At 43.9% G+C, this 144,179-nt stretch overlaps 5 protein-coding genes and 1 pseudogene across 5 annotated transcripts; 5 read left to right on the top strand and 1 right to left on the bottom strand.

Annotated features, from left to right (window-relative positions):
• The first annotated feature begins 974 nt into the window (after nt 1-974).
• On the top strand, nt 975-17,629 carry LOC121570118 (zinc finger protein 260-like). Its single transcript, XM_041881610.2, has 4 exons — nt 975-1,572; nt 1,827-2,071; nt 2,334-2,493; nt 16,712-17,629. Exons 1-4 carry the CDS (start codon nt 1,212-1,214, stop codon nt 17,524-17,526), a joined length of 1,581 nt encoding a protein of 526 aa, XP_041737544.2. The 5' UTR covers nt 975-1,211; the 3' UTR covers nt 17,527-17,629.
• Nucleotides 17,630-30,924: 13,295 nt separating this feature from the next.
• Nucleotides 30,925-41,817, top strand: LOC123481159 (zinc finger protein 239-like). The gene is made up of 2 exons (XM_045205691.1): nt 30,925-31,502; nt 41,003-41,817. The coding sequence occupies exons 1-2, from the start codon at nt 31,103-31,105 to the stop codon at nt 41,719-41,721; spliced, it is 1,119 nt and encodes a 372-aa protein (XP_045061626.1). The 5' UTR covers nt 30,925-31,102; the 3' UTR covers nt 41,722-41,817.
• A 4,250-nt stretch (nt 41,818-46,067) lies between these two features.
• Nucleotides 46,068-54,938, top strand: LOC121570131 (zinc finger protein 239-like). The gene is made up of 2 exons (XM_045205846.1): nt 46,068-46,661; nt 53,269-54,938. Exons 1-2 carry the CDS (start codon nt 46,280-46,282, stop codon nt 54,006-54,008), a joined length of 1,122 nt encoding a protein of 373 aa, XP_045061781.1. The 5' UTR covers nt 46,068-46,279; the 3' UTR covers nt 54,009-54,938.
• A 16,768-nt stretch (nt 54,939-71,706) lies between these two features.
• Nucleotides 71,707-102,630, bottom strand: LOC123481452 (annotated as a pseudogene).
• Nucleotides 102,631-118,132: 15,502 nt separating this feature from the next.
• Nucleotides 118,133-124,027, top strand: LOC121564503 (zinc finger protein 501-like). The gene is made up of 2 exons (XM_041875796.2): nt 118,133-118,335; nt 122,481-124,027. Exons 1-2 carry the CDS (start codon nt 118,326-118,328, stop codon nt 123,734-123,736), a joined length of 1,266 nt encoding a protein of 421 aa, XP_041731730.2. The 5' UTR covers nt 118,133-118,325; the 3' UTR covers nt 123,737-124,027.
• A 13,886-nt stretch (nt 124,028-137,913) lies between these two features.
• On the top strand, nt 137,914-143,360 carry LOC121570330 (gastrula zinc finger protein XlCGF49.1). The gene is given in 3 exon segments (XM_045205845.1): nt 137,914-137,983; nt 141,551-141,639; nt 142,640-143,360. Coding segments are annotated over 3 exon segments (798 nt in total). The 3' UTR covers nt 143,279-143,360.
• The last annotated feature ends 819 nt before the right edge of the window (nt 143,361-144,179 follow it).

Raw genomic sequence — 144,179 nt, 5'->3', positions numbered from 1 at the left:
TCCAAACTAGTGACGTCACAGCCACATTGTTAGGCTGTATTGTCCAAACTAGTGAAGTCACAGCCACGTTGTCCAAACTAGTGAAGTCACAGCCACGTTGTCCAAACTAGTGAAGTCACAGCCACGTTGTCCAAACTAGTGAAGTCACAGCCACGTTGGTAGACTGTATTGTCCAAACTAGTGAAGTCACAGCCACGTTGGTAGGCTGTATTGTCCAAACTAGTGAAGTCACAGCCACGTTGGTAGACTGTATTGTCCAAACTAGTGAAGTCACAGCCACGTTGGTAGGCTGTATTGTCCAAACTAGTGAAGTCACAGCCACGTTGTTAGGCTGTATTGTCCAAACTAGTGACGTCACAGCCACGTTGGTAGGTAGGCTGTCCGATCTTACTTTCAGAACCACACACACTCTTGGTTAAAACAATTGTCAAGCCATTAGTGCCTTAGCCCATACACTGTGCTGTGCCGTTCCTGCTCTAGGTGAATCAGCGTTAAACCACCTCAACTTGATTCTACTTGTCTGTCATCTGTGCCCTTCCAAGCCCCTGGGAGAGAACACATTAAGTGCTAAGGAAACCCTCAAAATATACAGTCCAACAGGTCCTCCACTTAAAAAAGACGAAAACACATTTTAAACCAAATTATGTAGTGATTTTTTTTTTTATAAATTGCGTTACCCACTCCAGGCAGCAGATGGCGAAGTGAGTCTTTCAAGTGATGCTTATTGAGTGACGTATATTGTAGTGGACACACGGGTTTCCAGTAGTTACCACAGCCACAAAGTCAAAATTGGCTATATCGACAAATTCATGAAAACAAACATTTGCTTTTTGGTCTTAATTTAGGGTTAGGCATACGGTTATCAGTGTGGTTGAGGTTCAAATCAAATTTTAGAAGATAAATTGTAGAAATGGGGGGGGGTTATGACTTTGTGGCTGTGGTAACTAGTAACGACATACTGCATGGGACGCTTCTTCAACAACACGGCTACTGATTCATTCACCTCGGTGGCTTGCTAGCCAACATGAAATCGAAACATTGAAGGTCTATATACCATTTTTTTGTAGCTACACAAATCCCAGTGATTTTAAACACAGTTCTGTTAACGTATCTGCTAGTTCATTTAAACGTAATTTGCAAATGTGTTACCGAGCCTAGCACCTAGGCTAGTCGCTAATGCTAATTTAGCTAGCTAGCTAACATCCCCGACCATGACCTCACAAAGCTACTCCCCCCCTGCTAAAGAAGAAGAGGAGGTCTGCTGGACGGAGAAAGAAGCTCCGGGGCTGAACGTTGTCGTTAAAGAAGAAGAGGAGGATATTACAGTGAAAGGAGCAGAAGAAGCTTTTCGAATCAGGAAGGAGGAAGAGGAGGCTATCACATTGAACGAGGAGGTGGATGTTACAGTGAAAGAAGACAAATCGTTTGTAGTGAAAGAGGAAGAGGAGTCTGTCACAGTGGAAGAGGAGGTAGAAGCTTTCAGAATCAAAAAGGAGATAGAGGAGGCTGTCACATTGAAAGAAGAACCTTTTGGAGTGAAAGAGGAGGAGACTGAAGATCCGATTAACAACAGTGAGTATTGTCTTAACGGGGACAAACTATGCAGTTGTTGAACCGGTGTGTGGTTTTAAAGGGGCATTTAACTCTTACAAAAAAAAAAAAGTTGATTTATTTTTGTTTTTTAGTTTAGTTTGTATTCAGAGTTCGCTCGTCAATTGCTCTCTGACGGAAGGTCCTAGGGTGATGAGTGATAGGTCTGGAATCAGATGATGGTAGAGAGTACGCTCCCTTTGTTTTTACAGATAGTCAAACTCTTCCCTTTACAGATCCAAATACGAGGCAATATGCCGTTTTCTGGCCCTCCCAGGGCTCCACAGTGGAAGAGGACATCAGAAAGATACAAGGAGAATCTAATGTGGCACCCATGAATCCCAGCCAGTTTGGTGATGATGATGATGCTATTCACTGCGATGAAGAATGGGACATGAAGGACAAGGATTGGCTTCCTAGCAACAGGCTGAAGGTGGAGTCAGCTCCAGAGAGGCACACCCCAGAGCAGAGGGAGAGTGGTGTGAGTATATCCCAGTCGGTGTTTCTGGTCCTCGAAAGTCCTTCCTTGATTCCTCGACCTCCTCCTATAAATGCATTGGAGGAGAATATTTGGTGGTTCCTCCAAATTCTGATTATGTGAATGTTTTTTTGGCAAATAAAGGTGATTCTGATTGGACTTTCTCCTCCAATGCATTTATAGCAGGTGGTCCAGAGAACGAGAGGGATCAAGGAAGGAGAGTGTTTCCCATCCTAAATTGATTCTTTATTTGTGTGGTTTCCAGGACATGTCTTTCCCTCTTCCGGAGTCCCCAGGTTGCGCCTCTCCCACTGTTGCCTTACTGTGGGGTCTGAAGAGGGTGTCTGTGTGGCTGGTGGACTGCAGGAAAACACCGGGGCTGAGTGGAACTGTGAGAGGAGGAGAAGAGGGAGATTCAGTCTCAAGTAAGAACGGTGGTGTGTGTGTGTGGCTTAGACTACAATCTGCTTCTGTTACAGTTCAGTGGTCAGTGGATTCACTGTTTGTATAGCAGCTCATTAGTTCTGAAACTACTCACAAGCTGCTTTTTGCTAAATGAATTGGTGGAGAACAAAGGAGGGAGAAACCCACAGTACTGGTGTGTACATGTTGTTAAGGGTTGGTTTTTATATTTGGAGGTTTGGACATTGGGTGCACTGATTGGCGTCATCTCGTTAGTCAGAAGGCGTTTCACCTGTGCTGGCTTGTCATCTCGTTAGTCAGAAGGCATTTCACCTGTGCTGGCTTGTCATCGCGTTAGTCAGAAGGTGTTTCACCTGTGCTGGCTTGTCATCGCGTTAGTCAGAAGGTGTTTCACCTGTGCTGGCTTGTCATCTCGTTAGTCAGAAGGCATTTCACCTGTGCTGGCTTGTCATCGCGTTAGTCAGAAGGTGTTTCACCTGTGCTGGCTTGTCATCTCGTTAGTCAGAAGGTGTTTCATCTGTGCTGGCTTGTCATCTCGTTAGTCAGAAGGTGTTTCACCTGTGCTGGCTTGTCATCTCGTTAGTCAGAAGGCATTTCACCTGTGCTGGCTTGTCATCTCGTTAGTCAGAAGGTGTTTCATCTGTGCTGGCTTGTCATCTCGTTAGTCAGAAGGTGTTTCACCTGTGCTGGCTTGTCATCTCGTTAGTCAGAAGGTGTTTCACCTGTGCTGGCTTGTCATCGCGTTAGTCAGAAGGTGTTTCACCTGTGCTGGCCCAGGTGATACTTAAGACCTGCTGGCCTGTGCATCAGTTGGCATGAGAGATGTTGAGAGAGTGATGAATTTTGTTGTCTCTCCCTATTTAAGTTCTGAAACCAAGCCTTTTATCTGGTGCCTTCCCTGTTTCGTTTGGCTCCGCTGTCTGTTTACTCCTAAGTTGGTGTGGGGTTTTATTTTCATTCGACAGTCCTTAGTGGTCATCCATGACGGGAATCTTTGAGGGCACGTGTCATTTGACATTTTAGTCATTTAGCAGACGCTCTTATCCAGACTTACAGTTAGTGAGCGCATATATATATTTTTTATATACTGTCCCCCCGTGGGAATCGAACCCACAACCCTGGCGTTGCAAACGCCATGCTCTACCAACTGAGCTACATCCCTGCTGGCCATTCCCTCCCCTACCCTGGACGACGCTGGGCCAATTGTGCGCCGCCCCATTGGTCTCACGGTCATGGCCGGCTACGACAGAGCCTGTTTTCGAACCAGGATCTCTAGTGGCACAGCAATGCAGTGCCTTAGACCACTGCGCCACTCGGGAGGTAAGAGTTGTCCTAGCTGCATGTCTTTCAGAACCCCTTCTAGAACTCCCTGTTTGGTTTTGGTTGTCCCGGTGATTTTCTTTGTTAGTTCTCTTTTTTTGTGAGACATTTTCAGTTTGTCTCGTGGGAAGGTAACAATGTCAACACCACATGTGGATAAGAATCAATGAAATTATCATTATTACCAGAAATACTGATTTTAAAATCAGGGAACTTTTAAAATGGGAATTCTAATGTCTGTTTCATGGGTCAGCGGGTTCCCAAAACTTTTCAGTTCCCGGGCACCACCAAATCACCTTCAGAAGCTCTTGAAGACCACCGGAGTCGCAGAATGTTAACATAAAATATCTTAGCAGTCAAATGTAGAGTAAATGTTATCAGTGAATGTAGCAGATTAAAGGCCTATTATTACAGATGGATGGTTGTTAAACCAGTTGCATTGTGAAAGCTGAGGAGTATTTCTGTCTGTAATAAAGCCCTTTTGTGGGGAAAAAACGTATTCTGATTGGCTGGGCCTGGCTCCCCAGTGGGTGGACCTGACTCCCAAGTGGGTGGGCCTATGCCCTCCCAGGCCCACCCATGGCTGTGCCCCTGTCCAGTCATGTGAAATCCATAGATTAGGCCCTAATCTAATTTAAATTGACTGATTTTCCTTCTATGAACTGTAACTCAGTAAAACCTTTTGAAATTGTTGCGTTTATATATTTGTACAGTACAGATCTAAACACTTGGAATCATGGAAATATAATGATTATTCTAATTCTGTAGTTAGAATATGCAACGTGGCTACGGATACGGCGTTTATGGATCCCAATCTGCCCAGGCTAAAAATACGGATATCTCTGCACGTGTGCAGTATTTCTTTCAGTATTTTTTTGTCAGTGTTGCCAACATAACCGCGACCCAAACAGGCAGTCTAGTGATGGCATGTTCTTCTTAGCTGCTGAGTTACATGCAGCTATTTACTCTCTCCACGATATCAGCATATATTTAGCGTAACTATGGCACCGGGTTACGCACCGGTCCGGATACACGCTTGGCTGCCTAGAGGTGGAACGCAGCAAGACGTGGACAAGTAGTCTAATTAGAGATTTTAAATGGAAAACATTTTTCATCATAATTGCAAACATTGGCTAAGCTCCACAGGAGGCAGACAGGCATTGGCTAAGCTCCGCAGGAGGCAGACAGGCATTGGCTAAGCTCCACAGGAGGCAGACAGGCATTGGCTAAGCTCCACAGGAGGCAGACAGACAGTCATGTATAGGGCTGTGGCGGTTGGTTAAATATTGTCAGCCGGTTATTATCATGCGAAAGATCTCACGATAATTGACGGTTAATTAACATAAACACATTTAGCATCTCCAGGCTACAAGCTGATGGACGCCTTTGGAACATCTACGTAAAAAAAAAGTCTAATAAATCAATCGAATATACACCATCATAATAAATCATTTTTTAAAATTTAGGCAGGTCTAAAGAAACATTTATCATATGAAAAAATCTATTTCAAAAGAACAGAATATGGGTTGGCCTACTGTGTGTTATCTGGCTACGCGCTGTGCCGTAGGCTTGTTCATTTAGCAGACAATATATGCTTATAAGACCCGTGCCATTATTTTTATGTTATAAGATTTTGGAGTAAGAAGAATATAATTTAACTTGGCTTAATAAAATAGAAAGGATATTTTTTCCCATTCCGGAGCGAAAGTGCACATATGAAGTGGCTATGTATGCTAGCGCTGACTTGTTTAAAGAAATGTACTTACTGTGATCAAGATGTGGTTGTCCCACTGGCTATCCTAAGTTGAATGCTCTGGATAAGAGCGTCTGCTAAATGACTTAAATGTAAAAGTGATCATTTGAAACGGGTCATACGCTACATTTAGAGTTATTTGGCAGTTTTAGTTGTGAATGATACAAACCTTAGAATGTCTTAATCAAAGGATTTATGGGCTGCATGATGCGACTAAAGGCTATTGATGATTTGAGAAAGGCGCTGACAAAAGCTTGCGCTCTGTTCCTTGCATGTGAAGTGGCCCCCTGTAGCTCAGTTGGTAGAGCATGGCGTTTGCAATGCCAGGGTTGTGGGTTCGATTCCCGCGGGGGGCCAGTATGAAAAAAATATATATATGCACTCACTAACTGTAAGTCGCTCTGGATAAGAGCGTCTGCTAAATGACTAAAATGTTAAATGAAGTAGCTAGCTAGCTGTAAAATCACCTAAACAAATTGCACTATCAATTTAGGAGTATCTCCCAAGTTCAGTTTGCAGTGCCTCTGCCTCTGAGCTATAAATGCCAAGAGTGTGCAAAGCTGTCATCAAGGCAAAGGGTGGCTATTTTGAAGAATCTCAAATATAAAATATATTTTGATTTGTTTAACACTTTTTTTACTACATGATTTCATTTGTGTTATTTCAAAGTTTTAATGTCTTCACTATTATTCTACAATGTAGAAAATAGTAAAAATAAAGAAAAACCCTTGAATGAGTAGAGGTGTCCAAACTTTTGACTGGTACTGTATGTCAACAATCCTTCCCCCAAAGGACCCTTCTATGGATAAAATGTTAAAATCCCCCAAAACATGGTATTTGTTTTGTTCTAGTTTCAAGCATGATAGTGGCTGCATCATGTTATGGGTATGCTTGTCATCCGCAAGGACTAGGGAGATTTTGTTTTAGGATAAAAATAAACGGAATGGAGCTAAGCACAGGCAAAATCCTAGACAACCTGGTTCGGTCTGCTTTCCAACAGACACTGGGAGACAAATGTACCTTTCAGACTGATCAATAGTTAACCAAATAGCTACGCCGACTATCTGCATTGACCCTTTTTTGCACCAACTTTTTTGACTCATCACATACGTTGCTGTTACTGTTTTATCATCGGTCACTTTATTCCTGGTTATATGTATACATATCTACCTCAATTACCTCGTACCCCTGCACATCGACTCGGTACTTGTACATATAGCCAAGTTATCGTTACTCATTGTGTATTTGTTACTTTTATCATTACGTGCATTGTTGGGAAGGGCCCGTAATTAAGCATTTCACTGTTAGTCTCCCCCTGTTGTTTATGAAGCATGTGACAAATAAGATTTGATTTGATGACAACACAAGGCAGCCATTGCAAGTGTACCGATGAGTTGACCAGTCAGACTGCCATCATTAGGCTAGCTAAAGTTGGGCTGTAAAGTTTTACCACCAGCTCCTCCTTGGTTGGTTTTTCAACCGAGGTGATTTTGGGAGGTAGGTCTGGTGTCCACCAGGGTGATGTTGGGAGGTACAGTGAGGGGAAAAAAGTATTTGATCCCCTGCTGATTTTGTACGTTTTCCCACTGACAGACATGACCAGTCTATCATTTTAATGGTAGGTTTATTTGAACAGTGAGAGACAGAATAACAACAACAAAATCCAGAAAAACGCATGTCAAAAATGTTATAAATTGATTAGCATTTTAATGAGGGAAATAAGTATTTGACCCCTCTGAAAAACATTACTTAGTACTTGGTGGCAAAACCCTTGTTGGCAATAACAGAGGTCAGATGTTTCTTGTAGTTGGCCACCAGGTTTGCACACATCTCAGGAGGGATTTTGTCCCACTCCTCTTTGCAGATCTTCTCCAAGTCATTAAGGTTTCGAGGCTGACGTTTGGCAACTCGAACCTTCAGCTCCCTCCACAGATTTTCTATGGGATTAAGGTCTGGAGACTGGCTAGGCCACTCCAGGACCTTAATGTGCTTCTTCTTGAGCCACTCCTTTGTTGCCTTGGCCGTGTGTTTTGGGTCATTGTCATGCTGGAATACCCATCCACGACCCATTTTCAATGCCCTGGCTGAGGGAAGGAGGTTCTCACCCAAGATTTGACGGTACATGGCCCCATCCATCGTCCCTTTGATGCAGTGAAGTTGTCCTGGCCCCTTAGCAGAAAAACACCCCCAAAGCATAATGTTTCCACCTCCATGTTTGATGGTGGGGATGGTGTTCTTGGGGTCATAGGCAGCATTCCTCCTCCTCCAAACACGGCGAGTTGAGTTGATGCCAAAGAGCTCGATTTTGGTCTCATCTGACCACAACACTTCCACCCAGTTCTCCTCTGAATCATTCAGATGTTCATTGGCAAACTTCAGACGGGCCTGTATATGTGCTTTCTTGAGCAGGGGGACCTTGTGGGCGCTGCAGGATTTCAGTCCTTCACGGCATAGTGTGTTACCAATTGTTTTCTAGGTGACTATGGTCCCAGCTGCCTTGAGATCATTGACAAGATCCTCCCATGTAGTTCTGGGCTGATTCCTCACCGTTCTCATGATCGTTGCAACTCCACGAGGTGAGATCTTGCATGGAGCCCCAGGCCGAGGGAGATTGACAGTTATTTTGTTTCTTCCATTTGCGAATAATCACACCAACTGTTGTCACCTTCTCACCAAGCTGCTTGGCGATGGTCTTGTAGCCCATTCCAGCCTTGTGTAGGTCTACAATCTTGTCCCTGACATCCTTGGAGAGTTCTTTGGTCTTGGCCATGGTGGAGAGTTTGGAATCTGATTGATTGATTACTTCTGTGGACAGGTGTCTTTTTATACAGGTAACAAACTGAGATTAGGAGCACTCCCTTTAAGAGTGTGCTCCTAATCTCAGCTCATTACCTGTATAAAAGACACCTGGGAGCCAGAAATCTTTCTGACTGAGAGGGGGTCATACTTTTTGACATGCATTTTTCTGGATTTTTTTGTTCTTATTCTGTCTCTCACTGTTCAAATAAACCTACCATTAAAATTATAGACTGATCATTTCTTTGTCAGTGGGCAAACGTACAAAATCAGCAGGGGATCAAATACTTTTTTCCCTCACTGTATATATATATATGTGTGTGTGTGTGTGTGTGTGTGTGATGTATAGACATTATGGACAGTATGTGGAAAGAATATTTAGTATATCTGTAGGATAGAATAGTGTGTATATATATTGTGATGTCACGAGAGGCTGTGTCCTGGAGGGACGTTACATCCCCCTGAGGTGGCTGCAAACCCAGACAGCTATGGCTCCATCTGCTGGTAGGGTCGGGAACTCCACCCCTCTATGGCCAATCTTCCCACGCAGCTGAAACAAATGAGGAGCTGATGAGCTGAAGGTAAGGGAAGGGAAGAGACACAGTCTCCAAGCTGGGCTCTCTGGAGGACAAGAGGGCTGCACGTCCACTTCCATGAGGAATATAAGGATTTGGAGATACTTACCTTTGGGAAATACTCACCTTTGGATATATGCACCGGTGGAAATACGTGAGAGACATTTGGAAGGACTTTTTGCTGGGTTGGCCACTAGCTGCAACGTGGACTACAGTAAGGCTGGGGAAAAGTTATCTGAGCGAGTGAGAATTATGATTTTGGATGTGGAAGAGACATCCCTGAACTGTTAACCCTTAAAGAGCCACAAGAGAACAGAATTTTGTTATATTTTTGTTAATTTCCCAAGACCTATAATAAAATCCTTGTTTTGTTTGAACCTTGTCTCCTTGCACTACTTGAGCAATCCCGCTGAAAGCTGTGTAGCCTCTCGTGACGTCACAGATGGTGGAGAATACGGGCACGCTCAAGCGTTAATAGTGCATGTCAGAGGAGGATACCGAAGGTTTGATCACCCAGTTTTCCAAGTTGGCCGTAGGCTCCCCGCCCGACTGAAATGGAGGACATATTGAAAGCCCTTGTTGCTGGCCAGCAAGCCCAGATGCAAGCAAACGTGGCTCTCTTGGAGGAGCAAAAGAAAGCCAACCTTCTGAAGGCAGAGGAATTGCAGTTGCAGAGACAGAGGGTGGTCCAAAATACCCGCCCAATAAAGGCAAGTGACTTTATATCTAAGATGGGAGCTACCGATGACATTGAGGCATACCTGCATGCATTTGAGGCCACGGCCACTAGGGAAGCCTGGCCCAAGCAACAGTGGGTTGGTCTGTTAGCCCCCTTTCTAACCGGGGAATCGCTGAATGCTGTCCGGGACCTGGGCCCTGACCAGGTTACTGACTATGATGCCCTGAAGTCTGAGATCCTCAGCAGATATGGACTCACAAAGTTTGGTATGGCCCAGCGCTTTCACAGCTGGACCTTCCAACCAGACCAACCTCCTCGGGCGCAGATGCATGAACTTGTCCGAATCGCAAGGAAATGGCTGGATCCGCAGAGGAATACAGCAGCGGCGGTGGTGGAGGCCGTTGTGGTGGATCGTTACCTACGCGCCCTGCCTTATGAGGCAAAACGGTTCATCAGTCAACAGGCCTTGACCACGGCTGATCTGACCGTGGAAGCGGTGGAAAAGTACCAGGCCACAGCGGAGATGCTGAATGCTTCCCGAAAAGACCCCAGGAGGGCGGCCCCACCACAAATGGGAAGAACCCGTCCAAAGGACCCCAAGGTCTCGAACCCAGCCACGTCAGGACTTATCCCGGCTCCAGGGGGAGCCAGAAACCAGGCGGGTCCAAGAAGAGTACACCAGGAGGGGGAAACTCGACAGTGTTACCGGTGTGGGGAGATGGGACATATCTCCTGGCAGTGTGGGAAACCAGCCGATGAACCTATGCCCACTGCGGAGTCCTCCAGCGCAGCACCCACACACCGTTTTGCCTCGCTCTTGGGAGTCGTAGATGGCGGCCCAGATCGACCCCCCCACCTGCCCGGTAACTGTGAATCACCATGATGTGGAGGCCTTACTGGATTCTGGTAGCCGGGCCACCCTGGTGCGCAAGGATTTGGTGGGCCCAACGTGTCTGACCCCGGGGAAAGTCCTCCCAGTTTCCTGTGTCCATGGGGACACCAGAGAATACCCCATTACTGAACTTACAATGACCAGCACACGGGGAACCATACACACGACGGCGGGGGTGGTTGATTCCCTCCCCGTCCCTGTCCTAATTGGACGAGACTGCCCAGCCTTTTACCCACTCTGGAGAGAGTCTCAGGAGAGGATAACCCGAGTACCTCGGAAACGGAGAGGCAAGACTCATCCTGGGAAGGCTCCGGTGCAATCCTCCGAATTACTCACTCCCGCCCGGGCTCGGATAGGGATGGCAGGTGCCCAGACCGACACAGAGACGGAGCTACAGAATCTGGACAAAGAACTGTCTGGTCTGAAGGGGACCGCTGAGAGGTATCGTTTGTTAAAGCAACAGTTAGACATGAAGACAGAAGAGTTAGATATCCTCCAGGCTAAACTCCAACAGAGCTCCTTCCATAAGCAACAGGAGGAGCTGGAGAGGCTGCGCAGGACCATCGAGGAGTGTGAGGAGACCCTGCGCAGTAGTAAGGAGGTCCAGAAGAAGGCAGAGGAGAAGTACAAGGTGTTGGAGAACAAGATGAAGAATGCGGAGGCAGAGAGAGAGAAGGAACTGAAAGCTGCTCAACAGAAGCTAAACTCTGCTAAAACCAAGGCTGATGCGTTCAGTAAGAAACTCAAGGAGAGACAACAGGAGGCTGAGTCCCTGGTCCTAGAGGTGGAGGAGTTGAAGAGAGAGCAGGCTGGCAAGCACCACGGCAATGCGGACGCCCTCTCCCGGCGTGATGCCTTCTTCGCTGCCTTTACCCCGACGAGGACGTCGGTCCCGAGGAGGGGGATGTGTGATGTCACGAGAGGCTGTGTCCTGGAGGGACGTTACATCCCCCTGAGGTGGCTGCAAACCCAGACAGCTATGGCTCCATCTGCTGGTATGGTCGGGAACTCCACCCCTCTATGGCCAATCTTCCCACGCAGCTGAAACAAATGAGGAGCTGATGAGCTGAAGGTAAGGGAAGGGAAGAGACACAGTCTCCAAGCTGGGCTCTCTGGAGGACAAGAGGGCTGCACGTCCACTTCCATGAGGAATATAAGGATTTGGAGATACTTACCTTTGGGAAATACTCACCTTTGGATATATGCACCGGTGGAAATACGTGAGAGACATTTGGAAGGACTTTTTGCTGGGTTGGCCACTAGCTGCAACGTGGACTACAGTAAGGCTGGGGAAAAGTTATCTGAGCGAGTGAGAATTATGATTTTGGATGTGGAAGAGACATCCCTGAACTGTTAACCCTTAAAGAGCCACAAGAGAACAGAATTTTGTTATATTTTCGTTAATTTCCCAAGACCTATAATAAAATCCTTGTTTTGTTTGAACCTTGTCTCCTTGCACTACTTGAGCAATCCCGCTGAAAGCTGTGTAGCCTCTCGTGACGTCACAATATATATATATATATATATATATATATATATATATATATATATATATATATATATATATAGTAATAGGTGAATAGGATGGCCTTGACTAGAATACAGTATATACACATGAAATGAGTGAAAGTATGTAAACATTATTAAAGTGACCAGTGTCCCATGTCTACAGTGGGGGAAAAAAGTATTTAGTCAGCCACCAATTGTGCAAGTTCTCCCACTTAAAAAGATGAGAGAGGCCTGTAATTTTCATCGGTACACGTCAACTATGACAGACAAATTGAGAAAAAAAAATCCAGAAAATCACATTGTAGGATTTTTTATGAATTTATTTGCAAATTATGGTGGAAAATAAGTATTTGGTCACCTACAAACAAGCAAGATTTCTGGCTCTCACAGACCTGTAACTTCTTCTTTAAGAGGCTCCTCTGTCCTCCACTCGTTACCTGTATTAATGGCACCTGTTTGAACTTGTTATCAGTATAAAAGACACCTGTCCACAACCTCAAACAGTCACACTCCAAACTCCACTATGGCCAAGACCAAAGAGCTGTCAAAGGACACCAGAAACAAAATTGTAGACCTGCACCAGGCTGGGAAGACTGAATCTGCAATAGGTAAGCAGCTTGGTTTGAAGAAATCAACTGTGGGAGCAATTATTAGGAAATGGAAGACATACAAGACCACTGATAATCTCCCTCGATCTGGGGCTCCACGCAAGATCTCACCCCGTGGGGTCAAAATGATCACAAGAACGGTGAGCAAAAATCGCAGAACCACACGGGGGGACCGTGAATGACCTGCAGAGAGCTGGGACCAAAGTAACAAAGCCTACCATCAGTAACACACTACGCCGCCAGGGACTCAAATCCTGCAGTGCAAAACGTGTCCCCCCTGCTTAAGCCAGTACATGTCCAGGCCCGTCTGAAGTTTGCTAGAGTGCATTTGGATGGTCCACAAGAGGATTGGGAGAATGTCATATGGTCAGATGAAACCAAAATAGAACATTTTGGTAAAAACTCAACTTGTCGTGTTTGGAGGACAAAGAATGCTGAGTTGCATCCAAAGAACACCATACCTACTGTGAAGCATGGGGGTGGAAACATCATGCTTTGGGGCTGTTTTTCTGCAAAGGGACCAGGACGACTGATCTGTGTAAAGGAAAGAATGAATGGGGCCATGTATCGTGAGATTTTGAGTGAAAACCTCCTTCCATCAGCAAGGGCATTGAAGATGAAACGTGGCTGGGTCTTTCAGCATGACAATGATCACAAACACACCGCCCGGGCAACGAAGGAGTGGCTTCGTAAGAAGCATTTCAAGGTCCTGGAGTGGCCTAGCCAGTCTCCAGATCTCAACCCCATAGAAAATCTTTGGAGGGAGTTGAAAGTCCGTGTTGCCCAGCGACAGCCCCAAAACATCACTGCTCTAGAGGAGATCTGCATGGAGGAATGGGCCAAAATACCAGCAACAGTGTGTGAAAACCTTGTGAAGACTTACAGAAAACGTTTGACCTGTGTCATTGCCAACAAAGGGTATATAACAAAGTATTGAGAAACTTTGTTATTGACCAAATACTTATTTTCCACCATAATTTGCAAATACATTCATAAAAAATCCTACAATGTGATTTTCTGGATTTTCTTTTCTCATTTTGTCTGTCATAGTTGACGTGTACCTATGATGAAAATTACAGGCCTCTCATCTTTTTAAGTGGGAGAACTTGCACAATTGGTGGCTGACTAAATACTTTTTTCCCCCACTGTATGTACACAGGGGCAGCAGTCATAGTTCCATCCTCATGTCTGTCTCCACCACCCCTTCTCCTCCTCCTTCCTTTCCCTCCCAGGCAGGTAGAAACAGAAAGAGGGATTGGTGATGTTGTCTGGTGTAAAACAGAGAGTCGGTCAATTCAGGAGCTGATATTCTAAATGTTTTAATTGAAATCATGTAAAGGTTGGGTTTGTTGTCATTACAGCTCATGCACCAGCTAGGGCCAGAACCATATATTTATTTATATCTCTGGCTAGGGCTGTGTCCTACTCATGGAGCTTAACTAGGTCAAGTCATTTTATGCAATCAATAGCACCACAGAAAACAATGCACTTCATTTTTGGCCAACGTCACTCAGCTACTAACGTTATTCGCCTAGGCTTACTTTACTCCAGAGATTACTAAACGCTAGCCTAGCTAGCTACCATCTCTTACTTTACTTCAGAGATTACTAACCGCTAGCCTAGCTAGCTATCATCTCTTACTTTACTTCAGAGATTACTAACCGCTAGCCTAGCTAGCTACCATCTCTTACTTTACTTCAGAGATTACTAACCGCTAGCCTAGCTAGCTACCATCTCTTACTTTACTTCAGAGATTACTAACCGCTAGCCTAGCTAGCTACCATCTCTTACTTTACTTCAGAGATTACTAACCGCTAGCCTAGCTAGCTACCATCTCTTACTTTACTTCAGAGATTACTAACCGCTAGCCTAGCTAGCTACCATCTCTTACTTTACTCCAGAGATTACTAACCGCTAGCCTAGCTAGCTACCATCTCTTATTTTACTTCAGAGATTACTAACCGCTAGCCTAGCTAGCTACCATCTCTTACTTTACTTCAGAGATTACTAACCGCTAGCCTAGCTAGCTACCATCTCTTACTTTACTTCAGAGATTACTAACCGCTAGCCTAGCTAGCTACCATCTCTTACTTTACTTCAGAGATTACTAACCGCTAGCCTAGCTAGCTACCATCTCTTACTTTACTTCAGAGATTACTAACCGCTAGCCTAGCTAGCTACCATCTCTTACTTTACTTCAGAGATTACTAACCGCTAGCCTAGCTAGCTACCATCTCTTACTTTACTCCAGAGATTACTAACCGCTAGCCTAGCTAGCTACCATCTCTTACTTTACTTCAGAGATTACTAACCGCTAGCCTAGCTAGCTACCATCTCCTTGTTTACTCCCTTTCATCTTGATAGTCCCGTGTAGCTCAGTTGGTAGAACATGGCGCTTGCAACGCCAGGGTTGTGGGTTCGATTACCACGGGGGACCAGTTTGGAAGAAAAAAAATGTATGCACTCACTAACTGTAAGTCGCTCTGGATAAGAGCGTTTGCTAAATGACAAATTAAAAAAGAAAAAAATAATGATTTCCTTTCTTGATAATAGTAACCAATAGTAAGATGCTCCTTCGTCCCGCCTCCTGTAATGTTTCATTTTAGAACCATGAAGAAGAGTATTATATATATATATATATATATATATATATATATATATATATATATGATTACAGAGTATATGGAAGACCTTTGACCTTTGCAAGAAATAGGTCTTTGTTTTTTATACTTTTTACATTAAACAACACATTTATTTGGCGATTCAATGTTAATGTAACAATAAATACACCTTTTTAAATACATTTTAGGTAATTTCGGAAATTCAGCATTTTAATAGAAAAATACAGATCTCTAAATACTCAAACAATGGACCTAAAAACTGTAGCCGAGTGTTTCCAGCATTCAGAAAATACACACTGGAGTTGCTTACCAAGACGACATTGAATGTTACAGTTTTGACTTAAATCGGCTTGAAAATCTGCGGTAGGACTTGAAAATGGCTGTCTAGCAATAATCATCAACCAACTTGACAGACTTACCCAGAAATCGCTGGCAAAGGTGATTCTAACATGTATTGACTCAGGGGTGTGAATACTTATGTAAATTAGATATTTCTGTATTTCATTATCAATAAATGTCCAAAAACATGTTTTCACTTTGTCATTATGGGGTATTGTGTGTAGATGAATGATATTTTTTTATTTATTTAATCCATTTTGAATTCAGACTGTAACACAACAAAATGTGGAAAAAGTCAAATGGGTGTGAATACTTTCTGAAGGCACTGTATATAATATGACACTTAACAGACGCTTTGATGTTTTCTTTGGGCTAAAACTGTACGGTTGTGGGTCAGTAGTTGTGTGAATACTTTCTGAAGACACTGTACACACCCAGCGTCAGATGAACTCGTGGATACCATTTGTATGTCTCTGTGTGCAGTATGAAGGAAGTTAGATGTAGTTATGCTAGCCAATGCTAACTAGCATTAATGCTACTTTACCTGTAGACTTACAGTCATTGAGCTAACGCTAGTTGCCAGAATCTCACAGGTGCCCTTTAAAGTCACAATGTAAGATGTGTTTACCATCAAAGACTGGGTCACCAACAAAAATCATTATTACCAATGGATCAAATGCGGTCTATGACATTGATTGAAATACTGTAGTCCTCGATATCTGTTATTATAGAGCTCTGCTCAGCATAAAGACAGAACGATTCCAGCTGGAGCTCTAAAACCATCATTTGGTTTTAAAATCACACTAAGACTTTTTTTTAAATGATGAACTGTTTGAAAACTGGCCTCAGGTTATTGAGGGATCTGATTAGGATTAAACCTCATAGGAAGACAGTTGTATCATGTTGTACGTGGTCCTCTGTAGCTCAATTGGTAGAGCACGGCGCTTGTAACGCCAAGGTAGTGGGTTCGATCCCCGGGACCACCCATACACAAAAATGTATGCATGCATGACTGTAAGTCGCTTTGGATAAAAGCGTCTGCTAAATGGCATATTATTATTATTATTATTATCATGTGGAGGTTTCATTCAGGTCTCTCGTTAAATAAACACTGTTTTTCTTTGGCAGGTGAAAGCAAAGACTCAGAGGAACCAGAGCCAAAGACGTCCAAACCAGCAAGACGACACCACTGCGCCCAGTGTGGAAAGAGTTTTACCCGGTTAGGGTCCCTGAAAAGGCATGAAGGAATACACACAGGAGAGGAGACTTACCACTGCTCCCAGTGTGGAAAGAGTTTTACCAGGTTATTTAGCCTGAAAAGACATGAGATGATACACACAGGAGAAAAGCCTTTCCACTGCTCCCAGTGTGGAAAGAGTTTTACCCGGTTATGGCACCTGAAAATGGATGAGAGAAGACACAGAGGAGAGAAGCCGTTCCACTGCTCCGATTGTGGAAAGCGTTTTACCCAGTTAGGGAGCCTGAAAGAACATGAGAGAATGCACACAGGAGAAAAGCCCTTCCACTGTTCCCTTTGTGGAAAGCGTTTTACCCATTTAGGGAGCCTGAAAGGACATGAGAGCATGCACAGAGGAGAAAAGCCCTTCCACTGCTCCCATTGTGGAAAGAGTTTTACCCGGTTGGGGCACCTGAAAACACATGAGAGAATACACACAGGAGAAAAGCCCTTCCACTGCTCCCTGTGTGGAAAGAGTTTTACTCAGGTAGGGGCCTTGACAAAACATAAGATAATACACAAAGGAGAGAAGCATTTCCACTGCTCTCTGTGTGGAAAGAGTTTTATCCAGTTATGGAGCCTGAAAACACATGAGTGGACACACATAAAAGAGAAGCCTCACCCCTGTTCCCAGTGTGGAAAGAGTTTCACACAGTCAAGAGACCTGAAAAAACATGAGCTAAAACACTCCGCAGAGAAGCCTTGAAAGAATCCACATCGAAGTGAAATATATATTTCTCCCAGTGTGGAAATACAGTGGGGAGAACAAGTATTTGATTCACTGCCAATTTTGCAGGTTTTCCTACTTACAAAGCATGTAGAGGTCTGTAATTTATTATCATAGGTACACTTCAACTGTGAGAGACGGAATCTTAAAAAAAATCCAGAAAATCTCATTGTATGATTTTTAAGTAATTAATTTGCATTTTATTGCATGACATACAGTGGGGGAAAAAAGTATTTAGTCAGCCACCAATTGTGCAAGTTCTCCCACTTAAAAAGATGAGAGAGGCCTGTAATTTTCATCATAGGTACAGGTCAACTATGACAGACAAATTGAGAAAAAAAAATCCTGAAAATCACATTGTAGGATTTTTAATGAATTTATTTGCAAATTATGGTGGAAAATAAGTATTTGGTCACCTACAAACAAGCAAGATTTCTGGCTCTCACAGACCTGTAACTTCTTCTTTAAGAGGCTCCTCTGTCCTCCACTCGTTACCTGTATTAATGGCACCTGTTTGAACTTGTTATCAGTATAAAAGACACCTGTCCACAACCTCAAACAGTCACACTCCAAACTCCACTATGGCCAAGACCAAAGAGCTGTCAAAGGACACCAGAAACAAAATTGTAGACCTGCACCAGGCTGGGAAGACTGAATCTGCAATAGGTAAGCAGCTTGGTTTGAAGAAATCAACTGTGGGAGCAATTATTAGGAAATGGAAGACATACAAGACCACTGATAATCTCCCTCGATCTGGGGCTCCACGCAAGATCTCACCCCGTGGGGTCAAAATGATCACAAGAACGGTGAGCAAAAATCCCAGAACCACACGGGGGGACCTAGTGAATGACCAAAAGAGAGCTGGGACCAAAGTAACAAAGCCTACCATCAGTAACACACTACGCCGCCAGGGACTCAAATCCTGCAGTGCCAGATGTGTCCCCCTGCTTAAGCCAGTACATGTCCAGGCCCGTCTGAAGTTTGCTAGAGTGCATTTGGATGATCCAGAAGAGGATTGGGAGAATGTCATATGGTCAGATGAAACCAAAATAGAACTTTTTGGTAAAAACTAAACTCGTCGTGTTTGGAGGACAAAGAATGCTGAGTTGCATCCAAAGAACACCATACCTACTGTGAAGAATGGGGGTGGAAACATCATGCTTTGGGGCTGTTTTTCTGCAAAGGGACCAGGACGAGTAAAGGAAAGAATGAATGAGGCCATGTATCGTGAGATTTTGAGTGAAAACCTCCTTCCATCAGCAAGGGCATTGAAGATGAAACGTGGCTGGGTCTTTCAGCATGACAATGATCCCAAACACACCGCCCGGGCAACGAAGGAGTGGCTTCGTAAGAAGCATTTCAAGGTCCTGGAGTGGCCTAGCCAGTCTCCAGATCTCAACCCCATAGAAAATCTTTGGAAGGAGTTGAAAGTCCGTGTTGCCCAGCGACAGCCCCAAAACATCACTGCTCTAGAGGAGATCTGCATGGAGGAATGGGCCAAAATACCAGCAACAGTGTGTGAAAACCTTGTGAAGACTTACAGAAAACGTTTGACCTGTGTCATTGCCAACAAAGGGTATATAACAAAGTATTGAGAAACTTTTGCTATTGACCAAATACTTATTTTCCACCATAATTAGCAAATAAATTCATTAAAAATCCTACAATGTGATTTTCTGGAAAAAAAAATCTCATTTTGTCTGTCATAGTTGACGTGCACCTATGATGAAAAGTACAGGCCTCTCTCATCTTTTTAAGTGGGAGAACTTGCACAATTGGTGGCTGACTAAATACTTTTTTTCCCCACTGTAAGTATTTGATCACCTACCAACCAGTAAGAATTCGGGCTCTCACAGACCTGTTAGTTTTTCTTTAAGCCCTCCTGTTCTCCACTCATTACCTGTATTAACTGCACCTGTTTGAACTCGTTACCTGTATAAAAGACACCTGTCCACACAGTCAATCAAACAGACTCCAACCTCTCCACAATGGCCAAGACCAGAGAGCTGTGTAAGGACATCAGGGATAAAATTGTAGACCTGCACAAGGCTGGGATGGGCTACAGGACAATAGGCAAGCAGCTTGGTGAGAAGGCAACAACTGTTGGCGCAATTATTAGAAAATGGAAGAAGTTCAAGATGACAGTCAATCACCCTCGGTCTGGGGCTCCATGCAAGAGCTCACCTCGTGGGGCATCAATGATCATGAGGAAGGTGAGGGATCAGCCCAGAACTACACAGCAGGACCTGGTCAATGACCTGAAGAGAGCTGGGACCACAGTCTCAAAGAAAACCATTAACACACTACGCCGTCATGGATTAAAATCCTGTAGCGCACGCAAGGTCCCCCTGCTCAAGCCAGCGCATGTCCAGGCCCGTCAGAAGTTTGCCAATGACCATCTGGATGATCCAGAGGAGGAATGGGAGAAGGTCAAGTGGTCTGATGAGACAAAAATAGAGTTATTTGGTCTAAACTCCATTAGCCGTGTTTGGAGGAAGAAGAAGGATGAGTACAATCCCAAGAACACCATCCCAACTGTGAAGCATGGAGGTGGAAACATCATTCTTTGGGGATGCTTTTCTGCAAAGGGGACAGGACGACTGCACCGTATTGAGGGGAGGATGGATGGGGCCATGTATCGCGAGATCTTGGCCAACAACCTCCTTCCCTCAGTAAGAGCATTGAAGATGGGTCGTGGCTAGGTCTTCCAGCATGACAATGACCCTAAACACACAGCCAGGGCAACTAAGGAGTGGCTCCGTAAGAAGCATCTCAAGGTCCTGGAGTGGCCTAGCCAGTCTCCAGACCTGAACCCAATAGAAAATCTTTGGAGGGAGTTGAAAGTCCGTATTGCCCAGCGACAGCCCCAAAACCTGAAGGATCTGGAGAAGGTCAGTATGGAGGAGTAGGTCAAAATCCCTGCTGCAGTGTGTGCAAACCTGGTCAAGACCTACAGGAAACGTATGATCTCTGTAATTGCAAACAAAGGTTTCTGTACCAAATATTAAGTTCTGCTTTTCTGATGTATCAAATACTTCATGCATGTCATGCAATAAGTGTGTGGACAGTGCGTCTTTTTATACAGGTAACGAGTTCAAACAGGTGTAGTTAATACAGGTAATAAGTGGAGAACAGGAGGGCTTCTTAAAGAAAAACGAACAGGTCTGTGAGAGCCCCCAATTCTTACTGGTTGTTAGGTGATCAAATACTTATGTCATGCAATAAAATGCAAATTAATTACTTAAAAATCATACAATGTGATTTCCTGGATTTTTGTTTTAGATTCCGTCTCTCACAGTTGAAGTGTACCTATGATAAAAAAAATTACAGACCTCTACATGCTTTGTAAGTAGGAAAACCTGCAAAATCGGCAGTGAATCAAATACTCCCCACTGTCCCTAGTTAGGGAACCTGAAAGACCATGAGGGAGTTGCCTTACCACTGCACCAAGTGTGGAAAGAGACATTTCACATAAACACATACATTAATTCATGAGTTAACACATGCTGTATTTGTTTATGCCACATGAAATGTAATTGTACAAAGTAAACTCAAAAATATATTTGTTTTTTAACATGAATTAAACATGGAGTGAGTACATCTGTTTCAATATAGAGTAGGTCAGTTGTAATGCTTTTAGGGCTATGTGTTGTCTCTCTGTGTGTTAATCAAGTGCTATTTGCATGTGATTAATTTCCTCTTTTTATGTTTGCATTGTATATGTATCTTACAGAGTGTTGAATGAGAAAAAATAAAATAAATTACAGACTGAGAGAAATGTAAAATTCTTATTCTAACAGTATTTATTCATAATGTACTAATGCATATTGAGAGGGGTTTACTGCAAGGCAGGATCTAACTTTGATAAAGAACCAGAAATAACTGGATTTCCTGGTTCATTACGAAATCTCAACTTAGAGGGTTTTTGGTTGTTAATTTATTCAGACCATTTCAAGCTTCTCTTTCTAAAAAAAAGAAAAGGTAGCCGGCTAACTCATTGATCCTGTTTTGTCGTCGACCCCCTCAGGTCTAATCATAGAGGAAAACAGGTCCTGGCGAGACAAGAAATATCCGCCCCCCCCCATTTCGGTAGCACATGCTCCTTAATCTTTTCCTGTGCCACCTGGAATTTTTAATATGGGAACACCAGAAAATAAAATATCACCCAGATAATACTTTTTGTAATGATAATGCTTCACTGTACTGTTGTGTCCTGAGCACAGATTCGTTAGGGTCATGCTTGTGCCATCACTACAGTGAAAACTGCTCATTTTCTAGATCAAAACGGGGATTTCTTCCTGTCACATATTGAGGGGCCGCATTTTCCATTCGTAAAAGCGTGTCGCTTGCTGTTCTAAAGCTCCTTTTCTTTTACAAGTTGTTCAGTCGTGTTTGTTACCTCATTAGGTAGCTAACAACCTGTTCACTTCATCAGTACATTCAAACATCGGGAAAAGGATAGCTTCTTCAGGAAGTCAATGACCATAGCAATGAATGAATGACATAGCAAACGTTCTTAAAGAGACAGTGTACAATTTTTTCCATTCATCTCAATAGGAAAATAGTGCTTTTACATCATGTAAAAAAAAACTTAATATTCCACAAATTAGTTTCAATGACAAGTATTTGTATCAACATTTTTGGTCTTTATAATAAACTCGTTTCTAGGGCACAACATGTGCTTCAGAAGTAGCTGGAAATCATATAGGCTGTATCTCAATCAATACAATAAAAATTCTTATTTTCTGTAAAACATGCAGTTATATTGGCTTTATTAGTCCTGAAACATACACTACGAATTAGCTTTGAGGAGTTAAAGAGGTAACTTTGGTCAACTCGGGATAACCAGTCACACGAATGTGGTTCACCTTTAAGCCAGGTACATTTCTATTGTAAGGAATCCTTCAGAACACGCAGTAAAACTTTCGTATGACTTAAAAACTATTTTCTCGATAGGAGTGGGGGGAGGTGCTTGTGCATTGATAAGCACACCAAAGATCACATTGATGAAAAGTAATAGAATAAAGACGGCTCTTTTAACAGCTTCTAACTTCCCACCAGCAGCCTGCCGAGTTTGCAAAGATAACTTTTCCTTCATTTGGAATTTCGCACACAAATTAAAAATGTGTCACTGACTCCACCGTGGATTGACGTTTCAGCGTTGTCAGTTCGCTGTTCTACTAGCCACGCTATCAGTTCAGGTCACTTAATCAGGAAGCCATTTTCTCAAAATAAACTGTCTGAACATGGAGGTATCCATTCAGTGTGTCAATAACTATTGTACATTCAGTCCCTACGGGGCATTCAGTCCCTACGGAGCATTCAGTCCCTATGGGGCATTCAGTCCCTATGGGGCATTCAGTCCCTACGGGGCATTCAGTCCCTATGGGGCATTCAGTCCCTACGGGGCATTCAGTCCCTATGGGGCATTCAGTCCCTACGGGGCATTCAGTCCCTATGGGGCATTCAGTCCCTACGGGGCATTCAGTCCCTATGGGGCATTCAGTCCCTACGGGGCATTCAGTCCCTATGGGGCATTCCGTCCCTACGGGGCATTCAGTTGCTTTCATCTCTATGTGTGAAGTGCGGGTTTGTGAAGATAATCAAAAAATAGCATAATCCAGAATCTTCATAAATTGTTTTTTTTTTAAACATTCATTTTTTAAATCAAGGAACAGCGTCCAGAGGTTATCATCTCCCACTAAGTGACCGTGAGTAGTCCCGTGTAGCTCAGTTGGTAGAGCATGGCGCTCGCAACGCCAGGGTTGTGGGTTCCGTTTCCCACGGGGGGGGGCCAGTATGAAAAAAAAAGTGTGAAAATGTATGCACTCACTTAACCGTAAGTCGCTCTGGATAAGAGCATACATAGTCTAGCTGGAGCAGGCTTGAGTAAGCAGCAGGTGCACTATCAACATCCACCTCCATAATACAGATATAGCCTGAGCTAGCATACGAAGCTGGCTAGCTTTACACAGTGCATTAGGGAAAGGATTGACTTTTTCATCATTTTGTTTTTACGTTACAGTTTTATTCTACAATTGACTGAATTTATTTTTTCCCCTCATCAATCTACACACAATACATCATAATGACAAAGCAAAAGCTGATTTTTATCAATTTCAGCAAATGTATTAAAAATAAAAAAAAGAGGAAATATCATATTTACATAAGTATTCAGACCTTTTACTCAGTACTTTGTTGAAGCACCTTTGGCAGCGATTACAGCCTTGAGTCTTCTTGGGTATGACGCTACAAGCTTGGCACACTTGTATTTGGGGAGTTTCTCCCATTCTTCTCTGCAGATCCTCTCAAGCTCTGTCAGGTTGGATGGGGAGCGTTGCTGCACAGCTATTTTCAGGTCTCTCCAGAGATGTTTGATCAGGTTCAAGTCCGGGCTCTGGCTGGACCACTCAAGGACATTCAGAGACTTGTCCCGAAGCCACTCCTGCGTTGTCTTGTCTGTGTGCTTAGGGTCAATGTCCTGTTGGAAGGTGAACCTTCACCCAAGTCTGTGGTCCTGAGCGCTCTGGAGCAGGTTTTCATCAAGGATCTTCATCTTTCCCTCAATCCTGACTAGTCTCCCAGTCCCTGCCACTGAAAAACATCCCAACAGCATGATGCCGCCACTACCGTGCTTCACCGTAGGGATGGTGCCAGGTTTCCTCCAGACGTGACGCTTGAAATTCAGGCCAAAGAGTTCAATCTTGGTTTCATCAGACCATAGAATCTTGTTTCTCATGGTCTGAGAGTCCTTTAGGTGCCTTTTGGCAAGCTCCAAGCGTGCTGTCATGTGCCTTTTAGTGAGGAGTGGCTTCCGTCTGGCCACTCTACCATAACGGCCTGATTGGTGGAGTGCTGCAGAGATGGTTGTTCTTCTGGAAGGTTCTTCCATCTCCACAGAGGAACTCTGGAGCTCTGTCAGAGTGACCATCGGGTTCTTGGTCACCTCCCTGACCAATGCCCTTCTCCCCCGATTTCTCAGTTTGGCCGGGCGGCCAGCTCTAGGAAGAGTCTTGATGGTTCCAAACTTCTTCCATTTAAGAATGGTGGAGTCCACTGTGTTCTTGGGGACCTTCAATGCTGCAGAAAATGTTTGGTACCCTTCCCCAGATCTGTGCCTCGACACAATCCTGTATCGGAGCTCTACGGACAATTCCTTCAACCTCATGGCTTTGCTCTGACATGCACTGTCAACTGTTGGACCTTATATAGACAGGTGTGTGCCGTTCCAAATCATTGAATCAATTGAATTTACCACAGGTGGACTCCAATCAAGTGGTAGAAACATCTCAAGGATGATCAATGGAAACAGGATGCACCTGAGCTCAATTTCGAGTCTTATAGCAAAGGGTCTGAATACTTATGTAAATAAGTTATTTCTGTTTTTTGCAAAAATGTCTAAAAACCTGTTTTCACTTTGTCATTATGGGCTATTGTGTGTAGATTGATATGGAAAAACATTAATTTCAAACATTTTAGAATCAGTCTGTAACGTAACAAAATGTGGAAGTCAAGGGGTCTGAATACTTTCAGATTTTTATTTATTTTACCTTTATTTAACTAGGCAAGTCAGTTAAGAACAAATTCTTATTTACAATGACGGCCTACACCGGCCAAACCCGGACGAAGCTGGGCCAATTGTGCGCCGCCCTATGGGACTCCCAATCACGGCCGGTTGTGATACAGCCTGGAATCGAACCAGGTGGTCTGTAGTGACGCCTCAAGCTCTGAGACGCAGTGCCTTAGACCGCTGCGCCACTCGGGAGCAATCTATTCCCCAAGTTCATCAGTAGTTATCTTGAGCCTATTTGCAATGAGAATCACAGCGGGAAATGCAGAAGGATTTCCTTCTACTTCGCTAGGATCAGCTCATCCGAAATGTACGTTTCATATTGTCCTGTTTTTGGTATGTAGTGTGTGTTAACATGTCATATTCGCATCAAAGCACATTTTTATGTGATTGGGCGCTATTTAGGCCAATGGATCGGAGAAGTGATATAAACAGTGTCTGTCTCCTGACGTCAGTTTGGTCTCCAGCCTGTAAAATCATATAAACAGTGTCTGTCTCCTGACGTCAGTTTGGTCTCCAGCCTGTAAAATCATATAAACAGTGTCTGTCTCCTGACGTCAGTTTGGTCTCCAGCCTGTAAAATCATATAAACAGTGTCTGTCTCGTGACATGTCAGTTTGGTCTCCAGCCTGTAAAATCATATAAACAGTGTCTGTCTCCTGACGTCAGTTTGGTCTCCAGCCTGTAAAAATCATATAAACAGTGTCTGTCTCCTGACGTCAGTTTGGTCTCCAGCCTGTAACCTACACAAAAGGCCACATAGCAGGCAGGCCAAACACATTTTCATGATTTCTGGTAGATCGTTAAAAAAAAAAAAAATATCAACCAAAGCACGTTTTTGGACTCATTCAGCAGTTTGACCTACTTATGTAGAATACTGTTGGAAATTAATGTTGAAAGTTCCATTCATATTACTAAAACATAAGTAAATAAAATGATGCCGTTGTTGCTTCCTGTTGACAAGAGCTGTGTTCGAAAACTCATACTACCCGCAGTAACCGTACCATTTGTGACGTAAATGTAGTATATAGTATGCTTATTGGTCATAGTATGGCTATAGTTAGTATGCTAAAAGTTCCCGGATGTCGTACTACATTCGCCAAAATACGAACTATTCTTCAGGAAATGAGCACGGCTTCACATCGTTTTCAGACCTGAAGAAAAAAGTGCGGACAATATGCAGCCGAAGTCCAACGATAAAGCGGATACAAATTCGTTGCTTTAACTAATTATGACAAATGTTAAGAAAAGGCTGAGCAATGTAAGAAAGTAAGCACTTTTCAAATAAGTTACCTTACACGTTATGTTGGCTGACAATTTGTTAGCTAGGCTATCCTTACGAACCACATAACAATATCATTACAGCACAGAAAACTCCACCAGCCACCTCAAGGCACCACCCTCAGGTACTTCATAATCTGGTTGTTTTTCTCTCTCTCTCTCAGTTGTATCAATTACTATTATTGCTGTAGTACTTCTACATACAGTGGGGGAAAAAAGTATTTAGTCAGCCACCAATTGTGCAAGTTCTCCCACTTAAAAAGATGAGAGAGGCCTGTAATTTTCATCATAGGTACACGTCAACTATGACAGACAAATTGAGAAAAAAAATTCTCCATAAAATCACATTGTAGGATATTTTATGAATTTATTTGCAAATTATGGTAGAAAATAAGTATTTTTTACATATGCAAACCATGTTAATCAATGTGATTCTTATTTTATTTTATTTGTTATTTCTTTCAAATAACAGAAGACACCACCTGCTGTGCGGGGAGCATGATCCGCCTGCAAGCTCCCCTCAGGAGTGTAGATCCGAGGTGCCATGGGTGTGCTGTGACTTCTGCCAGCACTGGTTCCACTGCAGGTGTGTGCTGTGGGATCCAGAGGTAGCAGTGGAGCTGGATTTATATTGTGATTTTTTTGTGACAATGAAGGGATGGAGGTCGAGATTTTAATTGTTTGTTTTGTTTGTTTTCATATGAAATTATTAATTTGTAAAAAATATAATATATTTATTCAACCCATCTTGTGTATTTCTTCCTTTACTTTCCAAGTGCAACAAACTCCAACAGTGTTTTCATTGTTTATGTCACATTACTGAAATTAAAGTTTTATTTGATGTAAATAATTCATACTAATTTATATTTTAGTATTAAACTGTTATCTTCTTTCTCTAAACGTAATATTAATCTGTAAAACAAATGATGAGATGAGACATTATTTGGTTACAACACTGAAGAAGATGTTGTTGAAGAACCATTTTTTGAAGAGTCCACAGGAGGGCGCACTGGGTTACGCAATGAAAAGTTGACGGGCAAGTATATATATATATATTTATTTATTTTTTTACCGGAAGGCTAGCCAACTAGTCAACTATCTAGTAAACACTTCGGGTACGCGGTTGGTGTCTGGCAGTGACGAAAAGAGCAACGAATCATTTATCTGTTTACACAATGGAGTTGTTGGCCGTACTATTGGCTGCAGAGTGGGTGGAGGAGCTGTGGCCAGACAGGGTAGTTGTCACGGAATCAGCCGAGGCTGCTCCTCCTCCTTGCTCGGGCAGGCTTCGGCGTTCGTCGTCCCCCGGAGTACTAGCTGCCGCCGATCTATGTTTCTGTGTTTGACTTGTTTTGTCTTGATTGTGTACACCTGTTTCTTATTATGTTGTATTGTATTCCCTATTTAAACCCTCTGTCGTTCATTGTGTGTTGTGTGTGATTGTTTTTCGTCATTTTCGGCAGTTGCTAGTGTGCGGGTATTCCCCTCCCTGTTTGGAGGTTGTTTTGTATTCTGGTTACTTTGTTAGTAAAGTATCGTTTCCAGTAGCTCGGTGTCCTGCGTTTGACTTCGCCTACCGCATTCACGTCTCACTTTGACAGTAGTCATCTGCTCTGACACCTGTGCAGCACTGATTAGCTTTAAACTCATGTGTTTCTCAGAGCAGACAGGATGTATTGTATGATGTTTTGCTGTGCTTGTATAGGGTGAGACAGATGGGGATGCGTGTTATGTTCTTCTGGGTAACAGCTCATGTGGGGAGTAGAGGGGAATGAGGGACGTGGATATTATCGCCAAGCAGGCTCTTAAACATCCTAATGTTGAGATGGAATTGTCAATCAGTAAAGCAGAAGCCAAGGGGTGAATAAGAACAGTGGTTAAAAAATAAGTGGCAAGAGTTGTGGAACAAGGAGAGAAAGGGAAGACACCTGTATAAGATCCAGGAAAAGGTGGGGGCAGGGAGGTCCTCAGGCCGAGTGAGAAGGGAGGAAAGTGTAGTCACAAGGCGGAGACTGGGACACACAAGGCTCAATAGTACATTGAATCTGGTGGGGAAACATCCGACTGGGAGGTGTGATTATTGTCAATAGGAGATGGGAGACAGTGGAACATGTTCAACAGCTTCTACCCCCAAGCCATAAGACTCCTGAACAGCTAATCATGGCTACCCGGACTATTTGCACTGCCCCCCCCCCACCCCATCCTTTTTACGCTGCTGCTACTCTGTTAATTATTTATGCATAGTCACTTTAACTCTACCCACATGTACATATTACTTCAACTTCCTCAACTAGCCGGTGCCCCAGCACATTGACTCTGCACCGGTACCCCCCTGTATATATAGCCTCCCTACTGTTATTTTATTTTACTTCTGCTCTTTTTTTTCTCAACACTTTTTTTGTTGTTGTTTTATTTTTACTTTTTTGTTAAAAATAAATGCACTGTTGGTTAAGGGCTGTAAGTAAGCATTTCACTGTGATGTCTGCACCTGTTGTATTCGGCGCATGTGACCAATACAATTTGATTTGATTTGATTTATTTCAGTGCCAGAAATATATGTGAGAGAAAAGGAGTGATTGTTATTAGATTTGAGGAGTAATGGGGTTGAAGAGCCAGGATTAAGTGAACTGCTGGGGAAATCTTCAGAGGATGTAGTATTTCATTATGTATTTCGTTTCCTTAGGGAGACGAGATTATTGGGTAGGATTTTTGACTTTCACTGTCTCTGGTCCACACTCCAGTCCAGTTGGTGGCGGTAATGCACCTTAAAGTTGGTTGCCAACCGCCATATAAAATCCACAGAAGAAGAAGCAGTTGGTGTCTATTTTTTTAACAAAATTAAACGGATATATCTTGAAGTTGAACAAAATAGGAAGGTGGCCAATAACAGGGGACCATATGCCGATAATACCGAACGTATTGTTTTTGCAAAACCGCTTATCAAAAAGCTGAAAGTAGTAGTATTTCCACTGAAATGTCAAACATGCTAATTGCTAACCCGTTAGTTAACATTTTTACGAAACCAATAATCACAAAACATTGATGGCTTGATCACAAGATAACACTGTTGAAGGTAATATATTTCTTAAGCTGTTGAAAATGCTGATAATACGGGGTTCCACGCTAGTTGGCTACTAAGACATCAAACTTGCCAGTATATTAACTATATGCTAACTATCTAACTACCCAAAGGTTATTGACTTGATTATTCCCGTCATTCTTAGTTTAGCTTAGTGGTATAGTCGTCGTGCGTTCTTAATGGCCATTCGGTCGCTTTCATAAATTCGCTCTGGCTGTCTACTCCGATTTCAGAGCACCCTCGTCTCGTCTGAGTGTACCAGACCAGAGCGCAGAATAACTGATGAATCTACGAACGCTCAACACCAGTTGAATATGGCCGGTGTCAGTAAACGTGGTTAAAAACGCGTAATTAAATTGTTGCCAGCAGTTACACAGTTACAGTCACCAACGCTCTGGATAACATGAAAACTGCCTAACCAGCTCTGCTAGGGCGAGTAAAATGGTCAGAGTGAGATGTTCTCTAATTTGTGTCTGGAAGTAACTAGCCAAGTTAGCCAGTTAGCTTGGGTGCTTGACTGCCGTTGTGAGGTCAGAACGGATCAACGCTACTCCTCGACCAGAGCGTCCAGTGTCCGCTCTGAATTTACAAACGGACAATCTGACAACGCTATGAATTTACAAACGGACAATCTGACAACGCTCTGAATTTACAAACGGACAATCTGACAACGCTCTGAATTTACAAACGGACAATCTGACAACGCTCTGAATTTACAAACGGACAAACCAAACGTTTATAAAGGTAGAACTAGGTAATATCAGGTACACTGGACCAAACGTTTATAGAGGTAGACGTAGGGAACATAATATAATAATATGACATACTGTATGTTGCAGATTCATTCATACATGTACACTGGACCAAACGTTTATGCCTCGCCATCACTCAGCTTTGAATTTAATTGAATTATTTGGGTAAAAACCTATACAACAATATGTCATGTATTCCCAGAGGATGGCACATAAAAGTATTAATTAAAGTGTGTAAAGGAAACAGCTTGTGATTTTAAGAAGTGGTCCTCTTTAGCTCAATTGGTAGAGCATGGCGCTTGTAACGCCAGGGTAGTGGGTTTGATCCCCGGGACCACCCATACGTAAAAATGTATGCACACATGACTGTAAGTCGCTTTGGATAAAAGCGTCTGCTAAATGGCATATTATTATTATTATTATTATTATTATTATAAGAAAATGGAGTACCAGTTCATCACAGACAGTAGTTGATAGCACGCAACCAGAGCGTCTAACGACATCGTTTTAGATACCTTCTGGCCTGTTTGGAAAGCATATTTGCTCATTTTAAATGGGTCGAATCTATTTATTACTTTGTTTGGTTGAATAGTGAATATTTTTCCTCAGCTGCATTACCCACTCCAGTCAGCAGACGGCGATGTTTGTATTTTAGGTCGGGGATGCTGTGTGACGTGTAAACCAGTGGACGGACGGTACGCTTCTTTGTTCAAAACAATCCTGAAAAGGATGATCTTTGGCAGCTTGCTAAACATAGTCGATTTCGAGACACATTCTGTGTATATTAGACATTGGTTTTTAAAACACACGTATGTCTACGTGTTAACCCGTTTTAATTTCACATATTTAGTTAGCTAGCTAACATCCTCAAGCATGAGCGCACTAAGCTACTCCCCCCCTTCTAAAGAAGAGGAGGTCTGCTGCACGGTGAAAGAAGCTCTGGGGCTGAACATTGTCGTAAAAGAAGAAGAGGAGGATATTAGAGTGAAAAGACACGGGGGTGAGGAAGAGGATGCAGTTTTTGGAGTGAAAGAAGAAGAAGAGGAGGAGAAGGAGGCTGTCACAGCCAAAGAAGAGAAGGAAGAAGCTTTCAGAATGATGAAGGAGGAAGAGGAGGCTATCACATTGAAAGAAGAAGAGGATGTTATAGTGAAAGTAGAGGCAGAACCTTTTAGAGTGAAAGAGGAAGAGGACGGTATCTCAATAAAAGAGGAAGATGTCTTGGGAGTGAAGGAGGAGGAGGAGACAGAGACTGAAGATCTGATTGACACCAGTAAGTACGATATTAAAAACGGGCACAAACTCTGTTTGCAGTTGTTGAACCAAAATGTGGTTTTAAAGGGGCAGACATTCTACTGAGGTTCTACACATACCATGATATCAAACTTAACCTTTTATATTTTTCAGTGATGAAGACATGGATGTCTCATCAAATCAAATCAAAATGCATTGGTCACATACAAATATTTAGCAGATGTTATTGCGGGTGTAGCGAAATGCTTGAGCTCCAACAGTGCAGTAGTATCTAACAATTAAAAAAAAAACGTTCTGGGCTAATAATGTAAGAAGTAACACATAAAAAAACTAAAAAAAATACTGCAATGTTGCTTAGGAACTAAAAGCAGAGCTTCTATGTTTGTCAGCGCCATCTTCCTGTGGGGTGGGGTCTGCAAAATGGGTCAACTTCGAGCGTCTCTATCACTGAATATTTTGGCATTCGGGTCCAAAAAGTTACTTTCTGACCGCTTCTACCATGGGCAAACGTTTGGAAGGTTTCGTTCAAATCTAAAGGGGTGCAGTCAGAAAGAGGTTGAATTCATATGGAACGACCCAATTGTTTAACCTAGTAGCCTACAAAAATAACAAAAATGTATACTTAAAATGTTTCCTGTACTGACTTGGGTATTCACTAGGGTTGGGCGGTATCCAGATTTTCATATCTTCATACCGTTCTTCTCTCAACCTGGGATTTATGGTATTACTGGCTTAGTACTCAAGGGGGCGCCAGAAAACGCAAAGAATACCATTGAGTGTCTGTTACCAGAATGCTAACAAAATTAGCACAAGTAATAGCGAATTTCAATGGAGGTTGCTAGCTAAATTAGCTAACGAACGAAAATAAACAAATTGCAAAGACAGGCAAATCCACCTCATAAAGTTATACATAGGTAGGTAGGAGCTACCGAATGGCGTTTTTGGTGAGTTTGGACATTTACAAGTGAAGATGAACGAGAGGCATTGTGCAAATTAACAAAGTTTTGAGGCATGCTTCTCTGAAGGAAGAACAGTACTGGCTCTGAAGCAGCATGTGTACATTTACATTTACATTTACGTCATTTAGCAGACGCTCTTATCCAGAGCGACTTACAAATTGGTGCATTCACCTTATAGCCAGTGGGATAACCACTTTACAATATGTTTTTTTTTTTGGGTGGGGTAAGGGGGGGGGGTGGTAGAAGGATTACTTTATCCTATCCCAGGTATTCCTTAAAGTGGTGGGGTTTCAAGTGTCTCCGGAAGGTGGTGAGTGACTCCGCCGTCCTGGCGTCGTGAGGGAGCTTGTTCCACCATTGGGGTGCCAGAGCAGCGAACAGTTTTGACTGGGCTGAGCGGGAACTGTGCTTCCGCAGAGGTAGGGGGGCCAGCAGGCCAGAGGTGGATGAACGCAATGCCCTCGTTTGGGTGTAGGGACTGATCAGAGCCTGAAGGTACGGAGGTGCCGTTCCCCTCACAGCTCCGTAGGCAAGCACCATGGTCTTGTAGCAGATGCGAGCTTCAACTGGAAGCCAGTGGAGTGTGCGGAGGAGCGGGGTGACGTGAGAGAACTTGGGAAGGTTGAACACCAGAAGGGCTGCAGCGTTCTGGATGAGTTGTAGGGGTTTAATGGCACAGGCAGGGAGCCCAGTCAACAGCGAGTTGCAGTAATCCAGACGGGAGATTCCTGTGTAAGGCAGGGTCGTACTCTCCGAATGTTGTAGAGCATGAACCTACAGGATCGGGTCACCGCCTTGATGTTAGCGGAGAACGACAGGGTGTTGTCCAGGGTCACGCCAAGGCTTTTTGCACTCTGGGAGGAGGACACAACGGAGTTGTCAACCGTGATGGCGAGATCATGGAACGGGCAGTCCTTCCCCGGGAGGAAGAGCAGCTCCGTCTTGCCGAGGTTCAGCTTGAGGTGGTGATCCGTCATCCACACTGATATGTCTGCCAGACATGCAGAGATGCGATTCGCCACCTGGTTATCAGAAGGGGGAAAGGAGAAGATTATTTAATTTTTTATTTATTTTAATATGCCATTTAGCAGACGCTTTTATCCAAAGCGACTTACAGTCATGCGTGCATACATTTTTTTTTGTGTATGGGTGGTCCCGGGGATCGAACCCACTACCTTGGCGTTACAAGCGCCGTGCTCAACCAGCTGAGCTACAGAGGACCACGTGTGTGTCGGATTAGTTGTGTGTCGTCTGCGTAGCAATGATAGGAGAGGCCATGTGAGGATATGACAGAGCCAAGTGACTTGGTGTATAGCGAGAATAGGAGAGGGCCTAGAACTGAGCCCTGGGGGACACCAGTGGTGAGAGCGCGTGGTGCGGAGACAGATTCTCGCCACGCCACTTGGTAGGAGCAACCTGTCAGGTAGGATGCAATCCAAGAGTGAGCCGCGCCGGAGATGCCCAACTCGGAGAGGGTGGAGAGGAGGATCTGATGGTTCACAGTATCAAAGGCAGCAGATAGGTCAAGAAGGACAAGAGCAGAGGAGAGAGAGAGTTAGCTTTAGCAGTGCGGAGAGCCTCCGTGACACAGAGAAGAGCAGTCTCAGTTGAATGACCAGTCTTGAAACCTGACTGGTTTGGATCAAGAAGGTCATTCTGAGAGAGATAGCAAGAGAGTTGGCTAAAGACGGCACGCTCAAGAGTTTTGGAGAGAAAAGAAAGAAGGGATACTGGTCTGTAGTTGTTGACATCGGAGGGATCGAGTGTAGGTTTTTTTGAGAAGGGGTGCAACTCTCGCTCTCGAAGACGGAAGGGACATAGCCAGCGGTCAAGGATGAGTTGATGAGCGAGGTGAGGTAAGGGAGAAGGTCTCCGGAAATGGTCTGGAGAAGAGAGGAGGGGATAGGGTCAAGCGGGCAGGTTGTTGGGCGGCCGGCCGTCACAAGTCGCAAGATTTCATCTGGAGAGAGAGGGGAGAAAGAAGTCAAAGCATAGGGTAGGGCAGTGTGAGCAGGACCAGCGGTGTCATTTGACTTAACAAACGAGGATCGGATGTCATCAACATTCTTTTCAAAATGGTTGACGAAGTCATCCTCAGAGAGGGAGGAGGGGGGTGGGGAGGAGGATTCAGCAGGGAGGAGAAGATGACAAAGAGCTTCTTAGGGTTAGAGGGCACTAGGGCAACAGGCCTGCCTGCTCTGCTCTGAGAAGACGGGGGAGGAGCAGAGAGGAGAAAAAGAAAGCAGCTGGACAGAGAACTCATCCAAAGGGCTTTTGACTTCTCAAACACGGCAGAAAGCTTACACAATATGACTCCCCGTCACCTTAATAATACAGTAACGTACTTAGATAACTAGCAAGTCAAACTTAGGGGTTGCGTTAACGCAGAATTCTTCATTTTTCACACAGGAAAAAAAGAGAACGCATAAGAAATCTCTTGCCGCGTTTTGTAAACAAAATGTAATTTCAAAATGTAATTCTGTAAACACAGATCTAAAATGCTTCTTATTGTAATTTCAGCATCAGACTAATGTTGTGCTTCAGCTGCAGTTCTCCACTCAGATGAGAATTCAGGAACGGCCGTTCTATCAGCAGACACCTTTCTATCAGCAGACACCTTTCTGGCGCTCTGACTGATTTCTAGCTACTTTTCTCCAGTACTTTCCTTGGTGTAGCTAGCCTACTTTTCTCAGTAAAATGCAAGATTATCTTTAAGCAAAACATTAGGAGATGTAGCTGGCTACATTCTTTCTATGATAAACATTTAGAAATATAATGGCCATGCATCGTTTTTGCAAAAAAATGACCTTGCTTTTTCCATTGTAAGATATTTTACTTGTGTGGCTGCCAGCTAAATAGCGTTGCACTTCTGTTGTCGTCTGACGAAAATGAAGCTATTTTCTGCCGAATGTGTTGCACTAATGTATTTTCTGTGAAGGAAAACTATAGTTGCACGTCCCTGATCACTCTGTTGAAACAAAACAAAAAAACACTGTTGACTTTCAGTATAAAACGGGACTCCTGTCAACACACAGCTGGACCCAATGGACTCACCTGGACTCACCTGGACTCACCTGCTCCCACTTTCTCCTGTTGTACCATTTACAAACAAACACGTGACTGGCTCAACTGTTCTGGGGAACTACGGACAGCTTCATAATGTAAAATAATGTGTCAGGTGAAATGAAGAACGCAACCTGCTTTATCTCCTAACATATTGCACAAGTTGACTGCAGGTATTTACCTAAAAAGTAGCTACAAATATTAAAATGTATAAAAAAAACTCAAATAAATAGTTTTGACGGTATTGATGGTACTGTAGAGATTGATGCAAAGAGTGGGGGCTACTAACAAAATGGGGTTGGTACATGCATTGGTACATGAATTTTGGGACTTTTAAATTAATGATATATGGCCTAGCTATTGATTCTTGGAGAATATAACTTCTAAATGCCCAATGACCTAAGTTCAATTGTCGTACCCCATCAGAACCCGAAATATAAGTTTGTTTTACGTCATTGTTTGCAAACAATGTAGGCCTAATTGTAAACAAAGACTTATAAACTCAAAACATGGTTAAAACTATAGTGTTGATCTCATGCATCCATAGCTCTGTATATGAATTTCTCCAACCACATACCTCAGCTATATACCAAAACAGTGGCAGAGTGGCTGCTTTGTTGTTGTTTGAACTGCAGATTGCCCTTTATGTGTTGTAGCTTACCAAATAACAGTAATGTACACTTAAAATGTATCCTATACTGACTAGTCTATTTATCCATTAGGTCTAATAAATGTATCCTATACTGACTAGTCTATTTATCCATTAGGTCTAATAAATGTATCCTATATTGACTAGTCTATTTATCCATTAGGTCTAATAAATGTATCCTATACTGACTAGTCTATTTATCTATTAGGTCTAATAAATGTATCCTATACTGACTAGTCTATTTATCCATTAGGTCTAATAAATGTATCCTATACTGACTAGTCTATTTATCCATTAGGTCTAATAAATGTATCCTATACTGACTAGTCTATTTATCCATTAGGGTTAATACATGTATCCTATACTGACTAGTCCTATGGTTGCGGATGGTGCAGTTACTGTACCAGGCGGTGCCCAACAGGATGCTCTCAATGGTGCATCTGTAGAAGTTTCTGAGGCTCTTAGGGGCCATGCCGAATTTCTTCAGCCTCCTGAGGTTGAAGAGGCCCTGTTGCGCCTTCTTCACCACACTGTCTGTGTGGGTGGACCATTTCAGATTGTCAGTGATGTGTACGCTGAGGAACTTAGGTCTAATAAATGTATCCTATACTGACTAGTCTTTGTCTATCAGTCGCTGTGGATGGAGTGGAACATTTTAAATATAAAATCAAATCAAATCAAATTTTATTGGTCACATGCGCCGAATACAACAGGTGCAGACATTACAGTGAAATGCTTACTTACAGCCCTTAACCAACAGTGCATTTATTTTAAACAAAAAAAGTAAGAATAAAACAACAACAAAAAAAGTGTTGAGAAAAAAAGAGCAGAAGTAAAATAAAGTGACAGTAGGGAGGCTATATATACAGTAAAATAAAGTGACAGTAGGGAGGCTATATATACAGGGGGTACCGTTGCAGAGTCAATGTGCGGGGGCACCGGCTAGTTGAGGTAGTTGAGGTAATATGTACATGTGGGTAGAGTTAAAGTGACTATGCATAAATACTTAACAGAGTAGCAGCAGCGTAAAAAGGGATGGGGTGGGGGGGCAGTGCAAATAGTCCGGGTAGCCATGATTAGCTGTTCAGGAGTCTTATGGCTTGGGGGTAGAAGCTGTTGAGAAGTCTTTTGGACCTAGACTTGGCACTCCGGTACCGCTTGCCGTGCGGTAGCAGAGAGAACAGTCTATGACTAGGGTGGCTGGAGTCTTTGACAATTTTGAGGGCCTTCCTCTGACACCGCCTGGTATAGAGGTCCTGGATGGCAGGGGAGCTTTGCCCCAGTGATGTACTGGGCCGTACGCACTACCCTCTGTAGTGCCTTGCGGTCAGAGGCCAAGCAGTTGCCATACCAGGCGGTGATGCAACCAGTCAGGATGCTCTCGATGGTGCAGCTGTAGAATTTTTTGAGGATCTGAGGACCCATGCCAAATCTTTTTAGTCTCCTGAGGGGGAATAGGCTTTGTCGTGCCCTCTTCACGACTGTCTTGGTGTGTTTGGACCATGATAGTTCGTTGGTGATGTGGACACCAAGGAACTTGAAGCTCTCAACCTGTTCCACTACAGCCCCGTCGATGAGAATGGGGGCGTGCTCAGTCCTCTTTTTTATCCTGTAGTCCACAATCATCTCCTTTGTCTTGGTCACGTTGAGGAAGAGGTTGTTGTCCTGGCACCACACGGCCAGATCTCTGACCTCCTCCCTATAGGCTGTCTCATCGTTGTCGGTGATCAGGCCTACCACTGTTGTGTCGTCGGCAAACTTAATGATGGTGTTGGAGTCGTGCCTGGCCATGCAGTCATGGGTGAACAGAGAGTACAGGAGGGGACTGAGCACGCACCCCTGAGGGGCCCCCGTGTTGAGGATCAGTGTGGCAGATGTGTTGTTTCCTACCCTTACCACCTGGGGGCGGCCCGTCAGGAAGTCCAGGATCCAGTTGCAGAGGGAGGTGTTTAGTCCCAGGATCCTTAGCTTAGTGATGAGCTTAGAGGGCACTATGTTGTTGAATGCTGAGCTGTAGTCAATGAATAGCATTCTCAGGTAGGTGTTCCTCTTGTCCAGGTGGGAAAGGGCAGTGTGGAGTGCGATAGAGATTGCATCATCTGTGGATCTGTTGGGGCGGTATGCAAATTGGAGTGGGTCTAGGGTTTCTGGGATTATGCTGTTGATGTGAGCCATGACCAGTCTTTCAAAGCACTTCATGGCTACAGACGTCAGTGCTACGGGTCGGTAGTCATTTAGGCAGGTTATCTTAGAGTTCTTGGGCACGGGGACTATGGTGGTCTGCTTGAAACATGTTGGTATTACAGACTCAGTCAGGGACATGTTGAAAATGTCAGTGAAGACACTTGCCAGTTGGTCAGCACATGCTCGGAGTACACGTCCTGGTAATCCGTCTGGCCCTGCGGCCTTGTGAATGTTGACCTGCTTAAAAGTCTTACTCACATCGGCTACGGAGAGCGTGATAACATAGTCATCCGGAACAGCTGGTGCTCTCATGCATGCTTCAGTGTTGCTTGCCTCGAAGCGAGCATAGAAGTGGTTTAGCTCGTCTGGTAGGCTTGTGTCACTGGGCAGCTCGCGGCTGTGCTTCCCTTTGTAGTCTGTAATAGTTTTCAAGCTCTGCCACATCCGACGAGCGTCAGAGCCAGTGTAGTATGATTCAATCTTAGACCTGTATTGACTCTTTGCCTGTTTGATGGTTCGTCGGAGGTCATAGCGGGATTTCTTATAAGCGTCCGGGTTAGAGTCCCGTTCCTTGAAAGCGGCAGCTCTACCCTTTAGCTCAGTGCGGATGTTTCCTGTAATCCATGGCTTCTGGTTGGGGTATGTACGTACGGTCACTGTGGGGACGACATCATCGATGCACTTATTGATGAAGCCAGTGACTGATGTGGTGTACTCCTCAATGCTGTCTGAAGAATCCCGGAACATGTTCCAGTCTGTGCTAGCAAAACAGTCCTGTAGCTTAGCATCTGCGTCATCTGACCACTTTCTTATTAACCGAATCACTGGTGCTTCCTGCTTCAGTTTTTGCTTATAAGCAGGAATCAGGAGGATAGAGTTATGGTCAGATTTGCCAAATGGAGGGCGAGGGAGAGCTTTGTATGCGTCTCTGTGTGTGGAGTAAAGGTGGTCTAGAGTTTTTTTCCCTCTGGTTGCACATTTAACATGCTGGTAGAAATTAGGTAGAACGGATTTAAGTTTCCCTGCATTAAAGTCCCCGGCCACTAGGAGCGCTGCATCTGGATGAGCGTTTTCCTGTTGATTAATGGCCTTGTACAACTCATTCAGTGCAATCTTAATGCCAGCATTGGTTTGTGGTGGTAAATAGACAGCTATGAAAAATATAGATGAAAACTCTCTTGGTAAATAGTGTGGTCTACAGCTTATCATAAGATACTCTACCTCAGGCGAGCAAAACCTCGAGACTTCCTTAGTATTTGATTTTGTGCACCAGCTGTTGTTTACAAATATACAGAGACCGCCACCCCTTGTCTTACCAGAGTCAGACGTTCTGTCCTGCCGATGTAGCGTATAGCCTGCTAGCTGAATGTTATCATTGTTGTCGTTCAGCCACGACTCCGTGAAACATAAGATATTACAGTTTTTAATGTCCCGTTGGTAGGATAACCGTAATCTTAAATCGTCCATTTTATTCTCAAAAGATTGAACGTTGGCTAATAGGATTGATGGGAGAGGCAGTTTACTCGCTCGCCGTCGGATCCTTACAAGGCACCCGGATCTGCGTCCGCGATATCTCTGTCTCTTCCTCACGCGGATGACGGGGATCTGGGCCTTGTCGGGTGTCTGTAGGATATCCTTCGCGACCGCCTCGTTGAAGAAAAAATCTTCGTCCAATGCGAGGTGAGTAATCGCTGTCCTGATATCCAGAAGCTCTTTTTGGTTGTAAGAGACGATGGCAGAAACATTATGTACAAAATAAATTACAAATAACGCGGAAAAACACACATAATAGTACAATTGGTTAGAGGGCTGTAAAACGGCAGCCATCTTCTCCGGCGCTGTTCTCTAGACCGCTGGATGGAGTGGAACATTAAATATAGAGTCCTGGACAGAGTCTTCTCCATCAGTCGCTGTGGATGGAGTGGAACATTAAATATAGAGTCCTGGACAGAGTCTTGTCCATCAGTTGCTGTGGATGGAGTGGAACATTAAATATAGAGTCCTGGACAGAGTCTTGTCCGTCAGTCGCTGTGGATGGAGCGGAACATTCAATATAGAGTCCTGGACAGAGTCTTGTCCAACAGTCGCTGTGGATGGAGTGGAACATTAAATATAGAGTCCTGGACAGAGTCTTGTCCATCTGTCGCTGTGGATGGAGTGGAACAGAGACACAGCTCCTTGATATGTTGCCTTAGATCCTCTTCAGGTAGCCTCTTCAGGTTAAGAGTGTTGGGCTAGTAACCGAAAGGTTACTAGGTGAAAGATCTGTCAATGTGCCCTTGAGCAAGGCACTTAACCCTAATTGCTCTGGATAAGAGTATCTGCTAAATGACAAAAAAATTAACAATTTCAATATAATTGTTTTCCGTTCACACTAGTTTCATTTCTACGTACTAAAACAGGGGTAGTGGTCCTAGAACAGAGGTCACCGGGTCAAAGGTCAATCAGCTAAAAACCTGCCATTCTATGAAAGCAAGATTAGATTTGAGGTTTTAGAGTTTTATTATTTTTATTATTGCGGCCACCAAGTAGAAACTAAACAAATGAAAACTGGCCTCAGGTCAGTAGTTACTTACTGGTCTGGATTAAACCTCATAGGAAGACAGTTTTATCATGTGGAGGTTTCATTCAGGTCTCTGTAACTAAATACTCTGTCTTTGGCAGGAGAGAGACCAGACTCTCACTCTGACAGCGGGAAGAGTCCTTCAGTGGAACCAGACCCAGAGACGCCCAAACCAGCAAGACAACACCACTGCTCCCTCTGTGGAAAGAGTTTTTGGTGGTTAGGGCACCTTAGGCACCATAAGAGAACGCACACAGGGGAGAAGCCATACCACTGCTCCCAGTGTGGAAAGAGATTTACTATGTTAGGGAACCTGAAACAGCATGAGAGGACACACACTGCAGAAAGGCCTTTCAAATGTTCCAAGTGTGGAAAGAGTTTTACATGGTTAAGGTACCTGAATAAGCATGAAAAAATACACCTAGTAGGGAGGAAGACCTGCCAATGCTCCCAGTGTGGAAAGAGATTTACTACTCTAGGGTACCTGGAAACACACAAGAGAATACACTCCGGAGAGAAGCCTTACCAATGCTCCAAATGTGGAATGACTTGTAACCAGTTAGGGAACCTGAAATCACATGAGAGAATACACACTGGAGAAAAACCCTTCCAATGCTCCCAGTGTGGCAAGAGATTTACTGGTTCAAGGAACCTGAAATTGCATGAGAGAATACATATAAATAAACATACAAATACACAGGAGGGGAAGAAGGAGGAGAAGACATACCACTGCTCTCATTGTGGAAAGACATTTTCCCGGTCAGAGGACCTGAAATCACATGAGAGAATAGAGAGGCTGTGTTCTGACTTGTGTTTTTGACTGGGAATTTGTGTTTTTCTTCAAGCCACATGAAATCATATTGTACGATGAATACAACTAACATTAGGAACACCTTCCTAATATTGAGTTGCACCCCCTCCCCCCCCCCCCATTTTGCCCTCAGAACAGACTCAATTCATCGGGGCATGGACTACAAGGTGTTGAAAGCGTTCCACAGGGATGCTGGCCCAATGTCGACTCCAACGCTTTCCCACAGTTGTGTCAAGTTGGCTGGATGTCCTTTGGGTAGTGGACCATTCTTGATACACACGGGAAACTGTTTAACGTGAAAAACCCAGCAGTGTTGCAGTTCTTGACACAAACCGGTGCGCCTGGCACCTACTACCATACCCCGTTCAAAGGCACTTCAATATTTGGTCTTGCCCATTCACCCTCTGAATGGCACACATACATAATCCATGTCTCAATTGTCTCAAGGTTTAAAAACATTTCTTTAACCTGTCTCCTCCCCTTCATCTACGCTGATTGAAGTGGATTTAACAGGTGACATCAATAATGGATCATAGCTTTCACCTGGATTCACCTGGTCAGTCTATGTAATGGAAAGAGCAGGTGTTCTTAATGTTTTGTATACTCAGTGTATATATGAAAGCTTGCAAAAAAAAAGGCATTTTTTAAAATTTAATTTGAGCTCAAATCAGAATGTATTTTGTTTTAATTATTAACTTTGATCTGATACATGTATAAAGCCTCAGATATTGCTTGTTATATGATTTGGATATTTTAAAATATAAAGTATTCAATAGATTAATATAATTTGCATTTCTTGATTCTATAATTGAATTTAGTCGTTTTCTTTCATTCAGTAAATGTGTTGATGTGTAAGAGTATTTCGTGTGTAACGCGTCTGCTTGCTTAGCGAGTACCGTGCCACTTCCTCCTGATCTGGCTCACACCCAGGATCAAACCCAGGACCTCTCTGCATTGATAGCACACGTGACCGCCCTCCTGAATCGTCTTACCAGTCGGCGCCACCGGAAAGCTAGCAATTATTTGGCGCAAGTGGGGACAGTTCAGGCTGAGGAGTGAGTTTCACACGTGTGCTCCATATTGCAAAGAAAATGTATTGGAAATGTATAAAATTATAAATGCTTATTAATGCATGGAAATGCTTTTATGGTTATTGTAAATTTGTGACACCTGGTGGACACCTGTGGTTTACCCTTAGAATAGCATAGACCCCTCAAACTCAACTCTGGACCTCCAAGCCAGTTCCACTGCATTTTTTTCATTGTTCCCCTCTAATCAGGGACTGATTTAGACCTGGGACACCAGGTGGGTGCAATTAATTATGGGTAAGATGGGGTCCGTAGCAGGACAATTCACCATAATGTCAAAGTGAGATTTGTTATACAAATTAATTAAAAAATGAAAAGCTGAAAAATCTTGAGTCAATAAGTATTCAACCCCTTTGTTATGGCAAGCCTAAATAAGTTCAGGAGTAAACATTTGCCTAACAAGTAACATAATAAAGTTGCATGGACTCACTGTGTGCATTTTTTTGAATGACTATCTCATCTCTTTACCCCACACATACAATTATCTGTCAGGTCCCTCAGTCGAGCAGTGAATTTCAAACACAGATTCAACAACAAAGACCAGGGAGGTTTTCCAATGCCTCGCAAAGAAGATCATTTGTTGGTAGATGGGTAAAAATTGAAAAAGCAGACATTGAATATCCCTTTTGAGCATGGTGAAGTTATTCATTACACTTTGGATGGTGTATCCAGTCACTACAAAGAAACAGGTCTCCTTCCTAACTCAGTTGCCGGAGAGGAAGGAAACCGGTCCGGGATTTCACCATGAGGCCAATGGTGACATTAAAACAGTTACAGAGTTTTAATGGCTGTGATAGTAGAAAACTGAGGGTGGATCAACAACATTGTAGTTACTCCACAATACTAACCTAAATGACAGAGTGAAAAGAAGGAAGCCTGTACAGAATAACAGATGCGGGACCGGTGACAGAGCTAGAGCTTGACTTCCTGTTTACGAGTGAGACTTTACGACTACATTTCCTTCAGTCAAACAAACGGCTCATATTGTAGCGGTTTGTCAGACCATGAGACGTCCCCCGAAAATTAGTCTTCTCACAAAATCGACTAGCATCCGAACGGGTTTGGCCTACAACCCCCCTCTGTGGAAAGATGAAACTCTCACGAACACCACGGTGTTCTCCGTTTTTCGCTGATCCTCACAAGCCACTTGGGACTGAAGTCAGTACAGCCGATCTGCCAACTTCTGTCTGTAGCATCCGAACAGTTTGGGGCTACACACTAATATGACCCCTCTGTGGAAAGGTGGCCTTTACACCTCGTCCAGGCCTCACGAGACTCGTCTGAAGGTCCCTGGTACCAGTTGAAAAAATTAGCGGAAGTATATATTTTAGTGCCAAAAAATTTGGGGTTAAATACATGTCCCCCCCAAAAAAATACAAATAAATTCCTGATCTTTCTTATATCTCTCAGACATTGTTCTGATAACAACAATGATAAGTTGTCATTAAAACCATTCACTACCTCATGAATGTTCCCATCAGTATTTTTCCACCATGTCAGAGAATCCACAGGTGATGATTGTAAAAAGGATTTGATTAATGCAACATATTTTTTTTCTGAAAAATAAATACATTAAATTAATATTTATTAACTGTGTTAGCCACCAGTGGACGCCCATTATATATAGTACCAGTCAAACGTTTTAGAACACCTACTCATTCCAGGGTTTTTCGTTATTTTTACTATTTTCTACATTGTATTATAAGAGTGAAGACATCAAAACTATGAAATAACACATATGGAATCATGTAGTAACCAAAAAGTGTTAAACAAATCAAAATATATTAAAAAATAAAGAAAAAACGTTGAATGAGTAGGTGTTCTAAAACCTTTGACTGGTATTGTACATCTGCATAGTTGTATTGTTACACCATGTAGGAGCAGTATAGACCTAGTCTGTTCATTATATACATCTACATGATGTATTGTTACACCATGTAGGACCAGTATAGACCTAGTCTGTTCATTATATACATCTACATGATGTATTGTTACACCATGTAGGACCAGTATAGACCTAGTCTGTTCATTATATACGTCTACATGATGTATTGTTACACCATGTAGGAGCAGTATAGACCTAGTCTGTTCATTATATACATCTACATGATGTATTGTTACACCATGTAGGAGCAGTATAGACCTAGTCTGTTCATTATATACATCTATATGATGTATTGTTACACCATGTAGGAGCAGTATAGACCTAGTCTGTTCATTATATACATCTACATGATGTATTGTTACACCATGTAGGAGCAGTATAGACCTAGTCTGTTCATTATATACGTCTACATGATGTATTGTTACACCATGTAGGAGCAGTATAGACCTAGTCTGTTCATTATATACGTCTACATGATGTATTGTTACACCATGTAGGACCAGTATAGACCTAGTCTGTTCATTATATACGTCTACATGATGTATTGTTACACCATGTAGGAGCAGTATAGATCTAGTCTGTTCATTATATACGTCTACATGATGTATTGTTACACCATGTAGGAGCAGTATAGACCTAGTCTGTTCATTATATACATCTATATTATGTATTGTTACACCATGTAGGAGCAGTATAGACCTAGTCTGTTCATTATATACATCTATATGATGTATTGTTACACCATGTAGGAGCAGTATAGACCTAGTCTGTTCATTATATACATCTACATGATGTATTGTTACACCATGTAGGAGCAGTATAGACCTAGTCTGTTCATTATATACATCTATATGATGTATTGTTACACCATGTAGGAGCAGTATAGACCTAGTCTGTTCATTATATACATCTATATGATGTATTGTTACACCATGTAGGAGCAGTATAGACCTAGTCTGTTCATTATATACATCTACATGATGTATTGTTACACCATGTAGGAGCAGTGTAGACCTAGTCTGTTCATTATATACATCTATATGATGTATTGTTACACCATGTAGGAGCAGTATAGACCTAGCTGCTTATTGTGATATTATCCGTTTGTTTGACTGATTTCCTGAATGCAGATGTGCAGTAGTATAGTAAGTTTTACATTCTCAATCATTAAACATCTGCACTGATTAACACGTGCGTGTCTTTCTAGGTTTCCATATAATATGATTATTTATTGATATGAATAACAAAATAACTTTTTGTCTGAAAAGAAAAGAAAACATTTAACCAGCTGCGCTACCCACTCCAGTCAGTAGATGGCGATGTGCGTATTTCAGGCGATGCTGCCAGAGTGTGACGTGTTATCTAGTGGACGGATTCTTTTTCAACAACAACAACAACAACTCGGTAGCCAACATAGCTGAAACATTGGAGGTCTTTAGACGCTTTCAGTGATTTTTAGCACTGTGTTTTAAACACACTTCAGTCGTATCCACTAGTTACCCCATTTAATAGCATATTTACGTTTTTGTTGTAATTCGTCAGCTAGCTGGCTGGTTTAAGTTAGCAATAGCCCAGCTAGCGAACATCCCCGACCATGAGCTCACTAAGCTACTCTCCTCCTGCTAAAGAAGAGGAGGTCTGCTGGACGGAGAAAGAAGCTCTAGTGAAAGAGGAGGAGGAAGAGGAGGGTGTCACAGTAAAACAAGAAGTAGAGGTTGAGGCTGTTACAGTGAAAGAAGAAGAGAAAGACGTTACAGTGAAAGAAGAAGAGAAAGATTTTATGGTGAAAGAAGAGGAAGAAGCTTTCAGAGTGAAAGAGGAGGAGGATGTTGGTGTGAAAGAAGACGAGGATGAGCAGGATACAGTTTTTGTAGTGAAGGAGGAAGAAGAGGAGGACATTTTTGGACTGAATGAGAAGGGGGAGATTACTGTCACATTAGAGGAAGAAGAGGAGACTGGAGATCCGATTAACACCAGTAAGTAGTACAAACTCTGCAGTTGTTGACCTAATATGTGGGGTTTTAAAAATAAATGTTGCTGAAGTTCTACACTTGAATATGTTGTTCTGTACTTTAGGAATTGTTAACGGTCGACTTTGGGCAAAAACACAAAAATAGCAGCTTTAAACTGTTACAATGGATCAATGCACCTTCATACCAGGTCTTTACTGGACACTGCAGCTGTTTCTGTAACTCCTGCTGTTGTGTCTTTAAGTCATCCACCCGCTGCATAATGTCCGTGTCCAAAGGAACAGCTGTCTTCCCTCTTCAGACCAATGGAGCCATTGGGCCATGACAACGGGGCATGACAACAGGTCTCAGGAGCTCATCACGGTATCTCTGTGCGTTCAAATTGCCATCGATAAAATGCAATTGTGTTTGTTGTCCGTAGCTTATGCCTGCCCATACCATAACCCCACCGCCACCATGGGGCACTCTGTTCACAACGTTTACATTAGCAAACCGCTCGCCCACACGACACCGTAGATGCAGTCTGCCATCTGCCCGGTACAGTTGTAACCGTGATTCATCCGTGAAAAGCACACTTCTCCAGTGTGCCAGTGGCCATCAAAGGTGAGCATTTGCCCACTGAAGTCGGTTAAGACGCCGAACTGCAGTTAGGTCAAGACCCTGGTGAGGATGACGAGCACGCAGATGAGCTTCCCTGTGACGATTTCTGACAGTTTGTGCAGAAATTCTTAGATTGTGCAAACCCACAGTTCCATCAGCTGTCTGGGCGGCTGGTCTCAGACGATCCCTAAGGTGAAGAAGCCGGATGTGGAGGTCCTGGGCTGGCGTTGTTACACGTGGTCTGCGGTTGTGAGGCCGGTTGGACGTACTGCCAAATTCTCTAAAACGACGTTGGCGGTGGCTTATGGTAGAGACATGGACATTGAATTCACAGGCAACAGCTCTGGTGGACATTCCTGCAGTCAACATGCCAATTGCACGCTGGCCAAATTTTTGGACATCGGTAAATCAAATCAAATCAAATTTTATTGGTCACATGCGCCGAATACAACAGGTGCAGACATTACAGTGAAATGCTTACTTACAGCCCTTAACCAACAGTGCATTTATTTTTACAAAAAAAGTAAAAATAAAACAACAACAAAAAAAGTGTTGAGAGAAAAAAGAGCAGAAGTAAAATAAAGTGACAGTAGGGAGGCTATATATACAGGGGGGTACCGTTGCAGAGTCAATGTGCGGGGGCACCGGCTAGTTGAGGTAGTTGAGGTCATATGTACATGTGGGTAGAGTTAAAGTGACTATGCATAAATAATTAACAGAGTAGCAGCAGCGTAAAAAGGATGGGGTGGGGGCAGTGCAAATAGTCCGGGTAGCCATGATTAGCTGTTCAGGAGTCTTATGGCTTGGGGGTAGAAGCTGTTGAGAAGTCTTTTGGACCTAGACTTGGCACTCCGGTACCACTTGCCGTGCGGTAGCAGAGAGAACAGTCTATGACTAGGGTGGCTGGAGTCTTTGACAATTTTGAGGGCCTTCCTCTGACACCGCCTGGTATAGAGGTCCTGGATGGCAGGAAGCTTGGCCCCAGTGATGTACTGGGCCGTACGCACTACCCTCTGTAGTGCCTTGCGGTCGGAGGCCAAGCAGTTGCCATACCAGGCGGTGATGCAACCAGTCAGGATGCTCTCGATGGTGCAGCTGTAGAATTTTTTTGAGGATCTGAGGACCCATGCCAAATCTTTTCAGTCTCCTGAGGGGGAATAGGCTTTGTCGTGCCCTCTTCACGACTGTCTTGGTGTGTTTGGACCATGATAGTTCGTTGGTGATGTGGACACCAAGGAACTTGAAGCTCTCAACCTGTTCCACTACAGCCCCGTCGATGAGAATGGGGGCGTGCTCAGTCCTCTTTTTTTTCCTGTAGTCCACAATCATCTCCTTTGTCTTGGTCACGTTGAGGGAGAGGTTGTTGTCCTGGCACCACACGGCCAGGTCTCTGACCTCCTCCCTATAGGCTGTCTCATCGTTGTCGGTGATCAGGCCTACCACTGTTGTGTCGTCGGCAAACTTAATGATGGTGTTGGAGTCGTGCCTGGCCATGCAGTCATGGGTGAACAGAGAGTACAGAAGGGGACTGAGCACGCACCCCTGAGGGGCCCCCGTGTTGAGGATCAGTGTGGCAGATGTGTTGTTACCTACCCTTACCACCTGGGGCGGCCCGTCAGGAAGTCCAGGATCCAGTTGCAGAGGGAGGTGTTTAGTCCCAGGATCCTTAGCTTAGTGATGAGCTTAGAGGGCACTATGGTGTTGAATGCTGAGCTGTAGTCAATGAATAGCATTCTCACGTAGGTGTTCCTCTTGTCCAGGTGGGAAAGGGCAGTGTGGAGTGCAATAGAGATTGCATCATCTGTGGATCTGTTGGGGCGGTATGCAAATTGGAGTGGGTCTAGGGTTTCTGGGATAATGCTGTTGATGTGAGCCATGACCAGCCTTTCAAAGCACTTCATGGCTACAGACGTCAGTGCTACGGGTCGGTAGTCATTTAGGCAGGTTATCTTAGAGTCCTTGGGCACGGGGACTATGGTGGTCTGCTTGAAACATGTTGGTATTACATGTTGGTATTACAGACTCAGTCAGGGACATGTTGAAAATGTCAGTGAAGACACTGTAGCATTGTGTTGAGAGGCTTTTTATTGTCCCCAGCACAAGTAACACTGTGTAATGATCATGCTGTTTAATCAGCTTCTTGATAATATGCCACACCTGTCAGGTGGATGGATGATATATGGCAAAGAAAAAATGCTCACTAACAGGGTTGTAAACAAATTTGTGCACAAAAATTCGAGATAAAGTTTTTTTGTGCATGTGGAACATTTCTGGGATCTTTTATTTCAGCTCGTGAAACATGGGACCAACACTTTACATTGTTGTGTTCATATTGTAGTTCAGTATAGGTCTGTTAAACATATGATCACAAACACACACACTGACTGTACCAAAGGATTCGGCTGCATGACGAGGACCGTATCTGGCATATTGGTGTCTGTCTGACGATGTTTTCACGTGAACACGAAGCCAATCCAGTTGTCTGACAGTCGGTGGGGACACACACCACACCTCCTCGTCTCCTTCACCCTTTTCAGATTGCCAACATACCGGTCCCCGAATCTTTCTCCATGTTTTCTTTTATATCAGTATCGGTGTTCAAAAATTCATGACATTTCCCTCCAGCTGTTGTCTTTTAGCTTCCTTGTCTGAATACAATCGAAGGGTTGTAAAGGTTCTCGCCAGCTCACACAGACGCTCCTCCTAACTGGATGTAATTGCGCTTAGTAAATCTCGAAATAAAATGCACAAAAAAGGAAAGATTGCATGTAGTAGAAGCGAATTAGCAGAACGTCCATCTCTTCTGTGTTTCTACCAGAAGTAGCAGAACGTCCATCTCTTCTGTGTTTCTACCAGAAGTAGCAGAACGTCCATCTCTTCTGTGTTTCTACCAGAAGTAGCAGAACGTCCATCTCTTCTGTGTTTATACCAGAAGGGATACCGGAAAATATGTGATGTGGACACAGGGGCGGGACTTCCGTTGCAAAACTCACTCAATACTGCCCCTCAGTCTTCGCAAGGAATGATACGTCGTGTCTCAATTTCCAGGTAGAAAAAAACTATGTTGAATGATAGGGCGTATGTCAAGAAGGCGCTCCTTTTTTGACAAAAAACGACATTGTAACACTGCACTACGCTCCATCGGTCCTGTTTGTCTGTAGACCCCTCTAGTTTATGAACTAGCTCCGTCGGTCCTGTTTGTCTGTAGATCCCTTTAGTTGATGAACTAGCTCCGTCTGTCCTGTTTGTCTGTAGATCCCTTTAGTTTATGAACTAGCTCCGTCTGTCCTGTTTGTCTGAGGACCCCTTTAGTTTATGAACTAGCTCCGTCGGTCCTGTTTGTCTGTAGACCCCTTTAGTTAATGAACTAGCGCCGTCGGTCCTGTTTGTCTGTAGAAGCCTCTAGTTTATGAACTAGCTCCGTCGGTCCTGTTTGTCTGAGGACCCCTCTAGTTTATGAACTAGCTCCGTCGGTCCTGTTTGTCTGTAGATCCCTTTAGTTTATGAACTAGCTCCGTCGGTCCTGTTTGTCTGTAGATCCCTTTAGTTTATGAACTAGCTCCGTCGGCCCTGTTTGTCTGAGGACCCCTTTAGTTAATGAACTAGCTCCGTCGGTCCTGTTTGTCTGTAGATCCCTTTAGTTTATGAACTAGCTCTGTCGGTCCTGTTTGTCTGTAGATCCCTTTAGTTTATGAACTAGCTCCGGTCCTGTTTGTCTGAGGACCCCTTTTAGTTTATGAACTAGCTCCGTCGGCCCTGTTTGTCTGTAGATCCCTTTAGTTTATGAACTAGCTCCGTCGGTCCTGTTTGTCTGTAGATCCCTTTAGTTTATGAACTAGCTCCGTCGGTCCTGTTTGTCTGTAGATCCCTTTAGTTTATGAACTAGCTCCGTCGGTCCTGTTTGTCTGAGGACCCCTTTAGTTTATGAACTAGCTCCGTCGGCCCTGTTTGTCTGTAGACGCCTTTAGTTTATGAACTAGCTCCGTCTTTCGTGGCGCACATGACCAGAATGACACACAGATGAACCATCATAGGCACGTCCCATTTCTGTTAGAAAATTGAGAAAGAGGCAGAGTTGGAGCGTTTTTTGTTCCCAAAACATTATAAATGATATTGTTCTGTAGTGCTTTGTGCAGTCTCTATACTCGACATCCCATGAGAGCAAATTTCTTTATTTTTTTAAACGTGATTTGAAGCTCGACATCATTGTTTTTTTAAAAATCTCAATGGTGTCATTAGGTCCTTATTTTTGTAGTTATAAGATAAGACAGACTGATCTGATTGAAATATCTATGGTGTTATTAGGTAAGACAGACTGATCTGATTGAAATATCTATGGTGTTATTAGGTAAGACAGACTGATCTGATTGAAATATCTATGGTGTTATTAGGTAAGACAGACTGATCTGATTGAAATATCTATGGTACCACATCATATAACCTATATTATTACAACCAACTCATGTCTGATTTCAAATGATGAAGAGGACAGAATCAAGACAGAATCAATAAAATGTTCTATAGAAACTGTCCACAGGTTATTGAAGCAATAAGACATGAGAACCTGTGGATTATCGTGAAGAACACACAACTAAGGGCTGATCTTATGCATGATACAAAGAGGAGTGCCGGGGAAAAAAACCTTAATAGTGTGTTATTCATAATAACTTGGGTTTGGCTTCCTTATTGGTTTCATAAAATGGTTATAATTATATTATTTCTAAATTGCAACTTTGGTCGGAGAGGCAGATGGCAAGGTTTATACAACTCTGTTCCAAACCAAATGCTAGGCTAATAATGGGGTTCATAATGTCCCTCTGTTCCAAACCAAATGCTAGGCTAATAATGGGGTTCATAATGTCCCTCTGTTCCAAACCAAATGCTAGGCTAATAATGGGGTTAATAATGTCCCTCTGTTCCAAACCAAATGCTAGGCTAATAATGGGGTTCATAATGTCCCTCTGTTCCAAACCAAATGCTAGGCTAGCAGCACGGGGTTAATAATGTCCCTCTGTTCCAAACCAAATGCTAGGCTAATAATGGGGTTCATAATGTCCCTCTGTTCCAAACCAAATGCTAGGCTAATAATGGGGTTCATAATGTCCCTCTGTTCCAAACCAAATGCTAGGCTAGCAGCACGGGGTTAATAATGTCCCTCTGTTCCAAACCAAATGCTAGGCTAATAATGGGGTTCATAATGTCCCTCTGTTCCAAACCAAATGCTAGGCTAATAATGGGGTTCATAATGTCCCTCTGTTCCAAACCAAATGCTAGGCTAATAATGGGGTTCATAATGTCCCTCTGTTCCAAACCAAATGCTAGGCTAATAATGGGGTTCTTAATATCCCTCTGTTCCAAACCAAATGCTAGGCTAATAATGGGGTTAATAATGTCCCTCTGTTCCAAACCAAATGCTAGGCTAATAATGGGGTTAATAATGTCCCTCTGTTCCAAACCAAATGCTAGGCTAATAATGGGGTTCATAATGTCCCTCTGTTCCAAACCAAATGCTAGGCTAATAATGGGGTTAATAATGTCCCTCTGTTCCAAACCAAATGCTAGGCTAATAATGGGGTTCATAATGTCCCTCTGTTCCAAACCAAATGCTAGGCTAATAATGGGGTTCATAATGTCCCTCTGTTCCAAACCAAATGCTAGGCTAATAATGGGGTTCATAATGTCCCTCTGTTCCAAACCAAATGCTAGGCTAATAATGGGGTTCATAATGTCCCCATGCTGCTATACCTTTTTCCAGTGGAGGTTAGTTTATGAACGGGCTGTGGGACAGTGGATGTTTAGGGATAATTCAAATGGAACTGTTAACAGGTATTATTACCAGTGGATTATCGTGAATAACTAACAGCTACCAACCAATCAGCATCCAGGATCCAAACTACCCATTTTATAATGAGGGATATAGACTGGATTAAAGCTCCTAGGGAGACAGTTTAATAATGTGGAGGTTTCATTCAGGTCTCTCTGTTTAAATAAATACTCTGTTTGTCTTTGACAGGAGAGATACCAGACTCTCACTTTGACAGCGGGAAGAGTCCTTCATTGGAACCAGACCCAGAGACGCCCAAACCAGCAAGACCACACCACTGCTCCCAGTGTGGAAAGAGATTTACCCATTTAGGGTATCTGAAATCACATGAGAGGAGGCACACAGGAGAAAAGCCTTACCATTGCTCCCAGTGTGGAAAGAGATTCTCTATGTCAAGTAACCTGAAAAAACATGAGAGAATACACTCAGTAGAGAAGCCTTTCCACTGTTCCCAGTGTGAAAAGAGTTTTACACAGTTAGGGCAACTGGAAAAACATAAAAGAATACACACTGGAGAGAAGCCCTACCTCTGCTCCCACTGTGGAAAGAGTTTTACCCAATCAGGTACCCTGAAATCACATGAGAGAACACACTCTGTAGAGAAGCCTTTCCAATGCGCTCAGTGTGGAAAGGCTTTTGCCCAATCAGGTACTCTGAAGTCACATGAGAGAACACACTCTGTAGAGAAGCCTTTCCAATGCACTCGGTGTGGAAAGGGTTTTACCCAGATAGGGAGCCTGAAAAAGCATGATAGAACACACACAGGGGAGAAGCCTTTCCAATGCTCTCAGTGTGGAAAGGGTTTTACCCAGATAGGGAGCCTGAAAGGTCATGAAAGAACACAACACATACAGGAGAGAAGCCTTATCACTGCCCCCAGTGTGAAAATTGTTTGTATTTATCCGGTTAGGGCACCTGAAAGAACATAATAGAACACACACAGGGGAGAAGCCTGTCCACTGCTCCCAGTGTGGGAACGGTTTTACCCAGAGAGGTTAGCTGAAAGAACACATACAGGGGAGTGGTGACAGGGAAGTGAAGCGTTTAGGTTTTCCAGCCAATTGTGTCAAAAATAGGTTCATTACTCGAGGCTTTGATCAACACAGTGTACACTAGTGGCACCTGCTGGTCAAAATAATTTAGAGCAGGCAAATTATTATAGAGGATGTCCCATGCCCCCGTAGCGTGTGCGCAGCATTTTTTGCCTTCTACCAAACCAATACCAAACCAAATCAGGTGGAAACTAAGCTTCAGACGTCATTGATCACATGCTTCTACTAAGCTTCAGACGTCATTGATCACATGCTTCTAATAAAGCGATACATCAGCACACTTCTTCAAAGTAACCTGCTTAGTGATTTAGACGCATGCCTCGGGGGGGCTCCGGCATCAAAACTAACATCACTACAGGGGAGAAGCCCCGTCACTGCTCCCAGGTTGGAAAGGGTTTTAGATACTCAGGATGAAAGAAAAATGCTACCAGTGTGAAAATATTTATTTTTCACCAGGGTTCCTGAAATCACATGAGAGAACACACTATGTAGGGAAGCTTTACAACTGCCCTTCAGTGTGGAAAGGTATTTTTACCCAGCTAGGGCATCGTACAGACCATTGAGATAACGCACACAGGGGAGAAGCCTTACCCATGCTCCCAGTGTGGGAAGAGATATTTAATGTCACAGACTTAAAGAACAAACACAGTAGTACCACAATTGTCTCATATTTTTGACTGTTTTTTGTTTATGTTAAATGAAATCAAAAGGAGTATGAAGCAGACGTTTTATTTCAGAACGAGCTGAATATGGAGTCAGTTTCAATGTTTCAACACACTGTTATTAAATGGTCATTTTCTAACTCTGGCTCTGTGTGTGTGTGTATATATATATATATACAGCTGCGAAAAAAATTAAGAGACCACTGCAAAATTATCAGTTTCTCTGGTTTTACTATTTATAGGTATGTGTTTGGGTAAAAATAACATTTTTGTTTTATTCTATAAACTACTGACAACATTTCTCCCAAATTCCAAATAAAAATATTGTCATTTAGAGCATTTATTTGCAGAAAATGACAACTGGTCAAAATAACAAAAAAGATGCAGTGTTGTCAGACCTCGAATAATGCAAAGGAAATAAGATCATGTTCATTTTTAAACAACACAATAGTAATGTTTTAACTTAGGAAGAGTTCGGAAATCAATATTTGGTGGAATAACCCTGATTTTCAATCACAGCTTTCATGCGTCTTGGCATGCTCTCCACCAGTCTTTCACATTGATGTTGGGTGACTTTATGCCACTCCTGGCGCAAAAATTCAAGCAGCTCGGCTTTGTTTGATGGCTTGTGACCATCCATCATCCTCTTGATCACATTCCAGAAGTTTTCAATGGGGTTCAGGTCTGGAGATTGGGCTGGCCATGACAGGGTCTTGATCTGGTGGTCCTCCATCCACACCTTCATTGACCTGGCTGTGTGGCATGGCACATTGTCCTGCTGGAAAAACCAATCCTCAGAGTTGGGGAACAATGTCAGATCAAAAGGAAGCAAGTTTTCTTCCAGGACAACCTTGTACGTGGCTTGATTCATGCGTCCTTCACATATCTGCCCGATTCCAGCCTTGCTGAAGCACCGCCAGATCATCACCGATCCTCCACCAAATTTCACAGTGGGTGCGAGACACTGTGGCTTGTAGGCCTCTCCAGGTCTCCGTCTAACCATTAGAGAAGATGACCTTACTCCAGTCCTCTACGGTCCAATCCTTATGGTCTTTTGCAAACCTCAGCCTGGCTCTTCTTTGCTTCTCATTGATGAAGGGCTTTTTTCTAGCTTTGCACGACTTCAGCCCTGCCCCTAGGAGCCTGTTTCAAACCATCCTCGCCTTGCACTTCACCCCAGCTGCCGTTTGCCATTCTTTTTGTAGGTCACTTGATGTCATCCTACGGTTGTTGAGTGACATTCGAATGAGTTGGCGGTCATCCCGGTCAGTAGAGGGTCGTTTTCGCCCTCTGCCGGTCTGTAGCTTTGTTGTCCCCAATGTCTGCTGCTTGACCTTGTTCTTATGAACCGCCGTCTTTGACATTTTAAGGAATGGAAGCAACCTGACGCTCACTGTATCCCTCTGCCAGTAAAGCCAGAATTGAACCTTTCTTTTCCTCACTCAAAACTTTCCTTTTCAACTCTTTTGGCATGGTCAATAGTTATTTTTTGATTAATATTACTTTTGAGGTACTATTAGCACTGTTTTTGCCATCCAGCTGGTCCTATTGCAAGAGGATAGTGATGACCACAGCAGTGGTTTTAATACTTTTCCTCGTTTAATAAGATTTGGTTCAGGTGATCACCTAATCAGTACCTCATTCAGCAGAATGAGGTGTGCCTGTGTTGGAATTCAACAGACACTGGAATGGAATGGCTGTCATACATGTGTACATGGATATGAAGCCGTCTAGACTAGATCTAATCTGTATGATATTTTACATAAAAAATGTATTCGACCTGGCTGAGCTGTTGTTATTGTCTGAGTTAATTTTGTTTCTTCCCCTATAGTGAAAATACACTACACCTACAACCTCGGGATTCATATGTTCTCGAAAATCTACCAAGATTTCCAAGAGTCCAGGGAAATACCGCAAAAAAATCGGAAGTGCCCGTTTTAAAGCGTTTTAAAACTTTGTGGTGTTGAAAACACAAAACCATGTTGAAGTGCCCGAAGTTGGTTATGCTTTGCTTGTTGGTTGTGGTGCATTGGCACAGAAACCTGTTGGTGGAAAATTAAAATTGCATATATTTGATATAATTGTAAGGAATAGTATGGTCACATCTTACAGTGTGGATCTGTATGCTTAGTATACTGTAAATGTGAAAAAATAACAAACATTTATTCCTATTCAGCTTCTACATCTGCATCGAGACAATTATTATCTGTAAGAAGTGAGGAAAAACCTTACTTTGAAATGAATTGTTATGAGATTGAATTGTTATGAATTGTTATGAGATTGGAGCCCCTAAGACCATCACAAACTTTTACAGATGCACCATCGAGAGCATCCCGTAGTGCTGTATCACCGCCTGCTATGGCAACTGCACCGCCCGCAACCACATGGCTCTCCAGAGGGTGGTGCAGTCTGCCCAACGCATCACCGGGGGGCACACTGCCTGCCCTCCAGGACATCTACAGCACCCGATGTCACAGGAAGGACCTCAGCCATCCGAGCCACGGCCTGTTCACACCATCTAGAAGGAGGAGACAGTACAGGTGCATCAAAGCTGGGACCGAGAGACTGAAAAACAGCTTCTATCTCCAGGTCATCAGACTGTTAAATTGTCACCACTAGCCAGCCTCCGCCCAGTACCCTGCCCTGAACCTTAGTCACTGTTACTAGCCAGTTACCACCTGGTACTCTGCCCTGCACATTAGAGGCTGCTGACCTATGTGCATATTCATTGAACACTGGTCACTTTAATAATGTTTACATACTGTTTTACCCACTTCATATGTATATACTGTATTCTAGTCAAGGCTCATCCAATATAACTACTGCTGTACACACATTTTCTATTCATATACTGTCTCTAGAACCTTTTCTATTCATATACTGTCTCTAGAACCTTTTCTATTCATATACTGTCTTTAGAACCTTTGCTATTCATATACTGTCTCTAGAACCTTTTCTATTCATATACTGTCTTTAGAACCTTTTCTATTCATATACTGTCTCTAGAACCTTTTCTATTCATATACTGTCTTTAGAACCTTTTCTATTCACAAACTGTCTCTAGAACCTTTTCTATTCATATACTGTCTTTAGAACCTTTGCTATTCATATACTGTCTCTAGAACCTTTTCTATTCATATACTGTCTTTAGAACCTTTTCTATTCATAAACTGTCTCTAGAACCTTTTCTATTCATATACTGTCTTTAGAACCTTTTCTATTCATAAACTGTCTCTAGAACCTTTTCTATTCATATACTGTCTTTAGAAACTTTTCTATTCATATACTGTCTCTAGAACCTTTTCTATTCATATACTGTCTTTAGAACCTTTTCTATTCATAAACTGTCTCTAGAACTTTTTCTATTCATATACTGTCTTTAGTACCTTTGCTATTCATATACTGTCTCTAGAACCTTTTCTATTCATATACTGTCTTTAGAACCTTTTCTATTCACATACTGTCTCTAGAACCTTTTCTATTCATAAACTGTCCATTGATCGTTCTGATATTTCTTTCTTAAAAATAAATCAGTGTATTGTTTTGTTGTTAGGTATTACATTTACATTGTAGTCATTTAGCAGACGCTCTTATCCAGAGCCACTTACAGTTAGAGGGTAATTTAGCAGACGCTCTTATCCAGAGCCACTTACAGGAGCAATTAGGGTTAAGTGCCTTGCTCAAGGGCACATCGACCGCACATCGGCTTGGGGATTAGAACCAGCGTATTACTGTTGTAGCTAGAAACATCAGCATTACTGTTGGAGCTAGAAACATCAGCATTACTGTTGGAGCTAGAAACATCCACATTACTGTTGGAGCTAGAAACATCAGCATTACTGTTGGAGCTAGGAACATCAGCATTACTGTTGGAGCTAGGAACATCGGCATTACTGTTGGAGCTAGAAACATCATCATTACTGTTGGAGCTAGGAACATCGGCATTACTGTTGGAGCTAGAAACATCATCATTACTGTTGGAGCTAGGAACATCAGCATTACTGTTGGAGCTAGGAACATCAGCATTACTGTTGGAGCTAGGAACATCAGCATTACTGTTGGAGCTAGAAACATCAGTATTACTGTTGGAGCTAGAAACATCAGTATTACTGTTGGAGCTAGGAACATCAGCATTACTGTTGGAGGTAGAAACATCCGCATTACTGTTGGAGCTAGAAACATCAGCATTACTGTTGGAGCTAGGAACATCAGCATTACTGTTGGAGCTAGAAACATCCGCATTACTGTTGGAGCTAGAAACATCAGCATTACTGTTGGAGCTAGAAACATCATTTACATTTACATTTTACATTTTAGTCATTTAGCAGACGCTCTTAACCAGAGCGACTTACAGGAGCAATTAGGGTTAAGTGCCTTGCTCAAGGGCACATTAACGTCATTTAGCAGACGCTCTTAGCCAGAGCGACTCACAAATTGGTGCGTTCACCCTATAGCCAGTGGGATAACCACTTTACAATTTGGGGGGTAGAAGGAATACTTTATCCTATCCCAGGTATTCCTTAAAGAGGTGGGGTTTCAAATGTCTCCGGAAGGTGGTGAGTGACTCCGCTGTCCTGGCGTCGTGAGGGAGCTTGTTCCACCATTGGGGTGCCAGAGCAGCGAACAGTTTTGACTGGGCTGAGCGGGAGCTATGCTTCCGCAGAGGAAGGGAGCCAGCAGGCCAGAGGTGGATGAACGCAATGTCCTCGTTTGGGTGTAGGGACTGATCAGAGCCTGAAGGTACAGAGGTGCCGTTCCCCTCACTGCTCCATAGGCAAGCACCATGGTCTTGTAGCGGATGCGAGCTTCAACTGGAAGCCAGTGGAGTGTGCGGAGGAGGGGGGTGACGTGAGAGAACTTGGGAAGGTTGAACACCAGACGGGCTGCGGCATTCTGGATGAGTTGTAGGGGTTTAATGGCACAGGCAGGGAGCCCAGCCAACAGCGAGTTGCAGTAGTCCAGACGGGGAGATGACAAGTGCCTGGACCAGGACCTGCGCCGCTTCCTGTGTAAGGCAGGGTCGCACTCTCCGAATGTTGTAGAGCATGAACCTGCAGGAGCGGGTCACCGCCTTGATGTTGGCGGAGAACGACAGGGTGTTGTCCAGGGTCACGCCTAGGCTCTTCGCACTCTGGGAGGAGGACACAGCGGAGTTGTCAACCGTGATGGCGAGATCATGGAACGGGCAGTCCTTCCCCGGGAGGAAGAGCAGCTCCGTCTTGCCAGGGTTCAGCTTGAGGTGGTGATCCGTCATCCATACTGATATGTCTGCCAGACATGCAGAGATGCGATTCGCCACCTGGTTATCAGAAGGGGGAAAGGAGAAGATTAGTTGTGTATCGTCAGCGTAGCAATGATAGGAGAGACCATGTGAGGATATGACAGAGCCAAGTGACTTGGTGTATAGGGAGAAAAGGAGAGGGGCCCAGAACCGATCCCTGGGGGACACCAGTGGTGAGAGCACGTGGTGCGGAGACAGCTTCCCGCCACGCCACTTGGTAGGAGCGACCGGTCAGGTAGGACGCAATCCAGGAGTGAGCCGCGCCGGAGATGCCCATCTCGGAGAGGGTGGAGAGGAGGATCTGATGGTTCACAGTATCAAAGGCAGCAGACAGGTCTAGAAGGACAAGAGCAGAGGAGAGAGAGTTAGCTTTAGCAGTGCGGAGAGTCTCCGTGACACAGAGAAGAGCAGTCTCAGTTGAATGACCAGTCCTGAAACCTGATTGGTTTGGATCAAGAAGGTCATTCTGAGAGAGATAGCAAGAGAGTTGGCTAAAGACGGCACGCTCAATAGTTTTGGAAAGAAAAGAAAGAAGGGATACTGGTCTGTAGTTGTTGACGTCAGTGGGGTCGAGTGTTGGTTTTTTGAGAAGGGGAGCAACTCTCGCTCTCTTGAAGACGGAAGGGACATGGCCAGCGGTCAAGGATGAGTTGATCAGCGAGGTGAGGTAGGGGAGAAGGTCACCGGAGATGGTCTGGAGAAGGGAGGAGGGGATGGGGTCAAGCGGGCAGGTTGTTGGGCGGCCTGCAGTCACAAGTCGCAGGATTTTATCTGGAGAGAGAGGGGAGAAAGAAGTCAAAGAAGTCAAAGCAAAGAAGTCAAAGCATAGGGTAGGACAGTGTGAGCAGGACCAGCAGTGTTATTAGACTTAACAAACGAGGATCGGATGTCGTCAACCTTCTTTTCAAAGTGGTTGACGAAGTCATCCACAGAGAGAGAGGCATCAGCATTACTGTTGGAGCTAGGAACATCAGCATTACTGTTGGAGCTAGAAACATCAGCATTACTGTTGTAGCTAGAAACATCAGCATTACTGTTGTAGCTAGAAACATCGGCATTACTGTTGGAGCTAGAAACATCAGCATTACTGTTGGAGCTAGGAACATCGGCATTACTGTTGGAGCTAGAAACATCATCATTACTGTTGGAGCTAGGAACATCAGCATTACTGTTGGAGCTAGGAACATCAGCATTACTGTTGGAGCTAGGAACATCAGCATTACTGTTGGAGCTAGAAACATCAGCATTACTGTTGGAGCTAGAAACATCAGTATTACTGTTGGAGCTAGAAACATCAGCATTACTGTTGGAGCTAGAAACATCAGCATTACTGTTGGAGCTAGGAACATCAGCATTACTGTTGGAGCTAGGAACATCAGCATTACTGTTGGAGCTAGAAACATCAGCATTACTGTTGGAGCTAGAAACATCAGTATTACTGTTGGACTAGAAACATCAGCATTACTGTTGGAGCTAGAAACATCAGCATTACTGTTGGAGCTAGAAACATCAGCATTACTGTTGGAGCTAGAAACATCAGCATTACTGTTGGAGCTAGTAACATCAGCATTACTGTTGGAGCTAGGAACATCAGCATTACTGTTGGAGCTAGAAACATCAGCATTACTGTTGGAGCTAGAAACATCAGCATTACTGTTGGAGCTAGGAACATCAGCATTACTGTTGGAGCTAGGAACATCAGCATTACTGTTGGAGCTAGGAACATCAGCATTACTGTTGGAGCTAGAAACATCCACATTACTGTTGGAGCTAGAAACATCAGCATTACTGTTGGAGCTAGAAACATCAGCATTACTGTTGTAGCTAGAAACATCGGCATTACTGTTGGAGCTAGAAACATCAGCATTACTGTTGGAGCCAGAAACATCAGCATTACTGTTGGAGCTAGAAACATCAGCATTACTGTTGTAGCTAGAAACATCGGCATTACTGTTGGAGCTAGAAACATCAGCATTACTGTTGGAGCTAGGAACATCGGCATTACTGTTGGAGCTAGAAACATCATCATTACTGTTGGAGCTAGGAACATCAGCATTACTGTTGGAGCTAGGAACATCAGCATTACTGTTGGAGCTAGGAACATCACCATTACTGTTGGAGCTAGAAACATCAGTATTACTGTTGGAGCTAGAAACATCAGTATTACTGTTGGAGCTAGGAACATCAGCATTACTGTTGGAGGTAGAAACATCCGCATTACTGTTGGAGCTAGAAACATCAGCATTACTGTTGGAGCTAGGAACATCAGCATTACTGTTGGAGCTAGAAACATCCGCATTACTGTTAGAGCTAGAAACATCAGCATTACTGTTGGAGCTAGAAACATCAGCATTACTGTTGGAGCTAGGAACATCAGCATTACTGTTGGAGCTAGAAACATCAGCATTACTGTTGTAGCTAGAAACATCAGCATTACTGTTGTAGCTAGAAACATCGGCATTACTGTTGGAGCTAGAAACATCAGCATTACTGTTGGAGCTAGGAACATCGGCATTACTGTTGGAGCTAGAAACATCATCATTACTGTTGGAGCTAGGAACATCAGCATTACTGTTGGAGCTAGGAACATCAGCATTACTGTTGGTGCTAGGAACATCAGCATTACTGTTGGAGCTAGAAACATCAGTATTACTGTTGGAGCTAGAAACATCAGTATTACTGTTGGAGCTAGGAACATCAGCATTACTGTTGGAGGTAGAAACATCCGCATTACTGTTGGAGCTAGAAACATCAGCATTACTGTTGGAGCTAGGAACATCAGCATTACTGTTGGAGCTAGAAACATCCGCATTACTGTTGGAGCTAGAAACATCAGCATTACTGTTGGAGCTAGAAACATCAGCATTACTGTTGGAGCTAGGAACATCAGCATTACTGTTGGAGCTAGAAACATCAGCATTACTGTTGGAGCTAGGAACATCAGCATTACTGTTGGAGCTAGGAACATCAGCATTACTGTTGGAGCTAGGAACATCAGCATTACTGTTGGAGCTAGAAACATCCACATTACTGTTGGAGCTAGAAACATCAGCATTACTGTTGGAGCTAGAAACATCAGCATTACTGTTGTAGCTAGAAACATCGGCATTACTGTTGGAGCTAGAAACATCAGCATTACTGTTGGAGCCAGAAACATCAGCATTACTGTTGGAGCTAGAAACATCAGCATTACTGTTGTAGCTAGAAACATCGGCATTACTGTTGGAGCTAGAAACATCAGCATTACTGTTGGAGCTAGGAACATCGGCATTACTGTTGGAGCTAGAAACATCATCATTACTGTTGGAGCTAGGAACATCAGCATTACTGTTGGAGCTAGGAACATCAGCATTACTGTTGGAGCTAGGAACATCACCATTACTGTTGGAGCTAGAAACATCAGTATTACTGTTGGAGCTAGAAACATCAGTATTACTGTTGGAGCTAGGAACATCAGCATTACTGTTGGAGGTAGAAACATCCGCATTACTGTTGGAGCTAGAAACATCAGCATTACTGTTGGAGCTAGGAACATCAGCATTACTGTTGGAGCTAGAAACATCCGCATTACTGTTAGAGCTAGAAACATCAGCATTACTGTTGGAGCTAGAAACATCAGCATTACTGTTGGAGCTAGGAACATCAGCATTACTGTTGGAGCTAGAAACATCAGCATTACTGTTGTAGCTAGAAACATCAGCATTACTGTTGTAGCTAGAAACATCGGCATTACTGTTGGAGCTAGAAACATCAGCATTACTGTTGGAGCTAGGAACATCGGCATTACTGTTGGAGCTAGAAACATCATCATTACTGTTGGAGCTAGGAACATCAGCATTACTGTTGGAGCTAGGAACATCAGCATTACTGTTGGTGCTAGGAACATCAGCATTACTGTTGGAGCTAGAAACATCAGTATTACTGTTGGAGCTAGAAACATCAGTATTACTGTTGGAGCTAGGAACATCAGCATTACTGTTGGAGGTAGAAACATCCGCATTACTGTTGGAGCTAGAAACATCAGCATTACTGTTGGAGCTAGGAACATCAGCATTACTGTTGGAGCTAGAAACATCCGCATTACTGTTGGAGCTAGAAACATCAGCATTACTGTTGGAGCTAGAAACATCAGCATTACTGTTGGAGCTAGGAACATCAGCATTACTGTTGGAGCTAGAAACATCAGCATTACTGTTGGAGCTAGAAACATCAGTATTACTGTTGGAGCTAGAAACATCAGCATTACTGTTGGAGCTAGAAACATCAGCATTACTGTTGGAGCTAGGAACATCAGCATTACTGTTGGAGCTAGGAACATCAGCATTACTGTTGGAGCTAGGAACATCAGCATTACTGTTGGAGCTAGAAACATCAGCATTACTGTTGGAGCTAGAAACATCAGCATTACTGTTGGAGCTAGACACATCAGCATTACTGTTGGAGCTAGGAACATCAGCATTACTGTTGGAGCTAGAAACATCAGCATTACTGTTGGAGCTAGAAACATCAGCATTACTGTTGGAGCTAGGAACATCAGCATTACTGTTGGAGCTAGGAACATCAGCATTACTGTTGGAGCTAGGAACATCAGCATTACTGTTGGAGCTAGAAACATCAGCATTACTGTTGGAGCTAGGAACATCAGCATTACTGTTGGAGCTAGAAACATCAGCATTACTCTTGGAGCTAGAAACATCAGCATTACTGTTGGAGCTAGAAACATCAGCATTACTGTTGGAGCTAGGAACATCAGCATTACTGTTGGAGCTAGGAACATCAGCATTACTGTTGGAGCTAGAAACATCTGCATTACTGTTGGAGCTAGAAACATCAGCATTACTGTTGGAGCTAGAAACATCAGCATTACTGTTGGAGCTAGGAACATCAGCATTACTGTTGGAGCTAGAAATATCCACATTACTGTTGGAGCTAGAAACATCGGCATTACTGTTGGAGCTAGAAACATCGGCATTACTGTTGGAGCTAGAAACATCAGCATTACTGTTGGAGCTAGGAACATCAGCATTACTGTTGGAGCTAGAAACATCAGCATTACTGTTGGAGCTAGAAACATCTGCATTACTGTTGGAGCTAGAAACATCAGCATTACTGTTGGAGCTAGAAACATCAGCATTACTGTTGGAGCTAGGAACATCAGCATTACTGTTGGAGCTAGAAACATCCACATTACTGTTGGAGCTAGAAACATCGGCATTACTGTTGGAGCTAGAAACATCGGCATTACTGTTGGAGCTAGAAACATCAGCATTACTGTTGGAGCTAGGAACATCAGCATTACTGTTGGAGCTAGAAACATCAGCATTACTGTTGGAGCTAGAAACAACAGCATTACTGTTGGAGCTAGAAACATCAGCATTACTGTTGGAGCTAGGAACATCAGTATTACTGTTGGAGCTAGAAACATCAGCATTTCACTGCACCTGTGCAACCAATAACATTTGATTTGATTTGTTTGGCAGAATCATTTTGGGGTTAAAATCCGTTACCCACCAGTAGGAAAATGCCGATGTGCGTCTTTCAGCTAATGCATCTTGCATGACATACAGTTGGAGTCACAAGTAATTTTTCCAACAATTGTTTACAGATTATTTCACTTATAATTCACTGTATCACAATTCCAGTGGGTCAGAAGTTGACATACACTAAGTTGACTGTGCCTTTAAACAGCTTGGAAAATTCCAGAAAATGATGTCATGGCTTTAGAAGCTTCTGATAGGCTAATTGACATATTTTTAGTCAATTGGAGGTGTACCTGTGGATGTATTTCAAGGCCTACCTTCAAACTCAGTGCCTATTTGCTTGACATCATGGGAAAATCTAAAGAAATCAGCCAAGACCTCAGACAAAAAATTGTAGACCTCCACAAGTCTGGTTCATCATTGGGAGCAATTTCCAAGCACCTGAAGGTACCATGTTCATCTGTACAAACAATAGTACGCAAGTATAAACACCATGGGACCACGCAGCCGTCATACCGCTCAGGAAGAAGCCACTTTTTGGAGAAATATCCTCTGGTCTGATGAAACAAAAATATAACTGTTTAGCCATAATGACCATCGTTATGTTTGGAGGAATTAGAGGGGAGCTTGCAAGCCGAAGAACACCATCCCAACCGTGAAGCACAGGGGTGGCAGCATCATGCTGTGGGGGTGGTTTGCTGCAGGAGGGACTGGTGCACTTCACAAAATAGATGGCATCATGAGGAAGGAAAATGATGTGGATATATTGAAGCAACATCTCAAGACATCAGTCAGGAAGTTAAAATGTGTCTTCCAAATGGACAATGACCCCAAGCATACTTCCAAAGTTGTGGCAAAATGGCTTAAGGACAACAAAGTCAAGGTATTGGAGTGGCCATCACAAAGCCCTGACCTCAATCCTATAGAAAATGTGTGGGCAGAACTGAAAAAGCGTGTGCGAGCAAGGAGGCCTACAAACCTGATTCAGTTACACCAGCTCTGTCAGGAGGAATGGGCCAAAATTCACCCAACTTATTGTGGGAAGCTTGTGGAAGGCTACCCAAAATGTTTGACCCAAGTTAAACAATTTAAAGGCAATGCTACCAAATACTAATTGAGTGTATGTAAACTTCTGACCCACTGGGAATTTGATGAAATAAATAAAAGCTGAAATAAATCACTCTCTACTATTATTCTGACATTTCACATTCTTAAAATAAAGTGGTGATCCTAACTGACCTAAGACAGGGAATATTTACTAAGGATTAAATGTCAGGAATTGTGAAAAACTGAGTTTAAATGTATTTGGCTAAGGTGTATGTAAACTTACCGACTTCAACTGTATAATCTAGTGGACGAGACAGGATGCTTTTTAGCGGGGCGCCGTTGAAAGGAGTGATAACGGGGGGGTGGCATTAAGTGTTGAGGAGGATCAGCTGAAATGGAAGATTCCTGGTGTCTGTGACGCTCGCCGTTTGGTGTGACGCAGACCCGGCGGAGAGCGGGGGGGTGAAACGGAAGAAGACGTTGTCTGTCCTGCTGAGTTTTCATGCAGAGTCTTTTTACCCGACAAGGTCAAGTTAGGATGTGTCAGTTATCCTGTGAGAGCCTTTGTTTCTAAAATACTACAGTGTTTTTAGGTTGCCAAGCTTATGGTCACGTTGCAGCAGTGTGTAGGAGTGAGATCACCTTGATGTGAGAAGTGTGCAGGAGGGCATGAGATAAAGGAATGTGTAATATAGGCGGAGAAGGTTGTATGTGTTGGGTGTGGCGGTCCCCATGGGGCTGGAGATCGGAGGAGTCCAGTGAGAGAAAGGCAGGTTGAGGTTGCCAGGGTCAGAGTAATACAGGAAGTGTTGTATGCCGAAGCAGTGAAGAGAGTGGAGGAATGTGGGTACAGCAGGGTGAGGGATCCTGAGAGGATTCCCGTGAGTAGGCAGAGACTGATGGGAAGAATATGTGCTTCAGTAAGGTGGGCTTTTTAACATTCATTGCTAATTGGTACTGCAGAAATGGAACGTAAGTCACAGAAAATAGAGGTTGTGGTGGCAGCTGCAGAGAAATACTTGGGATTGCGAGGTTTTACTGCAGAAGATTTGCAGGGGGGTGTCGGTTGGTTGGTGGTGTTCTGTCCTCCCAGACCGTTGGCCTGGAGTAGGTTTAGATAGGGTTAAATAGTGGAATGGGGTGGTGGTTTCCAGTGAGGGCAAATAGCAGGGTCATTTTCCTTTTCCTTTCTCCCAACGTTGTATAACAGGAAGTTAATGTAGGGAGGCCGTGACTGGCCTCACACTCCAGTGCGGTAGGTGGCGGTGTGTGCTCCTAAAGGTCGGAAGCGATCTGCCAACCAAATCATAAAGAATGAGAAGGACGCTTTTTTTTCCAGCAACCTCTGTAGCTCGTTAGCAAACAGCCGAAACACTGGAGCACTTTAGACCATTTATTTTGTGTATACTAGCCACAGTGTTATAAACTGTAGACGTTTTTGATGGTTACACCCATGTAATTCCATATGGACGTTGCCACTACTTGTTTGTCAGCTAAACTGGATAGTTAAGATAACCTAGCACTAGGCTAGACGCTAATGCTAACTAGCGAGCTAACGATCCCCCAACCATGAGCTCACTAAGCTACTCCCCTCCTGTTAAAGAAGAGGAGGTCTGCTGGACGGAGAAAGAAGCTCTAGGGGCTGAACGTTATCGTGGAAGAAGAAGGGGAAAAACATTACAGTGAAAAGAGAGAAGGAAATTACTGTCACAGGGAAAGAAGAGGTAAAATAAACTTTTGGAATGAAAAAGGAAGAGGAGGCGATTACATTGAAAGAGGAGGAAGAGGGTGTTACGGTAAAACTAAGAGGAGGAAGAGGGTGTTACGGTAAAACTAAAAGGAGGAAGAGGGTGTTACGGTAAAATAAGAGGAGGAAGAGGGTGTTACGGTAAAATAAGAAGAGGAAAGAAAGAGGCAGAGATGACTGTCACAGTGGAAGAGGCAGAGATGACTGTCACAGTGAAAGAGGCAGAGATGACTGTCACAGTGAAAGAGTCGGAGATGACTGTCACAGTGAAGAGGCGGAGATGACTGTCATAGTGAAAGAGGCAGAGATGACTGTCACAGGGAAAGAGGCGGAGATGACTGTCATAGTGAAAGAGGCGGAGATGACTGTCACAGGGAAAGAGGCTGAGATGACTGTCACAGGGAAAGAGGGGGAGATGACTGTCACAGGGAAAGAGGCTGAGATGACTGTCACAGGGAAAGCCTTCAGGGTGAAAGAGGAGGAGGATGTTTCAGTAGTAGAAGAGGAGAAAGCTTTGAGCTGATGAAGATGAGGGGGAGGAGGAAGAGATGACTGTCACAGTGGAAGAGGGGATTGACAGGGAGGAGGAAGAGATGACTGTCACAGCGGAAGAGGGGATTGACAGGGAGGAGGAAGAGATGACTGTCACAGCGGAAGAGGGGATTGACAGGGAGGAGGAAGAGATGACTGTCACAGCGGAAGAGGGGATTGACAGGGAGGAGGAAGAGATGACTGTCACAGCGGAAGAGGGGATTGACAGGGAGGAGGAAGAGATGACTGTCACAGCGGAAGAGGGGATTGACAGGGAGGAGGAAGAGATGACTGTCACAGCGGAAGAGGGGATTGACAGGGAGGAGGAAGAGATGACTGTCACAGCGGAAGAGGGGATTGACAGGGAGGAGGAAGAGATGACTGTCACAGTGGAAGAGGGGATTGACAGGGAGGAAGAAGAGATGACTGTCACAGTGGAAGAGGGGATTGCCAGGGAGGAGGAAGAGATGACTGTCACAGTGGAAGAGGGGATTGCCAGGGAGGAGGAAGAGATGACTGTCACAGTGGAAGAGGGGATTGCCAGGGAGGAGGAAGAGATGACTGTCACAGTGGAAGAGGGGATTGACAGGGAGGAGGAAGAGATGACTGTCACAGTGGAAGAGGGGATTGCCAGGGAGGAGGAAGAGCATCTGTAGGTGTCATACGACGCTCTACCTCTTGGTCTGTAATATCAGTAGTATTTTGATTTCAATAAGAAAATTGGCAATTCCAGCGTTATGGACATTACATTCGCACCCAAAATCACAACTTTAATGTCTCACAGATTGGACCAACAAAATATAGGCCTAAATGAAATGCTTGATGTGTGTCTGTAGTACCCATTGGGGGGAGCGCACACCCCAAAAAGCGGACTTCTAAATTGGCATGTTGGAGAAATAATGGAAAAATAATAAACATGACGGATGTTACATGAAATGGACAAGCTGTCTGGGGAAACTGGACATACGGTGCCTTGATGTCTTCATTTGATTGTTACAAAGTAGAATTTAAATGGATTTAATGGTCTTTTTTTTGTCAACAATCTACACAAAATTCTATACTGTCAAAGTGGAATATATATATATTTTTATTTTAGATAAATAAACAATTCATAGCTAAATTATAATTGTTTCATAAGTATTCCGCCCTTTGTTTAGGCAAGCCTAGATTAGTTCAGGATAGAAATGTGGCTTAACAAATCACATAATAAGTTATGGACTCACTCTGTGTGAAATAATAGGTGTTGACATGATTTTTTAATGACTAACCCTTCCCCTGTCCCCATATACAACATCTGTAAGGTCCCTCAGTCAAGTATTGAATTTCAAGCACAGATTCAACTACAAAGACCAGGGAGCTTTTCGAAAGCCTCATAAAGAAGAGCAGTGATTGGTAGATGGTTAACAATAACAAATCAGACATAGAATACATCTTTAAGCGTGGTCAAGTTAATAGTTATGCTGTGGATGATGTATTAAACCAGCCAGACACATCAAAGATGCAGTCGTCCTTCTGAACTGAGCTGCAGGACAGGAAGGAAACTGCTTATGGATGTCACCATGAGGCCACTGGTGATTTTAAAACAGCTACAGAGTTCAATGTCTGTGACGGTAGAAAACTAAGGATGGATCAACAACATTGTAGTGCAGGGGTCTCCAACTTTTTCTAGCATGAGAGCTACTTTTAAAAAAAAAGAATAACACAGCCATATCTCAGACTGCCCATCTTCATCTTTATTTTTATTGGACAGTCTGAGACATGGCTTTTTCTTTGCAACTCTGCCTAGAAGGTCAGCATCCCGGAGTCGCCGCTTCACTGTTGACGTTGAGACTGGTGTTTTGCGGGTACTATTTAATGAAGCTGCCAGTTGAGGAGCTGTGAGGCGCCCGTTTCTCAAACTAGACACTCTGTCCTCTTGCTCAGTTGTGCACCGGGGCCTCCCACTCCTCTTTCTATTCTGGTTAGAGCCAGTTTGCGCTGTTCTGTGAAGAGTAGTACACAGCGTTATACGAGATCTTCAGTTTCTTGGCAATTTCTCGCATGGAATAGCCTTCATTTCTCAGAACAAGAATAGACTGACGAGTTTCAGAAGAAAGTTATTTGTTTCTGGCCATTTTGAGCCTGTAATTGAACCCACAAGTTAATTTCTAAGTGACCCCAAACTTTGGTAGTGTATTTCTAGGGAAGAAAACATGGACAGGTTCTTCGTGATTATCGACTCTACCAAACTTAGTTTGAAATGTTTTTGAGGATGTTTTGGCTTGCAATACAGCTTTGCTAACATCGATTTCGGACCAAGGTAAAATTAGTTTTATATTTGATATTCGGTTCTCTCTTATCAATAGCTATTGAACCAAACATGCCATGACTATGAAGATGGTATATTCTGAATCAGGGTTGGATGGAGAAAGATTCCCCACTTATTTTTATAATAACATTTCAGTTTTCAATGCGTGCCATGACTATGAAAATGATATATTCTGAATCGGGGGAGAATTTAAAAAATCCACGGCTTGACTTTTTTTTTTTAATGTTGTTTATTTTTTGGTTTTGCTTTCAATCTTAAATAGCTCTTACACAAAGCTTGACAAACATATCAAGTGATATGATACATGATTTTATACAGTACAAAATGAAACAACAGTATATGAGAAGTACATTACATTATAAAATGAAACAGAATATAAGAAGTACATTACAGTATAAAATGAAACAACAGCATAGGAAAAGTACATTACAGTATAAAATGCAACAGTATATTAGAAGTACATTACAGTATAAGAGGTGGAGGTGGACCTCTCAGTGACTCCCCCAGTAGGGAGTGAGGCCACTCTTATCAAACTCTATGGGCCTAGAAAACACTAAGAAGCAGGCTTTGCAATTTGTGTGTGAACTGCACCCAGATATATCACAAATAATACTATGCTTACTACTGTCAATCCTCAACACCCCGCTCAAGGCCTTGGGGCCCCAAACTTCTAAAGGTGCCCTTTGACCTCTCCCAACCCCATCAGTGTGTTCTCTGATGTGAAGTCAGGGTTCCAATTTGAGCGAATCTCTTCCCACACTGATCACAGCTATAAGGTCTCTCTCCTGTGTGCATTCTCTGGTGCACTTTCAATGTTCCCGATTGAGCAAAACACTTCCCACAGTCAGAGCAGTGGTAAGGCCTCTCTCCTGTGTGTGTTCTCTGGTGTGATATCAGTTCACTTGAGGTGGTAAAGCTTTTCCCACAGTCAGAGCAGTGGTAAGGTTTCTCTCCAGTGTGTATTCTCTTGTGTATAGTCAGGTTTGATGACTGAGTGAATCTCTTCCCACACTGATCACAGCCATAAGGCCTCTCTCCTGTGTGTGTTCTCTGGTGTAATATCAGTTCACTTGAGGTGGTAAAGCTTTTCCCACACTGGTCACAGCCATAAGGCCTCTCTCCTGTGTGTGTTCTCTGGTGTGTCATCAGTTCAGGTGAGGTCTTAAAGCTTTTCCCACATTCAGTGCAGGGGTATGGTTTCTCTCCAGTGTGTATTCTCTTGTGTACAGTCAAGGAGTATGATCGAGTAAATCTCTTCCCACATTGATCGCAGCTATAAGAATTCTCTCCTTTATGGACTATTTGGTGGTTTCTAAGGTTTGATGAAGAGGTGAAGTGCTTTCCACTGTCAGTGTAATGGTAAGGTTGCTCTACGGTGTGAGTTTGTTGATGTGCTGCCAGGGAGTCCGACCGATTAAATCTCTTCCCACATTGATCACAGCTATAAGAATTCTCTCCTGTATGGATTCTCCGGTGTCTTCTAAGGTTTGATGAAATGGTGAATCTCGTTCCACAGTCAGAGCAATGGAAAGGTTTCTCTCCTGTGTATACTCGCTGGTGTGATATCAGTTTGTTTGAGTAAGTAAAGCTCATTCCACAATCAGAGCAGTGGTAAGTTTTCTTCCCTGTAAGTCTCCACTGGTGTTTCTTGAGGTGTTCTGATCTGGAGAGACTCTTCTCTGCCTCGTCAGCATCATGATGTTGGTTAGCCTCCCCAGATAATAAGCCCCTGCTACTGAGAGAGTGACAGATAGGACTGTCCCCTGTGAAACAAAGACAGACAGTTATGGTTCCTTCTTCGTATCGAAGAAAGATCTAGTCCAGGGCTGCCCAACCCTCTTCCTGGAGATCTACTGTCCTGTAGGTTTTCAGTCCAACCCTAATTTAGCATATCTGATTCAGCTAGTTAAGGTCTTGTTGAGCAGCTAATAAGTAGAATCAGGTATGTTAAATTAGGGTTGGACTGAAAACCCACAGGAGGGTAGATCTCCAGGAAGAGGGTTGGGCAGCCCTGGACTAGTCTCAGCTTTTCACACTCTTGTGATCGGATTTAAGCATTTTGGATGGGTTTAAAATATTCAATGGAAAATAGTATTAAATCTTCAAAATTGTCGATGTATCCAAGGAATGCTTGTAACGATACTACATCTTTAAACGTATTGTATTTAGTGGTAATTAATGACATCCGGGGAGTGTCCCAAAATAAAAGTATATGTTTCAGCATAAACCCACCTAGTTCCGATGTTTTCCTGCAGTCCACGAGCCGAATAGACACCCTCTTCAGATCCCAGAGTCTTTTACTTTGATCAGTCAAATCTCCCTCTCCCTCCTCGTCTCCTCCTCTCGCAGTTCCACTCAGCCCTGGTGTTTTCCTCCAGTCCACCAGCCTCACAGACAACCTCTTCAGACCCAGCAGTAAGGGGCTACTGGGAGGGGCCCGACCGGGGCCTCGGGGGAGAGGGAGGGGGGAGGAGGGTGGTAGGAGGATGGGACAGGTTTCTCCTGTAAACCCAAAAAGAGGGTAGAGGTGTTTTCATATTTGTACACTGTCTGGAATGAGCCTAGTCAATGTGACCTGATGACTCCAGAGACAGGACTCTGGTAACAAGAAAGATCAAGAACAAGAGAAAGAGAAAGAAGAAGAAGAACAGGAAGAGGCCTGGTGGAGCTGGTGGAGTTGATCATCTGTCAAATGGGTCATTCATTTAGCTGTTGATCATCTGTCAAATGGGTCATTCATTTAGCTGTTGATCATCTGTCAAATGGGTCATTTATTTAGCTGTTGATCATCTGTCAAAATGGGTCATTTATTTAGCTGTTGATCATCTGTCAAATGGGCGACTGCCAACTGAGTGATCTACTCATTATTATTTGTAGATCAGTCAGTCACAATTTACCCATCACACACACATTGCGTGTTCGATCCCCTCGAACATGGCCCTATACTCTCAACTGGCCAAATGTTTTAAACAATGGGGGAAATGTTCCAAACATGAAGCTACTTCCTCGCTCCGGCGGTGAAGTTCTTGGTACTAGGATCAGCTTCCCCTTTCCCTAATCATAAACTTTACTATTAGTGGGGAGAATTCAAAACTGACCCCACATCAGCGTCTAAGGGAAACTTCACCCTACACCTACTTCCTAATACATCACAAATGACTTCTTTGGTGTGGGTGGAAAGGTAGGCTAAGCAAAAACGTTATTTTATTCATAATAGTTTGTAGCTCACCGTTTCCCGACTTAACAGACATTTTTTTGTGAGAATAACCGTTTTTTTTAGATCTGCCCTCGTCTCACAAACACCGCTCTAGTTCAGCCCTCGGTAATCGCAGTAAAGGCTAATGGTTGGTATCGGCGGAAGAAATAGACTAATCCAATGCCAAAAAAACACAGCAGTCTGTTACCGCGGGAGTCAAAGACATGAGCTTAGCTAGCCAACGTTGCCATGACGTCGCCATTACCGCGGGACTCAAAGCGTAGCTGAACATTTTACTACTCCAACCTTGTGAAACACGTTTTTATTTTAGTCAAAAACAACTTTATATCAAAGGGCGGCAGGTAGCTTAGTGGGGAAGAGCGTTGTGCCAGTAACCGAAAGGTCACTGGTTATAATCCCCGAGCCGACTAGGTGAAAAATCTGTCGATGTGCCCTTAAGCAAGGCACTTAACCATAATTGCTCCTGTAAGTCGCTCTGGATAAGAGAAAAATAAAATAAATGTATTTGACGTATTGACTAACTTTATATCAAAGGAGTGCCTTCTATTTGACGGATTGTACATACTCAGTTCGATGTGAGACGACTGTTAGACCCCATGGCGTGTTTCTGCGCATGAGCTTAGCTAGCCAACGTTGCCATGACATCGCCTACAAGCGTGATCAGGGTTTTCTACTGGAGAAGCAGTTTCTACATATCTTCATACTCAGGGTTCTACATTTAAATTTTTCATTGCTAACACTAGTGCTCATAACTTAAAAAAGTTATGGGCACCATTTCTTGCTGAAACCATATCTACAGTGGGGAAAAAAAGTATTTAGTCAGCCACCAATTGTGCAAGTTCTCCCACTTAAAAAGATGAGAGGCCTGTAATTTTCATCATAGGTAGACGTCAACTATGACAGACAAAATGATTTTTAATGAATTTATTTGCAAATTATGGTGGAAAATAACTATTTGGTCAATAACAAAAGTTTCTCAATACTTTGTTATATACCCTTTGTTGGCAATGACACAGGTCAAACGTTTTCTGTAAGTCTTCACAAGGTTTTCACACACTGTTGCTGGTATTTTGGCCCATTCCTCCATGCAGATCTCCTCTAGAGCAGTGATGTTTTGGGGCTGTCGCTGGGCAACACAGACTTTCAACTCCCTCCAAAGATTTTCTATGGGGTTGAGATCTGGAGACTGGCTAGGCCACTCCAGGACCTTGAAATGCTTCTTACGAAGCCACTCCTTTGTTGCCCGGGCGGTGTGTTTGGGATCATTGTCATGCTGAAAGACCCAGCCACGTTTCATCTTCAATGCCCTTGCTGATGGAAGGAGGTTTTCACTCAAAATCTCACGATACATGGCCCCATTCATTCTTTCCTTTACATGGATCAGTCGTCCTGGTCCCTTTGCAGAAAAACAGCCCCAAAGCATGATGTTTCCACCCCCATGCTTCACAGTAGGTATGGTGTTCTTTGGATGTGACTGTTTGAGGTTGTGGACAGGTGTCTTTTATACTGATAAGTTCAAACAGGTGCCATTAATACAGGTAACGAGTGGAGGACAGAGGAGCCTCTTAAAGAAGAAGTTACAGGTCTGTGAGAGCCAGAAATCTTGCTTGTTTGTAGGTGACCAAATACTTATTTTCCACCATAATTTGCAAATAAATTCATAAAAAATCCTACAATGTGATTTTCTGGATTTTTTTCTTCTCAATTTGTCTGTCATAGTTGACGTGTACCTATGATGAAAATTACAGGCCTCTCATCTGTTTAAGTGGGAGAACTTGCACAATTGGTGGCTGACTAAATACTTTTTCCCCCACTGTACATGACAACATGTTTTCTTACTGAAACATTTTACATTTTAATCATTTAGCAGACGCTCTTATCCAGAGCGACTTACAGTTAGTGAATACATATTTTTTTATACTGGCCCCCGTGGAATCGAACCCACAACCCTGGCATTGCAAACGCCATGCTCTATCAACTGAGCTACATCCCTGCCGGCCATTCCCTCCCCTACCCTGGACGACGCTGGGCCAATTGTGCGCCGCCCATGAGTCTCCCGGTTGCGGCCGGCTGCGACAGAGCCTGGATTCGAACCAGGATCTCTAGTGGCACAGTTAGCACTGCGATGCAGTGCCTTAGACCACTGCGCCACTCAGGAGCTCAGGAGCTTACGACATGTTTTCTTACTGAAACCATATGTTCATTACACCATGTTTTTCAAAACAAGATTGTTGGATTGGCTGTATATTTCTGAAAATGTCATGCTGACGTCTGAAAACGTTTATGCAGGCAAATGCCCCTCTGGTTGTAGTCACACATGTTCTAATTTAGTTAGCTAGCTAACAATCTTATCATGAATGCAATCAACATGGCCTGAATGAAAACTAACTAAAACTACCTAAATACCTGACATAATAGGTCACGTCTCTACCTCCCTCCCTGTCAGATATCTCTACCTCCCTGTCTCCATCTGTCAGATGTTTACCTCCCTGTCTGCCTGTCAGATATCTCTACCTCCCTCCCCTGTCAGATGTCTCTACCTCCTTCAGTCTCTACCTCCTGTCTGTCTGTCAGACGTCTCTACCTCCCTGTCTGCCTGTCAGATGCCTCCAACAGCTTTGTACACTCTTGGCATTCTCTCAACCAGCTTTATGAGGTAGTCACCTGGAATGCATTTCAATTAACAGGTGTGCCTTGTTAAAAGTTAATTTGTGGAATTTCTTTCCTTCTTAATGCGTTTGAGTCAATCAGTTGTGTTGTGACAAGGTAGGGGTGGTATACAGAAGATAGTCCTCTGTAGCTCAGCTGGTAGAGCACGGCGCTTGTAACGCCAAGGTAGTGGGTTCGATCCCCGGGACCACCCATACACAAAAATGTATGCACGCATGACTGTAAGTCGCTTTGGATAAAAGCGTCTGCTAAATGGCATATTATATTATTACACCAATAAGAAGAAGAGACTTGATTGGGTCAAGAAACACGACCAATGGACATTAGACGAGTGGAAACCTGTCCTTTGGTCTCATCAGTCCAAATGTGAGATTTTTGGTTCCAACCGCCATGTCTTTGTGAGACACAGAGTAGGTGAACGGATGATCTCCGCATATGTGTTCCCACCATGAAGAGGAGGTGTGATGGTGTGGGGGTGCTTTGCTGGTGACACTGTCTGTGATTTATTTAGAATTCAAGGCACACTTAACCAGCATGGCTACCACAGCATTCTGCAGAGATACGCCATCCCATGTGGTTTGCGCTTAGTGGGACTATCATTTGTTTTTCAACAGGACAATGACCCAACACACCTCCAGGCTGTGTAAGGGCTATTTGACCAAGAAGGAGAGAGATGGAGTGCTGCATCAGATGACCTGGCCTCCACAATCACCCGACCTCAACCCAATTGAGATGGTTTGGGATGAGTTGGACCGCAGAGTGAAGGAAAAGCAGCCAACAAGTGCTCAGTATATGTGGGAACTCCTTCAAGACTGTTGGAAAAGCATTCCAGGTGAAGCTGGTTGAGAGAATGCCAAGAGTGTGCAAAGCTGTCATCAAGCCAAAGGGTGGCTACTTTTAAGAATATAAAATATATTTTGATTTGTTTAACACTTTTTCTTGGTTACTACATGATTCCATATGTGTTATTTCATAGTTTTGATGTCTTCACTATTAGTCTACAATGTAGAAAATAGTTTTAAAAAATAAAGAAAAACCCTTGAATGAGTAGGTGTCCAAACTTTTGACTGGTACTGTATAATATATATATATATATATATACACACACACATTATAGACTACAATATTATGCAAAGCTAGTATTGATCATATTGATTTTATCATTTCCATTCTGAATAGAGGGGGGGCTTTTTGTGCCACTGTTCCCTTTAAGCCCCCAGATAAATGTCACATTTACAAAAAAGGCATCTATGTATAACAATGCAAGGTTCATTTAAACAGTAAAATATGACTAAATGCATTAAAACATTTAAGCTGTGAATTCCTGAAATCTATTATCTTGTTGTGGTTCACCAAGTTATGTTGTTACTGTGTGGCTGTGACATGCAGGCGTTGACTGCTAGCAGGAAAAACCCATCGTTTCAATTGGCAAGAAATAGTAATTAATGCCCATGAAATATGCTACCATTGTCTGTGGGTCACCTCAATGCAAACATTTTATTGCAGCTTTGAAATTGTCCAGTGGAAACTTACACAACTGGCAATACGTTAATAATAAAACATCTGATTGGCTTAGAATAAAACTGTTACGGATATAACAACCAGATTAATTGGCTGAAACATTAAACAGCAGGAAATGTTTTGTTAGTTTTTTAAATCCAAAGATGTAAGTGGGCTTAATGGGTACGTGGGCTTGGGTTTAATAGGTAGGCTTACCCTAATTGTTTCATCAGCAACACATGCCAACAGAGGGCACACCGAGCGAGTTGGTAGGGGTGAGGGGCTGGTTTGGAATTCACTGAATGAATTTGAGAGTGGTTACATTTCTCCGGCCCCCATCCCTCTGCGCTTTACCAAAACAAGTGTCAGGGCACCCATTTTGTTTCTGTTTAAATCCCGGACTGCCCCTTTAAAACCACACATCATTTCAACAACAGCAGAGTTACTGCCCCTGTTAAGATATACTCACTGGTGTTAATCAGATCTCCAACCTCCTCTTCCTCCTCCTCTTTCACTCTGAAAACTTCCTTCTCTTCTTCTTTCACTCTGAAAGCTTCCTTCTCTTCTTCTTTCACTGTAACAGCCTCACCCTCTACTTCTTGTTTTACTGTGACATCCTCCTCTTCTTCCTCCTCTTTCACTAGAGCTTCTTTCTCCGTCCAGCAGACCTCCTCTTCTTTAGCAGGAGGAGAGTAGCTTAGTGAACTCATGGTCGGGGATGTTAGCTAGCTAGCTAGTAAGTTAGCATTAGTGACTAGCCTAGTGCTAGGCTAATTTAGCAAGCCAGCTAGCTGGTTACTAACAACGTAAAAATAAAATGGAGTAACTAGCTATATGACAGAAGTGCATTTAAAACACAGTGGCTAATATACAGCGAAACAGTCCAAAGAGCATGAATGTTTCAGCTTTGTTGGCTAGCAAGCTACCGAGGTGACTGACTACCTGTTGTCGTTGAAGAAGCGTCCCGTCCACTAGAATATACGTCACACCCCCAGCGTCACCTGAAAGACCCACATCGCCATCTGCTGACTGGAGAGGGGAACGCAGTTGAGATAAAAAAAATTATTTAATTTCCAGACAAAAAGTTGATTTGTAATATATTTTCTTAAATAATAATATTATATTGATATGTACAAAGAGAAGCACGTGTTGATTGATTAGTGAAGTGAGAATTTTAAATAACTTTATATTTAGTCACAGCCACATTTAAGGCAATTTCTTATTCATTCAGTCAAACAGACACATTTCGGTTGAATGCATTCAGTTGTGCAACTGACTAGGTATCCCCTTTCCCAAATGCTCTGCACCATGGTTTATCAGGTGATCAACGTTTTATGAAAGCTGCTGGAAGTAAACTGGAGAGCACATCTGTAGCCATGAAATGCTTTGAAAGGCTGGTCATGGCTCACATCAACACCATCATCCCAGACACCCTGGACACACTCCAATCGCATTCCGCTCCAACAGATCCACAGATGACTCAATCTCTATTGCAGTCCACACTGCCCTTTCCCACCTGGACAAAAATAAACAACTAAGTGAGAATGCTGTTTATTGACTACAGCTCAGCGTTCAACACCATAGTGCCCTCCAAGCTCATCACTGAACTAATGTGGTCCTCTATAGCTCAATTGGTAGAGCATGGCGCTTGTAACGCCAGGGTAGTGGGTTCGCTCCCCGGGACCACCCATACGTAAAAATGTATGCGCACATGACTGTAAGTCGCTTTGGATAAAAGTGTCTGCTAAAAGGCATATTATTATTATTATGACGGGCCGCCCCCAGGTGGTGAGGGTAGGCAACATCACATCCTTCACATTGACCCTCAACACGGGGGCCCCTCAGGGGTGAGTGCTTAGTCCCCTCCTGTACTCCCTGTTCACCCATGAAAGGGTGGCAACGCAAGAGTCCAACACCATCATTTAGTTTGCAGATGACACAACGGTGGTAGGCCTGATCACCGACAGCGATGAGACAGCTTACAGGGAGGAGGTCAGAGACTTAGCAGGGTGTTGCCAGGACAACAATCTCTCCCTCAACATCAGCACGACAAAGGAGCTGATCGAGGACTACAGGACACGGGGGGCCGAGCAAGCCCCCATTCACATCGACAGGGCTGTAGTGGAGTGGGTTGAGAGCTTCAAGTTCATAAGTGATGTGGACACTAAGGACCTCTTTTTGTAATTGTATTTGTATTTATTAATGATCCCCATTAGTTCCTGCCAAGGCAGCAGTTACTCTTCCCGGGGTCCAACAACATTAAGGCAGTTATATACAATTACAAATATTACATGACATTACATTTCTTAACACTTTTCACAACACATTAAGAGTTTGTCCGCAGGCCACTACTCTACTACCACATATCTACATTGTCACGGTTTACTAAGCCAGAACCCAGAAGCAGACCAGGACAAGGTAAATTGAAACAAAGGTGAGTGTTTATTTAATAGATCCACGAGTGAGGCTGAATAATCCAGGGAACAGAGCGGGTGGCGTGGATGGGTTGTTGAGGGTGCAGTGGTAGGTCCAGTAATGGCTCGGCAGCCGCCGACCATCAGGCAGAGGTTGGGTGAAGGTTCCGGGTGAGTGACTGCAGATAGAACAAAACGGAGGTAAGTATACAGCAAGTCAAAAAGGTGCAAAACAACAAAACTAACGCTAGAAGTTCCAAGGCTGATACACGGACAAACATACTGTTCATGGCTAACGATCCGGCAGGGAATGGATGTTAGGACAGAGCCTAAGAAGGGTGATGATCAGGACCAGGTGTGCAGATTGCTGATGGGATGCAGGTGCGGAAATCAAGAGAGCTCCCGCCTAGCAACGTTGCCCGGCAACCAGGCAGGGAGCGTTCCAGAACCCTCGGGAAACTGGAGATCCCGAGCAGAAAAACTAATACCCAGACAGAAACCGACTCAGACTGCAGGGATCGTTACAGTACCCCCCTCCGACGAACGCCACCGGGGCGGACTCCCCGGAGCGCCAGGATGGAGGCGGTAGAAGTCACGAATGAGGTCAGCATCTAGGATCTGTCGCCGCGGAATCCAACTCCTCTCTTCAGGACCATACCCCTCCCAGTCCACGAGATACTGGAAACCCCGGCCCCGCCGTCTGGAATCCATGATGCGTCGCACCGTGTAGGCAGGACCACCTCCGATCATCCGAGGAGGAGGAGGAGGAGGCGGAGGAGGCAACAGAGGACTGAGGAGAACAGGCTTGAGGCAGGAGACATGAAAGGTGGGATGGACTCTGAGCGTCCTCGGTAGTTTGAGTCGAACTGCCACCGGATTGATCACCTTCTCCACCACAAACGGACCAATGAACCTGGCAACAACTTCCTAGCCTCAGTCCGTAAAGGAAGATCCCGTGTGGCCAACCAGACCCTATCTCCGATGGTATAGGTGGGAGCGGGGATCCGGCGACGATTCGCCTGGAGCTGATACCGGTCCGAAACTCTAAGGAGTGCCTTTCTGGCCCGATGCCAGGTCCGGTGGCAACGACGAATATGGGCCTGAACAGAGGGCACTGAGAGCTCCTTCTCCTGAGAAGGGAACAAGGGAGGTTGGTAGCCATACAGGCACTGGAAGGGAGACATCCCAGTGGCAGATGTAGGGAGAGTATTGTGGGCATACTCAACCCAAGGCAACTGAGAGACCCAGGAGGTGGGGTTGGAGGAGACAAGGCAGCGTAGCGTGGATTCCATCTTCTGGTTGGCTCTCTCCGCCTGACCATTAGATTGGGGGTGAAAACCAGATGTGAGGCTGACTGTAGCTCCAATGGCCAAACAGAAGGACTTCCAGACAGCAGAGGTAAACTGAGGGCCACGGTCGGAAACGATATCACTGGGCAAACCGTGGACCCTGAAAACCTCCCTAACCAGGATCTCGGACGTCTCCGAGGCAGAGGGAAGCTTGGCAATAGGCACAAAGTGGGCGAACTTGCTGAATCTGTCCACGATAGTCAGAACGACCGTGTTTCCCTCAGAAGCGGGCAACCCAGTGACAAAGTCCAGGGCCAGATGCGACCATGGTCGCCGGGGAATAGGAAGGGGGTGAAGTAGTCCAGAGCTGGGCCGATTGGTACTCTTATTCTGCGCACACACTGGACAGGCAGCAACATAACCCTGAGTATCCTCGGCCATGGCAGGCCACCAAAAACGTCTGCGAAGAAACGCCATCGTCCGAGCCACGCCAGGGTGACAAGCCATCTTGCTGGCGTGGGACCATTTGAGGACAGCAGGACGAACCGACTCAGGCACAAACAACCGACCGGGTGGACCGTTACCGGGACCGGGCTGCGTCCGAAGGGCCGCCATCACCTCCTCCTCAATCTTCCACCTAACTGCTCCCACGACGCAGTCCCGGGGAGAATTGTCTCGGTCTTGGACCCACTCTCCTCCGTCTTGGAGAACATCCGGGACAAGGCGTCCGCCTTGCCGTTCTTAGATCCAGGTCGGAACGTCAGGGAAAAATTGAATCGTCCGAAAAACAACGCCCACCTGGCCTGACGGGAGTTGAGACGTCTAGCCGATTGCACGTAAGCAAGATTCTTGTGGTCAGTCCAGACAATAAACGGTTGCTCCGCCCCCTCCAAGGCAAGTTTCACCGCGAGAAGCTCCCGGTTACCCACATCGTAATTCCTCTCCGCAGGCGAAAGGCGACGAGAGTAGTAGGCGCAGGGATGGAGTTTACTGTCCGTGGAGCATCGCTGCGACAGGATGGCGCCAACTCCCACATCAGACGCGTCCACTTCAACGACGAACTGACGGGCCGTGTCCGGTTGAGAGAGAATCGGTGCGTTGGTGAATCGCCTCTTCAAATCCAGAAACGCTCGATCCGCCTCCGGATTCCACTTGAAGATCCTGATACTGGAAGTCAAGGCAGTTAACGGAGCGGCCACACGGCTGTAATCCCGGATGAATCTGCGGTAGAAATTCGCAAACCCCAAAAATCTCTGGAGCTGCAATCTCGTACCGGGCTGGGCCCATTCCAGAACCGCTCTAACCTTCTCCTGGTCCATCCTAATCTCTCCCCTGGAGATGATGTACCCGAGAAAGGATGTCGTGTGGGCGTGAAACTCGCACTTCTCGGCCTTCACGAACAGGCGATTCTCCAACAATCGCTGCAGAACCTGCCGGACATGCTGGACGTGGTCGGAAGGTTCCTTCGAGAAGATCAGAATGTCATCCAGGTAAACAAACACAAAGAGACCGATCATATCTCTCAGGACGTCGTTCACCATACTCTGGAATACCGCTGGAGCATTGGTCAGTCCAAACGGCATCACCTGATACTCGAGTGACCCATCGGTGTATTGAAACCCGTCAACCACTCGTCCCCCTCTCTGATCCGGACCATGTGATACGCATTGCGTAGGTCTAGCTTGGTGAACACCGTAGCACCCTGTAAGAGTCGAAGGCAGAACTCATCAAGGGCAGGGGATACTTGTTCTTGACCGTGATGTCATTCAACCCCCGATAATCAATACACGGTCGAAGAGAGCCATCCTTCTTACCCACAAAGAAGAATCCTGCCCCCAGGGGTGATGACGAGGGACGAACGAGACCAGCAGCTAGGGACTCCTTGATGTAGGTCTCCAAAGCCTCACGTTCAGGTCGGGAGATACTGTATAACCTTCCCTTAGGGTAGACAGCTCCAGGGAACAGGTTGATGGCACAATCATATGGTCGGTGGGGGAGGGAGTGACAGAGCCTTCTGCTTACTGAACACTTCCCCCAAATCGTGATATGTCTCGGGAACCAGGGACAAATCTGGGGGTTTAGCCTCAATCACCTGACTGGGAACCGAATGGGGACAGGCAGTCTTGAGACAGTTAGCATGACAATCAAGGCTCCAACTCGTTACCTTGCCCGTCACCCAATCGAACGTGGGATTGTGTTCCTTCAGCCAGGGGTATCCAAGGACCAGAGGAACATGGGAAGACGGCAGAATGAAGAATGAAATCATCTCCGAATGATTCCCCGACAACAGCATCTTAACCGGTTCAGTCCTCATCGTGATACAGTGGGGAAAAAAAGTATTTAGTCAGCCACCAATTGTGCAAGTTCTCCCACTTAAAAAGATGACAGAGGCCTGTAATTTTCATCATAGGTACACGTCAACTATGACAGACAAAATGAGAAAAAAATTTCCAGAAAATCACATTGTAGGATTTTTAATGAATTTATTTGCAAATTATGGTGGAAAATAAGTATTTGGTCAATAACAAAAGTTTCTCAATACTTTGTTATATACCCTTTGTTGGCAATGACACAGGTCAAACATTTTCTGTAAGTCTTCACAAGGTTTTCACACACTGTTGCTGGTATTTTGGCGCATTCCTCCATGCAGATCTCCTCTAGAGCAGTGATGTTTTGGGGCTGTCGCTGGGCAACACAGACTTTCAACTCCCTCCAAAGATTTTCTATGGGGTTGAGATCTGGAGACTGGCTAGGCCACTCCAGGACCTTGAAATGCTTCTTACGAAGCCACTCCTTCGTTGCCCGGGCAGTGTGTTTGGGATCATTGTCATGCTGAAAGACCCAGCCACATTTCATCTTCAATGCCCTTGCTGATGGAAGGAGGTTTTCACTCAAAATCTCACGATACATGGCCCCATTCATTCTTTCCTTTACACGGATCAGTCGTCCTGGTCCCTTTGCAGAAAAACAGCCCCAAAGCATGATGTTTCCACCCCCATGCTTCACAGTAGGTATGGTGTTCTTTGGATGCAACTCAGCATTATTTGTCCTCCAAACACGACGAGTTGAGTTTTTACCAAAAAGTTATATTTTGGTTTCATCTGACCATATGACATTCTCCCCAATCCTCTTCTGGATCATCCAAATGCACTCTAGCAAACTTCAGACGGGCCTGGACATGTACTGGCTTAAGCAGGGGGACACGTCTTGCACTGCAGGATTTGAGTCCCTGGCGGCATAGTGTGTTACTGATGGTAGGCTTTGTTACTTTGGTCCCAGCTCTCTGAAGGTCATTCACTAGGTCCCCCCGTGTTGTTCTGGGATTTTTGCTCACCGTTCTTGTGATCATTTTGACCCCACAGGGTGAGATCTTGCGTGGAGCCCCAGATCGAGGGGAGATTATCAGTGGTCTTGTATGTCTTCCATTTCCTAATAATTGCTCCCACAGTTGATTTCTTCAAACCAAGCTGCTTACCTATTGCAGATTCAGTCTTCCCAGCCTGGTGCAGGTCTACAATTTAGTTTCTGGTGTCTTTTGACAGCTCTTTGGTCTTGGCCATAGTGGAGTTTGGAGTGTGACTGTTTGAGGTTGTGGACAGGTGTCTTTTATACTGATAACAAGTTCAAACAGGTGCCATTAATACAGGTAACGAGTGGAGGACAGAGGAGCCTCTTAAAGAAGAAGTTACAGGTCTGTGAGAGCCAGAAATCTTGCTTGTTTGTAGGTGACCAAATACTTATTTTCCACCATAATTTGCAAATAAATTCATAAAAAATCCTACAATGTGATTTTCTGGATTTTTTTTCCTCATTTTGTCTGTCATAGTTGACGTGTACCTATGATGAAAATTACAGGCCTCTCTCATCTTTTTAAGTGTGAGAACTTGCACAATTGGTGGCTGACTAAATACTTTTTTTCCCCACTGTACGTGCCAGACTACTGCCGTTCAGAGTGGTCGCTTCAATGGCTTCCGGCAATTGCTCCTTGGAAAGCCCCAGCTGTTCCACCAACTCGGCATCAAGAAAGCTTCCATCGGCACCTGAATCGATAAAAGCGTTAATCGCTAAGCTCTGATTCCTGTTCATAAGGGTAGCCGGGAAACGGGGTCTGACAGAGGTATTGAGAGGTCGAAACTGGCTCGCTAAAAGTCCTCCCAACTTTAGCGAGCCGCGCAGTTTGACGACCGCCGGGAACAGGTGGCGAGGTAATGTCCCGAACCACCACAGTAGAGGCAACAGTTAGTCCTACGTCTGAGTTGGCGTTCCTCCTTGGTTAACCCGTGCCGCCCTACTTGCATTGGTTCAGAATCGGGAGACAGGACCTCTCCACTAATCCTGTGTGGTGGACGATGATCGACGTATTCTGGTCCAATCCCCGACCCGACTGGAACCTGAGAAGCTGATCGATTGGACGGAACCCATTGCTTCTCCCTCCTTCGCTCTCGGACTCGATTATCCACCCGAATAGACAAGGCTACCAAGCTGTCCAGGTCACTAGGCTCCGGATAGGAGATCAACTCATCCTTGAGCTGCTCCGACAGACCCTGGTAAAAGGCCGCTTGCAGAGACTCCTCATTCCACCCACTCTCCACAGCCAACGTCTTGAACTCGATCACGAAGTCGGCCACGCTGCGAGTTCCTTGGTGAAGCGAAAACAGGCGCCTAGCTGCGTCCCTCCCTCGGACGGAATGGTCGAAGAGCTTCCTCATCTCGGCCGTGAACCCCTGGTATGAAGCCATGCAGGGGTCTTGTCGTTCCCAAACGGCTGAAGCCCACTCCAGCGCTCGACCACGCAGTAACTCAATCACAAAGGCTATCCTAGCCTTGTCTGTGGCATAAGAGTAGGGCTGTAGATCGAACACTAACCCACACTGCATAAGGAAAGAACGGCATCTTCCCAGCTCCCCCTCATATTTATCCGGCGTCGGAACCTTGGGCTCACGGAAGGACACAGCTCCAGAAGCGGCAGGCGAGATGGGTGAAACCGGTAGTGGATCCTCCACCGGAAACTTGCGCTGGTTCTGGACCTCCGTCAGACCGGTAGAAAGGTTCGAACTGCCAACGCGATCTCCTGTAGCTCCGTGCTATGATGGCCCAACATCTTCTCCTGATGGGTAATGGCATGGCGAACAGAGTCCAGGTCCGCTGGGTTCATTACTGGCCGGATCGTTCTGTCACGGTTTACTAAGCCAGAACCCAGAAGCAGACCAGGACAAGGTAAATTGAAACAAAGGTGAGTGTTTATTTAATAGATCCACGAGTGAGGCTGAATAATCCAGGGAACAGAGCGGGTGGCGTGGATGGGTTGTTGAGGGTGCAGTGGTAGGTCCAGTAATGGCTCGGCAGCCGCCACCATCAGGCAGAGGTTGGGTGAAGGTTCCGGGTGAGTGACTGCAGATAGAACAAAACGGAGGTAAGTATACAGCAAGTCAAAAAGGTGCAAAACAACAAAACTAACGCTAGAAGTTCCAAGGCTGATACACGGACAAACATACTGTTCATGGCTAACGATCCGGCAGGGAATGGATGTTAGGACAGAGCCTAAGAAGGGTGATGATCAGGACCAGGTGTGCAGATTGCTGATGGGATGCAGGTGCGGAAATCAAGAGAGCTCCCGCCTAGCAACGCTTGCCCGGCAACCAGGCAGGGAGCGTTCCAGAACCCTCGGGAAACTGGAGATCCCGAGCAGAAAAACTAATACCCAGACAGAAACCGACTCAGACTGCAGGGATCGTTACATACATACCTTTTATGGTCCAAACACACCAACACATTCATGAAGATGGCACAACAATGCCTCTTCCCCCTCAGAAGGCTGAAAAGATTTGGCACGGGCCCTCAGATCCTCAAAAAGTTATACAGCTGCACCATTGAGAGCATCTTGACTGGCTGCATAAACGCCTGGTATGGCAACTGCTCGGCATCCGATCGCAAGGCGCTACAGAGGGTAGTGCGTACGGCCCAGTACATCACTGGGGCCAAGCTTCCTGCCATCCAGGACCTCTATACCAGGCGGTGTCAGAGGAAGGCCCTAAAAATGGTCAAAGACTCCAGCCACCCTAGTCATAGACTGTTCTCTCTGCTACCGCACGGCAAGCGGTACCAGAGCACCAAGTCTGGGACCAACAGGCTCCTGAACAGCTTCTACCCTCAAGCCATTAGACTGCTGAACAGTTAATCCAATGGCTAGCCTAGTAGTTAACCCTAGTAATCCTATTTACATTGACACCATATTTGTTTTTTGTTTACTCTTGCGCTGGCTCTATGCAAACTCACTGGAATCTACCCACACATAGTACACTGACACTCCAACACACACACACACACACACACACACACACACACACACACACACACATATCGAAGCCATACACACACAGTCACACTTTCACACAGTACACTGACACTCCAACACACACACTGGACTCTACCCACACAGTACACTGACACTCCAACACACACACACACACACACACACACACACACACACACACACACACACACACACACACACACATATTGAAGCCACACACACACACAGTCACACTTTCACACACTTTGACACTCTTCACATAGGCTGCTTCTACTGTGTTTATTATATATCCTGATTGACTAGTCCCATTTACCCCTACCTACATGTACATACTGTATCACCTCAACTACCTGGTACCCCTGCACATTGACTCAGTACTGCTACTAACTGTATATAGCCTCATTACTACCTGGTACCCCTGCACATTGACTCAGTACTGCTACTTCCTGTATACAGCCTCATTACTAACCTGCCCAGGGACTGCGGTTGAAAATTAGCCGGCTGGCTAAAACCGGCACTTTTACTGAAACGTTGATTAATGTGCACTGTCCCTGTAAAAATAAACTCAAACTCAAACTCAAACTACCTGGTACCCCTGGACATTGACTCAGTACTGGTACTTCCTGTATACAGCCTCATTACTACCTGGTACCCCTGGACATTGACTCAGAACTGGTACTCCTTGTATATAGTCTCATTACTACCTGGTACCCCTGCACATTGACTCAGTACTGCTACTTCCTGTATATAGCCTCATTACTACCTGGTACCCCTGGACATTGACTCAGTACTGCTACTTCCTGTATATAGCCTCATTACTACCTGGTACCCCTGCACATTGACTCAGTACTGCTACTTCCGGTATATAGCCTCATTACTACCTGGTACCCCTGCACATTGACTCAGTACTGCTACTTCCTGTATACAGCCTCATTACTACCTGGTACCCCTGCACATTGACTCAGTACTGCTACTTCCTGTATATAGCCTCATTACTACATGGTACCCCTGCACATTGACTCAGTACTGGTACTCCTTGTATATAGCCTCATTACTACCTAGTACCCCTGCACATTGACTCAGTACTGCTACTTCCTGTATACAGCCTCATTACTACCTGGTACCCCTGCACATTGACTCGGTACTGCTACTTCCTGTATATAGCCTCATTACTACCTGGTACCCCTGCACATTGACTCAGTACTGCTACTTCCTGTATATAGCCTCATTACTACCTGGTACCCCTGCACATTGTCTCAGTACTGCTACTCCTTGTATATAGCCTCATTACTACCTGGTACCCCTGGACATTGACTCAGTACTGGTACTTCCTGTATATAGCCATGTTATTACCTGGTACCCCTGGACATTGACTCAGTACTGCTACTCCTTGTATATACAGTGAGGGAAAAAAGTATTTGATCCCCTGCTGATTTTTGCCCACTGACAAAGAAATTATCAGTCTATAATTTTAATGGTAGGTTTATTTGAACAGTGAGAGACAGAATAACAACAACAAAATCCAGAAAAACGCATGTCAAAAATGTAAAAAATTATTTGCATACTACGCCGTGAAGGACTGAAATCCTGCAGCACCCGCAAGGTCCCCCTGCTCAAGAAAGCACATATAGAGGCCCGTCTGAAGTTTGCCAATGAACATCTGAATGATTCAGAGGAGAACTTGGTGAAAGTGTTGTGGTCAGATGAGACCAAAACTGAGCTCTTTGGCATCAAATCAACTCGCCGTGTTTGGAGGAGGAGGAATGCTGCCTATGACCACAAGAACACCATCCCCACCGTCAAACATGGAGGTGGAAACATTATGCTTTGGGGGTGTTTTTCTGCTAAGGGGACAGGACAACTTCACCGGATCAAAGGGACGATGGACGGGGCCATGTACCGTCAAATCTTGGGTGAGAACCTCCTTCCCTCAGCCAGGGCATTGAAAATGGGTCGTGGATGGGTATTCCAGCATGACAATGACCCAAAACAGACGGCCAAGGCAACAAAGGAGTGGCTCAAGAAGAAGCACATTAAGGTCCTGGAGTGGCCTACCAGTCTCCAGACCTTAATCCCATAGAAAATCTGTGGAGGGAGCTGAAGGTTCGAGTTGCCAAACGTCAGCCTCGAAACCTTAATGACTTGGAGAAGATCTGCAAAGAGGAGTGGGACAAAATCCCTCCTGAGATGTGTGCAAACCTGGTGGCCAACTACAAACCCTGTGGTCCTCTGTAGCTCAGCTGGTAGAGCACGGCGCTTATAACGCCAAGGTAGTGGGTTCGATCCCCGGGACCACCCATACACAAAAAATTTATGCACGCATGACTGTAAGTCGCTTTGGATAAAAGCGTCTGCTAAATGGCATATTATTATTATTATTACAAGAAACGTCTGACCTCTGTGATTGCCAACAAGGGTTTTGCCACCAAGTACTAAGTCATGTTTTGCAGAGGGGTCAAATAATTATTTCCCTCATTAAAATGCAAATCAATTTATAACATTTTTGACATGCGTTTTTCTGGATTTTGTTGTTGTTATTCTGTCTCTCACTGTTCAAATAAACCTACCATTAAAATTATAGACTGATCATTTCTTTGTCAGTGGGCAACGTACAAAATCAGCAGGAGATCAAATACTTTTTTCCCCTCACTGTATGAATAGAAAAGGTTCTAGAGACAGTATATGAATAGAAAAGGTTCTAGAGACAGTATATGAATAGAAAAGGTTCTAGAGACAGTATATGAATAGAAAAGGTTCTAAAGACAGTATATGAATAGAAAAGGTTCTAGAGACAGTTTATAAATAGAAAAGGTTCTAGAGACAGTATATGAATAGAAAAGGTTCTAGAGACAGTATATGAATAGAAAAGGTTCTAGAGACAGTATATGAATAGAAAAGGTTCTAGAGACAGTATATGAATAGAAAAGGTTCTAGAGACAGTATATGAATAGAAAAGGTTCTAAAGACAGTATATGAATAGAAAAGGTTCTAGAGACAGTTTATAAATAGAAAAGGTTCTAGAGACAGTATATGAATAGAAAAGGTTCTAGAGACAGTATATGAATAGAAAAGGTTCTAGAGACAGTATATGAATAGAAAAGGTTCTAGAGACAGTATATGAATAGAAAAGGTTCTAGAGACAGTATATGAATAGAAAAGGTTCTAGAGACAGTATATGAATAGAAAAGGTTCTAGAGACAGTATATGAATAGAAAAGGTTCTAGAGACAGTATATGAATAGAAAAGGTTCTAGAGACAGTATATGAATAGAAAAGGTTCTAGAGACAGTATATGAATAGAAAAGGTTCTAGAGACAGTATATGAATAGAAAAGGTTCTAGAGACAGTTTATAAATAGAAAAGGTTCTAGAGACAGTATATGAATAGAAAAGGTTCTAGAGACAGTATATGAATAGAAAAGGTTCTAGAGACAGTATATGAATAGAAAAGGTTCTAGAGACAGTATATGAATAGAAAAGGTTCTAGAGACAGTATATGAATAGAAAAGGTTCTAGAGACAGTTTATGAATAGAAAAGGTTCTATAGACAGTATATGAATAGAAAAGGTTCTAGAGACAGTATATGAATAGAAAAGGTTCTAGAGACAGTATATGAATAGAAAAGGTTCTAGAGACAGTTTATGAATAGAAAAGGTTCTAGAGACAGTATATGAATAGAAAAGGTTCTAAAGACAGTATATGAATAGAAAAGGTTCTAGAGACAGTTTATAAATAGAAAAGGTTCTAGAGACAGTATATGAATAGAAAAGGTTCTAGAGACAGTATATGAATAGAAAAGGTTCTAGAGACAGTATATGAATAGAAAAGGTTCTAGAGACAGTATATGAATAGAAAAGGTTCTAGAGACAGTATATGAATAGAAAAGGTTCTAAAGACAGTATATGAATAGAAAAGGTTCTAGAGACAGTTTATAAATAGAAAAGGTTCTAGAGACAGTATATGAATAGAAAAGGTTCTAGAGACAGTATATGAATAGAAAAGGTTCTAGAGACAGTATATGAATAGAAAAGGTTCTAGAGACAGTATATGAATAGAAAAGGTTCTAGAGACAGTATATGAATAGAAAAGGTTCTAGAGACAGTTTATGAATAGAAAAGGTTCTAGAGACAGTATATGAATAGAAAAGGTTCTAGAGACAGTATTTGAATAGAAAATGTGTACAGCAGCAGTTTTTCTGCAAAGGGACCAGGACGACTGATCCGTGTAAAGGAAAGAATGAATGGGGCCATGTATCGTGAGATTTTGAGTGAAAACATCCTTCCATCAGCAAGGGCATTGAAGATGAAACGTGGCTGGGTCTTTCAGCATGACAATGATCCCAAACACACCGCCCAGGCAACGAAGGAGTGGCTTCGTAAGAAGCATTTCAAGGTCCTGGAGTGGCCTAGCCAGTCTCCAGATCTCAACCCCATAGAAAATCTTTGGAGGGAGTTGAAAGTCTGTGTTGCCCAGCGACAGCCCCAAAACATCACTGCTCTAGAGGAGATCTGCATGGAGGAATGGGCCAAAATACCAGCAACAGTGTGTGAAAACCTTGTGAAGACTTACAGAAAACGTTTGACCTGTGTCATTGCCAACAAAGGGTATATAACAAAGTATTGAGAAACTTTTGTTATTGACCAAATACTTATTTTCCACCATAATTTGCAAATACATTCATTAAAAATCCTACAATGTGATTTTCTGGATTTTTTTTTCTCATTTTGTCTGTCATAGTTGACGTGTACCTATGATGAAAATTACAGGCCTCTCTCATCTTTTTAAGTGGGAGAACTTGCACAATTGGTGGCTGACTAAATACTTTTTTCCCCACTGTAGGATGAGCCTTGACTAGAATACAGTATATACATATGAAGTGGGTAAAACAGCATGTAAACATTATTAAAGTGACCCGGTAGTTAATTGCACTCACCTGGTGTCCCAGGTCTGAATTAAGCCCTGATTAGAAGGAGAGGATGAAAAACAAGAGGTGTTTCGGCCCTCCAAAACCGGAATTGAAGAACCCTGATGTACATACTTTCTTAAATCACTGGACACTGTTCAACGTAATGGAAACAGATCATTGCTCTAGATGACATTACTTTCTTACTTAAATCACTGATGCTACCCAAACTATAGAATTGAGTAATAATAATTGGAAATGTTATTAAATTAATTATTCATACCGCTGTCCCAAATTTCCTCACTATGTCCCTTACAGCCCTTGTTTGAGTTCAGTTAGTACTGGCTGCTATCTATTGTTCCACAGGAAGCTTATCTCTAACCCAAACACAAGATGGCGGCCTCTAATTTAATATCAGTCCCAATGCTCAATCCCTCTGTTCGTCATGTGACCTTGTATTGAAACATTTACTTCTTCATATTACTAAAATATTATTAGAGTGCTATCTGAAAGCCACTAATATTACCATTCACTTTGTTACTGTCACTAGTCTTCATATCTGTTTCCCTCAACTAGGACTCCCTTCCCAATAGGAAGACCTTCTCAATCTACTACTACTAATACACACGGATCCATCTCAAACAACGTTCTGCTTTTCCCCCCTATTGCAAGGTTTAAAACAAAACAAACATGATAACTTTCTTCATATTGTTTAAATTTTAGTCTACCCTAACAATGTTACTCTATATATTTATTTCACATTTCTGTTTCACTTTCTGCTTCACACTTATTAAATGTATATTATTTTAAGATTAACATGTAATGCTTTGGAGGGATCAATATGTATTAACTGGGTTGGCGCTGTCTATCAGTCCCCTGTAGATGGCGCTCTCTGTCCATAATAAGTCTAGCACCTGAGACAGCATAGACAGGGACACAGAGGCAGTTTCCATTTTGCCGACTCACCAATTGGTTTAGAACGTCATCATTTGGGATATCAACGAAAACTCCATCAGGAGTACAATACATTGTAGCCTTAAGTTTAGTTAACATGTTCAACATTCATTGGTTCTATTTATAGTTCTATTGGTTAGGGGTAAGTCAAGTCCCGTACCTTTACCAAAAGTGGATGTAGGCCAATATTTGTCTGTGACTCTATTTCCCAGACCCCTTTAGACAGTCATACAATGCTTTTAACCTTATCTTTATCAAATGATCCAAAAAGGGACCACTCTGAACACTTCGCAGAATACTTTTTACACCACTTCCGTACGTCTACACGTGGGTGTGTGCAAGTTGTATATTATTATGATTATTTCTATGGTTGCTTCAACAGATCTCTAGTACCCCATTATAATGTTACTTTATCTCTAATTACCCATTATACATTTGTGTTACATCACAAATTCCTCCTTTAAACCAGTGTTCTATTCATACAGGGGTTTAAATGGTGGTCCTCTGTAGCTCAGCTGGTAGAGCACGGCGCTTGTAACGCCAAGGTAGTGGGTTCGATCACCGGGACCACCCATACACAAAAAAAATGTATGCACGCATGACTGTAAGTCGCTTTGGATAAAAGCGTCTGCTAAATGGCATATTATTATTATTATTATTATAAATATTCACTCTAGTGTTGTATTTAACAGCATATTTGGGAATAGTACTTTCTCATCTCCACATACGTAATAATGTTATACCATCAAACTCCACTGATGAGTCATGTTATCCTCATGTAATCTAAAAATGAGTCATGTTACCATCAGAGACATGTTATCGTTACTAATGAGACGTGTAATCATGTTAGGAGCGGCAGGTAGACTAGTGGTTAAGAGCGTTGGGACACTAATCGAAAGGTTGCTGGTTCGAATCTCTGAGCCGACTAGGTGAAAATTGTGTCTGTGCCCTTGAGCAAGGTACTTAACCCTAATTGCTCCTGTAAGTCACTCTGGATAAGAGTGTCTGCTAAATAACAATCATGTTATCCTCCATACTAATCGAGACGTTATCCTCAGACATGTTACTCAAATGAGATTTCTGAGATATGTTATCCTCTACCTGTAGATCCAAACGGGCGGTGGTGGACAGAACCGTAGATAACGTTAAACTCAGCTCACACAGAACTGGTTGGGGTATTCATTTACCTCTTTCACACGTGAGCTAGTCCCCTGACAGGTCTCATTCACTCAGGAATTTATAGCTATATTTCAATGTCTTATTATCCCAATTTTCAATCAGCTTAATATCCTAATTTCAATCTTATTATCCAAATTCCAATCTTAATGGTAATAATTTCAATCAATTTATTGTCCAAATTTCAATCAGCTTAATATGTCATATCTCACAATCACACAACTTTCACATCCACTTTAGTACTATTCCCAAACACACTCGGTAATCTCCCTTATTATCCCATCTTCAACCGTTCTCTTGCCGCTACTTCCTATACATATAAGTAACATCCCGTGTTCAAAAACCACCTTGTGTTATTTGTAGTGGCTGCAGACCATACATTTTACATTTACATTTTACATTTTAGTCTTTAGCAGACGCTCTTATCCAGAGCGACTTACAGGAGCAATTAGGTTTAAGTGCCTTGCTTAAGGGCAAATCAACAGATTTTTCACCTAGTCGGCTCGGGGATTAGAACCAGCGACCTTCCGGTTACTGGCACAACGCTCTTACCCACTAAGCTACCTGCCGCCCCAGGTAGACACTTCTACTTATAAATGCCTACAGACAGCTGTCAGCGGGGCTTTCCATGGTGCTGTTACGCCCTCGCTCTAGTCTTCTGTAAGACTATGGGTACCTTTTAATGTGTTACTCGCTTTAAATGCTATTGTTTTTTAAAAGTTTTTTTAAAATCCTTTTTATACATTCATTTAAATTGACTTACTGAAATCAGTTGCCGTCCCTCAATTGTTCACGGATGATGTGTCTCCTCCTGGGCAGCTCACAGTAAGGGTCTGGTCTGGGCGGGTCTCGTCGTCTTTTGGTCAGACGGGAATTTCCCCTCAAGCTTCATAAAATGCGCCACCGGTTTTCCTCGTAGACCCCAACTGGAAATCTCCGTAGGCAGAATCAATCTTTTTTTTAGTTCATGACGCCAAATTGTCATGGAATTTCTTACACAGGGGGGGACAGGGACTCGAAGCCAATCTTAAATGAATCATTAGTTTATTATCCCCGTACTGGACAGGTTCCAACCAGAACCAAGTACACATGTCGATCAGGAGCACCAACGGGGCAGTCCCGTTAGTTCCCTTATATACTGGTTACAGACACGTTACATAGGCATAGTTCATAGGGTTGGTTCCGGCACGTGTCTGGCATCGTCTGCTATCTTAACTTAAAGAAACCGATTCTGGGGCGTTCTGCCAGATGGTCTTAAGGAGGAGATCATGACGCCCCACCCCTCATTTCTTTACCAGGCAGGAACCAAGGATTGTTTATGACACCAAAGATAAGATGAACATTTTCAAGACTGTTTCCTTCACCTGATTACAATGATTAGAGCAAGATGTGCCGCTATGTTCTGGTCTAAGATAAGATCAAACTAGAGCCTGCAGGACTTGCTTTTGTGAAGCGTGGTGTCAAAAAAAGCAGAGCATCTCTTTATCACGGACAGACCTCTCCCCCATCTTCACAACCATTGAATCAATGTTTTTTTTTTTTACCATGATACAATCCAAGATAACACAAAGTAATTTAGTCTCCTCAACTTTCTCAATAGCCACATTATTATATTCAGCTGAGGTCTAGAACTTAGGGAATGATTTGAACCAAAAACAATGCTCTTCGTTTTAGAGATGTTCCGGACTAGTTTATTACTGGCCAGCCATTCTAAAATGGACTGCAACTCTCTGTTAAGCATACATAGACACATGCTTTGTTTAATGCCAGTGGCAGGTCATTAGTAAAGATAGAAAAGAGTAGAGGGCCAAGAGAGCTGCCCTGCGGTACACCACACTGTACATGTTTAACATTAGAGAAGCTTCCATTAAAGAAAACCCTCTGTGTTCTATTAGATAGATGGCTCTGAATCCACAATATGACCGAGGTTGAAAAGCCATAACAAACACATTTTTTCAACAACAGGTTATGGTCAATCATATCAAAGGCTGAACTGAAATCTAACAGTACAGCTCCCACAATCTTCTTATTATCAATTTCTTTCAACCAATCCTCAGTCATTTGTGTCAGTGCCGTAAATGTTGAGTGCCCTTCTCTATAAGCATGTTGAAAGTCTGTTGTTAATTTGTTTACAGAGAAATAGCATTGTGCTCCAATGAAGAGACTCCAGGGACTGTGATGAAGGCTGTAGGAATGGCCGTGAAGACCAGACAGCGGTGCTGGTCCTGCGGTCATGTGGAGGGAGTGGTCGAGCCAGCCAATAATTGGGAGGAAGCATTCGAGGAACAGGCTCCTTTCTACTGCCAATCTGGTGTCTGGCACATGCCAACAAAGACTATACCAGGGGCGGCAGGTAGCTTAGTGGTTAAGAGCGTTGTGCCAGTAACCGAAAGGTCGCTGGTTCTAATCCCTGAGCCGACTAGGTGAAAAATCTGTCGATGTGCCCTTGAGCAAGGCACTTAACCCTAATTGCTCCTGTAAGTCGCTCTGGATAAGAGCGTCTGCTAAATGACTTAAATGTAAAATGTCTACAATCTGCTTCACACAATGGGAGTGTGTCTGGGTAGGGAGCAGTGACGCTGCACTTTCATCATCACCCAACCTGGTCTCAGAGCCGTTCGTATTATTCTGTACGTTAATCCGAGACGCTCCGTTTAGTATGATATGTTACGTTTCGTATGGTATGTTTTAATTTGTGGGTATCTATCACCCATTCTTCGTGAGTATCGGACTCTACCAAACTTAGTTTTTGATAGATTAATTATTAATGACTAATTATTACACCCTGAAAACTGTGTATAATGTGTTAGAAATGTGTGAGTGTAGGACCAGTAAAGACTATGGCATTGAGCCACTATTTAGCAATGTGAGTAAGAGTTAGGCCAGACAACAAAGGACAAGGATAACTGCCTACAGGCAACTGATAACTGAGGAATTTAGGGAGTAGAGAAACTGTTAGGCTTTTTAAATGAGTATGAAAACATGGTGCAGAATATTGTGAGAACGGTAATAACTGAGGAATGCAGGGAGTAGGCTATGATAAGAAAGTGTGTATGTATGAGTGAGTGTATGCATGTGTGTGTGTGTGTGTATGTATGTGTGCGTGTGTGTATGTATGTGTGTTTATGCATGTGTGTCTATGTGTGTGTGTGTGAACGGATGGAGAGCAGTTTTAGAGTGGAAAACTACAGCCCGCCTCCAGAGGGGAGGGATTTCTTTTTGTATGACGTATGAGTATAAAAGATGGACTCTGAAATTGTGATGGCAGAATTCTCAATGAATAAATCTCTTGACTATGCAGACCGGGGACTCTGTCCGTTACTTAAATCCCAAAAGACTTACAACCTTTTTCGGGAGACGCACAGAGACACTGATAATAGTTTGTTAAATAATTCACATAACAGCTTTGAAGTGGGGTTTTTTAGGACGTTTTGGCTTGCAATATGGCTTTGCTAACATCGTTTTCGGACCAAGGTAAAATTAGTTTTATATTGGATATTCGGTTCTCTCTTATCAATCCAAACATGCTATGACGATGAAGAGCGTCTGCTAAATTACTAATAATAAAGATGGTATATTCTGAATCAGGGTTGGATGGAGAAAAATTCCCCACATATTTTTATTTTTTATAATAACATTTCAGATTTCAATCTTCAATAGCTCTTAAACAATGCGTGCCATGACTATGAAAATGATACATTCTGAATCGGGGGAGGATGGGGAAAAAAATCCACCGCTTGTATTTTTTTTTAGAAATGTCGTTTATTTATGTTTTGCTTTCAATCTTAAATAGCTCTTACACAAAGCTTGCCATACATAGAAATCCATGTTCATTACAAGTGATGTGATACATGATTTTATACAGTACAATATATGAGAAGTACATTACTGTATAAAATGTAACAACAGTATATACATTTACATTTACGTCATTTAGCAGACGCTCTTATCCAGAGCGACTTACAAATTGGTGCATTCACCTGATAGCCAGTGGGATAACCACTTTACAATTTTTTTCTTTTTCTTTTGGGGGGGTGGGGTGGGGTAAGGGGGGGTTGGAAGGATTACTTTATCCTATCCCAGGTGTTCCTTAAAGAGGTGGGGTTTCAAATGTCTCCGGAAGGTGGTGAGTGACTCCGCTGTCCTGGCGTCGTGAGGGAGCTTGTTCCACCATTGGGGTGCCAGAGCAGCGAACAGTTTTGACTGGGCTGAGCGGGAACTGTGCTTCCGCAGAGTTAGGGGGGCCAGCAGGCCAGAGGTGGATGAACGCAATGCCCTCGTTTGGGTGTAGGGACTGATCAGAGCCTGAAGGTACGGAGGTGCCGTTCCCCTCACAGCTCCGTAGGCAAGCACCATGGTCTTGCAGCAGATGCGAGCTTCAACTGGAAGCCAGTGTAGTGTGCGGAGGAGCGGGGTGACGTGAGAGAACTTGGGAAGGTTGAACACCAGACGGGCTGCGGCATTCTGGATGAGTTGTAGGGGTTTAATGGCACAGGCAGGGAGCCCAGCCAACAGCGAGTTGCAGTAATCCAGACGGGAGAAGTACATTACGGTATAACATTTCTACTTATATGTCTGTTTAAAACAGTTTTTCTGCAGCGACCCTTTGGCCTGAGGATAATGAGGGCAGATGGTTGTTGACCTGAGGTGGACCTCTCAGTGACTCCCCAGTAGGGAGTGTTGACCTGAGGTGGACCTCTCAGTGACTCCACAGTAGGGAGTGTGGACCTGAGGTGGACCTCTCAGTGACTCCTCAGTAGGGAGTGTTGACCTGAGGTGGACCTCTCAGTGACTCCACAGTAGGGAGTGTTGACCTGAGGTGGACCTCTCAGTGACTCCCCAGTAGGGGAGTGTTGACCTGAGGTGGACCTCTCAGTGACTCCCCAGTAGGGAGTGTTGACCTGAGGTGGACCTCTCAGTGACTCCCCAGTAGGGGAGTGTGGACCTGAGGTGGACCTCTCAGTGACTCCACAGTAGGGAGTGTTGACCTGAGGTGGACCTCTCAGTGACTCCACAGTAGGGAGTGAGGCCACTCTTATTAGATTCTCTGTGCATAGAAAACACTAAGAAGCAGGCTTTGCAATTTGTGTGTGAACTGCACCCAGATATATCACAAATAATACTATGCTTAGTACTGTCAATCCGCAACACCCTGCCAAAGGCCTTGGGGCACCAAACTTCTAAGGTGCCCTTTGACCTCTCAAACCCCATTAGTGTGTTCTCTGATGTGAAGTCAGGGCTCCAATTTGAGAGAATCTCTTTCCACACTGATCACAGCTATAAGGTTTCTCTCCTGTGTGCATTCTCTGGTGCACTTTCAATGTTCCTGATTGAGCAAAACTCTTCCCACAGTCAGAGCAGTGGTAAGGCCTCTCTCCTGTGTGCGTTCTCTGGTGTGATATCAGTTCACTTGAGGTGGCACAGCTTTTCCCACAGTCAGAGCAGTGGTAAGGTTTCTCTCCAGTGTGGGTTCGCTGGTGTATAGTCAGAGATGGTGATGTAACAAAACTATTCCCACATACATCACAGTTATAAGGTTTCTCTCCAGTGTGTGTTCTTTTGTGTATAGTCAGGCTTGATGACTGAGTGAATCTCTTCCCACATTGATCACAGCCATAAGGCCTCTCTCCTGTGTGTGTTCTCTGGTGTAATATCAGTTCACTTGAGGTGGTAAAGCTTTTCCCACACTGGTCACAGCCATAAGGTCTCTCTCCTGTGTGTGTTCTCTGGTGTGATATCTGTTCACTTGAGGTGGTAAAGCTTTTCCCACAGTCAGAGCAGTGATAAGGTTTCTCTCCAGTGTGTATTCTCTTGTGTATAGTCAGGTGTGATGACTGAGTGAATCTCTTCCCACACTGATCACAGCCATAAGGCTTCTCTCCTGTGTGTGTTCTCTGGTGTTTTATCAGTTCACTTGAGGTGGTAAAGCTTTTCCCACACCGGTCACAGCCATAAGGCCTCTCTCCTGTGTGTGTTCTCTGGTGTATTATCAGTTCAGGTGAGGTCTTAAAGCTTTTCCCACAGTCGGTGCAGGGGTATGGTTTCTCTCCAGTGTGTATTCTCTTGTGTACAGTCAGGGAGTCTGATCGAGTAAATCTCTTCCCACATTGATCGCAGCTATAATATTTATCTCCTGTATGGATTCTCTGGTGTCTTCTAAGGTCTGATGAAGAGGTGAATCTCTTTCCACAGCCAGAGCAATGGTAAGGTTTCTCTATGGTGTGGGTTTGCTGATGTTCAGCCAGGGAGTCTGATCGAGTAAATCTCTTCCCACATTGATCACAGCTATTATATTTATCTCCTGTGTGTACTCGCTGGTGTGATATCAGTTTGTTTGAATAAATAAAGCTCATTCCACAATCAGAGCAGTGGTAAGTTTTCTTCCCTGTAAGTCTCCACTGGTGTGATCTGGAGAGACTCTTCTCTGCCTTGTCAGCATCCTGATGTTGGTTAGCCTCCCCAGATAATAAGCCCCTTCTACTGAGAGAGTGACAGTTAGGACTGTCCCCTGTGAAACAAAGACAGACAGTTATGGTTCCTTCTTCATATCGAATCTAACCTTAGCTTTTCACACTCTTGTGATTGGATTTAAGCATTTTGGATGGGTTAAAATATTCAATGGAAAATAGTATTACATCTTCAGATTGTCAATGTATCCAAGGAATGCTTGTAACGATACTACATCTTTAAACGTATTGTATTTAGTGGTAATTAATGACATCCGGGGAGTGTCCCAAAATAAAAGTATATGTTTGAGCATAAACCCACCTAGTTCCGATGTTTTCCTGCAGTCCACGAGCCGAATAGACACCCTCTTCAGATCCCAGAGTCTTTTACTTTGGTCAGTCAAATCTCCCTCTCCCTCCTCGTCTCCTCCTCTCGCAGTTCCACTCAGCCCTGGTGTTTTCCTCCAGTCCACCAGCCTCACAGACAACCTCTTCAGACCCAGCAGTAAGGGGCTACTGGGAGGGGCCCGACCGGGGGCCTCGGGGAGAGGGAGGGGGGAGGAGGCTGGTAGGAGGATGGGACAGGTTTCTCCTGTAAACCCAAAAAGAGGGTAGAGGTGTTTTCATATTTGTACACTGTCTGGAATGAGCCTGGTCAATGTGACCTGATGACTCCAGAGACAGGACTCTGGTAACAAGAAAGATCAAGAACAAGAGAAAGAGAAAGAAGAAGAACAGGAAGAGGCCTGGTGGAGTTGATCATCTGTCAAATGGGTCATTTATTTAGCTGTTGATCATCTGTCAAATGGGTCATCATTTAGCTGTTGATCATCTGTCAAATTGGTCATTTATTTAGCTGTTGATCATCTGTCAAATGGGCCATTTATTTAGCTGTTAATCATCTGTCAAATGGGTCATCATTTAGCTGTTGATCATCTGTCAAATGGGTCATTTATTTAGCTGTTGATCAACTGTCAAATGGGTCATCATTTAGCTGTTGATCATCTGTCAAATGGGTCATCATTTAGCTGTTGATCATCTGTCAAATGGATCATTTATTTAGCTGTTAATCATCTGTCAAATGATATCAAGAAAGATCAAGAACAAGAGAAACGTCTCTACCTCCCTGTCTGTCAGACATCTCTACCTCCCTGTCTGTCAGACATCTCTACCTCCCCGTCAGTCAGACGTCTTCTACCTCCCCGTCTGTCAGTCAGACGTCTTCTACCTCCCCGTCTGTCAGACGTCTCTACCTCCCTGTCTGTCAGATGTCTCTACCTCCTTGTCTGTACGTCAGACATCTCTACCTCCCCGTCTGTCAGTCAGACGTCTTCTACCTCCCCGTCTGTCAGACGCCTTCTACCCTCCCCGTCTGTCAGCAGACGTCTTCTACCTCCCCGTCTGTCAGACGTCTCTACCTCCCCGCCTGTCAGTCAGACGTCTCTACCTCCCCGTCTGTCAGACGTCTCTACCTCCCCGTCTGTCAGACGTCTCTACCTCCCCGTCTGTCAGACGTCTCTACCTCCCCGTCTGTCAGACGTCTCTACCTCCCCCGCCTGTCAGTCAGACGTCTCTACCTCCCCCGTCTGTCAGTCAGACGTCTCTACCTACCTCCCCGTCTGTCAGTCAGACGTCTCTACCTACCTCCCCGTCTGTCAGACGTCTCTACCTCCCCGTCTGTCAGTCAGACGTCTCTACCTACCTCCCCGTCTGTCAGACGTCTCTACCTCCCCGTCTGTCAGTCAGACGTCTCTACCTACCTCCCCGTCTGTCAGACGTCTCTACCTCCCCGTCTGTCAGTCAGACGTCTCTACCTACCTCCCCGTCTGTCAGTCAGACGTCTTCTACCTCCCCGTCTGTCAGACGTCTCTACCTCCCTGTCTGTCAGATGTCTCTACCTCCCTGTCTGTCAGACATCTCTACCTCCTTGTCTGTACGTCAGACATCTCTACCTCCCCGTCTGTCAGTCAGACGTCTCTACCTCCCCGTCTGTCTGTCAGACGTCTCTACCTACCTCCCCGTCTGTCTGTCAGACGTCTTCTACCTCCCCGTCTGTCAGAAGTCTCTACCTCCCTGTCTGTCAGATGTCTCTACCTCCCTGTCTGCCTGTCAGATGTCTCTACCTCCCTCCCTGCCTGTCAGATGTCTCTACCTCCCTGTCTGCCTGTCAGATGTCTCTACCTCCCTCCCTGCCTGTCAGATGTCTCTACCTCCCTCCCTGTCAGATATCTCTACCTTCCTGTCTGTCAGGCAGCATTCCAGGTGACTACCTCATGAAGCTGGTTGAGAGAATGCCAAGAGTGTGCAAAGCCGTCATCAAGGCAAAGGGTGGCTATTGAGTAGGTTTATAGACGTCGGGTGAGGTTATGTCTCTCTCTGGCGGGAGGTAAGCTGGCTTATATGGCCTATATAAGCTTATATGGTGTCGAGTAAAGCTTAAACGATGTATTTAGATTGTAGTTAGGTATTGTAGGTAGTCATCGTAGGTTATTGTATGTAAGTATTGTAAGTATTGTATTCGGCTGAGCCCGGTGAAGCATGAGGATAGCTAACCCACTACTAGACTAGCTAGCGGGTAGCTACTGGTAACTATTAGCAACTGTGGATAGTTGTTTCACGCTTAAGAGTACCTGTAATTACGCCAGCTGGCTGCCTACAATAATTACATACAATAATGCCTACCATTCAGCTGTTATTCTAACCTCATTGTCTGAAGCGTTAACGTTAGGTAGTAAGTAGCTACTGTGCTCGAAATGTAGCTAGCTTGTTGCTACCTGGATAGCTACTAAACAATAGCTGGAACTACCTACCGAACAGAGTCGATTCAGTGGCTAGCTTTGCACTTGGCTAGCTAACAGTAGCTGCTAGGGCTAAGTTATAACCTACATTTGTGTTTTGTTTTTACATACTGGTAGCCAGAGTCGTTCAAGGGAATTCGGGACATGGGTGACTAGTTAACGTTAGCTTGGCTCTCTCTGTGTGTTCGTGCCGTGGGAAGAGGTTTTTTTTCGTTGGCAGAAAGCAATGGCTAGCTAGTATGCTAACTATTCTAGCTAACTAACTGGCTGAATAAGTTGATGACGGACTCGCTCAAGCTGTCGGGACTAACCCACAACGTTAGACACGGACACAAATGATCTGCTTGGCGTGTTGACACACTGGTGGTTTGTTGTGGCCGAGTATTGGTGCTAAACCGTGTTGTTGGAGGCTGGCATGCTAGTTGGCTATGGCGTCATAGGACTAGGTGCCCTGGACGGTTTTCACTGAAGAATACTGTACCAAGTTAGCTAGCTGAATAAACTAAATTAGTCTATTCCTAGAAAACATTGAACCGCTGTAGTTTACAACAATTATAGTTTCTGAGGTGGAAGTTGGGAGAGTTATATTTGGGTGTTTCAGTGAAACATAAGTGAGGGAGGCCCCGCTCTCTCGCTTTCCCAGATGTTTAGTTCATTTCAATCCGATCTCCTTTGCATTATTGTAGCCATTTTCTGTAGCGTCTGTCTATCCCTGTTCTCTCCTCTCTGCACAGGCCATACAAACGCCTCACACCGCGTGGCTGCTGCCTCTCTCTAACCTGGTGGTCCCTGCACGAACGACCCACGTGGAGTTCCACGTCTCCGGCAGCCTCTGGAACTGCCGTTCTGCGGCCAACAAGGCAGAGTTCATCTCAGCCTATGCTACCCTCCAGTCCCTCGACTTCTTGGCGCTGACAGAAACATGGATTACCACTGAAAACACTGCCACTCCTACTGCTCTCTCCTCGTCTGACCATGTGTTCTCGCATACCCGAGAGCATCTGGTCAGCGGGGTGGTGGCACAGGAATCCTCATCTCTCCCAAGTTGACATTCTCTCTTTTCCCCCTGACCCATCTGTCTATCTCCTCATTTGAATTCCATGCTGTCACAGTCACTAGCCCATTCAAGCTTAACATCCTTATCATTTATCGCCCTCCAGGTTCCCTTGGAGAGTTCATCAATGAGCTTGACGCCTTGATAAGTTCCTTTCCTGAGGATGGCTCACCCCTCACAGTTCTGGGTGACTTTAACCTCCCTACGTCTACCTTTGACTCATTTCTCTCTGCCTCCTTCTTTCCACTCCTCTCCTCTTTTGACCTCACCCTCTCACCGCCCCCTACTCACAAGGCAGGCAATACGCTTGACCTCATCTTTACTAGATGCTGTTCTTCTACTAATCTCACTGCAACTCCCCTCCATGTCTCCGACCACTACTTTGTATCCTTTTCTCTCTCGCTCTCCTCCAACACTACTCACTCTGCCTCTACTCAGATGGTAATGCGCCGTCGCAACCTTCGCTCTCTCTCTCTCCCGCTACTCTCTCCTCTTCCATCCTATCATCTCTTCCCTCTGCTCAATCCTTCTCCCTCCAATCTCCTGATTCTGCCTCCTCAACCCTCCTCTCCTCCCTTTCTGCATCCTTTGACTATGTCTATGTCTATGTCCCCTATCCTCCCGGCCTGCTCGGTCCTCCCCTCCTGCTCCGTGGCTTGACGACTCATTGCCAGCTCACAGAACAGGGCTCCGGGCAGCCGAGCGGAAATGGAGGAAAACTAGACTCCCTGCGGACCTGGCATCTTTTCACTCCCTCCTCTCTACATTTTCTTCCTCTGTTTCTGCTGCTAAAGACACTTTCTACCACTCTAAATTCCAAGCATCTGCCTCTAACCCTAGGAAGCTCTTTGCCACCTTCTCCTCCCTGCTGAATCCCCCCCTCCCCCCTCCCTCTCTGTGGATGACTTCGTCAACCATTTTGAAAAGAAGGTTGATGACATCCGATCCTCGTTTGTTAAGTCAAATGACACTGCTGGTCCTGCTCACACTGCCCTACCCTATTCTTTCTCCCCTCTCTCTCCAGATGAAATCTTGCGACTTGTGACGGCCGGCCGCCCAACAACCTGCCCGCTTGACCCTATCCCCTCCTCTCTTCTCCAGACCATTTCCGGAGACCTTCTCCCTTACCTCACCTCGCTCATCAACTCATCCTTGACCGCTGGCTATGTCCCTTCCGTCTTCAAGAGAGCGAGAGTTGCACCCCTTCTCAAAAAACCTAAATCGATCCCTCTGATGTCAATAACTACAGACCAGTATCCCTTCTTTCTTTTCTCTCCAAAACTCTTGAGCATGCCGTCTTTAGCCAACTCTCTTGCTATCGCTCTCAGAATGACCTTCTTGATCCAAACCAGTCAGGTTTCAAGACTGGTAATTCAACTGAGACTGCTCTTCTCTGTGTCGTGGAGGCTCTCCGCACTGCTAAAGCTAACTCTCTCTCCTCTGCTCTTGTCCTTCTGGACCCATCTGCTGCCTTTGATACTGTGAACCATCAGATCCTCCTCTCCACCCTCTCCGAGTTGAGTATCTCCGGCGCGGCTCACTCCGGGATTGCGTCCTACCTGACAGGTCGCTCCTACCAAGTGGCGTGGCGAGAATCTGTCTCCGCACCACGTGCTCTCACCACTGGTGTCCCCAGGGCTCAGTTCTAGGCCCTCTCCTATTCTCGCTATACACCAAGTCACTTGGCTCTGTCATATGCTCACATGGCCTCTCCTATCATTGCTACGCAGAAGACACATAACTCATCTTCTCCTTTCCCCCTTCTGATAACCAGGTGGCGAATCGCATCTCTGCATGTCTGGCAAACGGATCACCACCTCAAGCTGAACCTCGGCAAGACGGAGCTGCTCTTCCTCCCGGGGAAGGACTACCCAGTTCCATGATCTCGCCATCACGGTTGACAACTCCATTGTGTCCTCCTCCCAGAGTGCAAAAAGCCTTGGCGTGACGCTGGACAACACCCTGTCGTTCTCCGCTAACATCAAGGAGGTGACCCGATCCTGTAGGTTCATGCTTTACAACATTCGGAGAGTACGACCCTGCCTTACACAGGAAGCGCACAGGTCCTAATCCAGGCACTTGTCATCTCCCCGTCTGGATTACTGCAACTCGCTGTTGGCTGGGCTCCCTGCCTGTGCCATTAAACCCCCTACAACTCATCCAGAATGCCGCAGCCCGTCTGGTGTTCAACCTTCCCAAGTTCTCTCACGTCACCCCGCTCCTCCGCACACTCCACTGGCTTCCAGTTGAAGCTCGCATCTGCTACAAGACCATGGTGCTTGCCTACGGAGCTGTGAGGGGAACGGCACATCCATACCTTCAGGCTCTGATCAGTCCCTACACCCAAATGAGGGCATTGCGTTCATCCACCTCTGGCCTGCTGGCCCCCCTACTTCTGCGGAAGCACAGTTCCCACTCAGCCCAGTCAAAACTGTTCGCTGCTCTGGCACCCCAATGTTGGAACAAGCTCCCTCATGACGCCAGGACAGCGGTGTCACTCACCACCTTCCGGAGACACTTGAAACCCCACCTCTTTAAGGAATACCTGGGATTGGATAAAGTAATCCCCCCGTTACCCCACCCCCCCCCAAAAAAATAAAAATAACATATTGTAAAGTGGTTATCCCACTGGCTATAAGGTGAATGCACCAATTTGTAAGTCGCTCTGGATAAGAGCGTCGGCTAAATGACGTAAATGTAAAATGTAATAGTTTTGACGTCTTCACTATTATTCTACAATGTAGAAAAAAATTAAAAAATAAAGGAAAACCCTTGAATGAGTAGGTATGTCCAAACTTTTGACTGGTACTGTATATATACAGTGGGGAGAACAAGTATTTGATAACCTGCAAAATCAGCAGTGTTTCCTACTTACAAAGCATGTAGAGGTCTGTAATTTTTATCATAGGTATACTTCAACTGTGAGAGACGGAATCTAAAACAAAAATCCAGAAAATCACATTGTATGATTTTTAAGTAATTAATTTGCATGTTATTGCATGACATAAGTATTTGATACATCAGATAGGCAGAACTTAATATTTGGTACAGAAACCTTTGTTTGCAATTACAGAGATCATACGTTTCCTGTAGGTCTTGACCAGGTTTGCACACACTGCAGCAGGGATTTTGGCCCACTCCTCCATACAGACCTTCTCCAGATCCTTCAGGTTTCGGGGGCTGTCGCTGGGCAATACGGACTTTCAGCTCCCCTCCAAAGATTTTCTATTTGGTTCAGGTCTGGAGACTGGCTAGGCCACTCCAGGACCTTGAGATGCTTCTTACGGAGCCACTCCTTAGTTGCCCTGGCTGTGTGTTTCGGGTCGTTGTCATGCTGGAAGACCCAGCCACGACCCATCTTCAATGCTCTTACTGAGGGAAGGAGGTTGTTGGCCAAGATCTCGCGATACATGGCCCCATCCATCCTCCCCCTCAATACGGTGCAGTCGTCCGGTCCCCTTTGCAGAAAAGCATCCCCAAAGAATGATGTTTCCACCTCCATTCTTCACGGTTGGGATGGTGTTCTTGGGGTTGTACTCATCCTTCTTCTTCCTCCAAACACGGCGAGTGGAGTTTAGACCAAAAAGCTATATTTTTGTCTCATCAGACCACATGACCTTCTCCCATTCCTCCTCTGGATCATCCAGATGGTCATTGGCAAACTTCAGACGGGCCTGGACATGCGCTGGCTTGAGCAGGGGGACCTTGCGTGCGCTGCAGGATTTTAATCCATGACGGCGTAGTGTGTTACTAATGGTTTTCTTTGAGACTGTGGTCATTGACCAGCTGTCCCAGGACCAGGACCAGGACCAGCTGTCCCAGCTCTCTTCAGGTCATTGACCAGGTCCTGCCATGTAGTTCTGGATTGATCCCTCACCTTCCTCATGATCATTAATGCCCCACGAGGTGAGATCTTGCATGGAGCCCCAGACCGAGGGTGATTGACCGTCATCTTGAACTTCTTCCATTTTCTAATAATTGCGCCAACAGTTGTTGCCTTCTCACCAAGCTGCTTGCCTATTGTCCTGTAGCCCATCCCAGCCTTGTGCAGGTCTACAATTGTATCCCTGATGTCCTTACACAGCTCTCTGGTCTTGGCCATTGTGGAGAGGTTGGAGTCTGTTTGATTGAGTGTGTGGACAGGTGTCTTTTATACAGGTAACGAGTTCAAACAGGTGCAGTTAATACAGGTAATGAGTGGAGAACAGGAGGGCTTCTTAAAGAAAAACTAACAGGTCTGTGAGAGCCGGAATTCTTACTGGTTGGTAGGTGATCAAATACTTATGTCATGCAATAAAATGCAAATTAATTACTTAAAAATCATACAATGTGATTTTCTGGACTTTTGTTTTAGATTCCGTCTCTCACAGTTGAAGTGTACCTATGATAAAAAAATTACAGACCTCTACATGCTTTGTAAGTAGGAAAACCTGCAAAATCGGCAGTGTATCAAATACTTGTTCTCCCCACTGTATATATACACACATTATAGACTACAATATTATGCAAAGTTAGTATTGATCATATTGATTTTTTTCATTTCCATTCTGAATAGAGGGGGGCCTTTTTGTGCCACTGTACCCTTTAAGCCCCCAGATAAATGTCACATCTACAAAAATGGAATCTATGTATAACAATGCAAGGTTCATTTAAACAGTAAAATACGACTAAATGCATTAAAACATTTAAGCTGTGAATTCCTGAAATCTATTATCTTGTTGTGGTTCACCAAGTTATGTTGTTACTGTGTGGCTGTGACATCCAGGCGTTGACTGCTAGCAGGAAAAACCCATCGTTTCAATTGGCAAGAAATAGTAATTAATGCCCATGAAATATGCTACCATTGTCTGTGGGTCACCTCAATGCAAAACAAATTTGCAGCTTTGAAATGGTCCACTAGTGGGAACTTTTGTTCGTTTTTTTTAATCCAAAAATGTAGGTGGGCTTAATAGGGCACCCATTTTGTTTTTTGTTTGAATCCCGGACTGCCCTTTAAAACCACACATCAGTTCAACAACAGCAGAGTTTCTGCCCCTGTTAAGATATACTCACTGGTGTTAATCAGATCTCCAACCTCCTCTTCCGCCTCCTCTTTCAAGATGACAATTATCTCTCCCTCCTTCTCTCCAAAAACTGCATCCTCCTCCTCTTCTTTCACTCTGAAAGCTTCCTTCTCTTCCTCTTTCACTGTAACAGCTTCACCCTCTACTTCTTGTTTTACTGTAACATCCTCCTCTTCCTCCTCCTCTTTCACTAGAGCTTCTTTCTCCGTCCAGCAGACCTCCTCTTCTTTAGCAGGAGGAGAGTAGCTTAGTGAGCTCATGGTCGGGGATGTTAGCGAACTAGCTAGTTAGCATTAGTGACTAGGCTAGTGCTAGGCTAATTTAGCAAGCCAGCTAGCTGATTACTAACAACAACGTAAATATAACATTAAATGGAGTAACTAGCTATATGACAGAAGTGTATTTAAAACACAGTGACTAATATACACCGAAACAGTCCAAACAACTTCAATGTTTCGCCTATATTTGCTAGCAAGCTACCGAGGTGACCGACTAGCTAGCTGTTATCTTTGAAGAAACGTCCCGTCCACTAGATTATACGTCACCTTCTTTTTGTTCGATGAGGTTTAACGGCGGTTGGCATCCAATTTGTTCCATTACCGCCACCTACCAGACTGGAGTATGAAAAATAAAATAAAATAAAAGAAATACCCTACCATCTAACACCACATTCACAAATTCAAAATTATTATTAATAATTAACACCACCCTTCTCCACTATTTAAATATATTTAAATATATTCATTTCATTTCTGTGGTCCTCTGTAGCTCAACTGGTAGAGCACGGCGCTTGTAACGCCAAGGTAGTGGGTTCGATCCCCAGGACCACCCATACACAAAAAAAATGTATGCACGCATGACTGTAAGTCGCTTTTGGATAAAAGCGTCTGCTAAATGGCGTATTAATATTATTATTTCTACCTCATGCCCTCAAACTGAAATGATGGGACATCACCACTTAACACTCACTGTAACTCTTCTGATGTCAAGTCTCGCACACCCAAATACCTCTCTGCAGCTGCCACCACACCCAAATACCTCTCTGCAGCTGCCACCACAACCTCAATTTTCTTCGACTTACGTTCCATCCCCGCAGTACAATTAATAACCATTGCTATAAACGCTAAAAATCCAATCTTACTGAAACATATATCACTTGTTGGCCTATCCCTCTGTACTGGTACATATCTACAGTTGAAGTCAGAAGTTTACATACACTTAGGTTGGAGTCATTAAAACTCGTTTTTCAACCACTTCACAAATGTCTTGTTAACAAACTGTAGTTTTGGCAAGTCGGTTAGGACATCTACTTTGTGCATGACACAAGTCATTTTTCCAACAATTGTTTACAGACAGATTATTTCACTTATAATTCACTGTATCACAATTCCAGTGGGTCAGACGTTTACATACACTAAGTTGACTGTGCCTTTAAACAGCTTGGAAAATTCCAGAAAAATGATGTCATGGCTTTAGAAGCTTCTGATGGGCTAATTGACATCATTTGAGTCAATTGGAGGTGTACCTGTGGATGTATTTCAAGGCCTACCTTCAAACTCAGTGCCTCTTTGCTTGACATCATGGGAAAATCAATGCCGAGACCTCAGAAAAAAAGATTGTAGATCTCCACAAGTCTGGTTCATCCTTGGGAGCAATTTCCAAACACCTGAAGGTACCACGTTAATCTGTACAAACAATAGTACGCAAGTATAAACACCATGGGACCACGCAGCCGTCATAGTGCTTACTGCCCTGTACATCACTGAGGCCGAGCTACCTGCCATCCAGGACCTCTATATACCAGACGGTGTCAGAGAAAGGCAATAAAAGTTGTCAAAGACTCCAGCCACCCAAGTCATAGGCTGTTCTCTCTGCTACCGCACGGCAAGCGGTACCGGAGCGCCAAGTCATAGGCTGTTCTCTCTGCTACCGCACGGCAAGCAGTACCGGAGCGCCAAGTCTGGGACCAAAAGGCTCCTGAACAGCTTCTACAGCTTCTACCCCCAGGCCATTAGACTGCTGAACAGTTAATACAATGGCTGCCCTAGTAGTTTATCCTAGTAAAACTATGGCTAACCAGACTATTAGCATTGACCCTCTATTTATTTATTTTCGTTTTTTTGCACTGACTCTCTTGCACTGGCTCTATGCACACTCACTGGACTCTACCCACACATAGTACACTGACACTCCAACACACACACACACACACACACACACACACACACACACACACACACACACACACACACACACACACACACACACACACACACACACACACACATTTTGAAGCCACACACAGTCACACTTAAACACTCTTTCACACTCTTCACATAAGCTGCTGCTACTCTGTTTATTATCTATCCTTATTGCCTAGTCACTTTTACCCCTACCTAGATGTACATATTACCTCAGTCACCTCAATTACCTGGTACCCCTGCACATTGACTCAGTACCAGTACTCCGTGTATCTAAGGAAGTTGGTGGCACCTTAATTGGGGAGGACGGGCTCGTGGTAATGGCTGGAGCGGAAGTAGTGGAATGGTATCAAATACATCAAATACATGGTTTCCATTCGCTCCGTTACAGCCATTATGAAGTGTTTCCTGTGACAAATAACATTTGATTTGATTTGAGATTTGATTCCCACAGTTGACATGTCAGAGCAAAAACCAAGCCATGAGGTTGAAGGAATTGTCCATAGTGCTCCGAGACAGGATTGTGTCGAAGCACAGATCTGGGGAAGGGTACCAAAAAAATTCTGCAGCATTGAAGGTCCCCATGAACATAGTGGCCTCCATCATTCTTAAATGGAAGAAGTATGGAACCACCAAGACTCATCTTAGAGCTGGCCGCCCGGCCAAACTGAGCAATCGGGGGAGAAGGGCCTTGGTCAGGAGGTGACCAAGAATCCGATGGCCACTGACAGAGCTCCAGAGTTCCTCTGTGGAGATGGGAGAACCTTCCAGAAGGACAACCATCTCTGCAGCACTCCACCAATCAGGCCCTTATGGTAGAGTGGCCAGACGGAAGCCACTCCTCAGTAAAAGGCACATGACAGCCCGCTTGGAGTTTGCCAAAAGCACCTAAAGGATTCTCAGACCATGAGAAACAAGATTCTATGGACCGATGAAACCAATATTGAACTCTTTGCCTGAATGCCAAGCGTCACGTCTGGAGGAAACCTGGCACCTCCCTACGGTGAAGCATGGTGGTGTCAGCATCATGCTGTGGGGATGTTTTTCAGCAGCAGGGACTGGGAGACTAGTCAGGATCGAGGGAAAGATGAACGGAGCAAAGTACAGAGAGCTCCTTGATGAAAACCTGCTCCAGAGCGCTCAGGACCTCAGATTGTGGCGAAGGTTCACTTTCCAACAGGACAAAGACCCTAAGCACACAGCCAAGACAACGCAGGATTGGCTTCAGGACAAGTCTATGAATGTCCTTGAGTGGCTCAGCCAGAGCCCGGATTTGAACCTGATCAAACATCTCTGGAGAGACCTGAAAATAGCTGTGCAGCGATGCTCCCCATCCAACCTGACAGAGCTTGAGATGATCTGCAGAGAAGAATGGAGAAACTCCCCAAATACAGGTGTGCTAAGCTTGTAGCATCATACCCAAGAACACTCAAGGCTGTAATCGCTGCCAAAGGCGCTTCAACAAAGTACTGAGTAAAGGGTCTGAATGCTTATGTAAATGTGATATTTCACTTTTTAATTCTTTATAAATTTGCAAAAATGTCTAAAAACCTGTTTTTGCTTCGTCATTATGGGGTATTGTGTGTAGATCGATGAGGGAAAAAAACATTTTAATCCACTTTAGAATAAGGCTGTAACGTAACAAAATGTGGAAAAAGTCAAGGAGTCTGAATACTTTCCGAATGCACTGTATAGTCTGAAACAGCACTCAAGCAAGAATGAACTTACTCTCCCGGTTGTCTGTGCGGTTGGTCCTTATGTGGGTCAACATTATAGACAATATACACTGCTCAAAAAAATAAAGGGAACACTTAAACAACACAATGTAACTCCAAGTCAATCACACTTCTGTGAAATCAAACTGTCCACTTAGGAAGCAACACTGATTGACAATACATTTCACATGCTGTTGTGCAAATGGAATAGACAACAGGTGGAAATTATAGGCAATTAGCAAGACACCCCCAATAAAGAAGTGGTTCCTCAGGTGGTGACCACAGACCACTTCTCAGTTCCTATGCTTCCTGGCTGATGTTTTGGTCACTTTTGAATGCTGGCGGTGCTTTCACTCTAGTGGTAGCATGAGACAGAGTCTACAACCCACACAAGTGGCTCAGGTAGTGCAGCTCATCCAGGATGGCACATCAATGCGAGCTGTGGCAAGAAGGTTTGCTGTGTCTGTCAGCGTAGTGTCCAGAGCATGGAGGCGCTACCAGGAGACAGGCCAGTACATCAGGAGACGTGGAGGAGGCCGTAGGAGGGCAACAACCCAGCAGCAGAACCGCTACCTCCGCCTTTGTGCAAGGAGGAGCAGGAGGAGCACTGCCAGAGCCCTGCAAAATGACCTCCAGCAGGCCACAAATGTGCATGTGTCTGCTCAAACGGTCAGAAACAGACTCCATGAGGGTGGTATGAGGACCCGACGTCCACAGGTGGGGGTTGTGCTTACAGCCCAACACGTGCAGGACGTTTGGCATTTGCCAGAGAACACCAATATAGGGCGCCAGTGGCAAATTTGCCTATACTCTTCACAGATGAAAGCAGGTTCACACTGAGCACATGTGACAGACGTGACAGAGTCTGGAGACGCCATGGAGAATGTTCTGCTGCCTGCAACAACCTCCAGCATGACCGGTTTGGCGGTGGGTCAGTCATGGTGTGGGGTGGCATTTCTTTGGGGGGCCGCACAGCCCTCCATGTGCTCGCCAGAGGTAGCCTGACTGCCATTAGGTACCGAGATGAGATCCTCAGACCCCTTGTGAGACCATATGCTGGTGCGTTTGGCCCTGGGTTCCTCCTAATGCAAGACAATGCTAGACCTCATGTGGCTGGAGTGTGTCAGCAGTTCCTGCAAGAGGAAGGCATTGGTGCTATGGACTGGCCCGCCCTGCTCTCCCACACCTGAATCCAATTGAGCACATCTGGGACATCATGTCTCGCTCCATCCACCAACGCCACGTTGCACCACAGACTGTCCAGGAGTTGGCGGATGCTTTAGTCCAGGTCTGGGAGGAGATCCCTCAGGAGACCATCCGCCACCTCACCAGGAGCATGCCCAGGCGTTGTAGGGAGGTCATACAGGCACGTGGAGGCCACACACACTACTGAGCCTCATTTTGACTTGTTTTAAGGACATTACATCAAAGTTGGATCAGCCTGTAGTGTGGTTTTTCCACTTTTAATTTTGAGGGTGACTCCAAATCCAGACCTCCATGGGTTGATACATTTGATTTCCATTGATAATTTTTGTGTGATTTTGTGGTCAGCACATTCAACTATGTAAAGAAAAAAGCATTTAATAAGATGATTTCATTCATTCAGATCTAGGATGTGTTATTTTAGTGTTCCCTTTATTTTTTGAGCAGTGTATATATAGTTGTATTCTAAGCCAGTCAGATGTTTTATTATTGTGTAAGTTCCCACTAGTGGACAATTTCAAAGCTGCAATAAAGCTTTGGTGTGGAGGCGACCCTCAGATAAACATATTTTTTGTACCTACATTTACGTCATTTAGCAGACGCTCTTATCCAGAGCGACTTACAGTTAAGTGAGTGCATACATAATTTTTTCATTTTTCATACTGGCCCCCCTTGGGAATCGAACCCACTACCAACTGAGCTACATGACAACACCATCAGTGCTCCTGAGTGGCGCAGTGGTCTAAGGCACTGTGCCACTAGAGATCCTGGTTCGAATCCAGGCTCTGTCGCAGCCGGCCTGGACCGGGAGACTCATGGGTGGCGCACAATTGGCCCAGCGTCAGGGTAGGGGAGGGAATGGCCGGCAGGGATGTAGCTCAGTTGATAGAGCATGGTGTTTGCAACGCCATGGTTGTGGGTTCGATTCCCACGGGGGCCCAGTATTAAAAAAAATATATATGTATTCATTAACTGTAAGTTGCTCTGGATAAGAGCGTCTGCTAAATGACTAAAATGTAAAAAAAATATATATTGCTCCATTACACTAATATCTCCCGATGCCTCAAACCGAGGACAAAATAAAAGTTGATAAACTCAAACAAACCGGCCATAATGTCAACCTGTGCATGAGAGGAAGCCAAACTTGCCAGTAGCCAATGCTAACGTTTCAGCTTGATGAAGGCTTTTTCTCATAATAAAGTGCAAATGGATTAGTTCATAATAAAGACATATTTCTTGTTATAACGTGATCTTTCTCGTAATAATGTTATCTTTCTCATTATAACGTTATCTTTCTCGTAGCAACGAGATCATGAATTATTTCATTATAAAGTGATCTTATCTCGTAATGATATTTAAATAATTTAAATTAAAGTAGTAAACCGCCATACTTCTCTTTGTATGTTGCAATATAATATTGCTATTTAATGCAACAACAAAAAAAATAACTTATTGTCTGGCAAACTGGAAATAAAAGTTCCTATTTTTTAATTATCTAAACTGCGTTATCCACTCCAGTCAGCAGATGGCGATGTGCGTCTTTCAGGTGAAGCTGCCAGTGTGACGTATAATCTAGTGGACGGAACGCTTCTTCATCAACAACAGCTGGTCAGACACCTCGGCAGCTTGCTAGCTAACAGCCGTAACACTAAAGCTCTTTAGCCACTGTGTTTTAAACACACGCCTGTCGTATAGCTAGTTGCCGCATTTAATTTCATTTTACGTTGCTAGTAGTCAGCTAGCTGACTGGTTAAATTAGCAGTAGCACTAGGCTGGTCATTAATGCTAACCAGCTAGTTACCTAACATCCCCGACCATGAATTCTCCTCCTGCTAAAGAAGAGGAGGTCTGTTGGACGGAGAAAGAAGCTCTAGTGAAAGAGGAGGAGGAAGAGGAGGATGTTACAATGCAAAAACAAGTAGAGGGTGAAGCTGTTACCGTGAAAGAAGAAGAGAAAGACGTTACAGTGAAAGAAGAGGAAGACGCGTTCAGAGTGAAAGAGGAGGAGGATGTTACAGTGAAAGAAGAGGAAGACGCGTTCAGAGTGAAAGAGGAGGAGGATGTTACAGTGAAAGAAGAAGAGAAAGACGTTACAGTGATAGAAGGACGAGGAGTGAAACTCGAGGAGAAAGAGGAGGATGCAGTGTTTGGAGTGAAGGAGGAGGGGGAGATCACCGTCACAGTGGAGGAGGAAGAGGGAGAATTAGAGAAGACTGCCAATCTGATGAACACCAGTAAGTACCATCTTAAAAATAGGACCACAAACTCTGCAGTTGTTGAACTAATGTGTGTTTTTTAAAAGGGCATTCTACACTTGATTATGTTGTTCTGTACTGTGGGAATTGTTAACGCTACAAAGAGTGGGGTCAACCAACAAAACGTGAATGGGTAAAATGCTTCCCATTATATTCCCTACGCATACACTGTACCATAGCCGAGCCAGGCAATTCATAAAATTAATATCAACAATCCTTCCCCATTCCTGTAAAAAAAAGCATCTAGACATTACAACCCCACACCATTCTGATGTTGTTGTACACCCAACACAGAAAAGCTGCTTTTTAACTTGATTACAATTTTTTGGAAGGAAAACTATTTCACTCATATTGTAATTATTTATAGGTCATATTTCGTATATAAATCTGGAAACACTGGACAGTTTAAGTAAGCTAGGTAACTTTATTATTAGCCACGTTAGCTTATCTTATCATGCTAGTTCAAATCTTATTAGTTGAAGAATTGGTCCGACTTCAAAAGCACTTGAACCGCAATGTCGGACTTCCCAGTTTACCACTTCCCAGGAGCACATGAATGCCCCATAGTTCCACCATGTCATAGAAAACACAGGTGCTGATTGTAAAAAGGATTTGATTAATGCAACATATTTTTGTCTGAATATAATTAAAATGTGGAACGCCACTAATGGACGTTCATTATACACATCTACATCTATGTATTGTTACACCATGTAGGAGCAGTATAGACCTAGTCTGTTCATTATATACAGTACCAGTCAAAGGTTTGGACACATCTACTCATTCCAAGGTTTGTCTTTATTTTTACTATTTTCTACATTGTAGAATAGTAGTGAAGACATCAAAACTATGAAATAACACATATGGAATCATGTAGTAACCAAAAAAGGTGTTAAACAAATCAATATACAGTGGGGAAAAAAAGTATTTAGTCAGCCACCAATTGTGCAAGTTCTCCCACTTAAAAAGATGAGAGAGGCCTGTAATTTTCATCATAGGTACACGTCAACGATGACAGGCAAAATGAGAGAAAAAAATCCAGAAAATCACATTGTAGGATTTTTAATGAATTTATTTGCAAATTATGGTGGAAAATAAGTATTTGGTCAATAACAAAAGTTTCTCAATACTTTGTTATATACCCTTTGTTGGCAATGACACAGGTCAAACGTTTTCTGTAAGTCTTCACAAGGTTTTCACACACTGTTGCTGGTATTTTGGCCCATTCCTCCATGCAGATCTCCTCTAGAGCAGTGATGTTTTGGGGCTGTCGCTGGGCAACACAGACTTTCAACTCCCTCCAAAGATTTTCTATGGGGTTGAGATCTGGAGACTGGCTAGGCCACTCCAGGACCTTGAAATGCTTCTTACGAAGCCACTCCTTCGTTGCCCGGGCGGTGTGTTTGGGATCATTGTCATGCTGAAAGACCCAGCCACGTTTCATCTTCAATGCCCTTGCTGATGTAAGGAGGTTTTCACTCAAAATCTCACGATACATGGCCCCATTCATTCTTTCCTTTACACGGATCAGTCGTCCTGGTCCCTTTGCAGAAAAACAGCCCCAAAGCATGATGTTTCCACCCCCATGCTTCACAGTAGGTATGGTGTTCTTTGGATGCAACTCAGCATTCTTTGTCCTCCAAACACGACGAGTTGAGTTTTTACCAAAAAGTTCTATTTTGGTTTCATCTGACCATATGACATTCTCCCCAATCCTCTTCTGGATCATCCAAATGCACTCTAGCAAACTTCAGACGGGCCTGGACATGTACTGGGGGACACGTCTCGCACTGCAGGATTTGAGTCCCTGGCGGCGTAGTGTGTTACTGATGGTAGGCTTTGTTACTTTGGTCCCAGCTCTCTGCAGGTCATTCACTACGTCCCCCCGTGTGGTTCTGGGATTTTTGCTCACCGTTCTTGTGATAATTTTGACCCCACGGGGTGATATCTTGCGTGGAGCCCTAGATTGAGGGAGATTATCAGTGGTCTTGTATGTCTTCCATTTCCTAATAATTGCTCCCACAGTTGATTTCTTCAAACCAAGCTGCTTACCTATTGCAGATTCAGTCTTCCCAGCCTGGTGCAGGTCTACAATTTTGTTTCTGGTGTCCTTTGACAGCTCTTTGGTCTTGGCCATAGTGGAGTTTGGAGTGTGACTGTTTGAGGTTGTGGACAGGTGTCTTTTATACTGATAACAAGTTCAAACAGGTGCCATTAATACAGGTAACGAGTGGAGGACAGAGGAGGCTCTTAAAGAAGAAGTTACAGGTCTGTGAGAGCCAGAAATCTTGCTTGTTTGTAGGTGACCAAATACTTATTTTCCACCATAATTTGCAAATAAATTCATTAAAAATCCTACAATGTGATTTTCTGGATTTTTTTCCTCAATTTGTCTGTCATAGTTGACGTTTACCTATGATGAAAATGACAGGCCTCTCTCATCTTTTTAAGTGGGAGAACTTGCACAATTGGTGGCTGACTAAATACTTTTTTTTCCCCACTGTATATTTTATATTTGAGATTCTTCAAAGTAGCCACCCTTTGCCTTGATGACAGCTTTGCACACTCTTGGCATTCTCTCAACCAGCTTCACATGGAATGCTTTTCCAACAGTCTTGAAGGAGTTCCCACATATACTGAGCACTTGTTGGCTGCTTTTCCTTCACTCTGCGGTCCAACTCATCCCAAACCGTCTCAATTGGGTTGAGGTCGGGTGATTGTGGAGGCCAGGTCATCTGATGCAGCACTCCATCACTCTCCTTCTTTGGACTCATCAGACCAATGTCCATTGCTCGTGTTTCTTGGCCCAAGCAAGTCTCTTCTTCTTATTGGTGTCCTTTAGTAGTGGTTTCTTTGTAGCAATTCGACCATGAAGGCCTGATTCACGCAGTCTCCTCTGAACAGTTGATGTTGAGATGTGTCTGTTACTTGAACTCTGTGAAGCATTTATTTGGGCTGCAATCTGAGGTGCTGGTAACTCTAATGAACTTATCCTCTGCAGCAGAGGTAACTCTGGGTCTTCCTTTCCTGTGGTGGTCCTCATGAGAGCCAGCTTCATCATAGCACTTGATGGTTTTGCGACTGCACTTGAAGAAACTTTCAAGGTTCTTCAAATGTTCCATATTGACTGATCTTCATGTCTTAAAGTAATGATGGACTGTCATTTCTCTTTGCTTATTTGAGCTGTTCTTGCCATGATATGGACTTGGTCTTTTACCAAATAGGGCTATCTTCTGTATACCCCCCCTTACCTTGTCACAACACAACTGATTGGCTCAAACGCATTAAATTCCACAAATTAACTTTTAACAAGGCACACCTGTTAATTGAAATGCATTCCAGGTGACTACCTCATGAAGCTGGTTGAGAGAATGCCAAGAGTGTGCAAAGCTGTCATCAAGGCAAAAGGTGGCTACTTTGAAGAATCTCAAATATAAAATACGTTTTTGATTTGTTTAACACTTTTTTGATTCCATATGTGTTATTTCATAGTTTTGATGTCTTCACTATTATTCTACAATGTCGAAAATAGTAAAAATTAAGAAAAACCCTGGAAATGAGTAGGTGTGTCAACTTTTGACTGGTACTGTACATCTACAGTACCAGTGGTGGTCCTCTGTAGCTCAGCTGGTAGAGCACGGCGCTTGTAACGCCAAGGTAGTGGGTTCGATCCCCAGGACCACCCATACACAAAAATGTATGCACGCATGACTGTAAGTCGCTTTGGATAAAAGCGTCTGCTAAATGGCATATTATTATTATTATTATTACATGATGTATTGTTACACCATGTAGGAGCAGTATAGACCTAGTCCGCTTTATTTCTTCTCTGGACAGGACACTAGTCTATCTCCTGTTTCTGTATTGAGGCATCTTGATGAACCAGTACACCCCCTGGACAGGACACTAGTCTTTCTCCTGTTTCTGTAGTGAGGCATCTTGATGTACAGTACACCCCCTGGACAGAACACTAGTCTATCTCCTGTTTCTGTAGTGAGGCAACTTGATGAACCAGTACAGGACACTAGTCCAGGGCCTTATCCCCAATCTATCTCCTAAATGCTGATTGTCAAACAGACACAGTTGTGTTAAACTAAATAGCCTCCTCTTTTTGTCTTTGGCAGGAGAGAGACCAGACTCTCACTCTGACAGCGAACCAGACCCAGAGATGTCCAAACCAGCGAGACAACACCACTGCTCTCAATGTGGAAAGAGATATACCCGGTTATGGAACCTGAAAAGGCATGAGAAGACACACACAGGAGAAAATCCTTTCCAATGCTGCCAGTGTGGAATGAGTTTTACCCGGTCAGGGTACCTTAAAGACCACAAGAGAATGCACACAGGAGAGAAGCCTTACCACTGCTCTCATTGTGGGAAGAGTTGCACCCAGTTAGGGAACCTGAGAACGCATGAGAGAATACACAAAGGAGTGAAGCGTAACCAATGCACAAAATGTAGAAAGAGTTTTTCTTCTTCAGAATACCTGGAAATACATGAGAGAATACACTCAGGGGAGACGCCTTACCACTGCTCTCAGTGTGAAAAGAGTTTTACCAGATTAGGGTCACTGAAACGACATGAGCGAGCACACACAGGGAAAAAGCCTTTCCACTGCTCCCTGTGTGGAAAGTGTTTTACCAAGTTGGGCAACCTGAAAAAACATGAGAGGACACACTCAGGAGAAAAGTCTCATTTTTCCTCATTGGATATTCTGAAAAAACATAAAATAATTAACTCTGAAGTACAACCTTACCCGTGCTCAGACTGTGGGAAGAGATTTAGCCGCTTAAACCACCTGAGACGGCATGAGAGAACACACTCAGGAGAGAAGCCCTACCAATGCTCCCAGTGTGGAAAGAGTTTTACCCAGGCTGCACACCTGAAATACCATAAAAGAACACACACAGGAGAAAAACCTTACCGTTGCTCCCAGTGTGGAAAGAATTTCACCATGTCATGTAACCTGAAAAAACATGAGAGAATACACTCAGGAGACAAGCCCTATCAATGCTCCCAGTGTGGAAAAACGTTTACCCAGCTAGGGGACATGAAAAAACATAACAGAATACACACAGGAGAAAAGCCCTACCACTGCTCCCACTGTGGAAAGAGATTTACCTCATCAGGGGACCTGAAAAAGCATAAGAGGACGCACACAGGAGAAAAACCTTACCATTGCTCCCAGTGTGGAAAGAGTTTCTCAGAGTCAAGTAACCTGAAACAACATGAGAGAATACACTCAGGAGAGAAGCCCTACAACTGTTCCCACTGTGAAAAGAGGTTTACCTCATCAGGGACACTGAAATATCATGAGCTAAAACACTCTGTAAAGAAGCGTTTCCAGTGTTCTCGTTGTGAAAGGAGTTTTAAAAGTTAGGGAAACTGAAGCAGCATGAGAAAATACACAGTAGGGAGAAGCCTTTTGGAACTGCTAACACTGTGGAATGACATTTACCTGGTTAAGGCAACTGAAATGACATTAAAGAATCCACACCGGAAAGAAACGTTACCAATGCTTCCAGTGTGGAAAGATATCCAGTTAGGGAACCTGAAAGACCATGAGGTTATACATACAGGGAAGATGCCTTACCACTGCTCCCATTGTGGAGAGAGATATTTCTTACAACTTACAATTCATGAGTTAACGCCTCACTGGTCCTCAACTGGCAGCTTCATTAAATAGTACCCGCAAAACACCAGTCTCAACTTCAACAGTGAAGAGGCGACTCCGGGATGCTGACCTTCTAGGCAGAGTTGCAAAGAAAAAGCCATATCTCAGACTGCCCATCTTAATCTTGTATTTTTATTGGCCAGTCTGTAGGCAGACTTGCAAAGAAAAAGCAATTTCTCAGACTGGCCAATAAAAATACAAGATTAAGATGGGCAGTCTGAGATATGGCTTTTTCATTAACTCTTGACGTTGAGACTGGTGTTTTGCGGGTACTATTTAATGAAGCTGCCAGTTGAGGACCTGTGAGGTGTCTGTTTCTCAAACTAGACACTCTAATGTATTTGTTCTCTTGCTCAGTTGTGCACCGGGGCCTCCCACTCCTCTTTCTATTCTGGTTAGAGACAGTTTGTTCTGTGAAGGGAGTAGCACACAGCGTTGTACGAGATCTTCAGTTTCTTGGCAATTTCTCCCATGGAATAGCCTTCATTTCTCAGAACAAGAATAGACTGACGAGTTTCAGAAGAAAGTTATTCGTTTCTGGCCATTTTGAGTTGTAATCGAACCCACAATTGCTGATGCTCCAGATACTCAACTGGTCTCAAGAAGGCCAGTTGTATTGCTTCTTTAATCAGCACAACAGTTTTCAGCTGTGCTAACATACAGTGGGGGAAAACAAGTATTTAGTCAGCCACCAATTGTGCAAGTTCTCCCACTTAAAAAGATGAGAGGCCTGTAATTTTCATCATAGGTACACGTCAACTATGACAGACAAAATGAGAAAAATAAATCCAGAAAATCACATTGTAGGATTTTTTATGAACTTATTTGCAAATTATGGTGGAAAATAAGTATTTGGTCAATAACAAAAGTTTCTCAATACTTTGTTATATACCCTTTGTTGGCAATGACACAGGTCAAACGTTTTCACTATTGCTGGTATTTTGGCCCATTCCTCCATGCAGATCTCCTCTAGAGCATTGATGTTTTGGGGCTGTCGCTGGGCAACACGGACTTTCAACTCCCTCCAAAGATTTTCTATGGGGTTGAGATCTGGAGACTGGCTAGGCCACTCCAGGACCTTGAAATGCTTCTTACGAAGCCATTCCTTCGTTGCCCGGGCGGTGTGTTTGGGATCATTGTCATGCTGAAAGACCCAGCCACGTTTCATCTTCAATGCCCTTGCTGATGGAAGGAGGTTTTCACTCAAAATCTCACGATACATGGCCCCATTCATTCTTTCCTTTACACGGATCAGTCGTCCTGGTCCCTTTGCAGAAAAACAGCCCCAAAGCATGATGTTTCCACCCCCATGCTTCACAGTAGGTATGGTGTTCTTTGGATGCAACTCAGCATTATTTGTCCTCCAAACACGACAAGTTGAGTTTTTACCAAAATGTTATATTTTGGTTTCATCTGACCATATGACATTCTCCCAATCCTCTTCTGGATCATCCAAATGCACTCTAGCAAACTTCAGACGGGCCTGGACATGTACTGGCTTAAGCAGGGGGACACGTCTCGCACTGCAGGATTTGAGTCCCTGGTGGCATAGTGTGTTACTGATGGTAGGCTTTGTTACTTTGGTCCCAGCTCTCTGCAGGTCATTCACTAGGTCCCCCCGTGTGGTTCTGGGATTTTTGCTCACCGTTCTTGTGATCATTTTGACCCCACGGGGTGAGATCTTGCGTGGAGCCCCAGATCAAGGGAGATTATCAGTGGTCTTGTATGTCTTCCATTTCCTAATAATTGCTCCCACAGTTGATTTCTTCAAACCAAGCTGCTTACCTATTGCAGATTCAGTCTTCCCAGCCTGGTGCAGGTCTACAATTTTGTTTCTGGTGTCCTTTGACAGCTCTTTGGTCTTGGCCATAGTGGAGTTTGGAGTGTGACTGTTTGAGGTTGTGGACAGGTGTCTTTTATACTGATAACAAGTTCAAACAGGTGCCATTAATACAGGTAACGAGTGGAGGACAGAGGAGCCTCTTAAAAATAAGTTACAGGTCTGTGAGAGCCAGAAATCTTGCTTGTTTGTAGGTGACCAAAAACGTATTTTCCACCATAATTTGCAAATAAATTCATTAAAAATCCTACAATGTGATTTTCTGGAAAAATCTTTCTCAATTTGTCTGTCATAGTTGACGTGTACCTATGATGAAAATTACAGGCCTCTCTCATCTTTTTAAGTGGGAGAACATGCACAATTGGTGGCTGACTAAATACTTTCTGTCCCCACTGTAATTGCAAAATGTTGTTCTAATGATCAATTAGCCTTTTGGATTAGCAAACACAACGTGCCATTGGAACACATGACTGATGGTTGCTGATAATGGGCCTCTGTACGCTTATGTAGATATTCCATTAAAAATCAGCCGTTTCCAGCTACAACAGCCATTTACAACATTAACAATGCCTACACTGTATTTCTGATCAATTTGATGTTATTTTAATGGACAAAACAATTGCTTTTCTTTCGAAAACAATGACATTTCTAAGTGACCCCAAACTTTTGAACAGTAGTGTATATATATACACACAGTGCCTTGCAAAAGTATTCATCCCCCTTGGCGTTTTTCCTATTTTGTTGCATTACAACCTGTAATTTAAATAGATTTTTATTTTGATTTCATGTAATGGACATACACAAAATAGTCCAAATTGGTGAAGTGAAATAAAAAAATTACTTGTTTCAAAAAATTATACAAAATAAATTACGGAAAAGTGGTGCGTGCATATGTATTCACCCCCCTTTGCTATGAAGCCCCTAAATAAGATCTGGTGCAACCAATTACCTTCAGAAGTCACGTAATTAGTTAAATAAAGTCCACGTGTCCAAGTGTCACATGATCTGTCACATGATCTCAGTATATATACACCTGTTCTGAAAGGCCCCAAAGTCTGCAACACCACTAAGCAAGGGCACCATGAAGACCAAGGAGCTCTCCAATCAGGTCAGGGACAAAGTTGTGGAGAAGTACAGATCAGGGTTGGGTTATAAAAAAATATCAGAAACTTTGAACATCCCACGGAGCACCATTAAATCCATTATAAAAAAATTGAAAGAATATGGCACCACAACAAACCTGCCAAGAGAGGGCCGCCCACCAAAACTCACGGACCAGGCAAGGAGGGCATTAATCAGAGTCGCAACAAAGAGACCAAAGATCATCCTGAAGGAGCTGAAAAGCTCCACAGTGGAGATTGGAGTATCTGTACATAGGAACACTTTAAGCCGTACACTCTACAGAGCTGGGCTTTATGGAGGAGTGGGCAGAAAAAAGCCATTGCTTAAAGACAAAAATAAGCAAACACGTTTGTTGTTCGCCAGAAGGCATGTGGGAGACTCGCCAAACATATGGAAGAAGGTACTCTGGTCAGATGAGACTAAAATTGAGCTTTTGGCCATCAAGGAAAATGCTATGTCTGGCGCAAACCCAACACCTCTCATCACCCCTATAATAAGTAGAAGATGGTCCCGTCAGACCTGTCCATCATGAACGTTATAATAAGTAGAAGATGGTCCCGTCAGACCTGCCCATCATGAGCATTATAATAAGTAGAAGATGGTCCCGTCAGACCTGCATTATAATAAGTAGAAGATGGTCCTGTCAGACCTGAGCATTATAATAAGTAGAAGATGGTCCTGTCAGACCTGTCCATCATGAGCATTATAATAAGTAGAAGATGGTCCCGTCAGACCTGCATTATAATAAGTAGAAGATGGTCCCGTCAGACCTGCATTATAATAAGTAGAAGATGGTCCCGTCAGACCTGTCCATCATGAACGTTATAATAAGTAGAAGATGGTCCCGTCAGACCTGCCCATCATGAGCATTATAATAAGTGGGGAAAAAAAGTATTTAGTCAGCCACCAATTGTGCAAGTTCTCCCACTTAAAAAGATGAGAGGCCTGTAATTTTCATCATAGGTACACGTCAACTATGACAGACAAATTGAGGAAAAAAATCCAGAAAATCACATTATAGGATTTTTTTATGAATTTATTTGCAAATTATGGTGGAAAATAAGTATTTGGTCACCTACAAACAAGCAAGATTTCTGGCTTTCACAGACCTGTAACTTCTTCTCTTTAAGAGGCTCCTCTGTCCTCCACTCGTTACCTGTATTAATGGCACCTGTTTGAACTTGTTATCAGTATAAAAGACATCTGTCCACAACCTCAAACAGTCACTCTCCAAACTCCACTACGGCAAGACCAAACAGCTGTCAAAGGACACCAGAAACACAATTGTAGACCTGCACCAGGCTGGGAAGAGGATCTGTCAATCTGCATTATAAGCAGCTTGGTTTGAAGAAATCAACTGTCGGAGCAATTATTAGGAAATGGAAGACATACAAGACCACTGATAATCTCCCTCGATCTGGGGCTCCACGCAAGATCTCACCCCGTGGGGTCAAAATGATCACAAGAATGGTGAGCAAAAATCACAGAACCACACGGGGGACCTAGTGAATGACCTGCAGAGAGCTGGGACCAAAGTGACAAAGCCTACCATCAGTAACACACTACGCCGCCAGGGACACAAATCCTGCAGTGCCAGACGTGTCCCCTCTGCTTAAGCCAGTACATGTCCAGGCCCGTCTGAAGTTTGCTAGAGTGCATTTGGATGATCCAGAAGAGGATTGGGAGAATGTCAGATGAAACCAAAATATATTTTTGGTAAAAACTCAACTCGTCGTGTTTGGAGGACAAAGAATGCTGAGTTGCATCCAAAGAACACCATACCTACTGTGAAGCATGGGGGGTGGAAACATCATGCTTTGGGGATGTTTTTCTGCAAAGGGACCAGGGACGACTAATCTGTGTAAAGGAAAGAATGAATGGGGCCATGTATCGTGAGATTTTTGAGTGAAAACCTCCTTCCATCAGCAAGGGCATTGAAGATGAAATGTGGCTGGGTCTTTCAGCATGACAATGATCCCAAACACACCGCCCGGGCAACGAAGGAGAGGCTTCGTAAAAGCATTTCAAGGTCCTGGAGTGGCCTAGCCAGTCTCCAGATCTCAACCCCATAGAAAATCTTTGGAGGGAGTTGAAAGTCTGTGTTGCCCAGCGACAGCCCCAAAACATCACTGCTCTAGAGGAGATCTGCATGGAGGAATGGGCCAAAATACCAGCAACAGTGTGTGAAAACCTTGTGAAGACTTACAGAAAACGTTTGACCTGTGTCATTGCCAACAAAGGGTATATAACAAAGTATTGAGAAACTTTTGTTATTGACCAAATACTTATTTTCCACCATAATTTGCAAATAAATTCATAAAAATCCTACAATGTGATTTTTCTGGAATTTTTTTCTCATTTTGTCTGTCATAGTTGACGTGTACCTATGATGAAAATTACAGGCCTCTCTCATCTTTTTAAGTGGGAGAACTTGCACAATTGGTGGCTGACTAAATACTTTTTTTTCTCCACTGTAAGTAGAAGATGGTCCTGTCAGACCTGCATTATAATAAGTAGAAGATGGTCCTGTCAGACCTGCATTATAATAAGTAGAAGATGGTCCTGTCAGACCTGCATTATAATAAGTAGAAGATGGTCCTGTCAGACCTGCCCATCATGAATGTTATAATAAGTAGAAGATGGTCCCGTCAGACCTGCCCATCATGAGCATTATAATAAGTAGAAGATGGTCCTGTCAGACCTGCCCATCATGAATGTTATAATAAGTAGAAGATGGTCCTGTCAGACCTGCATTATAATAAGTAGAAGATGGTCCTGTCAGACCTGCCCATCATAAGCATTATAATAAGTAGAAGATGGTCCCGTCAGACCTGTCCATCATGAGCATTATAATAAGTAGAAGATGGTCCTGTCAGACCTGCATTATAATAAGTAGAAGATGGTCCTGTCAGACTTGTTTTTTTTATTATTATTTTTAAGTTCTACGTGACCTTTCCCTCAGTTACCTGTCTGGTTATTTTAATTTCATTAGAGACTGTCATAGCCATCACACCTGACTGCTCCTCTATAGGAACACGGCTGGACAAAAGCTCTTTCCTTAACGTTGGTGCAGAGGAATGAAATGGTGTAACCAAATCAAATCAAATCCATTCCTAATGCCAGAGAGTTCTTAAGGCAAACTTTAAAAAGGTCCAATGCAGCTGTTTTCTATCTCAATATCAAATCATTTCTGGGTAACAATTAAGTACCTTACTTTGATTGTTTTTTTAATTCAAAGAGCAATTTGTCAAGCAATAATTTTGCTAGCACTGTCTGGGAATGGTCTGACTGGGGAAGGAAAAACTGAAAACGAGTTGTTTTTGGCAGAGAGGTTTGGAACTCTTTCTTATCAGTCAATTAACTAATTTACCGCCTGGACATAATATAATAATAATAATAATAATAATAATAATGCCATTTAGCAGACGCTTTTATCCAAAGCGACTTACAGTCATGTGTGCATACATTTTTACGTATGGGTGGTCCCGGGGATCGAACCCACTACCCTGGGCGTTACAAGCGCCATGCTCTACCAGCTGAGCTACAGAGGACCACGGCGGGCACTAGGCGGGCCCAAAACTCCATCCCACCAAAACAGGCTGAAATTTCAGGTGGTCTTTTCAAACAGCTCTTACACTAAAAAGGGCATTATGATCATATAATCTTCACAATTTCACAGTATTATTCCAACCTCATAATGTGGAAATGTATATAAAATACAGGAACATCACGTTTTTTGACTGCACAGGGGCCTTTAAGAAATGGTTAATGGGCAAAATGCTTTTAAGACAGAACAAGCTAAGAGAAAGTATAACATTATTAATAAACGTTACTTGGTCACCTATTTCATTCCTTTTACCGTTTACGCTCTATTGATGAGATTATGTATGTTGTTTTCATGTTATAATATATTGACATCGCTTCCTATCTCATGGGCATAGCGGGTATAAATATGGTATTGGCTACAATGTTACCTCGTCAGTATAGCATCACGTATGTCCACAATTAGCAAGCGTGAGGATCATCATTAATTTACTAACTTCAGCCTATGAGCACGGCACATTAATGCAACGTCACCACGCTTGCTCGTAGCCTACCGGATCGCTAGTGCAATTATCACTAGGTCCCCCCATGTGGTTCTGGGATTTTTGCTCACCGTTCTTGTGATCATTTTGACCCCACGGGGTGAGATCTTGCGTGGAGCCTCAGATCGAGGGAGATTATCAGTGGTCTTGTATGTCTTCCATTTCCTAATAATTAATCCCACAGTTGATTTCTTCAAACCAAGCTGCTTACCTATTGCAGATTCAGTCTTCCCAGCCTGGTGCAGGTCTACAATTTTGTTTCTGGTGTCCTTTGACAGCTCTTTGGTCTTGGCCATAGTGGAGTTTGGAGTGTGACTGTTTGAGGTTGTGGACAGGTGTCTTTTATACTGATAACAAGTTCAAACAGGTGCCATTAATACAGGTAACAAGTGGAGGACAGAGGAGCCTCTTAAAGAAGAAGTTACAGGTCTGTGAGAGCCAGAAATCTTGCTTGTTTGTAGGTGACCAAATACTTATTTCCCACCATAATTTGCAAATAAACTCATAAAAAAATCCTACAATGTAATTTTCAGGATTTTTTTTTCTCAATTTGTCTGTCATAGTTGACGTGTACCTATGATGAAAATTACAGGCCTCTCTCATCTTTTTAAGTGGGAGAAATTGCACAATTGGTGGCTGACTAAATACTTTTTTTCCCCCACTGTATATAGGTCCTAGATGGAAGGAAGCTTGGCCCCAGTGATGTACTGGGCCGTATGCACTACCCTCTGTAGCACCTTACGGTCAGATGCAGAGCAGTTGCCATGCCAGGCGGTGATGCAACCGGTCAGGATGCTCTCGATGGTGCAGCTGTAGAACCTTTTGAGGATCTGGGGACCCATGCCAAATATTTTCAGTCTCCTGAGGGAGAAAAGGTGTTGTCGTGCCCTCTTCACGACTGTCTTGGTGTGTTTGGACCATGATAGTTTGTTGGTGATGTGGACACCAAGTAACTTCAAACTCTCGACCCGCTCCACTACAGCCCCGTCGATGAGAATGGGAGGCCTGTTCGGCCCTCCTTTTCCTGTAGTCCACGATCAGCTCCTTTGTCTTGCTCACGTTGAGGGAGAGGTCGTTGTCCTGGCACCACACTGCCAGGTCTCTGACCTCCTCCCCTATAGGTTGTCTCATCGTTGTCGGTGATCAGGCCTATCACTGTTGTGTCATCAGAAAACTTAATGATGGTGTTGGGGTCGTGTTTGGCCACGCAGTCGTGGGAGAAGAGGGAGTACAGGAGAAGACTAGGCACACATACAATACAACGTTAACATTAACATTTACGTCATTTAGCAGACGCTCTTATCCAGAGCAACTTACAAATTGGTGCATTCACCTTATAGCCAGTGGGACAACCACTTTACAATATGTTTTTTTTTCTTCTTTCTTTGGGGTGGGGTAAGGGGGGGTAGAAGGATTACTTTATCCTATCCCAGGTATTCCTTAAAGAGGTGGGGTTTCAAGTGTCTCCGGAAGGTAGTGAGTGACTCCGCTGTCCTGGCGTCGTGAGGGAGCTTGTTCCACCATTGGGGTGCCAGAGCAGCGAACAGTTTTGACTGGGCTGAGCGGGAACTGTGCTTCCGCAGAGGTAGGGGGGCCAGCAGGCCAGAGGTGGATGAACGCAATGCCCTCGTTTGGGTGTAGGGACTGATCAGAGCCTGAAGGTACAGAGGTGCCGTTCCCCTCACAGCTCCGTAGGCAAGCACCATGGTCTTGTAGCAGATGCGAGCTTCAACTGGAAGCCAGTGGAGTGTGCGGAGGAGCGGGGTGACGTGAGAGAACTTGGGAAGTTTGAACACCAGACGGGCTGCGGCATTCTGGATGAGTTGTAGGGGTTTAATGGTACAGGCAGGCAGCCCAGCCAACAGCGAGTTGCAGTAATCCAGACGGGAGATGACAAGTGCCTGGATTAGGACCTGTGCAAGGCAGGGTCGTACTCTCCGAATGTTGTAGAGCATGAACCTACAGGATCGGGTCACCGCCTTGATGTTAGCGGAGAACGACAGGGTGTTGTCCAGGGTCACGCCAAGGCTCTTCGCACTCTGGGAGGAGGACACAATGGAGTTGTCAACCGTGATGGCGAGATCATGGAACGGGCAGTCCTTCCCCGGGAGGAAGAGCAGCTCCGTCTTGCCGAGGTTCAGCTTGAGGTGGTGATCCGTCATCCACACTGATATGTCTGCCAGACATGCAGAGATGCGATTCGCCACCTGGTTATCAGAAGGGGGAAAGGAGAAGATTAGTTGTGTGTCGTCTGCGTAGCAATGATAGGAGAGGCCATGTGAGGATATGACAGAGCCAAGTGACTTGGTGTATAGCGAGAATAGGAGAGGGCCTAGAACTGAGCCCTGGGGGACACCAGTGGTGAGAGCACGTGGTGCGGAGACAGATTCTCGCCACGCCACTTGGTAGGAGCGACCTGTCAGGTAGGACGCAATCCAAGAGTGAGCCGTGCCGGAGATGCCCAACTCGGAGAGGGGGGAGAGGAGGATCTGATGGTTCACAGTATCAAAGGCAGCAGACAGGTATAGAAGGACAAGAGCAGAGGAGAGAGAGTTAGCTGTAGCACTGCGGAGAGCCTCTGTGACACAGAGAAGAGCAGTCTCAGTTGAATGACCAGTCTTGAAACCTGACTGGATTGGATCAAGAAGGTCATTCTGAGAGAGATAGCAGGAGAGTTGGCTAAAGACGGCATGCTCAAGAGTTTGAGAGAAAAGAAAGAAGGGATACTGGTCTGTAGTTGTTGACATCGGAGGGATCGAGTGTAGGTTTTTGAGAAGGGGTGCAACTCTCGCTCTCTTGAAGACGGAAGGGACATAGCCAGCGGTCAAGGATGAGTTGATGAGCGAGGTGAGGTAAGGGAGAAAGTCACCGGAGATGGTCTGGAGAAGAGAGGAGGGGATAAGGTCAAGCGGGCAGGTTGTTGGGCGGCCGGCCGTCACAAGTCGCAAGATTTCATCTGGAGAGAGAGGGGAGAAAGATATCAAAGCATAGGGTAGGGCAGTGTGAGCAGGACCAGCGGTGTCATTTGACTTAACAAACGAGGATCGGATGTCGTCAACCTTCTTTTCAAAATGGTTGACGAAGTCATCCACAGAGAGGGAGGAGAGGGGGAGGAGGATTCAGCAGGAAGGAGAAGGTGGCAAAGAGCTTCCTAGGGTTAGAGGCAGATGCTTGGAATTTAGAGTGGTAGAAAGTGGAAGAAAATGTAGAGAGGAGGGAGTGAAAAGAGGCCAGGTCCGCAGGGAGTCTAATTTTCCTCCATTTCCACTCGGCTGCCAGGAGCCCTGTTCTGTGAGCTCGCAATGAGTCGTCAAGCCACAGAGGAGGTGGGGAGGACCGAGCCGGCCGGGAGGATAGGGGACATAGAGAGTCAAAGGATGCAGAAAGGGAGGAGAGGAGGGTTGAGGAGGCAGAATCAGGAGATTGGAGGGAGAAGGATTGAGCAGAGGGAAGAGATGATAGGATGGAAGAGGAGAGAGTAGCGGGAGAGAGAGAGAGAGAAGGTTGCGACGGCGCATTACCATCTGAGTAGGGGCAGAGTGAGTAGTGTTGGAGGAGAGCGAGAGAGAAAAGGATACAAAGTAGTGGTCGGAGACATGGAGGGGAGTTGCAGTGAGATTAGTAGAAGAACAGCATCTAGTAAAGATGAGGTCAAGCGTATTGCCTGCCTTGTGAGTAGGGGGACGGTGAGAGGGTGAGGTCAAAAGAGGAGAGGAGTGGAAAGAAGGAGGCAGAGAGAAATGAGTCAAAGGTAGACGTAGGGAGGTTAAAGTCACCCAGAACTGTGAGGGGTGAGCCATCCTCAGGAAAGGAACTTATCAAGGCGTCAAGCTCATTGATGAACTCTCCAAGGGAACCTGGAGGGCGATAAATGACAAGGATGTTAAGCTTGAATGGGCTAGTGACTGTGACAGCATGGAATTCAAATGAGGAGATAGACAGATGGGTCAGGGGGAAAATAGAGAATGTCCACTTGGGAGAGATGAGGATTCCTGTGCCACCACCCCGCTGACCAGATGCTCTCAGGGTATGCGAGAACACATGGTCAGACGAGGAGAGAGCAGTAGGAGTAGCAGTGTTTTCAGTGGTAATCCATGTTTCCGTCAGCGCCAAGAAGTCGAGGGACTGGAGGGTAGCATAGACTGAGATGAACTCTGCCTTGTTTGCCGCAGAACGGCAGTTCCAGAGGCTGCCGGAGACCTGGAACTCCACGTGGGTCGTGCGTGCAGGGACCACCAGGTTAGAGAATCAGCAGCCATGCGGTGTGAGGCGTTTGTATGGCCTGTGCAGAGAGGAGAGAACAGGGATAGACAGAGGCATAGTTGACAGGCTACAGAAAATGGCTACAATAATGCAAAGGATATCTGAATGAAATGAACTAAACATCTGGGAAAGCGAGAGAGCGGGGCCTCCCTCACTTACGTTTCACTGAAACACCCAAATATAACTCTCCCAACTTCCACCTCAGAAACTATAATTGTTGTAAACTACAGCGGTTCAATGTTTTCTAGGAATAGACTAACTTAGTTTATTCAGCTAGCTAACTTGGTACAGTATTCTTCAGTGAAAACCGTCCAGGGCACCTAGTCCTATGACGCCACAGCCTACTAGCATGCCAGCATCCAACAACACGGTTTAGCACCAATACTCGGCCACAACAAACCACCAGTGTGTCGACACGCCAAGCAGATCATTCGTGTCCTTGTCTAACGTTGTGGGTTATGTTGGGATTTGTTTTCTCATAATTGGATCTGTATGTGATGAATAGCTTAGAAGGAATGCATTAATGATAAGCATAGAAGGTTTGTACTATACTGATATAAATTGTTTCACATAACAGGCTGTGATTAATGTAAGGAACGTTAGGGGGTAGGACAGATAAGAACTTATGTCTCACAATACCCGAACACTCTCTCTTTGTGATCTGTGAACCGTCCAAGGACGTGTACTGCAAAAGTGCTGACTTTCTGGATAAGTTGCAAAACAGCTAGACACCTGGCAGCAGGGATGCGCCAAGGGACTGGGACCAGCCCGTGCGCCAACGGATTGGCTGAGTGAGTCTAAACCACGCTCAGTGTCTACTCTGATTGGCCAGCAGAGAGGTGGGAACTCTCTCTCTCTGTCAGAGTATTTGAGGAAGAACCTGTAACAATGGATTAGTTCTCTGAGTGCCCTGTGTGGTATTTCAGCGGACCCGTATATACGAACCTTCATACTTATCATACATACATTTTGCATATAATAAATTTAGCTTGGATTGAAGATCTCTTGATTCTTATTCCAATAGCAGATTTGAATTACGCAATTTCTGACAGTTAGTCCCGACAGCTTGAGTGAGTTCGTCCTCAACTTATTCAGCCAGTTAGTTAGCTAGAATAGTTAGCATACTAGCTAGCCATTGCTCTCTGTCAACGAACCAACCCCTCCTCCCACGGCACGAACACACAGAGAGAGCCAAGCTAACGTTAACTAGTCACCCATGTCCCGAATTCCCTTGAACGATTCTGGCTACCAGTATGTAAAAACAAAACACAAATGTAGGTTTTAACTTAGCCCTAGCAGCTACTGTTAGCTAGCCAAGTGCAAAGCTAGCCACTGAATCGACTCAGCCAGTTCGCGTCTGTTCACTAGGTTGTTCCAGCTATTGTTTAGTTAGCTATCCAGGTAGCAACAAGCTAGCTAAACTGTTGATACTGTTATTGTTGCACTTCTCTGGTTTCTTCTTATTCTGTCAATAGTATACAAATATAAAATGTGAAATGCAAATATGATAACTGTACCTGTAACCCCCTTCGGAAAAATTGTTGGTCACAAAAATGTTTAACAATCCTATGGGATTTTTCCGATGCGAATCCAACGGGAATTTTTCATGAGGGTTCTACGTCTATGCATAGGAAAATATTATTTGCAAGACATAAGAGAAAATAAATGATCTTATTTTTAATTTATGACATTCTTTGCCAATATAAACAATGTAGTTCATGTTGTTTCCAAATTGCGTTACCCACTCCAGTCAGCAGATGGCGATGTGCGTCTTTCAGGTGATGATTCTTGCGTGACGTATATTCTAGTGGACGGGACACTTCTTCAGCAAAAACCACACGGCTACTCTTTCAACCACCTCGGTAGCTTGCTAGCCAACATAAAACCGAAACATTGACGCTTTAGACCATGTTTATGTACATTAGCTAATCTAAGTGTTTAAAACACAATTCTGTTTACGTATCAACTGGTTAACTTTAACCTAATTCGCAAACTTGTTAAAGATTGATACTGAGCCTAGCACTAGGCTAGTCGATAATGCTAGCTAGCTAACATCCCTGACCATGAGGTCACTGAGCTACTCCCCCCGTGTTAAAGAAGAGGAGGTCTGCTGGACGGAGAAAGAAGCTCTGGGGCTGAACATTGTCGTTAAAGAAGAAGAGGAGTATATTAAAGTGAAAGGAGAGGAAGAAGCTTTCAGAATGAAAAAGGAGGAAGAGGATGCTATCACATTGAAAGAGGAAGAGGAGGATGTTATAGTGAAAGAAGAGAAAGAACCTTTTGGAGTGAAAGAGGAAGAGGGGATAGAGTCTGTCAAAGTAGAAGAGGAGGAAGTAGAAGCTTTCAGAATGATAAAGGAGGAAGAGGAGGCTATCACATTGAAAGAAGAAGAGGGTGTTATAGTGAAAGAAGAGAAAGAACCTTTTGGAGTGAAAGAGGAACAGGGGATAGAGGCTATCACAGTAAAAGAGGAGGTAGATGCTTTCAGAATGAAAAAGGAGGAAGAGGAGGCTATCACGCTGAAAGAAGAGGAGGAGGATGTTATAGTGAAAGAAGAGAAAGAACCTTATAGCATGGAAGAGGAAGAGGATGCTATCTCAATAAAAGAGGAGGAAGAGGAGACTGAAGATCTGATTAACACCGGTGAGTACCGTCTTAAAAACAGAGGCACAAGCTATGCAGTTGTTTAACTAATGTATGGTTTTAAAGGGGCATTCTACTGTGCGCTCCTGAGTGGCGCAGTGGTCTAGGGCACTGCATCGCAGTGCTAACTGTGCCACTAGAGATCCTGGTTCGAATCCAGGCTCTGTCGCAGCCGGCCGCGACCGGGAGACTCATGGGCGGCGCACAATTGGCCCAGCGTTGTCCAGGGTATGGGAGGAATGGCCGGCAGGGATGTAGCTCAGTTGATAGAGCATGGTGTTTGCAACGCCAGGGTTGTGGGTTAGATTCCCACAGGGGGCCAGTATAAAAATAAATAAAAATAAAATATGTATTCACTAACTGTAAGTCGCTCTGGATAAGAGCGTCTGCTAAATGACTAAAAATGTAAATGTAAATACTGAAGTTCTAAACTTGATTATGTTGTTCTGTAATGAAGGAATCAGTGATTGGTCCATAATTTTTATTTTTTTTAACTTTTAAATTAGTTATATAGAGGCCTGGCCATTAATTTTTTGAGAATATAGCCTAACTTATAAATGCCCAATGAGCTTAGTTCGACTGTCGTACCCCAATGATTTATATACATACACTAGCTGACCGATAGGGGGCGCTGTGTTGAAGCCGCCGTGCCTCCATCTTGTTACCGCCGTTGTAGAACATATTTTGGAAGCTTTAGAAATGCATTTATTAATGTCTACATTCGTTTTTGCCACGTTGATTCTATTACATACACCTTCATGCATACTTTGGAAATATGTGAGCGAAATATACAAATGAGAAGAAAAAAATCAATAAACATTTTCCTTAAAGTATACTTTTTTTTTTTTTTTTTAGAGATGGCTGTTACTATACCACTACAACAATAACATATTTAAATACATTTCAAGATCTGAATATAAAGTTGGCATACTTGAAAGTGTGCCCATTCATGTTTTCGTATGTATTTTACTTTTTGATAAATACGTTTCCAAGATAAGAAGAAGCCTAGATCAATAGTTTGATATATATTTATATATATATATATATAGATGTGACTCCTCTTCTTCTTGTATATTGTCAAAAAGTTAATCAATAACAAGCCATCTATATCTGGCTTTCAAACTGTAGACCTACTCACCACAAGACGGAGTCATTCTGTCCAAAACAAGTCTTGGCAGAATGACAGAATGACTCATGGGGGGGGCGGGACTAATGAACGGGTCATCAATCAAACAAAAGTTGACAGAAGCCACGGGACACTTCTTCATACAATTCATTTCTGTCCTTGAAACATTTAATTGAAATACTGTAGAATTCCATTAACGACTCCAACACCATCATTAAGTTTGCCGACGACACAACAGTGGTAGGCCTGATCACCGACAACGATGAGACAGCCTATAGGGAGGAGGTCAGAGACCTGGCCGTGTGGTGCCAGGACAACAACCTCTCCCTCAACGTGACCAAGACAAAGGAGATGATTGTGGACTACAGGAAAAAAAAAGAGGACTGAGCACGCCCCCATTCTCATCGACGGGGCTGTAGTGGAACAGGTTGAGAGCTTCAAGTTCCTTGGTGTCCACATCACCAACGAACTATCATGGTCCAAACACACCAAGACAGTCGTGAAGAGGGCACGACAAAGCCTATTCCCCCTCAGGAGACTGAAAAGATTTGGCATGGGTCCTCAGATCCTCAAAAAATTCTACAGCTACACCATCGAGAGCATCCTGACTGGTTGCATCACCGCCTGGTATGGCAACTGCTTGGCCTCCGACCGCAAGGCACTACAGAGGGTAGTGCGTACGGCCCAGTACATCACTGGGGCCAAGCTTCCTGCCATCCAGGACCTCTATACCAGGCGGTGTCAGAGGAAGGCCCTCAAAATTGTCAAAGACTCCAGCCACCCTAGTCATAGACTGTTCTCTCTGCTACCGCACGGCAAGCGGTACCGGAGTGCCAAGTCTAGGTCCAAAAGACTTCTCAACAGCTTCTACCCCCAAGCCATAAGACTCCTGAACAGCTAATCATGGCTACCCGGACTATTTGCACTGCCCCCCACCCCATCCTTTTTACGCTGCTGCTACTCTGTTAATTATTTATGCATAGTCACTTTAACTCTACCCACATGTACATATTACCTCAACTACCTCAACTAGCCGGTGCCCCCGCACATTGACTCTGCAACGGTACCCCCCTGTATATATAGCCTCCCTACTGTCACTTTATTTTACTTCTGCTCTTTTTTTTCTCAACACTTTTTTTGTTGTTGTTTTATTTTTTATTTTTTTGTTAAAAATAAATGCACTGTTGGTTAAGGGCTGTAAGTAAGCATTTCACTGTAATGTCTGCACCTGTTGTATTCGGCGCATGTGACCAATACAATTTGATTTGATTTGATATAGCTCTTACTGGGGAGTGTCAATATGGCCGACTGGTGGTTCCAAAGCCTGTCATTGGCCAATCCAGGTGTTTATAGACATCATTGGTCGTACCACATTAAAAAATATATATAAACTTGTTTTTACTTCATTGTTTGTAACCAATGTAGGCCTAACTGTAAACAAACATGGTTAAAACTATCGTTTTTTTTTTAGTTTCATGCAGGTCGGTCTTAGTCTCATGCAGGTCGGTCCGTTCATCCGCAGCTCTGCCTGTGAATATGAGCGGTTCCATTTCTCCAACCCTGTCCATCAGCTTTATACCATTACATGGACGAGTCAGTGGAGGATATCATTTAATTTATCCATTAGGGCTAATACATGTATCCTATACTGACTAGTCTATTTATCCATTAGGTCTAATACATGTATCCTATACTGACTAGTCTATTTATCCATTAGGGCTAATACATGTATCCTATACTGACTAGTCTATTTATCCATTAGGTCTAATAAATGTATCCTATACTGACTAGTCTATTTATCCATTAGGTCTAATAAATGTATCCTATACTGACTAGTCTATTTATCCATTAGGTCTAATAAATGTATCCTATACTGACTAGTCTATTTATCCATTAGGTCTAATACATGTATCCTATACTGACTAGTCTATTTATCCATTAGGTCTAATACATGTATCCTATACTGACTGGTCTATTTATCCATTAGGTCTAATAAATGTATCCTATACTGACTAGTCTATTTATCCATTAGGTCTAATACATGTATCCTATACTGACTAGTCTATTTATCCATTAGGTCTAATAAATGTATCCTATACTGACTAGTCTATTTATCCATTAGGTCTAATAAATGGATCCTATACTGACTAGTCTATTTATCCATTAGGTCTAATAAATGGATCCTATACTGACTAGTCTATTTATCCATTAGGTCTAATACATGTATCCTATACTGACTAGTCTATTTATCCATTAGGTCTAATAAATTCATAACAACACAAAGTTTACTAGTGTTTTTATTAGCCTACGAGCACTACAGCCACTCTGCTCTTTTTATTGAGGAATATTTTCTGGATTAAACCTCATAGGAAGACAATTTTACTATGTGGAGGTTTTAGTCTGGTCTCTGTTTAACCAAATACTCTGTTTTTCTTTGACAGGAGAGAGACCAGACTCTCACTCTGACAGCGGGAAGAGTCCTTCAGGGGAACCAGACCCAGAGACATCCAAACCAGCAAGACCACACCACTGCGGAAAGAGATTTATCCAGTTAGGACACCTGAAAGAACATAAGAAAACACACACAGGGAAGAAGCAGTACCACTGCTCCCATTGTGGAAAGGGGTTTGGACAGTCAGGGAATCTAAAAGTGCATGAAAGAATACACACTGGAGAGAAGCCATATCAATGCTCCCAGTGTGGAAAGGGTTTTTACTCAGCAGGGGACCTGAAAAAACATGAGAGAATACACACAGGTGAGAAGCCATATCAATGCTCCCAGTGTGGAAAGGGTTTTTACTCAGCAGGGGACCTGAAAAAACATGAGAGAATACACACAGGTGAGAAGCCATATCAATGCTCCCATTGTGGAAAGGGTTTTTACTCAGCAGGGGGCCTGAAAATACATGAGAGAACACACACAGGTGAGAAGCCATATCAATGCTCTCAGTGTGGAAAGGGTTTTTACTCAGCAGGGCACCTGAAAAGACATGAGAGAATACACACAGGTGAGAAGCCATATCAATGCTCCCATTGTGGAAAGGGTTTTTACTCAGCAGGGGACCTGAAAATACACGAGAGAACACACACAGGTGAGAAGCCATATCAATGCTCTCAGTGTGGAAAGGGTTTTTACTCAGCAGGGGACCTGAAAATACATGAGAGAATACACACAGGTGAGAAGCCATATCAATGCTCTCAGTGTGGAAAGGGTTTTTACTCAGCAGGGGACCTAAAAAAACATGAGAGAACACACACAGGTGAGAAGCCATATCAATGCTCTCCAGTGTGGAAAGGGTTTTTACTCAGCAGGGGACCTGAAAATACACGAGAGAACACACACAGGTGAGAAGCCATATCAATGCTCCCAGTGTGGAAAGGGTTTTTACTCAGCAGGGGACATGAAAAAACATGAGAGAACACACAAAGGTGAGAAGCCATATCAATGCTCCCATTGTGGAAAGTGTTTTTCCTCAGCAGGGGGCCTGAAAAAACATGAGAGAACACACTTAGTAGAGAGGCCTTTCCAATGCTCTCAGTGTGGAAAGAGATTTATTCAGTCATGGCATCTGAAAAATCACAAGAGAATACACACAGGAGAACAACCATTCGAATGCCTTCAGTGTGGAAAAAGTTTTACCCGTTTAGGGAACTTGAAAACGCATGGGATGACACACACAGGAGAGAAGCCTTTCCACTGCTCCCTGTGTGGAAATAGTTTTACCCATTTAACGACCTTGAAAATGCATGCGATGACACACACAGGAGAGAAGCCTTACCACTGCTCCCAGTGTGGAAAGGGTTTTAGACAATCAAGTAAACTAAAAGTGCATGAAAGAATGCACACCGGCGAGAAGCCATATCAATGCTCCCAGTGTGAAAATAGATTTGTCTCATCAGGGGACCTGAAATCACATGAGATAACACACTTAGTAGAGAGGCCTTTCCAGTGCTCTCAGTGTGCAAAGAGTTTTACCCGGAGGAGGAGCCTGAAAATACATTTGAGAACACACACAGGGGAGAAGCCCTAACACTGCTCAGACTGTGGAAAGAGATTTAGCGAGCTTAGGGACCTGAAAAAGCATGAGATGACACACAGGATAGAAGCCTTACCACTGCTCCCAGTGTGGAAAGACATTTTCCCGGTCAGAGGACATGAAATCACATAAGAGATTAGAGGCTGTGTTTTGTGGTCCTCTGTAGCTCAGCTGGTAGAGCACGGCGCTTGTAACGCCAGGGTAGTGGGTTCGATCCCCGGGACCACCAATACACAAAAAATGTATGCACGCATGACTGTAAGTCGCTTTGGATAAACGTGTCTGCTAAATGGCATATTATTATTCTGATTTATAGTGTTGACAAAGTATGAAAATCAAACTGTGTATGAAAAAATAGGCCTACTTTTTTTAAAATATATATTCTAAAATTAGAATATATTTTACATGTATTTGATTTTTGATTGATTGTATAAACCCTTATGTGTTCATTATATGATTTGGATATTGTTATTTAAAAACGTAAATTATTTAATGATTCATGTTCTTGATTCTAACCTTGGAACCTCTTGAATTTAGACGTTGTGTTTCATTGAGTTCATTTTTGTAGTAGTCATCAAGCTAAAGGTGTATGATAATTTGATGACATTGTTCTGATAACAACAGTTGTTGACATTAAAAACATTCACTACCTCATGAATGTTCCCATCAGTATTATTTCGTCAGAGAAAACACAGGTGCTGATTTGTAAAAATTATTTGATTATTGCAACATTTTTTAGCTGAATAAATGTACAATTATTTATTATTGTGGAGGTCACTGGTGGACATTCATTACATACATCTACATGATGTATTGTTACACCATGTAGGAGCAGTATAGACCTAGTCTGTTCATTATATACTGTACCAGTCAAAGGTTTGGACACCTACTCATTCCATTTTATTATTTTTATTAGTTTAATATTTTCTACATTGTAGAATAATAGTGAAGACATCAAAACTATGAAATAACACATATGGAATCATGTAGTAACCAAAAAAGTGTTAAACAAATGAAAATATATTTTATATTT

This window comes from Coregonus clupeaformis, chromosome 20 (assembly GCF_020615455.1).
Source record: "Coregonus clupeaformis isolate EN_2021a chromosome 20, ASM2061545v1, whole genome shotgun sequence".
Lineage (NCBI taxonomy): Eukaryota > Metazoa > Chordata > Actinopteri > Salmoniformes > Salmonidae > Coregonus > Coregonus clupeaformis.
The sequence above is the reverse complement of the archived record's forward strand: the minus strand, read 5'-3'. Positions and strand labels throughout refer to the sequence as shown.

Excerpts from the sequence above, each read along its gene's own strand:
- LOC121570118 (XM_041881610.2), top strand. The coding sequence starts at position 1,212 with ATGACCTCACAAAGCTACTCCCCCCCTGCTAAAGAAGAAGAGGAGGTC. Across the intron at positions 1,573-1,826 it reads TGAAGATCCGATTAACAACA|ATCCAAATACGAGGCAATAT; the intron begins GTGAGTATTGTC and ends TTCCCTTTACAG. Across the intron at positions 2,494-16,711 it reads AGAGGGAGATTCAGTCTCAA|GTGAAAGCAAAGACTCAGAG; the intron begins GTAAGAACGGTG and ends TTTCTTTGGCAG.
- LOC123481159 (XM_045205691.1), top strand. The coding sequence starts at position 31,103 with ATGAGCGCACTAAGCTACTCCCCCCCTTCTAAAGAAGAGGAGGTCTGC. Across the intron at positions 31,503-41,002 it reads TGAAGATCTGATTGACACCA|GAGAGAGACCAGACTCTCAC; the intron begins GTAAGTACGATA and ends TGTCTTTGGCAG.
- LOC121570131 (XM_045205846.1), top strand. The coding sequence starts at position 46,280 with ATGAGCTCACTAAGCTACTCTCCTCCTGCTAAAGAAGAGGAGGTCTGC. Across the intron at positions 46,662-53,268 it reads TGGAGATCCGATTAACACCA|GAGAGATACCAGACTCTCAC; the intron begins GTAAGTAGTACA and ends TGTCTTTGACAG.